Source organism: Schistocerca gregaria, chromosome 1, assembly GCF_023897955.1.
Source record: "Schistocerca gregaria isolate iqSchGreg1 chromosome 1, iqSchGreg1.2, whole genome shotgun sequence".
Lineage (NCBI taxonomy): Eukaryota > Metazoa > Arthropoda > Insecta > Orthoptera > Acrididae > Schistocerca > Schistocerca gregaria.
In genome coordinates, this window is record NC_064920.1 from 551331418 (window position 1) to 551475596 (window position 144179).

A 144179-nucleotide genomic window follows, 5' to 3' on the forward strand; every position below is an offset into this window, starting at 1 on the left:
AGACTTGTTGCAACTGTTCATTCACAGGGATTTTCGAGTAAGCGTCGCGCAAATCAGTTTTGGAAAAGTAAGGCCTCGGTGTAATCGGTGGACAGCCGGAGTCTGCCGAACGGCTTCTTTAGAGTAACAAGAGAGGATGCCCACTGACTGGCAGTAATGGTTGCCAGGATCCCACTGTCTTGCAAAGCAGGAAGTTCCTTCCCATCTGTTCTCGAAGAGCCTGAGCGACAGGGCGCGCTCTAACAAAACGTGTCTCTGCACAGTCGTTCATTGTGACATGTTTAACAAATAAGTCTGTGGCCCCTTCATTATGACGAATACAAATGCAGGCCATGCATACCACTCTACTGATACAGGTGCAGAGGATGGCTGCAATAGTGGCTGAGAATTCCAAGTTCAGCTCCAGTATCTGTGACCAGCTGTAAAGCGAATACATCTCCCTCTTCTTCTGTCGAAACTTTCGTGGTCGATCAATAATGGTCAGTTTTCTCCTAGAACAGTCCAGTAGACATAAATTCTCTTCCGCTATACAGGGTGGTCAAATACAGTCTGAAAAGTTTGTCCACAGTTCGTTGTCTAGTGGCTAGCGTTCCTGCCTCTGTATCACGGGGTCCCGGATTCGAATCCCGGCCGCGTTGGCGATTGTCTCTTCCCAGGGACTGGGTGCTTGTGTTGTCCTCATAATTTCATCATCATTCGTGATAGTGGCTAGATTGGACTGTGAAAAAAATTGGACTGTGTAAAACTTGGGACTTCGCACTGTTGCTGGTGACCGCGCTGTTATGCACCCCAGAAGACAAACATAATCATCATCGTCTGAATAGCTTGTAATGGTGTTTCAGAGGTGGTCGTGCTGAGAAATAATTTTTAAGAAGAAACTTAGACACGACAAAACCTAGATACATTTGCCGTTTCTGAGCTATTTGGCACTGAAGTTATCTAATCAAGTCCTTGCGCACGCCAAGCAGTTACATGGTCAAAAATACTGCAATGTACAGAAACCTGCGAGTCTGTGAATTACCACTTGTTGAAATGCTCATTACCAGCTATAATGTGACATTTTAGGAAGTGATAAATTTAAGCTAGGTGATCCAAAGTTATGTTTGTTCGTTTTGAGGTAGCCAAATGAAGAACAGGTCTGGCGACACTGCTTCTGCAGGCTGTTGGAATTTGCACACTTCCTCTTCTCCTTGAACTTCAATTCATATTATTTGAAATTTTTCATTGGTTGCCGTGACTACATGTTCAAGGTACATATTGAATATCATCGGAGATAGGCTACAATTCTGTCTCTCTTTTTCTCAACCACTGCCTCTATTTCACGCCCCTCGACTCGAATAACTGCCGTCTGGTTTCTATACGAGTTGCAAGTAACCTTTCGCTCCCTCTATTTTACCAATGCTACCATTCATAATTTCAAAAGAGAGTTTTCCAGTCAACATTGTCAAAAGCTTTCTCTGAGTCTACAAATACTAAAAACGTATATTTACCTTTCCTTAACCTTTCTTCGCCGGCCGGGGTGGCCGAGCGGTTCTAGGCGCTACAGTCGGGAACCGCGCGACCGCTACGATCGTAGGTTCGAATCCTGCCTCGGGCATGGATGTGTGTGATGTCCTTAGGTTAGTTAGGTTTAAGTAGTTCTATGTTCTAGGGGTCTGATGACCTTAGAAGTTAAGTCCCATAGTGTTCAGAGCCATTTCAACCATTTTGATAACCTTTCTTCGAATATAAGCCGTAGGGTCGGTATTGCTTGGCGTGTTCCTACACTTCTCCGGAAACCAAACTGATCCTAGCCAAGATCGGCTTCTACCAGTTTTTCCATCCTTCTGTAAAGAATTCGTGTTAGTATTTTGTAACCATGACTTATTAAACTGATAGTTCCCTAATTTTCACACATGTCAGCAACAGCTTTCTTTGGAATTGGAATTACTGCATTATTCTTCAGGTCGTATGGTATTTCGCCTGTCTTCTACATCTTGCACATCAGGTGGGAGAGTTCTTCAGGGCTGGCTGTTCCAAGACTATCAGTAGTTCTGATGGAATTTGGTCTACTCCCAGGGTCTTTTTCAGTTTTTTGTCAAATTCTTCTCTCAGTATCATATCTCCCATCTTATCTTGATCTACGACCACTTCTATTTTATAATACCGTCTTCAAGTTCATCTACCTTGTACAGACTTTCTACACTGAAGCGTCAAAGAAACTGGTATAGGCATGCGTATTTAATTACAGAGTTATGTAAATAGGCAGAATACGGCGCTGCGGTCGGCATCGCCCATATAAGACAACAAGTGTCTGGAGCAGTTCTTAGATCGGTTACTGCTGTTACAATAGCAGGTCATCAACATTTAAGTGAGTTGGAACGTGGCGTTGTAGTCAGCGCACGAGCGATGGGACACAGCATCTCCGAGGCAGCGATGAAGTGGGGACTTTCCCGTCGACTATTTCACGAACGTACCGTGAATATCATGAATCCGGTACCACATCAAATGTCCGAAAAAAGATTCCGCAAGAAAGGGACCAACGACGACTATAAAGAATCGTTCAAGCTGACGGAAGTTCAGCACCTGCGCAAATTGCTGGAGGTTTCAGTGCTGCGCCGTCAAGAAGTCTTAGCGTGCGAGCCATTCAACGGAACGTCCTCGATACGGGCTTTCGGAGGCGAAGGCCCGCTCGTGTACCCTCGATGACTGCACAACACAAAGCTTTACATCTGACATCAACATTGGGCTATTGATGACTGGAAACATGTTGTCGGCTCGGACGAGTCTCGTTTCAAATTGTATCGCTCGGATATTCTTGTACGGGAATGGAGAGAACCCCATCAATCAATGGACCCTGCATGTCAGCAGTGGACTGTTCAAGGCGGCCGGCCGTGGTGGCCGTGCGGTTTTAGCCGCTTCAGTCCGGAACCGCGGGACTGCTGCGGTCGCAGGTTCGAATCCCTCCTCGGGCGTGAATGTGTATGATGTCCTTAGGTTAGTTAGGTTTAAGTAGTTCTAAGTTCTAGGGGACTGATGACCTAAGATGTTAAGTCCCATAGTGCTCAGAGCCATTTGAACCATTTTTTTGTTCAAGCTGGTGGAGGCTCTGTAATGGTGTGGGGCGTGGCAGTTGGAGCGATATGGGACCCCTGATAATTCTAGATAGGAGTCTGATAAGTGACACGTACGTAAGCATCCTATCTGATCACCTGTATCCATTCGTGTCTATTATGGATTCCGACGGACCAGGGCAATTCCAGCAGGACATTGCGACACCCCATGTAATGTTGTTGCATTAATTTGATGTGAAAGGGGTGCTGATAGACAATAAGAGCGGGTTAAAAGCTGTGAGCTCTCTGAGGAAGTTAACCTTGCATTACTGAGCAACTGTTTCACCAGGTATCGAGTCTAGCTTACCAAATTTCCAACCAGACTAACATTAATTATAATCTTTTAATAATCATACGAAAACCGGTGATACATATATAAAAAAGAGAATTTAAATAAAAAGAAATAAATCAGTTGATATTTGGAAATTTATTTTAACATTGATCATTGAAATTTCAGCATGTTAAACTTGAGTCATAACTAAGCTGGTGCCTTATTTAGGATTGTGAAAATGTGAGTTTGTAATCTTACGGAACACATCAAATATGGAGCCGAGATTGGGAGACTGCATACAACACTGCATTCATAAGGTAACACACGAAGAATGTTGAAACATATGCAAGAGGAAATTAACCACAACCAAACGATTCAATTTTCGCCCAAAGAATTAACGTTCGTAGAGCAATCCTGTCCGTCATGTAATTACCACACACTGGTATACTAAATTCATACTAACTATCTGTGAAATCTTCCCGAAAAGAATAGCTGAGGGCTACTTTGATGCTTACACCACCTGCTTCACGTGGTCAACTTAGTTTACACAAAGAGTGTAACTCCACAATAATTTTGATAGTTAAAATAAATTAGATCGAAAAGCAATTTACAAAAGAAAAACCTCGAACAGGTTACTATCGTCTTACTATTAACCTGATGGGTGAAACAATTGTATAAGCACGTGGTACTGGTCTCATAAAGTACACCCCACGTGGGTTGAACATAAAGAAAAGTTGTTATATTGAAAAATATAGTCAAGACGAGACGTTATAATCTTACGCACATTCGCATTTAAGATTGATGATCTTAGTTAGAGTTACTGATCAACACGTGGTTCCACTTTACTCACAAAGTAGTAACAAAGCGACTACCGGAAGATATTCTGAAATGTACACTCGAATCACACTGCGTTGCAATTTAAGATAACATTATCTATTTTAGAGCTAAACCTGAAATAAAGATGATTAAATTTTCAGTTAGGCTGAACTTAAGAAATCCATTGTCCTACGGACTTAGCAGACACGCGCTTAGCCGGAGATCTTACCACTTCAGACGCTCGCCACGGACAGACTGACCTGCGCTCCTACCAAGGGTGCTTCTCTATACAAAACGGAAGTGACCAGAGGGGCCGCTTCCTATACCAACATGACAAGGGACGGACAGGACCATACTAAGAATAGAAACCTCTCTGCTTTTAGAAAGGGTAGCTACCTGTTCCGACGTTGGTCCTACTGTTCTCTAGCAGACAGGCTTGTCTGCTATCCTCAAGCATGCAACTAGAAATACATTTGCTCAGTCATCCTCTCACACAGAAGGGAAGGGGGATGACAGTATCTTATCATGTACCGTACATAAAAGAAAGCGGATGTAGGTTCCGTATGAGACTGTGTGACATGAAAACTGTGTTTTAAAGTGTAGTAGTGATCGTTCTTGTTTACGTGTAAAAGTAACACGTTCCACTGCTCAGTCTCCTCGCAGATAGAAACGCCACAGTAAATTTAGAAGAGGAATTTATGCAGTAAATGACAAGAGATTTAAGAAATTAACATGAAAGGAATCCAACAGAGACCTTTCACCCACACATCCAGAATTGCTACAGAGTGAGTCCAGGAACATTCTTCTGAGTTTACACTGCCGCTGGCCACCAGACTCCCCACAGATGAACATTATTGAGCATACCTGGAATGTCTTGCAACACGCTGTCCAGAAGAGATCTCCACTCCCTAGTACTATCATGGATTTATGAAGAGCCGTGCAAGACTCATGGTGTCAATAGCCTCCAGCACTATTTCGGACAAAAAAACTCAAATGGCTCTAAGCACAATGGGACTTAACATCTGAGGTCATCAGTCCCGTAGACTTAGAACTACTTAAAGCTGTCTAACCTGAGGACATCACACAGATCCATGACTGAGGCAGGATTCGAACCTGCGACCGTAGCAGCAGTGCGGTTCCGGACTGAAGCGCCTAGAACCGCTCGGCCACAGAGTCCAGCTATTTCGGACATTAGTCGAGTCCATGCTAAGTCATGTTGCGGCACGTCTGTGAGGTCGCGGGGGCCCTACACGATATCAGGCACGTGTGTCAGTTTCTTTGGCTCTTCAGTGTATTTAGAATAGTGATTGGTGAGGATATATACGGAAAAAAACAGTCAGCTGGTGATGATGATGAAGTCTCATACTCCTTTACAGAGCATAGGGGAACGATGCGGGAGACCCGCACCGCCGTACTAGGCAAGGTCCTAGTGGAGGTGGTTTGCCGTTGCCTTCCTCCGACCGTAATGGGGATGAATGATGATGATGAAGACGACACAACAACACTCAGTCATCTCGGGGCAGGAAAAATCCCTGACCCGCCGGGAATCGAACTTTGGACCCCGTGCTCGGGAAGCGAGAACGCTAGGAGCTGGTAGGATTAAGAAAATATTGCTATAACATGCGAGACCCCTGAAAATACGGGAGAGTTACTCGCCCTACGCAATACACACTTGCAGCCTATCCTAGCCTGGCAAAGCAGCGCGGCTGTTGCCTTCACCCGCCCAGCTGAGGCCGGTGCGGCCGCAAGCCGCAGGGCAGGCCTGCTGTCGGCGGCCGCTTTAACTGGCTGCGCTCCTTCCGCGAGGCGGCGCGAAGTTTGGGTGGCGGGGAGCAAGGTCAAGGAAGCTCCGCCGCGTGACGTCACGGGACGGCCGCTTATGTTGGGCGCGCCGAGCGGGCCGCGCCAGTCCGCGGTTTGCAGCCGGAAGGTGCCAGCGAGCAGAAAGCAGACATGGCCGCAGCCAAGGTGGCGCTCTGCGTGCTTGCGCTCCTAGGTGAGTGGGCGCGCCGCCGACAAGTACAAGCCATCGAGGCTCCGGGGCACAGCACACTGTCGCTCCTGTCATAGTCATCAGTCCGAAGAAGATCTTTTGAGGCCTTCCGTGCCAGTCTTATCTTGTTCAAATCTTGTACACGTGCGTAACTGCTGTGACCTACATCCAACTGAACAGGCTCCGTGTTCAGGCCTTGGTCTCCTAGATTTGTTAGCCGCTCCCGCATACACACATTTTCCTCCATTACCCAATTAAGTACCCCCTGATGCAACAAGATGAGCTTTACCGACCTCAGCCTTAAAACTCTATTCGCCTCTGTTCAATTCGTGACATCCTACGTACTTACTCAGGCTACCTACCTAATCTTCAGATTTATTTTGCGAAATTCCATTCCATAAGGTTGTATTCTGCTTTTCCTATTTGTATTGTTTTTCGTCCGGGTTTCACTGCAACATGTGGCTACACTCCAAAGAAATACCTACAGAAGACATACAAACGCTAAAACTTTTTTTACAAATAACGACATTCTGATAATAGTTGAGACGCCACTGGTGTTTCAAATGATTGTTTACGCTACATTCACACAGAATTCGAAAAGAAATACCCATGTTCTCCTGCTTGTTTTTCGGCATGTTTTTCCTCAGTTGCAATTATACAGCTGATATAGGTTACTTATCGTCTTTTGTTACTTTAATAGAAGCCTTAAGACCAAAAGCGTTCGCCGGCCGGGGTGGCCGAGCGGTTGTGGGCGCTACAGTTTGGAACCGCGTGACCGCTACGGTCGCAGGTTCGAATCCTGCCACGGGCATGGCTGTGTGTGATGTCCTTAGGTTAGTTAGGTTTAAGTAGTTTTAAGTCCTAGGGGACTGATGACCTCAGAAATTAAGTCCCATAGTGCTCAGAGCCATCTGAACCAAAAGCGATGCGCTTTATTTAAACCATCTCCCGTGGTTGCTGTAACAATATGCTTTTTCTTACAATTGTGTTTGCTAGGATCACGAATGGGTCTTAAGCTTTAACTCACCTATTATTACCATTACTTGTTTTGTTTTGTTTTTTTACTACATTTTTTACGTTCTTCTTCACGTATTGGTTAAATTTTTATTCATCAGTACTTCCACTGACACGAAATTAACAGTTTCGGCCATCGCTGGCCATCTTCAAATCACAAGACGGTTGCAGTAGTTCGATCCAACCGTTGAGGAAAATACATTGCTGAAAATAAACTATTTAAAAAACCAGCACTTAAATTAGTATTAAATGTTACCATTTTCGTCTTTTTTGGGATGATTTTATTCTTATTGCAAGTTTGCATTTTAAATCAGCTTTTAACTTCTGCCATCGTTAGTTACTGTGTTGCCCAAATAGCAAAACTAGTCTGCTACTTTCAACATCTCAGTTCCTAACCTAGTTCCCTCAGTATCACCTTACTGTACTCTAGCACTCTTACTTTATTTTTGTTGATGTTTTTATGTAACTTCTGCTAGAGACTCTTATCTATTCCTCCCAATTGATCTTACATGCCATTTTTGATATCTGACAGAATTACACTGTCATTGACAAATGTCGAAGTTTTTATTTTTCTGAATGAACGTTAATATGGTTCAAATGGCTCTGAGCACTATGGGATTTAACATCTTAGGTCATCAGTCGCCTAGAACTTAGAACTACTTAAATCTAACTAACCTAAGGACATCACACACATCCATGCCCGAGGCAGGATTCGAACCTGCGACCGTAGCAGTCCCGCGGTTCCGGACTGCAGCGCTAGAACCGCACGACAATGAACGTTAATACCTTTCCTTAGTTTCCTTTTCTGTTTGTTGAGTGAACAGATTGAATAGCATGTTTGAAAATCTCCAAACATGTTTCACTCCTCAATCACTATCTCCCTCTCTTGCCCTTCGACTCTCATAATTGTCGTCTGATTTCTAAACAAGTTCTGTATAATCGTTCGCTACTAGCACTTCACTCCTGATAACTTTCGAATTCCAAAAACTAAATTCACGCAAACGTTGAAATAGCTTCTTTTTTTAAATCTGGAAGTGCTATAAATTTGGATTATTCATTGTTCACCCTATGGGCGGATTTTCCTTGAGGTCCTTTACTGCTTTTCCTTTTCGTATATCCGTAATTCCTCTTGAAGCACCTTTCATAATTCAGTCTGTTCTCACTGAACTCTACAGCCACTTACTGTTTCTACTGTCAGTTATTCTCAGCAACAGTCTTTTGGCATTTATCCTTTTTAATATCTCCAGTTTGTTTTACCAACGTGCTGCACCTTTCACACGTATTCTTTGCTTAAGAGAAAGTAGATGATGTTTTTGATTATAGGAAACGAGTGATATCTCTGCTTCGTGTATGGTATTTGCATTGTAAACAAAAGCACATGTCTGGAGCTGCAACTGACACGAGGAATTTTATGAAGTGTTTATGTGCAACGGTAGTTTGCTTATAATAAATGTGCTGCTTGCACTGAGAGTTGTCCATTGCTCTGAAAACGCATAAGGACGTAAATAATGCTAAACGCCGTCTACCGGAACGCATGTTAGTTTACATAGGTGTTACACTTCATATCTGATGAAATGCAGGCATGTTATCATGTTTTAGTTATCCGCAGAACACCTAAAGTGGCACTAAATACTCAAATATTGTTGTCTAGTGCAGCAGCGGGCGACATGCTGTTGAAAGAAGCATTACTATAATTAAAACTGTTAGCAACGTACTTAACGTCAAGCTTGCATCTCCATTCGTGTCCATTCGTGACGCCAACTCGCCACATCCGCTGCGCTTGTGAAAGAGAAAGGAAGGCTGTGGTTTGATGTCCCGTCGACGGAAAGTTCATCTGAGATGGAAGGCAAGGTATGACTGGGGGACCTCTTCATGTGAACCATCAAAGCATTTAACTTCAGATATTAATGAAAATTGAGAAAAGCCTTAACCTAGATTGGTTGCTGGAATTTGAACCTCTCACCTCCTGTATGAGAGTCTGTTGTCTTAACCACTTCTCAATTTGTCTAGTTACGCTGATTGCATTCCAATATGCATTTACTCATCACCGCCCGCAGATGTTTTCAACTTCCTCGGCGTCCTTTATATCTATTCGATACTCACTGCATGGCAAAACAGTGAATACAGGACGAACAGCCGGCAGGGGTGACCGAGCGGTTCTAGCGCTACAGTCTGGAACCGCGCGACCGCTACGGTCGCAGGTTCGCATCCTGCCTCGGGCATGGATGTGTGTGATGTCCTTAGGTTAGTTAGGTTTACGTAGTTCTAAGTTCTAGGGGACTGATGACCCCAGAAGTAAAGTCCCATAGTGCTCAGAGCCATTTGAATCAGGGCGAACAAAATGAAACTATCCTGGAAAATACCTCGTGCACCTTAACACCGGTAACCCAACTTGGGGCAGATGGTGGTTGGTCGGTCACGTCATCCGTAAACAGCCCTTTTCAATCTGTCCCAGACATGTTCGATAGGGTTCATGTGTGGAGAACATGCTAGCCACTAGTCGAGCGATGTCGTTATCCTTAAGGAAGTCATTCACAAGATGTGCACGATGGCGGCGCGAATTGTCGTTCATGAAGACGAATGCCTCACCGATATGTTGCCGATATGGTTGCACTATCGATGGAAGGATGGCATTCACGTATCGTACAGCCTTTATGGTGCCTTCCATGACCATCAGCGGCGTACGTCGGCCCTCTTAATGCCACATCAAAACATCAGGGAACCTCCACCTTGCTGCACTCGCTGGACAGTGTGTCTAAGGCGTTCAGCCTGACCGGGTTCCTTCCAAACACGTCTTCGACGATTGTCTGGTTGAAGGCAAATGCGACAATCATCGGTGAAGAGGACGTGATGTCAATCCTGAGCGGTCTGTTCGGCATGGTGTTTGGCCCATTTATCCTGCGCTACATAGTGTCATGGTTGCAAAGATGGACCTCGCCATGGACGTCGGGAGTGAAGTTGCGCATCATGCAGCCCATTGTGCACAGTTTGAGTCGTAACATGACGTCCTGTGACTGCACGAAAAGCATTATTCAACATGATGGCGTTGCTGTCAGGGTTCTTCCGAGCATAATCCGTAGGTAGCGGTAATCCACTGCAGTAGTAGCCCTTGGGCAGCCTCAGCGAGGGATGTCATCGACAGTTCCTGTCTCTCTGTATCTCCTCCATGTCCGAACAACATCGCTTTCGTTCACTCCGAGACATCTGGACACTTACTTTGTTGAGAGCCCTTCCTGACAATGCGGACGCTTTGAAACCGCGGTAATGGCCGTTTTGGCATGGTTGAACTGCAGACAATGCAAGCCTTGTACCTCATTCCTGATGGAATGACTGGAACTGATCGGCTGTTGGACAACCTCCGTCTAATAGGTGTTGCTCATGCGTGGTTGTTTACATCTTTGGGCGGGTTTAGTAACATCACTGAACAGTCAAAGGGACTGTGACTGTGATACAATATCCACAGTCAACGTCTGTCTTCAGGAGTTCTGGGAACCGGGGTGACGCAAAACTTTTTTTGATATGTGTGGTTAACTATTTATCTCGAGTTGTTAGTACACAACTGTTTTCGACGTTGAACCACGTCCTTATGCTGGAAAGTCTAATAAAAATAGATTAACTTAGTGGCAGTGAAAGAACAGATTACTTTGGACATGTTGTTGAGCCGGCCGGTGTGGCCGTGCGGTTCTAGGCGCTGCAGTCTGGAACCGAACGACCACTACGGTTCAAATGGTTCAAATGGCTCTGAGCACTATGGGTCTTAACAGCTATGGTCATCAGTCCCCTAGAACTTAGAACTACTTAAACCTAACTAACCTAAGGTCATCACACAACACCCAGCCATCACGAGGCAGAGAAAATCCCTGACCCCACCGGGAACCGAACCCGGGAACCCGGGCGTGGGAAGCGAGAACGCTACCGCACGACCACGAGATGCGGGCCGACCACTACGGTCGCAGGTTCGAATCCTGCCTCGGGCAGGCGTTGCTTCACGCGCCGGCATGTCAGCCTAGAACGTAAGAGCAGAGAAGTCTTCGGGACACCGTCAGTCAACTATACGGAGAGAATATAAGCGCCGCTCCAGCCAGTCTCAGGGGCACTAGGAGAGCCGCACTGGTAGACAAGCCGTGACTTGTATCAATTACTTGCATGGAAACTGTATATATCGAGGGACATTGATTATTTGCGTGTCGCCATTTGCGAAAGTTAAGTATTGTCAATTCAATTTACTGTAATAGACTCAATTAATAAGATTTGCTTGAATGTTGACTGACTATCCTAAAAAACAGCTTCCTAATCACCCTACGTAAGACGAGTGGGCAGGATCCCACATCTTTTACTAGAAATTATTAAGGCAATGATTTATTCAAGAATATGTGGGCGCTCTTGAAATAACCTATATTGCAGCTCATGAAATTTGCTGTCAGCTGCTGGGAATTTCTGTTCTGAAGACTAGGACAGCAGAGGAAACACACATCAAAACTCGAGCCAGCAAAAGCAAAAACTACACTAAAGTTAAAGTAAAATTAATAAAAAACGCTGTTTGTCGAACATGTAGATCTTGGAAGAAACTAAAACATACAGGGTCAGTCGGAAAAGCCTTTTTCAATCGCATGCCGGCCGCAAGTATGGTAAGGAATTCTTCTGGTTGCGTTACATCCGTCCACCCAAGCCGCTGATATGCGCTGGATGGTGGTCGGTGCATGTGGACGTGCAGATGTATGAAATTTCCTGGCAGATTAAAACTGTGAGGACGGGTCGTGAGTCGTGCTTGGGTAGCTCAGTTGGGAGAGCACTTGCCCGCGAAAGGCAAAGGTCCCGAGTTCCCGTCTCGGTCGGGCACACAGTTTTAATCTGCCAGGAAGTTTCATATCAGCGCACACTCCGCAGCAGAGTAAAAATCTCATTGTGGTGCTGAAATATGCCTCCCAATGCACTCCGCAAGTGCTCGGTGGCATTTAAATCGAGGGAACGGGCTGGCACGTCTATTTGCCGAATATCCTCTCGTTCAGAGACCTGCTATCTCTGCGCTGTTCGGTGTGGTCGTGCATTGCAACCCATAAAAATGGAGTCAGGGCCGAACGCGTCCCTGAAAAGACGCACGTGGGAAGGAGTAGTGTCACTATGACGCTGACCAGTGAGTGTTCCGTGTTCAGAGATTTGGATGTCAGTACGCCCATCGAACGTTATGTTTCCCCACTTGGACCACCAAAATGATGGATATCTGTAAGCCCGTCAAACATTATGCCTCCTCACGTGGACCACCAATACTACCACTTTAGACAGCGTTTCTGGGTGCATTACATGTTCCCATCTCTTGCCAGATGAGGGTACGTCCAACATTGTCCAACATGATCGTGGTCCTGGTGTTATGGTTTGGAGAGGTATAATGTTGCACTGTCGTAATGAGCTCAAAATCTTTGAAGACGTTACACTCACCGGTGTGACGCTGTAGTCGTTCCGCGTGTGTTTCTTTTCATGGGTGCTTTAGGTCCTGGATTCATTTTTACAGATGACAATGCTCGGCGGCATCTAAAACTGCATGTATTACAGCTCTTGGAACGGGAGGATATTCGGCGTAGTGACCTGCCCGTTGTCTCAACCTTCTCACCGAGCACGTGTGGCATGCGTTGGGGAGACATATTGCGGACTCCACATGCACCAACGACCACGCGAGTGGAGGACTAGACCTCCCTGTCACAAGAAGTCCTTACCGAGCTTGTCGCCAGCAGGAGAGCCCGTTGATCTCTCACCCTATTAAGAACCATGCCCCGCCGTTTTAATGTCGAGGGAATCATCATGAACCGCCGTGGTTATATGGTTATCTTTTTCGAATAAAAGCGTCTTAATGTTCGTCTTATTGCGCATTTGTTTCACTTCACTTCTGCACTATACTGTAGCAGTCTTTCTAAGTATGGCCCAAATTTCATCGCGCTACGTTACTGACACATCGTGCTAAAGTCACTTTAGTTTTCGAGTTCTGTACACCACTGTGCGTAATTGTAAACTTCGACCACAGGATCTGGCAAAACCACCGAGTAACTACTGACAAACTCTCCTGATGAGAGCGAGTACAAATCAGTTTTGTGTACTAATACACAGGAGGTCGGCCATGAGCTGTGATTTCGTGCACAGCCACAGACTCTGATATGCGCCGTATACTGTCGTTGCTAACCAGCCTGTGAATGGTTGACATACTTGGGACTTCACGGAATTTCTAACTCTCTCTGCCTAATGCCCTGCACCTTGTTATCTTTGCCTGCTCTCTGTGCTCAGTGGTATATTTCTGCATCGTGCTGGACAAACACTGAATAGCTATGGATGCACGAAAATAACTTACCTAACCCGGGTAGAGCGATGTTATTTACCTACCGCGACAAGATTTGTATCAACCTGAATGTGAATAAAGATCTCCTGTGAAGTTCTACTTGTTAGTTGGACTAGCTCCTCTGGCTGTATCAGTATTAAAGGAAAAACACACACCCAACCACCCACCCACCCTCCCACGCACACACACATACTCACACACACAAAGTCACACACACATTGGCTTCCGTAATGTTACTTATCCACCGCGATAATTGCAAATTAGTGCCAGACCATGACTCGGAACTGGGTCTCTTGCCTATCAAGAGCAGTTGGTTTAACCAATTAGGCCTTAATTTTTTGTATATCATTTAATGTAAATATTGGTGGTCGGATGGGAATTTGAACCATCGTTCTCTAAAACACGTGTCTAATATCTGCCATTTAGACTTTTTATGTATTTCATGGCCACCCTCCTTCGGTTCGAGCTCTTCCTTTTGCTCGTCATTTGGTATTTATGGCGATAGTAGTTCTGTAGTAAATCAGTCGAAATAAGTTCGAGGAAACTGTCCTGTTGTTAGCCTTGGCGTCCATCCGCAGGTATGTGATATGAGCAGAGCTCCAGTATTGGTCCAGATGAATGAGGGCGGGTTTACATCAGTGAAAGTGAAACATGAATCAGACCTACCTGGACGCTCAGGTAGTCCACTTTCGTAATACGTATGTATTCACTTCTCGCCGTTGATGAGAAACACAAACTCAGCGATCACAGTGAACGTTAGCTATATACTGATGAACCAAAACGTTATGGTCATCTCATAATAGCGTTGTTGGTCCACATACAGAACGCATTACAGCAGGTATACAGCGCTGCACGGATGCGGTAAGTCCTTGGTAAATTTCCAGAGGTATGTGACATCAGACATCTACGCATATGTCCAGCAATTCCCGTAAATTACAGACAGATGTTTAATAGACGCGAAGCTCGCACCTGATACCGTTCCCCTTGTTTTCCTTCGGGTTCAGAATTTAGAGACCAAGACATCAACGTGAGAGAACTGCCGCGCTTTCCAAACACCAAAATTTAGCACAATTCTAGCTTTACAATACGGACAGTTATCCTGCTGGAAGGTGGCATTGCCGTCAAGGAAGACATCACGCATGAAGCGATGTAGGTGATTGGCAATAACGTTCACGTTGTCCATAGTTGTCATGGTGCTTTCGATTACCACGACCTGTACACAGAAGCCCAAGTGAACGCCCCCCCCCCCTTGCCACCCCCCCCCCTCCTTGCCACCAGTTCCATAAAAATCTCCCACCGGCCGCAGTGTATGTTTCGTGCAGACGTTCGGCTGGTTGGCGGCGCATCCGGATGAGACTATCGACCTGGCGTAACAAGACACGTGGTTCCTCCAACCAGGAGGCACGCTTCCATTGATCCACGGTCTAATCTCGATCATCCCGTGCTCAGTACAATCGCAACTGACATTGTGTTGCATCAACGTGGGGAAACATAGCGGCCCCAGGTTCAGCAATGTGTGCTCAGCTGTGTGCTCCGAAACACTTGTGCCTGCACCAGCATCGACCTCTGTCGTCAGATCTGCCACGTATCGCCGCCTATACTGTTTCACAGAGAGGAAAAGCCTCCGACCACCACATTCTGTGGTGAAGTCTGCACGACCGACACATGGTTGCCTACTCACGGTTCAACCGCCATTCAACAACTTTCCGAATATACTCTTGACAGTAGCACGCAAGTAGCCGACCAGATTCACAGTTTTCCAGATGCTCGCTCCCAGCTGCCGGGTCATAACAGTCTGCTCTTTGATGTACACATGCAGACTGAATCGGGATTTGAAAGCAGGTCTGTTGCTCACTACGGTGTTGCTTTAACCACTACACCACCCCAGCAATGTGGCTTTGCACAGACTACCCTAGCACGCCTCCCTCCTCGGTCCAAATTCCCTTACACGCCTCAGCCCACTTGGTTCTCCCCATAAACTCGAACAGCATTGCAGAGGCTCTCCAACTGCATAGAATAGTACCAGCGCATCGAACGAAAGGTGGGATCCTGCCTGAAACCCAGGCATAGGTGCTTTAATCAAATGACACTGTATGGTTCTAGAGACCTTTTCAAGTCTCAACCATCTGTGGTGTATATAAGCAGAGAGAAGCGACGAATGAAGATTTGTACCAAGGCTAGGATCGAGCCTCTGCAGTGCTGTTTCAGTTTACAGGGAATACCAATTGGGCTCAGGCGTGAATGGGAATTTGGACTGAGGAGAGAGGCGTGAATCGGAAGTCCGCACAGCTGTACACAGCCACTGTGCCAGGGTACTGTACTAGTTAGCGAGTCTGCCTAGTGTGCAGGAGATCCGGGTTCGAATCCCAGACCCGGTACAAATTTTCATTCGTCACTTCAGCCAGTATATGTACATCGTAGATGTTTGAGACTTAAAAACGTTTCTGGAACCATATAGTTTCATTTAATCTGCCCTTTGTCAAAGCCGCTTATGTCAGTGATTTTCTGTTTGCGGCCCATGTCATCCCTAGAATGTTTCACCATTCGTCTCTGCTTCACTTATATACCTTTTTTTACCGCAAAGCCACCAGGGAGTTTCAGTCTTCAGCAGGCTCACGGTCCATGTCACGAGGCCAGAAACGCGCTGTAGTGGTTTGGGGAGCGTGATAATGAACTCGCATTGGTATCTTGGCCACCTTTTCACCTGATCAGAACCCGATGGGACACATTTGGGACGCTATCGGACGCCAGCTCTGTGCTCACAAACCACCGGTCCGTAATTTACGGGAATCGCATGACGTCTATGTAGACATCTGGTGTCACCCACACATACCTCTACAGATCTGCTAAGGACTTGTAGAATCTACACCAAGCAGAATCGCTGCTGTATTGCACTCCATAGGTGGACCAACGCGGTATTAAGAAGGCCGTCATAATGTTTTGACTCATCAATCTGAATTATTTACTCCTCAGTGTACTGTAAGACAGTGGTGTAGGCCTTAAACGCACTAAAATCCTACGTTAAACACGCGGAGTGAGATACTAGCGTCGGCCGTGGGAGTCGACTTCCGTTATATAAGGTCTAGGATCATCATGTTGCAACACCATCGCTAGACGCTGCCGATGTGTGGGACGTTGATGAGAGTATTTCATGTATCTTCATATGCGTGTGAATTCATATGGGACCAAACTGCTGATGTCATCGGCTCCTAGACTTACACACTACTTCAACTAACTTATGCTAAGAACAACACACACACCCATGTCCGAGAGAGGTCTCGAACCTCCGGCGGCAGGGGCCGCGCAATCCGTGCATGGCGCCTCAAACCGCGCGGTCACTTCGTGCGGCTGAAAGTAGTTGTCACGGAACATGCTGTGGTGGACTGGAAATCTAGCTGCTTAGTTTAAAGATATACATTTGCGACTTGTGCAGAAATATTGATTCCGCGGCGAAAGATCTCATGAAGAGAAGAGTTTCTGACAAATTGCTGTGTGGGTTCGTCGATTAGATTGCGTCAGGCACACGGAAATATTATAAACTGTTAAAATGTCGCTGGAATCCGAGATTTGCAGTGGTTATATAAATTCCTTTAACAGAAATGATTAAGGCAATGATTTACTCAAGAATATGAGGTTGCTGTTGAAGTAACCTAGATTGCAGGTTATGAAATATACTGCCATCTGCAGAAAATTTTTGTTTGAAACACCGGGAACACGGTCTCGGCGACAAGAAAAGGATAGAAGAGAATATGCACATAAAACGTTAAGTCACCAAAAGCAAAACCTCTATTAAAGTTTAAGTAATATCAATAGAAAAGTACTCTTTTTCGGACATGCAATTCTCGGAAGAGACGAAAATATGCCGGGCAAGTCGCAAAAGACTATTCGAGCCGCATTGCTTTTCAATTTTAGAACGTTTTTCGCTTATTTGTGCGAAAAGTTTCATCGTCAACATTAATAAGATTCATGTCACTGCGCTCGTGTTTTTAATCGGCTTCTAATGCCGTTAAAATAATTGTACCGTTCCATTGAAACGAGGATGCTTGCTTCAAAATCTCAACTGATACCAGAGTCAAGAGGATTAAACACGCAACTAAACTGGGTGGCCCTCTGAAATTTCATTTCAGTGTCTTGAACCATACACGAAATAAAGAGCGTGTTCTATCTTACGTAATTTACACTATTCATGAATGAAGAAAGACATTGTCTGTGTAAGCCACGCAGTGTGTTTCTCCATCTATAATTTCAAGCAGTGAAAGCTCCCTGAGGCGTCATATCATGTTATATTATCGAATATGTTTCACATCTTCTTGTACTGTCACCGTCATTTTTAACTTTTTTTTGTCTTTGATTCCAGGAACTCAGTTCTTTTCATCCAAAAATCAAAGGAGTTGGGTGAGGGAGGCCGTTGAAATCTTAACTAAAGTACTTGTGTAGGGTTTTCCTGTTCTGACCTTTGTCTAATATCTGACGGAAACCCAACCAACCCTAAAGCATCACGCCAAGCGGAAGATTGGAAATATTTTAGGTGTATTAGTTTTAAATGGCTCCAGTTATTTGGAATATGTAGGAGAACTAATTTATTAGAAGCGAGACCGTAAATTTTCTGAGAATAATTTTTATTTAAGTCACTACTGGCCACTCTTAGCTCCAAGAGCCAGTTTCAAGTGGAGTTGTGTGTCCAAGCTCGTGAATATAAATCATACGTTACGCATCAGTGCGAGTGAGAAAATATACTGTGCTTAATTTCGCGGGTTACATCGTAAGGAGGCAGAGATACTTTTGGGTTGTCCTGTAGAACATCACTGTCAGGATTATGGCATCCTGAAGCGTTACGTAACTAGCGAGTCGTGCGTAACACGAATGTAAACAGACAAAGTAAAGAAGTAGCGCGTCTTCCAGAAGCGACAAATTCACTGTACGCTTGAGCGACCAAGGTGCGCTTTCCTCGCGGCTTACGTCCAACCGAAAGGTAAACTCATCACGTCCGTGCTGCGTAGATGAAGGCGCCTGATGAACGCTAACCGACTTTATTTGATCAACGCGCTACCGTGTATTGACTCGTCAGCGCCGCTGGTATTCTGCACGTCGCCTCGGTAGTGAAAATTCCATTCTGCGCTCATAACTTCGTGCCAGGAAAGAAAACGCTCTCAGCTTCCGTTTCGGATCAGCATTAATCGAATACAATGACTCGCCTACAGCTAGCAAAGAAAGGGGTTGTGTGTAAATTTTTTTCGTTGATAGTAATGCTTAACCCTATGGTTGAACACGACCACCGTAACATATTGCAGTAATCTGACAGTTATTTATTAATTATACTGTCAGTAAGCACTGGGGTGGTGCCTAAGTTCGTAACGTTTTTACGTAAGTGGAAACACAGTAGATTCACATAAATCGTTTTTAGCGGAAGACCTTGTTCGGGGCGCATTTTCATTCAGAAAGGAAGTTCCTTGAAGGTTGTTCGATAGAGAGCGGAAAAGGTGAGAACATGAGGCTGAGAATCTGAGGATGTGCGATCAGGTGAATAAGGCGCGTGCAGAATGACTTTCCAAGCCAGTTCATGTATAATATTTTTTTCGTCGTTATAGCAGACTGCGGGCGGGCATTACCGTGTAGTAGTATCATTTCACGCATTCTTCCTGGTCGTTGTTCTTGGATTGCGTCTGCAAGACGTCTCAATTGTTGACAAGTTACACCTGCGGGAAGCGATTCGTAATACACCACACCGTCTCTCTTCCACCAGATGCATAACACTATATTTTGTGGATGCACGCAGCTCTTTGGGAGTTGCTGCTTTGTTTGCGCTCAACCATTGCTTACCTTTCCTTTCCTTATTTTAGCAAGAAGACACCATTTCTAGACACCAGTAACGAAACAGAACTGGAATGGTCGGTGTTGTTCAGGAGCCAGTTGGTGACGAGCAAGCACAGATGCACGTATGGTTAACCGCTGATTTTTATGATTTTGGTTTAGAGCGTGCAGTACCCTTACGCCCGATTTTTTAACCTTTCCCTTTGCATGCAAATGTCACACGATGGTGGAATGACCACAGCACTTCACATTTCTCACGTACAGTGACGTGGGTCATTGTGGCTTAATGCGTTTAAACGATCTTCATCAAAGCTCGAAGGTCTTTTGAACTTGAAGACTCACTAATGTCAAAATGATTCTCCTCAAAACGAGAAAACCCTTTTCTTGCCGCGCTTTGTCCAGTGGCATTATCCCTATACGTGAAGCTGAAGCTGGCACTCCATTGTCTAGCGTCCACAGCTCCTCCCTCTCTCTCTCTCAAAGTGACGATATGTAAACTCATAAAGCAACAGTGCAACACAAATAAAAAATGACAACCGATAAATAAACTCATAAAAACCGGAAACAAACACGGTGCGAATTTATGCTCCAACGTATTATTACTCAGTTCAACGTTGCGTAATGATAATTTGAAGATGTGGCGCGAATCGAGCGTTTTACACGTATCACGTGTATATTATTCGGAAATAGATCATTTTAAACTACAGCAGAACACATTTAATGGCTCTAAGGAGCAAATAGTTTCTTTATGAGTGGAGTTGGGATACGAGGATGTTAGAAATTCCAAATTTGCGATATTGCTATTAGGCAATATTCTTCCTGGTTCCAAGCAAATTCTGAACTGTTAATATCACAAATTGGTAAATTCTAACAATCTCAAGTGTCAAATGAAAACACAGAACAGCAGAGAGATTTCTGTTCATAGAATGTCCACACAACACTTTTACTTATCTCAAGAGAGGCAGTAGCGACTGTGATGCTACTTCAGAGACAATGGTCACCAAAGGTAAAAAGGCTATCAAAAAAGCTAAGAGAGTATTTATGTTTGATCTTACTGATATAGAGTTACTATCAAACTACTTAAATATCGAACTGAGAAGATTTAGTTTTTAGGAGCCAAACGCAGGAGAATTGCGTTTAAACTGAAGGAAGCTATAAATCGTGGTCTAGAAAAGTACATTCCAATCAAATCAATGCAAAAGGGAAAAGACCAGCCCTAGTTTAACGGTACTATTTGGAGAATATAGCGAAAGCTGAGAATGTTACAGTCTCGATACAAAAGAGACTGCAACGAAACTGATAAGAGAAAATTGGATAGGAACTCATGCAGCTGTAAGAAGGGCCAAGTATGAAGCCTATAATAGTTTTCACTGTCAGCTCTTGGAGAAAAAAATATCAGAAAATCATAGAGAGATCTGATCATACGTTAAGTCAATGAACTGATCCAAATGTTCCATTCAATATTTCGTGGGACCATCTGGTGCTGAAAGTGAAGGCAGCAAATAGAAAGCAAAACTTGTAAATTGCACATTTAAAAATTTATTTACGCTTGAAGATACTGCCGTAGCAATGTTTGACCGATGCACAACTCGCAAATGACAGATACTAATATTAACAACCCCGCTATTGACTTCTTTAAGTCAACACTAAATTCGAGGTAGATTTTACATTGAACAAGTTGCGTAATTAGATCATTTTCTGGGTCTCACTTATCGAGAATAGCGAATAACCCTGCGTAACTAGAAAAAAATGCACAGGTCACTCATGTATGCTAAAAGGTAAATGAACAGATGCACAGAATTACAGAACAATGTTCTAAGCTCAAACATTAACGCTCCTGCAGGAAAACAAGCTTCTTAAAAAGAGAGACGCAGGACTCAGGAGAAGCCAGTCGTCTGAAACGCAGCTTACTTTAGTCATACGTGGCATCTTACAAACAACAGATGCACGTGAGCAGTGTTCGACACTGTGACATATTGTCAATTACAAAACAAGCGACAATCATACGGAACATCGTCGTTAACATGTGATTGCTTTGATAAAAAAATGATTAATAGGACCCAGTACGTTATGCTCGAATGTTCTAGAGAATCTAAAGTAGCTTCAGGTGTTCCCAAAGAAAGCTTCGCACGTTCCACAGTGTTCTCAGTATATATAAACGACTTTTCAGACAGAGTCAGCAACATTGTTAAGATCGATCGCTGACAATGCTGTTGTCAAGAGGAAAGAATAGTCGATGCACGACTGCCACGAAATGTGAAAAGATTTGAACAAAATTTCTACTTCGTGTAATGAATTGCAGCTCTCATTAAATGTGGATAAATACAGTATAATGCATATGAAGATGAGAAAGATGTGGACAGTATCCGATTAGAAGATTAGTGGTAAACATCTTGAGCACATCACGTCATAGGAACATGTAGGGATAATGTGGTTCCGTGAAAGTTCAGTCCATCTCTAAAGGAAATCCCATAGACGATGCTAGTGCGATCAATTTAGAGTTGCAGTGTGTGCAGTCCTTATCAGGCAGACATGACATGCATGCACGTCCAAAGGAACAGGCACAGGGGCAACTACAGCCGTTATGAAATACATTAAATTGTGAAAAGGACAATCTTCAGCTGTATAATGGAATGACGACAATGAAAATTTGCGCCGGAACGGGACTCAAACCAGTATTTCCGTTTTTTTTTTTCCTTGTGAGCGGTCGTCGTACCATTTGGCTATCCCTGCATTTGGCCTTGAGTCGTGCGATGATAGCCGAAATCCGGGTTCCGGCGATTGTCGTTATTCGCAATTGCGAATCTATTTCATGTAAAAAATGTTCGGGGAAATTTATGTGAATCCTTGGAAGAAAGACGATATAGGTCTCCCGAAAGCCAGATGCGTAATTTTAGGGAATGGTCGTAAGGAAAGACTGTGATAACAGCTGGGTGCCACCACCACATGTCTCACGTGGGGATTCCCAGAAAACGATAACGGTGATTTAGATGAGAACAGGGACATACAGAAAGTAGCCTCTCCGCCGCCCAGAATCCTGGTAGACCAGGATAACAAATAGATGCTGGTAAGCTGTACAATGTGTTCTCTGCCATCCACTGCACAGTGGCTTGCGAAGTACGCAGGTACATGTAGATGAGCAATAGTGCAGCAACAGTGATTTATTGTGATCTCGATTAGAAATGTAATGAGTGACTACGTAATTTAGCCATAATCATGTCTTACGCAGGAAACTCTTCAAACAACTTGGGTCTCGAAAAGTCACTACAAGCCGGTGGGTAAGCTTGTTAACGACATGAGTGACGCAACGCTGCGCGCACCTCTCGCCAAGATTATTTACGAGCCACTTTTCGTCGCCGTTAGGAAATGCGTGTAAAATACTTGCTTTTGTTGGTGAAGTTAAGTACTCACAACTATGCGCAGCCAGGGAATCCCTTTTCTTTCATACACATCTTAATGTTAGTCATGTGACCTTGGGAACATTTATATTCGTTCTCGGCGGTATAATGTATGCGAACATGTAACTAAAAATAGAACGGACTCGAAAGTATGAGGGACTTGTGTAGTTAAGCAGACAGAATCTACAAAAAAGGCATTACGATCTTTAATATTTCCTTTCGCATCGCCATTATCTCATCATGACCGCCATCAGAAATTTAACATCCACTGGTCTATAACTATCTGGTCTAGACCTCGCCATACGAGTACATCACTGTCTTCAGCGATATTCTGAGCTCCTCAAACACTTAGGTTTAGCTACTTTTGCTCTTCGTATGACTGATAGTTGTCGAATAAAACTCCTAATGTATTCTGGACGTTTCTACTCAAAGAGAGTAGCGTACATATAACCAGTGCTGTGACCTAACGGGCGTGTTCTTCTTTTTAATTTAGCTGCTTAAGACTTTATTGTAATGCCTTTTTCTTCATCAGAGGTGAGGTACAGAGTATTGTCACGTACCGTCACAAATCAAGAACTGGATACGACACTAGAATAAGGAAATTGCTTTATCCCGTATTTTTAAAGTTGTCAGTGCTTTAGAAAAGAGTGTGAACAGCAAAGTTTTTTGATGATTTGCATAATACCATAAAAATGTGAATGTTTTAAATGTAATCTAAAAATCATTTCTACTGCATAACTGTTTCTTAGTTAGTGTCTGAATTGCACATTCCATAGATCATTTTCACTATTTTTTTTATCGAAATGATGTGGAACGATTCAGTTACAGGATATGTGTACATGAGTAGTGTTAACATGAATGAACTCATTTTCTTAATCCTATTCATAACTACACACAAAAAGATTTTTTCTTTAGGGAATACAAGTTTTTAAGTAGAAATTCGTGCATGAAATAGAAAGAGTTGTCAAGGAGAAATAATTTTAAATTGGATTTAAAATTTGCTTTGCTACCTCTCAGAAATATTATGTTGTTAGGCCAACGATAATAAAGGTAATTTTTCCCTCTATTGTTGTAGGTATGGACCTCAATGTTCTTCTGAAACTGTGAAGGATTGCTTATGAGGAATGTAATTAGTGAATATGTGCATTGTGACGGTGCAGTTAAAATGAATAGCTCCACGGAGATGTACTTATATTATTCTTACTGGTCGCTTTTTTTCTGCAATCAATACTTTCTCCATAAGTCGTGAATTACCACAGAAAAGTAGTCCATAAGACATTACTAAGTGGAAATGTGCGTAATATGTCAGGAGGTTAACTTTTTATTTTCAACATTGGAAATAAAAAGAGCAAAAGTAGATGAACGTAATTGTTTGAGAAGCTCAGTAATATGTTTCTTCCATTTCAAATTTTCATCAACATGTACATCCAAATATTTGGAGCATTCTACCCCTCTGACTGATCATGTGCTATATCACTTTTTGGAGTGACTATTTGTTGGACTCAAGTGAATACAAAGTATTTTTTACAAAATTTAGGAAGAGTTCAAATTCAGAAAACAAATTATTAATTCTCTGGAAAACATTTACAATCCCTTCTGTGGCATTCTCTCCAATAGGATTTATGATAAGACTAGAATTATTTGCTAAAAGTACCAGGGGCGATTCTAGAAGTCGGTCAAGGGAGGGGGGGGCAATGGGGGGAGAGGGATTTTGGGGAATGGAATATCGCTTAACAAAAGGTGAGTTGGGGTCCTCCACCGAGTATTGGTAAAATTTAGTGTTGCTTAAAGTAGTTTTTGGTAACTGTATTGGAGTTCAGGGTAAAAAAAAAATGTAGTAATAAATAACAAGAAGCCCATTTTAAGTTAAATGATAGTTATTGGTTTAGATAGTAAGCTATTTGCCGCTATTATTCTTTTTTAAATCGTTTTTGAAGTACATTGTAACCTATATTGCTACATAATTATAAAAAAAATATGATTGAATCTGTTGGAGTAATATATTTGCTGATTTTTGAAGTCATTTTATTCATTGTAATACGATACTCCATGGGGAGGGCTGTAGTCCCCTCCCCCCACCGCTTGCTACTGCCCCTGAAAAGTGCGAATTCTGCTTACTGAATGTTAAGTGGAAGGTCATTCACATATATGAGCTATAGAAATGGGCCCAAAATTGAACCTTGTGGGACTCCCTTTGCGGTTCGTCCCCAGTCACCCTTTCAGCATTATTTGAATTATTCAGCACAACTTTCTTCATTCAGATGGTTAAGTATGATAGAAACCAGCTATGTGTAAAGCCATTCGTTCCATATAACTTGAGTTTTTTATGACACTAACATGTCAGCACAATGAAACACCTGTAAAAGATCACGAAAAAACCAACTGGTGATATTTTATTAGGCTTGTAATATTTAGCGAATGAATGTGAAAACAGTATTCTCAAAAGAGCAATCCTTCTGGAATCAAAATTGTGACATGCTAAGCAAATTGCTTCTACTTAACTGTGAGATTGCGCTTGAGTATATTACTTTTTCGAATATTTTAGATAAAGATGTCAGTAAGGAAGTCGCATGATAAGTATCTAAGTCTTTCTTGTCACCTATTCTATGAAGAGGTTTATCAGTTGCATATCACTGTGCCAGTGATGCCTTACATTTATCGCTAAAGACATTACTTATTAAGTGAATTTTTATATAATAACTGGTAGCATGTAAAAAATACAAAAACACTAATTTTAAGAGTAGTTGCCTGTCCATTAACGTTAAATTTAGGCCAGTGTTTAGAAACAGATCAATGGCCAGCATGTTGCCACCCAGTGAAACTAATCGCGTATACATATTCTATAGATTTACTTCTCCCATATTATGTCGATAAAAACCGTTAAAATAATGTATGGAGCATGTAGCTAACTTACTAGTGAATTAACTAACATTCATGTTGCTCCTGCAGGTTTTCTAGTGTCACCTGGCCCCCTTCCATAAGGCCATCGTCTCGGCATTCCCTTATATCTAACATTCAGCAAAGAAATTGCTTGGTTCCACCTACCATGCGTTCGGCTGTCTACCTATCTTGTCGACCACCGTTTTCATTTCCATTACTATCGAAACTGTCTTTTCCACTCTAATTCGTTCCCTGACGTATGGGTTTCTTTTGTTGTCTGCGAGCCGGCCGCGGTGGTCTAGCCGTTCTAGGCACTCAGTCCGGAACCGCGCGACTGCTACGGTCGCAGGTTCGAATCCTGCCTCGGGCGTGGATGTGTGTGATGTCCTTAGGTTAGTTAGGTTTAAGAAGTTCTGTGGGACTGATGACCACAGATGTTAAGTCCCGTAGTGCTCAGAGCCATTTTTTGTTGTCTGCGAGCTCCCAGCATGTATTTCTCCATCGCTCGCAGAATAATCCCCAGTTTTCGAACGGTTTTTGTATTAAAAGTGCATGTCTCACTATCAAAGGCCAAAACTGATATTACACACTGTTCGTAGAGCTTCACTTCCAGTCAATTTGGAATTTGGGAAAGCTGTTTCAATTTGGAATTTGGGAAAGCTGTTTACTGTACAAAAATCACTTGAGGTCATGTTACACGAAGGGATGCAGGTGATCCGCATTAATGTTCACATAGTCTGAGCCGTGGGCGGCTCGTGTTCATCCCGTTTACTGTTTGTCATCTTCTCTTACGGTACTGCCACCTCGTTTTTTTATTCTATTGACTGGCGTCACTAACTTCCTGCCTTACCTGCCCGTGAGTGGCAGCAGCAGCGCTTCTCGATAACTGCACTGTCGTAACATCTCTGGAGCGACCGATAGTATTTCCGGGTCGTCGTGTGTCTGGAGTTGGGTTGGGAGCTCAGTCGGGGCGCAGCAGCAGTGAGTCGGTGACGGAGCGCCAGTGAGGTGCGGAAAGCCAGTGCTCGCCGACCGCTGGCGACACGCGACGGAAGGAGATTGGAGCGGGACGGCCGTTGATTGCTCGTTTGGTCGGTCGGTCTCATCAGACGACGTGTATTTGGTCGCCGACCGCTTGTCGAAACTCTCTGTGTGTCGAATTTATTCGTCCTTATTTCACTGACAGGCCTAAATATTTTCCCCAATCGCCTCATACAATAGAATGGTTCACATGAGTTACTGAACGGAAGTAGTCGTCATCTGTTGATTTTTTTAGAGCTGTAGAGTCTTGCAGTAAAAGTAGGAAAAAAGCCATGTAAACTGTAAGAATTCGCAAGGGAAATAAAGATAATGCCAGAACTCAGTGGAAACGGGAATAAATATAACGTCTGAAGTCAATGTAAAAGCAACGCGATACTTTTTCTGTCCGTCGAAGCGCTGCCTTCAACTATCTTTAATATTCAGATTGGTCAAATGGGTATATGACTTCACAACTAATTTGAATAATTTTTCGATGTGTATTGTGGTCTATCCATTTTTTCGGTCTATCACAGTTGATATTCAATCTACTTTCAAATTTACTCTTTTAATTTATTCTATTAGTTGTTTATGTGTAGTAGAGCCAAACATCGCAGCATTATGAGCAAAGCGACGGTGGTTCGGTTGTGATCCGTTAACATGCTATTTGACCGCCTCCGTAGCGGAATGATCAGAATGTCTGACTGAGATGCGGGGGACCCAGGCTCTATTCACTGTAATTCCAGGCCTCTGGTGGGAGGACAGGAGGAGAGTACACTCGAGTAGTAGCGGCAACAGGCCTGCTAACCCGACAGCGACCAGGAGGGACGTTTGCTGATTCCCACTCCTCCATACCGCGCCCAGATAATGCTACTGTCAAAGGAAGACACAGCTGTCGATAGGTCGCGGTTGATCCGTATTTGGACAGAATGACGGTGCTTGTTTGCTTTTTAACAAGTTGTTTCTTCGTAGTTCCCCTAGTTCAAGGTTCTGAAAATTTCTGCTTCCACTATGCGGATAGGTTTGTCAAAAGAGAACACTGTTGTTGACGCCAACAGGTCAATTACAGGTGACTCACTGTGCTCTCTATAGGCTGCTACTCTTGATTATGCGTTTAGGGAGACGAAACATTTAACGATATCCATTTCACATTCAACCGGTCGGCTTGCTTAGCTGAGTGGTAACGTGCTCACCTCCCATGCAAGCGGGCCCAGGTTCGATTCCAGATGGGGTTGGAGATTTTCTTCGCTTGGGGACTGGGTGTTGTGTTATACTCATCATCATTTCATCCCCATCACCGGTGCGCAAGTCGCCCAATGTGGCGTCGACTGAAATAAGACTTGCTCCTGGCGGCCGAACTTCCCCGGTTGGGGCCTCCCGGCCAACGATGCCATACGCTCATTTGCATTTCCTACTCAACCTCCAAGACGCAGTCATTGCACTCCGTCTCTCTGCGTCTAGATAAAGTTCTATATTCAAATGATTGAAAATTTTCTAAACGTTTGCGTAGCGTGTATCTTTATGCGAGACATGGACACCAGTCCGTTATTGACCTAGGGGGATGTGGGAAATCACCTAAAAACCACATCCAGTTCCCCCGTACACCGATCCACGTCGTTCACCCAGCAAAGCAGATTTGATTTGGGGCCGACTCACCTCCCCATCTCGGAAGTGGGCGCTTAAACACCTACAGCAGTCTGGGTGGATGTAGTCAAAAGAAAACTGTTGTAGTGACGAATGTTTTGTTCGGCTGCTAACACATGGTGAATCATTTACATTTATTTCAAATGTTGTTACAGATTTTGTTGAAACTGAGTCAATATTCATTTCTCTATTTAGTCATTTTGTTTCTGACTTCTATATTATCCGTTATTTCGCATTCACTTCTAAAGCAAACTTGTTCATTGTTGTTGTTGTTGTTGTTGTTGTCGATTTTATTGTGGTCTCCAATCCGAAGTTGCAGCTCTCCACGTTAGCCCATGCTGTGCAACCCCCATCGTGTCTGCTTAATGCTACACCCATTTGAACCTGCTTACTGCAGTCAGATTTTGGTCTCCGTCTACAATTTCTATACCCCCACACTTCACTTCATTACCGATTTGACACTCTTTTGATACACTGAACTACAGAGTGACAGTTATTGAGCTATATTAAAAAAACGTGAATTAGTTACAAACTACTGCGTGCACACACTTTATTCAACATAAAGATATTCGGATTTAGTTTACGATGTGTTGGATACGCCTAGCGTCATTGGCGATGATGTGGTGCACACGAATAGCGAAATTCTGCATGACCAGCTGAAGTGTCCGAAAATCGACGGCATCGATGACCTCTTGAATGGCTGTTTTCAGCTCAGCAATGGCTTTGGGGCTATTGCTGTACTCGTTGTCTTTAGTATAGCCCCACAAACAAGGAGTCGCATTTGTTCAGATCCGGAGAATTTGGTAGCCAATCGAGGCCCATGCCTGTGGCCTCTGGCTACTCCAGAGCCACAATGTGGTCCCCAAAATGCTCCTCCAGGACATGAAACACTCTCCTGCTTCGATGGGCTACAGTCCCGTCTTACACATCTTGTTGAAATCGGGGTCACTTTGGATAATGGGGATAAAATCATCTTCCAAAACCTTCACGTATCGTTCGGTAGTCAACGTGCCATCGGGGAATATCGCACTGATTATTCCGAGACCGGGCATTGGGTACCACACAGTCAAGTACTGAGGGTGAAGAGACTTCTCAGTAGCAAAATGCGGATTCTCAGTCCCCCAAATGTGCCAATTTTGCTTATTGCGAACCCATCCAATTGAAAGTGGGCTTCATCGCAAAACCAAACCATGCATGCGCATACAAATCCCCATCATATCCAGCGGCCACCCATGCAGTTTGAACGCCTCATGGAAACTGTTCAGAAGTTGTGATGATTCTATTCCATATAGTTCAATGATTCTCACCCTCTATGTTTGAACTAAGAACGCTTAGATCCCCTAGTCGAGCCATAAATTTGTTTTTCCGATTCCAATTATGTACCTCCTCACTATCATCGGACCTATCCATTTAGAGCAGGGGTGCCCAAATGTTTAGCTTACCTGGGCCACACTGGAAGAACATGAGTATTTCTGGCACGCACGTAACATACGTAAAACTAATTCTTATTGTAGCAAAGAAAAGAAAAAGTTACGGTCGGAGGAGACATTATACGCCTCTAACTCTCGCGTCGCAGCTGCAACTGAAGTAGCCGTAAGATAACAGACCAGCGCGTCTGACGGATCGGTCGGTTATAAGAACGAGACTCTGGGGATTCAGATATAGCGCGGGTGAAAAGAATGGAACAATGAGAGCATGGCATCATGTGTCGGGAGTTTCAAATTGAAAATATTCGATTTATCATAACGTTACATAAATTTAATTTTATGGGTTTTTATTTTTTGATTTTCCCGATCGTGCGATGGACGCTCACCTGTTGGACCACATTAACACTTGCTTTTGGCCATATGTGGCCCGTGGACCGCGGGTCTGGACACCCCTGAACTACACTCCTGGAAATTGAAATAAGAACACCGTGAATTCATTGTCCCAGGAAGGGGAAACTTTATTGACACATTCCTGGGGTCAGATACATCACATGATCACACTGACAGAACCACAGGCACATAGACACAGGCAACAGAGCATGCACAATTTCGGCACTAGTACAGTGTATATCCACCTTTCGCAGCAATGCAGGCTGCTATTCTCCCATGGAGACGATCGTAGAGATGCTGGATGTAGTCCTGTGGAATGGCTTGCCATGCCATTTCCACCTGACGCCTCAGTTGGACCAGCGTTCGTGCTGGACGTGCAGACCGCGTGAGACGACGCTTCATCCAGTCCCAAACATGCTCAATGGGGGACAGATCCGGAGATCTTGCTGGCCAGGGTAGTTGACTTACACCTTCTATAGCACGTTGGGTGGCACGGGATACATGCGGACGTGCATTGTCCTGTTGGAACAGCAAGTTCCCTTGCCGGTCTAGAAATGGTAGAACGATGGGTTCGATGACGGTTTGGATGTACCGTGCACTATTCAGTGTCCCCTCGACGATCACCAGAGGTGTACGGCCAGTGTAGGAGATCGCTCCCCACACCATGATGCCGGGTGTTGGCCCTGTGTGCCTCGGTCGTATGCAGTCCTGATTGTGGCGCTCACCTGCACGGCACCAAACACGCATACGACCATCATTGGCACCAAGGCAGAAGCGACTCTCATCGCTGAAGACGACACGTCTCCATTCGTCCCTCCATTCACGCCTGTCGCGACACCACTGGAGGCGGGCTGCACGATGTTGGGGCGTGAGCGGAAGACGGCCTAACGGTGTGCGGGACCGTAGCCCAGCTTCATGGAGACGGTTGCGAATGGTCCTCGCCGATACCCCAGGAGCAACAGTGTCCCTAATTTGCTGGGAAGTGGCGGTGCGGTCCCCTACGGCACTGCGTAGGATCCTACGGTCTTGGCGTGCATCCGTGCGTCGCTGCAGTCCGGTCCCAGGTCGACGGGCACGTGCACCATCCGCCGACCACTGGCGACAACATCAAAAATCTTTATTTCATAAAAAAAATCTTTATTTCATAAAAATAGAGATACTACTTATTCTAATAATAGGTTTACATCTTAAATTCTTAGAAGAGGATTAAACCTGCGGCGCACGAAACCCGATTAACTCGATTATTGCCACCATACTTGCTCCATAATGGAACCATTCAAATTTGCATTGCTCAGGAGGGGACAACTTAGTCTTGAACTGTCAGAGATGTTCTTCCCTTCCCTTCACAGTGGATTTTTCAGAGAGACTTTTCGAACTCAGTCATCAGTTTCTATGGATCAGCTCAAATCGTAAATAAAGGAAAAGTAATTGAGTAATGTCGAACGATGGTATAAGTTCGGAATAGAAAGGGTCGCCTAGTTTGAGAATCTGGAAAATCCCGGCTCATACACACTTGCCTGTACCGATTATACATGAATATTTCTCGAGGTGAGTGTTAATTTCTTAATACCACGGATAAATAGGCTTGTGAACGTATGCAAAGAAGAATAAGACTTTTGAATAATGAAGTAACCCGGTAAGAATTTAAAGAAAGATCTCTACTATCTCGCTAGAAATTACTTGCAAAATTTCAACAGTATTTAACTGAGGAACCTTAATTTACTGTAATTTACTCGGTGCTGGTGATGTAGTTATTGCGAAGAGAAGCTTGACTGCAGTAGGTGGAAAGGAATGTACGGGAGTTTTCTTTACTGAATTATGGATACGCCATTCTTAATTTTCAGTACAATACGAAGTCTATCTTAAAAATTAGGTAATGATGCAGTAAGTCTCGAGGCATTAATACAGTCATACGATTGCCCAAAGTACGGACAAGAAACGGTAAAAACCCATTGATCCTAGGCTCAGACCGACATGTCATGAAGCCACAATGAAATGTCACCTGCCTGTAATTCAGCCGGAGAGTAAACAGACATGAGAACTCCGGGTATTCTGATAATCGAAATATTGAAATAGCGCTGCTGTCAGGGTAAACAGTTACTTCGAGATGGACGCTAACCAACGGACTCGGCCAAGTTGGCTCTCTGGGCCGATAGATATGTTGTTGCTTATGTCATTCCTCGTGACGTGACTGAAGACGATGGAAATCTTGATGGACGGCGTGACGCTGTCCTTCGTCATAGCGACCTCGGATTGCGAAAGTTTGTGGCCCAGGTGCATCGTCAGTGGGTTTTATAGCTCGGCAGGTGGTGGAAGGTAGTGTATGTTTTACACTACCAAGCAATTGTATAATTTTACTGCTTCGTTATTGTAAATTGAACACTTAACGTCTGCATACGGCGCCCAACGGTCCTAATGAAAAGGCTATATTACGTATGCTCTTTGCAAACCAACGTAAAACCAAGAAATGTCTACCGCGTTTCAAGTATAGCGTAACTTTGTATATTTGGAAGCGTGTTTCTTTTCCAGTGAAAGTGTATATACATTTTAAATACATCTTTGTCGTTCACTATATGCCTAATAGATTTCATCTAAATTATGGTTATATCAATAGTGAATTACTGTGACAATTTACCTTGAAAACTCTATGAAAACTGACCTAACCTCCAGGCTCCAATGATCTATTGTAGACGGGAATTTAATATCTGACAAAAGAATCATGTTAAATTTGTAATTATAAATGTAGTACCAAGAAGTAGATTTTTGACACTGAATAATTTCTGTTTTCAAAAGAATGTACCGTTCCTTTGACACTGAAGTCATTAGCGATGGTAAGCCGATAACCATAATACACACTACCCATCCACAACAGTACGACGGCTTCACAACAAAGTGTTGATTCACCTGCGGTATGCAAAACTACAGCCGGTTGTAGCAACATGGATTCTGAGAATCGCCTCTATACCCTCAACGTACACGATCCCTACCGAGTGAGGTGACGCAGATGTAACACGCTGGACACGTATTCAAGAGGTTGAAGATTCAAAACTGTCCAGCCATCCAAATTTAGGTTTGTTGCGAATTTCTCAAAAAAAATTACGGGATGGTTTCTTCTTAAACCAAAGCTTGTACTTCATCTCTAATGACAACGTTGTTGACTGAATACTACACCCTAATCTTCATTCCTTGTTTCACATGATTCCTGTGATGCGAAGGTAGTCCTACTTTTCTTCTGAGCTGGCGCCCTCTAACTTGCACGTTGTATATGTTATGATGGGACGTGGATATTTCTGCAATGGTGGAATCAAACATCTCTCTTCATTATGCCCCTCTCATATTCGAACGTTCTTGTTTTGCACAACGTTGAATTGTCTTACTAACAAATATCACAGTCACAAGGGAAAATTAAGTCTTGACGTGATGCCATTTATGAGCAATAATACTGACTTACTCCTTAATTTTCAGGGTGTCATCTGTAACATCATTTTCTCCTACGATATTACACTGCTACTACCAGACCCTGTATGTTTTGGACAGCGAGTGTGATACTGATGTTCTCTTGGTAAATGGTGTACTGTCAGATTATCAGTACTGTGACGTAACATTATCAGGCAACTGCTATGGTGTGTGGTGGCGCACACAGGACTTCCATTTGGGATGAGTAGGGTTCGAAACCACTTCCGTCCATCCAGGTTTAGGCTTCCCGCAGTTCCGTAAATCAGTTTAAATGCATGCCAGGATAGTTTTTCTGAAACGGTCACGACCGATTTACTTCCCCTTCTTTACCCAATCCAAGCTATTACTATGAATCTAATTAACTCATCATCTAAGAGACGTTAAACCCAATTTTCCTTTCTTCCTTCAGGTACTTGATTCGTTTGTTTGTAGGCTGTTATCTCGTTGAAAACTCACTGAAATCAGCTGCTTCTCCTGCCAGCCTCACATTTAACTGATCTAATGAAACATCTGGAATCTATCGAACAGATTTAGTACATCACATGCCTTCTACATTATTTAGGCCTTCTCATTTCACGGCGACCGTTAGCATCTTTTCCTCTGTGATTAGTATAGATGCAGTTTATATAAAATCGTACGAGGGCTATTCAGAAATTAACCTTCGATTGGGTATTAATAATGAAGAAATGGTTATAGCTTCATGGAGCTTGCTAACTGGAAAAGAAGACCGTGGAGGTAGCATTGTGTCAGTTAGCTTTCTGTTTCGTTCATTAGTGTGTGAGCAGTAAACGAGTGAAATGGACGATGTTATTGCATCTCCCACCAGTTACGAGATATGTTCTGTCATTAGCTTCCTGCAAGCAGAAGGACTCAGTGACGCAGAGATTCGTCGTCGGTTGCGTCTTGTGTATGAGGATGGGGTTATGAGTGATGCAGAAAATTGAAGACTGGGGCTGCATAGATGTGCATAATGACAGTGGTCGAGGAAGACATTCAGATGTGATTAATGAAATTGTTTAGAGCGTTGACGAAAATGTACGTCCGAGAAATTGACTCATAATTTCCGAAATTTCTGATGGTATATCTCAAATTTCAGAGAGACTGGGTTATCATAAGTTTTGTGGACGGTCGGCACCAAAATATCTGACCGACGTTGGCAGAACTGAAAAGGTGATGAGAGCATTGTCGAGTTATTTGTAGGATACAAATCGGTTGAATGCTACCAATTGTTACTGTTGAAAGAATGAGTTCAGCCTTGAGATTCCTTCTGCGCTACCGTGAACAGGATGAGGAATTGCTGAATAGGTTGGTGACTTGGGAAGAAACATAGGGGTAGTACGTTAAGTCTGAAGCTGTGGAACAATCCAAATAGTCCACACACTCGTTCTACCAATAAGATCAGACAATTCGTGCAGACATTTTCAAACCGCAAAATGATGGTTACAGGCTCTTGGAATCACAAAGAAATTCTGACCAAAGAGTTCACGATAGCAACGCGCGGGAGTACTTTACATCACAGATTTGTTGTAGGATGCTTATGAAAGTTCGAAGGGCAATAATAATAATAATAATAATAATAATAATAATAATAAAAACTAACTGCGCAAGACTATTACTGAAGGGATAATTCTCCTTCACGACATGGGGCTATCGCATACTGCGAGTAAAATGAAGGAAAATCTTAGTTTTTTGTGATAGTCATTTTTCAACATCTTTTTTGGCACCATCTGTTCCCCAAGATGAAGACTTCGCTGGCTACTCGGCACTTCGTGACCGACGATTAGCTCAAGTATTGTATCAACAACTGGCTGCAGCATAGGTAGCACCATTCTTTGAGGAACGGATAATGAAGGTCGTATCACGCTATGACATGTATTTGATATTCGGTGGCGACTGTGTGGAGAACTGTTTTAAAATTTAGATCTATTTTTTCTTTTTTTGAAAGCCAGTCGGAGATGAAGTTACGAAACTGTCCTCGTATTTACTGGATAGGAAAAATTTGATGTACTTCTGTTCTTTTTGACATGGGTCCATTTGTACACTCACAAGGACAAGGTCATTTTATTAACAAGTGATGCTTTGGAAATGCGGCGATGTAGAAGATTACTTCGAATATGATGGACAACACAGTGAACTAGTGAATAGACCCTGAGGCAGCTTGGCATTAGAGCAAGAGTGTCGACTCTTGTCAACTAAAACGAATTGAAATATTTTGGTCACATTTTTAGAAGGCAAAAGACGACGGAAAGAACAATCACTGAGGGAAAAGTCGACGGCCAAAGACCTAGAGGACGCCCACCATTGCGGTGGATGGGTCAGGTTAGGAGATTGACGGTGATGGACTTGCAGCTGGCAAGTCACCAGGTCCAAAACAAAGGTTTGTTTTGTCAGAGGGTCTACCGCGTGACGCCACTGCACTCTTGCATAGGGTTATACCAGAGAGAAAGAGTGTTAAGTCGTCGTTGTAGGAGTCTTTGGTAAATATTCAGACGAAATGAAACACACATATCACAGTAAAGGGTGCACAAACAGTCGCGTCGGTACAGAGTGTACCCCGTCTGACAGCAACGATGGTGCGTATTCTCGCATGCAAACATACAGAAGCATGCCGGATGACATCTGCAATAGATTGTCTCAAGCATCTTGCATCATTTGTTGCAATGGTTCGTGCAGACTCTGGAGCACGCGTAAGTTTCCGTTCCACCATGTCGCATCTGTGTTCAGTTGGTGAGAGAACTGGTGCTCTTGTCGGCCGTAGCAGTTGTTGTAACCAGGAAGCGCGCGTTGCGTAGCAGCAGTTTATGTGGACGTGCGTTGTCCTGCTGAAAGACCCATCAGCTTCCTGTCGAAGAAATGGCATCAGGACGGGGACAATAACCTGTGCAGTGTGAGTAGCACTGATTACTTTACCCTGCAGAAACACCATATGTGACCCCGACTTGTAACTGATGGCTCGTGACGCCTGGGGTGGGACCTGTGTGTCGTGAGTGCATGCTCGCTGTGTCTATGCCGTACACTTCTATGTCCTTCACCCGCACACCCACACATGCTGTTCTCATTAGTGAGGACGACAGAGCGCCATTCCAGTGTCCAGTCGGCTCTTTCATGACACCAGAGTAGCCATGCTTGGCGGTGTCGTTGCGTCATTGGCTGCCTGCTCGGAGGCACACGTGTTATTAGTCCTGCAGCAAGCGGACGGCTCCCAACAGTCCTCACTGAAGCAGCAGGTGCAATATGTGTCCCAATTTTTTTTCTGGATTATGTTCGGTCGGACACTAGTGCTCGAACAATACGTCCATTTGTCCAGCGTCTGTAGTATGTGGGCGTCCAGAATCTGGTCTACAGGTGTGGAAATGTTCCAGAGACCACTGGTGAAGGCGGCGACGCACGTGCAGCAATCCGTCGAGGCGTCCATCCACTTCGGGTAGGCTCATAGTGCGACCCCGTTCAAATGCCTAAACCTGTTGAACTGAGTACGAGCTCACCGAGATGGCGCACAGTCAGTTCCCAGAGTGCCATCTGATCACCGATTACCGTACCCTGGGGCCACTGAACACATCCATTGAGGGTGTTGCTTTTCTTTCCGGCAGTATAGTTTCAGCTCGTTGCTACCCGCGCTTTCTTGCCTCGAACCGGACTCAGATAATAACTTCAGTAATTGCCTACCGCAGTCACTGTTGCAACAGCTTCCATTTGCGCTGAGAACTTTGCTACGCAGTTTCCTTGTTCTGTCCGCCAGCCAAACCCACTGAAGAGATAAACTGCAATCGATAAATGTATGGACGAGTCATTAGTGGCGCGCTGCACCGGGGAATGAAAATTTCCACACACAATATAGAGTTTAACTTGTTTGATACAAAGACACCGATTAAATTTCCAGAACTCCGAGAAGTAAAATGCTATTTCGGAAACACCGAGGTATACAAAAACTTACATCACTCTTGATTGCAAAGGTGCCTAACTGAGCTACAACAGAGTATATTTTAAAAAACGTGTTCCTTCTAATTGTTACTAGTGCTAGACGGAGCTGTAGATGAGAAAAAAACCGAAGGGTTCGACAGATTAGAATCCACCGAACAAATAATTGAGGACGTAGGAGCAAGTGCCGCTATCAGATGAAGAGGCTGTCACAAGAGAGAATTTGTGGTGAGCCGCATCAAAGCAAAATAGAGGGATAAAGCGTCCAGAATCTTCTGTTGCTGCGTAGACACGGTCAAGCAGGTCTCTCTCGTGCGAGACTTGGCCGTTATACATAGACAGAATGTAGGCCGAGGCTAAAATAGTACAGGGTATATAAAAAAGAATCATCCGATTTGGCACGTCTATATTTCTGAAATCAAATAACATTCAGTAGTTCAAATGGCTCTGAGCACTATGTGACTTAACTTCTATGGTCATCAATCCCCTAGAACTTAAAACTTTAACCTAACTAACCTAAGGACATCACACAACACCCAATCATCACGAGGCAGAGAAAATCCCTGACCCCGCCGGGAATCTAACCCGGGAACCCGGGTGCGGGAAGCGAGAACGCTACCGCACGACCACGAGCTGCGGACTAATCTGAGGACATCACACACATCCATGCCTGAGGCAGGATTCGAACCTGCGACCGTAGCGGTTGCGTAGTTCCAGACTGAATCGCCTAGAACCGCTCGACAAACATATTCAGTGAATTCTGTTTTTTTACGAACTGGAAACTCAAAGTTTTTTTCAGACCTTTTCATAGGTGTTCAATATGGCACCATTGATGCACGGCATATGTCAGTGCGGTATTCAAATTGTTCCCACACTGCAGCGAGCATGTCTTGAGTTACAACTCCCACAGCTGCTGTTATGCGATGTCTCAGTTCATTCATTGTTGTTGGTAACGGAGGCACATAAACAGTGTCTAAGACTCCACAAGAAATAATCACGTACAGTCAGGTCCGGTACCTTGGAGGCCAGTCATCTAAGGCTCAATTATTTGGTCCACTGTTCAGTAATCCTCTGATTAAAAAGTTTCCCTACTGTTGCTACCTCGCGGGTACCATGACAAACTCGTGAATTTGCCCTTTCCAACAGTACGTTGTTCACACATATATCTCAAACAACGTAATACTTACGATTCTTTAAAATAGGATCAATGTTTTTGATACACCCTGTTTATTGCCTCTTAGCGCTACTTCATACGACAGACATATAGAGTCAAATGCGGTGTTTGTCAATGGACTGTGCGCGAGCTTCCAAAGTATTAGAAATGGGTCAAAAACAATTTTAAAATATGTGTATGACCTCATTATTGTTTTTGTGAAAAAAATTGCGTTTTCATCAAGATTTTGTTTTTTATTTAGTCATACGTCTTCTCTTTCGGCTGCTTACTTGTTACCACCAATAAAGAAACGTCGCTCGTCCTTCCTCTCAGTTTTAGCAAGTTTCTTAGTTACTTTACGAAAAGTTTCAACCGCTACATTTACACGTTTTGTATCACTGTACTCGTCTGTTGAATAGCCTTCGAATGCCGTTAAAAATTATACTATTTCATTCAAAACGACACGAGCCTTCAGTATCTCGAGTCATACAAGAATTAAGAGTATTACATGCCTCTCAGAGTATAGTCATTTACAAAAAACCTCATTGTGATATCTGGAACCGTTTCCAAAATAAAAGTGGCGTTATGTCATCCTTAGCTCACCCTGTGTACAATGCACCGTACGGCATTAACTTGGTCATTTAGATTTGACAACAGAGCTCAAGAGTGTTGCAACGCCGTTACATTAACACTTAGTTAGGAAAGTCGTTTGCATCAGTATTCTTTGGCCATTGATCACTGGGTGCGAACCTGTTTGCGACGTAACTGGTTGCCGGGTTGACGCAGGCGGACGTCAAGTAGAAGAAAAGGTTATTTTTTTTAGTTTCTTGTAAGCGTCCTTCCAGACGTACACGCATTATAGTATTTCATGCTGAGGGCACTTTTACCATGGCGGCTGCTTGCCACTTCCAGTATGTTACCAATAAGGCACTTACGTCAAAATTGAAATGTTTAATTAACAAAGCCGCCTTTGCAGTTCCTCACTAAAGTGTATCTATTAATAAAACGTCATAACATAATAAATTCATGAATTATATGACCAGTTGGGTCCTTATTTCACATCATATGAAGGAATAACGACACAAATTAATCACCTCGCACTGTTGCCTTTGATCTTTGCCCAAACGCGCAATACCGTCCGTAGACATAGTTGTATGCAGATACAGTGAAAGTAAATTCTTTCAAAATGCCCTCACTGTGCATAGACTAAATTAAGTAGCGAACTGACTATGTGATTCATAAAGTGAATGAGTTAAGATTGTCTGTTAACTGGTACTTCTGAAGATGGAAATAAAAAAATCACGAAACATGTTGCATTAATATAAGATATTTCAACTGTGGCAGAGGTAATCGTTGATAGGATATTCCAAGTTTAGCTAGCGTTCGAGATAGCTGAAATTTCTCGTTCAGCACTTATGACTTACATTTTACAAGAATTCTTCAGATCACTGCAGCAGTATAGTGTGATAATGTGTCCCAACTTCAACCAGGAGATATTGTGATTTTTCCAGAGTAGCCTTGATGTGACTGATACATTATACAAAAAAATAATATAATATAAAACAAAGAATTAACAGAAATAAACCAACCATAGTCAACGGATGGACGGGATGAGACGTTAGCAGTAAAGATCTACGTGATTCAGTAGCTGATGAAGAGACTAATCTGTTTTACCTGGCTGTTTTATAGCTTGGCAAAACGAACTTAGCAAGCATTTAATGACGTTTCATACAGGGATTCTACCGACACATTCAAGAGGTTGGCCAGGAACCATTCTGTACAGTTACGCAACAGGTAATGGATATATATATATATATATATATATATATATATATATATATATATATATATATATATATACTACCGACACATTCAAGAGGTTGGCCAGGAACCATTCTGTACAGTTACGCAACCTCTTGAATGTGTCGGTAGTGTGTGAGTTTTACCCGAGAAACGAAGTTTTTAGTATGTTTTTACAATCTTGGACGTCGCGGTCTTTAGACACGGTTTTGCTTTATTCAAGTAATTTGTTTCGTTGCTTTTCATTATCACTTCCGGTACACATGATAGTACTCACTTGAGAACGGAGGGATTCACTGAAGGATTTATTAGAATTCATTAATCACGGTTCTAGACATCTATATATTACGTTACTACTCTACTACATACTAATAATCAGCAACTTAAATGTAATTAAGTAGAAATAAATTCAAACACCAATTGCAAGTTAAATACAATTTGAAATAACAAGTACTGAAAACTAACTCCAATTTTCATTTTCAAGACATTAAAGAAATATTGCATGGCAGAAGATCGTCTTACGTTTCTGAATACCGATGAAGTATTGCTTAATCGTGCACATATAGTAGGACTAGTATTAAAAATACGTAGAATGTTAATTACTATACAATTAGATAATTGAAGAATTGACAATATCTTACAAATATCTTACATACTGTATATTACAGAGCCGTTAAACGAGTAGAACTAAAAATATTTACAAGGGTGCACAAAGCACTACATAATGTCTCAAGGCAACAAAAAAAAGTTGAAAATTCCAAAAAGTACTTATGTCAGTGTGAATTCCTTCACCTGATTCTAAAATCAGTCGCTGGATTGAAACACTGACCAGGAAGCACTGTGTGTTCCTAGCTACACTATCCTATGGGCACAACACCCTCACTTGTTGAGTGGATATACGAGGTCTGTCCAAAAAATGCCGGAACTTTGTCCACAAAATGGTTCTACGCTTACCTTTTACTTATTGTGCATGGTCTCTTTCGAAATACTCTCCTACACAACTGATACACCGCTCCTAACGCCGGTTCCAGTTGTGGCAGCAGTCTTGGTACGCCTCTTGCTGGATCGCATGAACAACCGTCTGCGAATTTTCTTTTGTCTCGTCTGTCGTTGCAAAAATCTTCGTCCTTCCACCTTTTTTTTTTAAGTAGTTATGCCGCAATAGGGATGAATGTGTGATTGCGTTATTGTGATGCACGAGACATTAATTGTCTCGCCACATTTCAGGCAGTTACCTTCTCACATTTCTCGCAGGAGTCGCAACGCATCCAGATAGTACCATCCATTAACGGTTCGTCCCTGTGACACTATTTCATGATGCCAAAGATAACTATCAGTAAGGCTTTGAAATTTGATCTGACCTGACGAGATTTTTTTGGTCTTGGGAAACCCATCCCGACCCATTGTGAAGATTCAACCTTGGTCTCGACATCATAACCGTACACCCGCATCTTATCATCAATTATGAGTCTCTTAAGGGACACCTCGTTCTCATTTGCACCATGCGAAAGCTCTTCACAGATTGCGAGCCGAAGGTCTTTCTGGTCTTGACTCACGAGCCGTCGGACAAATTTTGCGGCAACACGATGCATTCCAAGATGCTGTGTCACTATTTCATGACATGATCCAACTGAAATGATACGTTCTTCTGCAGTCTCTTGAACAATGAATCTTCGATTGGCACCCACGATATCGTTGACGTTCCTGACATGAGTGTCATCGGTAAACGTCGAATGGTGTCCTGGACGAGGGTCATATTTAACTTCTTCCATCCGTCCATTTTTAAACCGTGGGAACCATTCGTAACACTGACTACGGCTTAAGCACGTATCATCGTAGACTTCCTGCATATTTTGGTGTGTCTCTGTAAAGATTTTCTGGGTTTTTAAGCAAAATTTAATACAGACGCGTTGCTCTTCTAACTCTGCCGTCTCGAAATTCGTAAACTTAGCGATACATCGTTCTACTCAATACAGCACTGGGCAATAATTAACTGACATACAAAAACGAAACTACCAGGAGCTATTCATCAAACATAGGCGTTTGCAGGGATGCCACCCTCATGTCCGGAATTTTTTGAACTGACCTCGTAGTTTTCGTCCACGTGATTGTACTGTTGCGCAGTCGTCTTTCTTCTACTTGAGTTTCCTATCGAAAATACGCACCACGGGAGGAAACTTCATTAGCCAAATTTTTATACTGTCCATATGCAAGGGGTCGTGGTGTGACGCCTGAGAGCGCAAACTTTGGTTCATCCTGTATACGGTAGAGCTATATGATGATCACTGTCGGCAGTACGCGACACTTCGTGTTGCACTGCTCACGATAGCAGACTACGTGAAAAAATGACATAACAGAGTATTGAGCGTCCTCCAACAATGGAGCCAAAGCCGAAAAGTCGCTACAAGTATGTTGGACGGTATCAGGTAATGGAGCGAAAAGCGTTAATACACTCATGCTCATAAATTAAGGATAATTGCTGAATGTGATGCCACACAACGTGGCACTACACAAAACTGGCGCTAATAGCATAGGCACATAGGGAACATACACGGCACAGATCTTCAAGTCCACGGTATTGCTGATAAGTTGAGAAAACCGTCCCGAAACACATGTGCTACAAAACGCCACTGTTTCCTGCGCATGTACCCCGACATCAATATGGGATATGATCACCATGCACACGTACACAGGCCGCACAACGGGTTGGCATACTCTGGATCAGGTGGTCGAGCAGCTGCTGGGGTATAGCCTCCCATTCTTCCACCAGTGTCTGTCGGACTTACTGAAGTTTCATAGGGGTTTGAAGACGTTCAGCGATACGTCGACCGAGAGCATCCCAGACGTGCTCGATGGGGTTCAGGTCTGGAGAACAGGCAGGTCACTCCATTCGCTAGATATCTTCTGTTTCAAGGTGCTCCTCCGCGATGGCAGCTCGGTGGGGTCGTGCGTTATCATCCATCAGGAGGAAGGTGGGACCCACTGCACCCCTGAAAAGGCGGACATACTGGTCCAAAATGACGTTCCGATACACCTGACCTGTTAAAGTTCATCTGTCAAAGACATGCAGGGGTGTACGTACACCAATCATAATCCCACCCCACACTATCAAAACCACGACCTCCATACAGGTCTCTTTCAAGGACATTAATGGGTCGGTATCTTGTTCCTGCTTCACGCCAGATGAAAAGTCGTCGAGAATCACAGTTCAGACTATACTTGGACTCGTCCATGAACATAACCTGAGACCACTGAACCGATGACCATGTACTGTGTTCTCGAGACCAGGCTTCACAAGCTCTCCTGTGACCGGGGGGCAGTGGAATGCACCTTGCAGGTCTCCCGGCGAATAAACCGTATCTGTTCAGTTGTCTGTAGACTGTGTGTCTGGAGACAACTGTGCCGGTGGCTGCGGTAAGGTCCAGAGCAAGGCTACCTGCAGTACTCAGTGTCCGTCTGCAGACACTGATAGTGAGATATCGGTCTTCTTGTGGTGTTGTACACTGTGGACGCCCCGTACTGTAGCGCCTGGAAGCGTCTCTTATCAGCTGGAATCGTTGCCATAATCTTGAGATCACACTTCGTGCCACACGGAGGGCCCGTGCCGTGTTTGACCAGTCTAGTCGCCCTAGTACTCTACCCCTCATAACGCCATCAATTGTGTTCTTTGAGCCATTTTCAACACACAACCACCATTAGCACGTCTGAAAACGTCTGCACACTTACTCGCTGGCCGTACTCTGACATGCACCAACACACGTCTGCGTATGTGGACTGCTGCCAGCGCCACCGTGCGACGACCGCAGCTCATATTCACCGCATGGTCATAACCCAAGGTGATTTAAACCCGCAAACTGGCCACCCGAGCGTTGTTTCACCATATACCATCATTATCCTTAATTTATGAGCATGAGTGTAGTTACTAGGATGCCACTCTTCGTGTAGGGTACAGACTGTACCAGTTTGTCACTGTAGTGTTTACCGATGTCACGTGTTGCAGCGGTGGGTGAGGCGGCCCGCTCGACGTCGACGGCGAAGTGCAACTGCAGGTGTGAGCTGTCGTTCAGCCCCGTCTGCGCCAGGGACTCGACGGGCGACGTCGACACCTTCCAGAACATCTGCATGCTCTCTTGCTACAACTGCACCATGGACAAGGGTGAGTCACGCTGCGCCCCTGGGACAACGGGGATGCCTCATACTCTACAGCGCTAGTGGCGATCTGAAGCTTCCTGGCGGGCTTACATTACGTGCTGGAACGGGACACGAACCAAGCTTTCGCAGACAGTACCCGCCAAGAATCAGAATTCGCGTTCGAGTCCCGGTTCGGCACACAGTTTCGTTTGCCAGGGAGTCCACGGATGCCTCAGGACATAAAGGCATTACCCAAAAAAGTAAAAGGATCTTTAACTCTTCTTCACTTTCTGCTGTTAGTATGTCATCAATTGCACATCTAAGATGATTTATGTTTATCGCAGGTATTCTTCATCTAACTCGACGTTCCCCATAATGTGCTCTGCATAAAAACTGAATAAATTAGATAACAATAGGCGGCCTTGTGTAGTCCTATTTGGATTTTGACCCATTTAGTCGCTCCATATATGGTTCTCCGTGGCTTCTTGATCAGAGTATAAATTCTGCGTGAGGTAAATGAGGTGATCTGGTACTTCTATGTGTTTGTGTACGTTCCATAATATAAGGTTGACGCAATCAAAGGATCAAATGGCTCTGAGCACTATGGGACTTAACATCTATGGTCATCAGTCCCCTAGAACTTAGAACTACTTAAACCTAACTCACCTAAGGATATCACACAACACCCAGTCATCACGAGGCAGAGAAAATCCCTGACCCCGCCGGGAATCGAACCCCGGAACCCCGGCGCGGGAAGCAAGAACGCTAACGCAACGAAAGGCTTTGGCGTAATCAATAAAGCAGAGATACATACCTTTCTGGAAATCTTTTGCCTTTTCCATAACCCATCGGCTGTTGTCTTCCTTTACGAAATCCAGTCTTGTTCTCTGGGTGCTTCTCGGTCCACATACTGCCGTAGTCTATTTCGTAAGATTTTACGCACGTCTTTGCTAGTCTAAGTGCGAGTGTTCAATGATTTCAATAATGTTCAGAAATTCCCTTCTGTGGAATCACGTTGAATACTGAGCTTTTCCACTCTTTTAGCCACTGTTGGCATCTCCATATTTTCTGAAATATTTAATGCAACACTTTAAGTGCCTTTAAGTGCCTGCTTTCCACTGATTTTGAACAATTCTGCTGTAATTCCATCGTAACCAACAGCCTTGATTTTAGCAATATTTTCTACGGCCTGTTTGGCTTCGCTCTCCAAACTGTCTGTCTCTGGTTTAAAAATCACATTAACGTCATCGTCATCAGTATGTAATTCTTTCTTATGTACATCTTCTACATAGTCCGTCCTTCTCTCTTTAATGTCGTCTGCTTCTATTAGATCTTTACCTTCTCTGTGTTTTATCCTACCAATTTTCTCCTGGAATTTTCCTTTAATATCTTCAATTTTCTTGTAACGATCCATCGTCTTCCCCATTCGGCAACTCTCTTCAACCTTTTCTTTTTGCACTGTTCATTTAAGAAGATACTCTTATCTCTTCTAGCTAATTTCCGATACTCTGAATTTAATTTAAACATTGCTGATCCAACCCCCTTTAATTTTGGCTTTCCTTCGTTCTTCTGCATTTACAGTACCTCACTCGATATACATTTGGAGTTATTGCTGCTCTTTTTGAGAATGTGCTTTTTTGTTGTCTCCTTAACAGGATAGGCTGCTTCTATTCACAGGGGATATGACGCCATAAGGATTAAGATGCGCAGAAGACCAGATTTTGCTTAAAACGGAGCGAAAATTATCCAGACTATTTTCATCCAGGGTTTGGTAGTGAGAGCACTTCGCGATTTTCAACGAACTTCATATATAATTTCAAACCTTTTCTAATTTGTTTCTCGCTTACATGTAATACGTTCACTCGTTTCTAAAGTAATACGGCGTGAAGCTCTCTTGTACACGGCATTTCGTGTCTTTAAAGAATCGGGTATGTACTGATGGGTTACTATGTTTTAACCATGAGGAATGCTATTAATCGAATTCCTGGTTGTGGCTAACCGCAGAGGAACGTCGCGTTTCATTAATAATTGCGGCAGCTCTCGAGGACAAGGAATTACAGGCACGTGCTCCAAGGTCTTACGGCAGACGAGTACTGAGCAAAGAGTTGAGAGATCGCAGAGCCCAGTTTGATATCGAGATGCCTGACTTCCGGAAGGCATTCAGTAAAGTTCTGCACTGTCACTTCGTAAACAAAATACGAGCTTCCCATGACGTTTCGAGGCTGCAACTGGATGACGACAACTTCTTGCCACGATATTTCTGCTTGCAGCCCTTTACTAAGATCTTTCACCAAACGTTTTTCCCTCGATTCCCCAATAACTGAACACCAGAAAGATCTTACCACACTGGAAAGGTATTCTGTAGATTCCAGCTTTTGGCAATCCCAGATCGTTCTTTGCCGCACAGAGAAGAGCCCAGACCTTTGTAGAGGCTTTGTAGAGTCTTAATTTCGACGAAATATTGCCGACATATGGGAGGAACACCTTGAACTTTAACCACTCTTTCTCCTCTTGCACTTGTGGGTGATCACGTTTGTTCCTCCTCAAAGATGAGCTGCTCTGGTGTGGAGACTATCCGTTATCTTTGAACACAGAATCAGTTTTCTTTAAAATCTTCAGAAACAAATCATTTTATAACTAATGACGCATCTAGCGACAGTTAGTTTTATTAACTTGATATCCGAATTTTAACTCCGCGAGCCCCTTTTCCGATTAAGAGCGCACGCGGAGCAGTATTCAAAGAGGGCGCGAAAGTCGACGGACTTCACTCATGTAGCGATTGCCTCTGCGCATGTGTCTCCGTGCCAATTTTTGGGATAAAGTTGTGACGTGAGCTAGCAATGTCTAGAGCAAAACACTCTCCTGAAGATGGCTGAATAGTTATCAGCGGAAATATCGTGGCAAGAAGTTGACATCATCCGGTTGCAATTTCAAAACTTTATAGAACACTCTTTACGTCGGAAAAATTTCAAGAATCACAGAATAAAAGCTTACCGAATATCAGACTGACTGGATTCATGACTTCGTAGCTCGCACAACTCAGCACGTCATTCTCAATAGGAAGAAGTAGTCAGATTTGAAGATAAAATTAGGAGTACCCTAAAGGAATGTTACCGAGCCGTTACTCATCACTGTATGTGTGAATGTGGTGACTAATATCGGGAATTCCACGAGGCTCTTCTCAGATTATGCTGTCGTGCACAGGAAAGTTGCAATGCAAGAAAACGGTAGTACAGTGCTTGGAGCAGGGCTGGCAGGTGACCAGTAAGGGAGTTGAATAAATTCAAGATACTGCGCTTAAATAGGAAGAAAAACGGTTACTGTTCTATTAAACTATTGGCGGTAAATCACTGGAAACAGCAACAAGCAGGAAAAATTTGCCAACATCTGTCCAGAGAAACTTAGAGGTTTCTTATATTTACTTGTCCAGCGGTCATCGACCCCGTGGAGTGTAGACGAAGCGATGAGTCTAAGAATCAGTTTCTACTGACTTCTCTCTGCTGCTGTTCCCCCCTAGTTGACTATATTCAAAGCTACCGCATCTTTCATTACGTCGTCTTCTCATCTCCTTCTTAGTCTACCCGGGGATCTTCTTGCTCTCATATTGGCAATGAAAGTGATCTGCCCACTGGACTCATCTGATCTTTCGATACTGTAAAACATTAGACTCGTTCATTAACTCATAAATTTCATTATTATTTGTTATTCTCCAAGTACCTCCGCTCCTCCCCTGGCTAAAGATTCTTTTCATCACTTTTATTTCAAACGTTAGAAGTTTTTGCAGCTCCTTTATAGTTACTGCCAAGCTTTCAGAACCATAGATGACGACAGGGCGTACAATGGTATTTTAGATCTTCATTTTCGCAGAGTTTGCTGTGGCTTTGGACTTGGACGTATCTCTGAGCACATATAGACATCGGGAGCCAGCGCTAGTTCTTTCATTTACATCTATGGGTATTTAATTATAACAACTGGTACAGTTACAGATACTTTAAATGAATACAGACTTGAACCTGTCTTCGTCAACTGTGAAGTGCTCGTGTGGATATTTAGTTCTGCTCACTTGAATACGGACTGTGTGTTTGTTTGTTGATGAGCAGTCCTGTTTTACTTGCTGCTGTGGCTACACTTTTGTACATTTCCCAAGATCTTTCTCACCAATGCTAATAGCTAGATGTAGGATAAGTCATTCCAGGCTGACATTCATAGGATTGTTCCCATGGAAATGTAAGTCACCTTCGAAAGAAGCGCCTCCCGAACACCTGTTCCACCGCTTCTTGAGTATTGATCTCCAACTTGGGACCAGTTCTAGGTAGGATTAATGGTAAAGATACAAAAGAGCCAAATAAGAGTGGTGTATTTCGTGATGCATTCGCTAGAAAGTGCGAGAGCGCTACGGAGATGCTAATCAAACTTTCGTGGCAGATTCTGTGAGAAAGGCGTTATACTGTGCGACATGGTTTACTGTTTAAATTAAGTTGAACAAAAACATTGGTTCCTAGATTTCCGCACCTAAATCGGTAAAAAACGAATCCTTACACGAGAACTTTGTTGTCCGTGTGTCTCTTTATCTGTCTCTCCGACTGTTAAAAACCCTTTTTCTGAGGATCATGTAGACATAACACGTTAAATTTACGTCACATACGAAGGTCTACGGTCCTTTGTTAGGGTTCCGTACCTAAATCGGTAATAAAGGACACCTTATAGGATCACTTTGTTGCCTGCTCGCCTGTCTGTGTCTCTGTCCGACTGGTAATAACCTTTTTTCTCAGGATAGGGTAGACGCATCAAGTTTGAATTTACGTCAAATATTGAGATGTACGGTCCCTTAGCGGTGCAAAAAATTGAAGCTTCAGAATCAACGCAGTCAAAAGATACGGCCATTTGTGTCACATATTTTGATGCTAACAAACTGCCTCATCAAACCCTATTGGGTACTTCTCGTTGTCTTAGAATCATGAAATTTGGCAAGAAGCAACGGTGCGCAGTACAACTAACAAATAATTCGAAAACTTTTAATTTGTAATTATATCATATGAAAAATTTGTCACTTGTTATCTGATTGTCTCTGTGTCCTTCTGTTAACGGGTAGACGTATCAAGTCGAAGTTTACGTCACCTACTAAAGTTTATGGTCCCTTGGCGGTGCAATAAATGTAAGCTTCCAAGTCAGTGCAGTCAAAAGATACGGCCATTTATGTCACATACTTTGATACTCGCAAACTCACTCATCAAAACCCATAAGATAACATGCGAATAAAAGATGTTTAGTCATTTTTATCCGACTTAAAATTAAATCATTCTTGAAAGTCTGGGAACTGCCTGGACCGATAACCTGCTAGTATCAACGTCGACAACAGGCAAAAATCATCGAGATTCTCGGTTCTAGAATGGATGAACTATCTACACATATACTTAAATTTCTACGGAACCATCAGAACACGAGTTCCTGCTCGCACCTTGAAAATTTTTTCACAATATATTCTTCCATTTTCTAAGAGTTTTCCTGCTAATACATTTCTCTGTATACTGCAATATCTTTCGCTACCAGGTTGGTAGAACTGCCGTTAATATTTACTTAGTCATCTGTGTCTAATACAACTACAGACACTGCATATATACTGCCCGTATCATAAGGCACGGCATTTTTCTTCTGGGAAAGGCTCGCTTCATGCAATGTGTGAGGAACTACTGTATACAATCGTGTCTTTTTTCCGATATTATGTAAGGATATTTATTGTAACAAACGACAACGTGTATTTCCACAGAAGATTTTACTTAAGCCAAGAAGTGGGGGATAACATGATCCCCAGTGCCAAATGGATCTGCTACCGAAAGTGATGAACAAAACAAGCGAGTTTATTTTCTGGCATGCGCAGAACCCAGGAACTGCCTGAGAGTGCAGAGCTGCCGAAATGTCAGTGGGCAAACTTTCTCCCCGATCCGGGACAAGGCTGCCAGGCGTCGCTGTTCTCCGCCTGCTGCAGCTGTTGCTCCTCATAGCTGTTTTGCACCAAGAGCATCACCATCGCCCTTGCAGAATATCACGAAACAAATACTGTTGACTCAACGAAGGAGTATTAAGTTGCAGCAGTATAATACGCGATGAAAGATGTAAAATAATTCCATAAAATTATAATTCTGCATGCCACAAATAATTTTCAGTCTCCACCGAAAACAAAAGAATTAATGGAGCATAGCAACAGCAAGAAATAGTAATAAATATTTTGTTGCGTGCAGATGACGTGGTAATACACCAAAACAGAGACAGTAAGCAACATTATTGAATGATGGATAATAGTTAAGTTAAGATATCAGCAAGCTAAACCACCGATGTGTCACATTGCGAAAGAGAAATAGTTTGCTCAAGCAATCAAATACAAGAAAAAGAAAATATTAATTTTCGGGGACTACAGATAGATCTCAACTTTAACTGGAAAAGATACAGCATAGAATTAATAAAGTGCATTTTTCAACTACATTCGCGCTAGTTATAGCTGACTTAAAAGTGAAGAAATTAGTTTGTAGCGCATATTTCCATTCACTAATAAGTAACGGAATAATTTTATTGGTAAACTGAATTTGCCTAGTGCTAGTTCGAGGATGTCCTACGGTGACCTCTTCAAAAATATTGTATTTAGACAGCTGTTTCACAACGTGTGTTTTCTTTAATATCCTTTGTCGTTATCAGTATTTTTATATTCTCAAACAGTAAAAACACTAATACAATACCGGAGCCAAAAAACTATACAAAGACTTCAAGCACATGTGTTATAATTAATAATAGCGCTGTAACACAATAATATTTCAAAGTACTAATTCATTTCATTGCATTGTATTAGAATAAAACGTACATCCTTGACTTCTTTTTATATCCTGGAGACCACTCACTGCGGCATCCAAGAAGTACAGTTAATGTAACATAAAAGCAAATGAAGTGCAGAGCAATATGTAGAATATAAGTTCATGAAGCGCAAGAAGGGGCGTTTATTGAAGGATCATAATCAAATTATTTTCCTCATGAAGAAAAAGAATCTCTTAAAGAATTAATGCAGGTTCCGGGATAAAATCACTCGTATTAAGTAAGCATCCATCGTTTTTCTTTCACAAACGATATCTCCATATGGTAAATACAGCGGAAAAATAGATTCCATCTTCGTAGCCCGACGTTGTACTACATTGCCAGACTAAACGTTCACGACATCGTCACGAGTAAGTGATTGACTCGGAGAATGTTTGGTTGACATAAATCAGTTTACTACAGTAGACAGCGAACCTTTTAATAGACCAGAAAGTACCACCACAGGTTCCACAGGGTGGCGTTACAAGATCAGTGAAAACCTTAGTATACATAGTGTCCCAGGAGGAATGGTCAATATTCAGGCATATGACAGAACGATCATCCGAAGCAAACAAGTCCAGTGGTCTTGGACTGTAAAATACATACCTCGAGAGCTATGAGTCCATCTTCGATACTGTGGAAAAGATCTCTACTAATGCAAGGTCTTTGCTTTCAACGTTAGAAAACAAACAAACAAGAAAAACATGTCACATAAATATGGTTTCTAAAATGTATTGGGTGATCAAAAAGTCAGTATAAATTTGAAAACTTAATAAACCACGGAATAATGTAGATAGAGAGGTAAAAATTGACACACATGCTTGGAATGACATGGGTTTTTATCAGAACCGAAAAAAAGTATTGCTTGACGCGTGAAAGATCTCTTGCGCGTGTCGTTTGGTGATGATCGTGTGCTCAGCCGCCACTTCGTCATGCTTGGCTTCCCAGGTCCCCAGACCTCAGTCCGTCCGATTATTGGCTTTGGGATTACCTGAAGTCGCAAGTGTATCGTGATGGACCGACATCTCTAGGGATGCTGAAAGACAACATCCAACGCCAATGCCTCACCATAACTCCGGACATGCTTTACAATGTTGTTCACAACATTATTCCTCGACTACAGCTATTGTTGAGGAATGATGGTGGACATATTGAGCTATTGTTGAGGAATGATGGTGGACATATTGAGCATTTTCTGTAAAGAACATCACCTTCGCTTTGTCTTACTTTGTTTGCTAATTATAGCTATTCTGATCAAATGAAGCGCTATCTGTCGTACATTTTTTGAACTTTGGTATTTTTTGGTTCTAATAAAACCACATGTCATTCCAAGCATGTGTGTCAATTTGCACCTCTCTATCTACATTATTCCGTGATTTATTCAGTTTTCAAATTTATACCGACTTTTTGATCACCCGATGTATCTTAAGAGCTATGAGCTTTTATTCAGTAGAAGAGATATGTTTCATAATAGTCAAGATGAACAAGTGCTCACGAGCATTTTAGAACCCAGATTTGCTGGACATTTTGTTCTTGTTTTGGTACATCTATCTACTCCAAAAACATGGACACCAACGAGTGTGGAGTAGAAGAGACTTGTTTCACCGTCTCGAAGATGAAGAAATATACATAGCTCTTAAAGGATGCATTTTAGTGCACATGTTTACAAGACTTTTGTTTTGAACGACGATTTTCGTCATGTCGATGAAAACTGATTATTTGTCCTAGACACCCTTTGTTTACAGATCCATTAGAAACGACCTGCAACTGTTATCTACATTTAAGAAATGATGCTGGGTGATCAGAAGGATATACTGAATGATTTGGTGTATCAATTCATTTACTGAATAGAGTCACCTTTTAGCCGGCCGCTGTGGCCGAGCGGCTCTAGGCGCTTCCTTCCGGTACCGTGCTGCTGCTGCGGTCGCAGGTCTGAATCCTGCCTCGGCCATGGATGTTTGTGATGTCCTTAGGTTAGTTAGGTTCAAGTAGTTCTAAGCTCTAGGGGACCGATGACCTCAGCTGTTAAATCCTATGGTGCTTAGAGCCATTTGAACCATTTCAGAACCACTTTTTAACTGTAAACAAATGTTAGGTAATTCCTACAATAAAGAGAAAGGACCTGACAATACCGGATTAGAAGTGAAGTGGTAAAGGTCTCGAGTATCTCACTCATCTGTTATGTGGTGTTAATGAGAAAGTGTTTGTGTTTGTGTTTGTCGTGATATGAAAGCAAAGTCTCCAGCCGATTGCAAGAAATGGTCTTTAGGATGCTTATCATCTCTATAACTATTCTGTTGGCTTTGACAATCTATGTTTCTTCTACTCGTAAAAGGACTTTGTCTTCCTCTTGCTGAATCGTGTTCACGTAACAGCGGCGCAAAGCAGCAACTAGTGCTTGGGCAGTAAACGCACACTAGAGAGAGAAAGGTCTGGATGACTCAAAAACACCGGAGTATTACCCAACGTTCTGATTCAGCTGCTGTCCTCTATTTCGGATATCTAGAAAGAGCTTCTATTCTTACATTGCTTTGCTGTTTTGGAGATATTTGTAAATTATGAGCTGATTATGGACTAGCGCCAAAGGGCAAATGCTGAGATAACGTTTTAGCAAAAAAAAAGTCTTGTATAAGCATAGCGTTTTAGCAATAACTCCTATCGTTCATAATGAGCTGGTATTCGGATAAATGGTGCCATAGAGTCAGCGATTAGAGACGTCGACTTGACTTTCCTGTTTCAGAAATGCCAAGGACAACAGACTGCAAATGCCTGTTGTGACGTCAGCTGAGAGCGAAGGCATGACACCCTTTCTACAATATCACTGAGTTCGAGGATTAAGCTAAACAGTTTTCCACTGCAATGTGTTTACATTGTTCTCTGCAGGTCAGTTTTTTCAAGTAGGGTGGCAAAGCAATTAATTAATTGTAGAAACAGCGGAGATGAAAACGATGATTTTAGATACGTCTTCGCTCCCTATTTTATCTCTCCTGGAGGGTACTTAAAGAGCTGAAGCAGCTTCATTTTAGAGGACTGCTCTCGCGGAACTTTTTCCAATTTCTCGTATTCATAGTGACGTTGTAAAGACAATTTATCTTCCTTCTTATGGTTCTGAGAGACTTTTGTATTCATCCACATATTGCGCCAACATCATTGGCGTTTGTTATAGGGTTGGTACCTCTATTTATAGTTTTATCCTAATGCAGATATCTGAAGTGCGATACTTGATCAGGGTACGACCATAGATGTCTATATTGGAGTGTACCGACTTTTTACCCTGGAAGACCATTATTTTGTCTTTGACTTTTAAATATCACTGGCCCACTGTGGTCAGACACTCGACTTACATTTTGGAGGGCGACAGTTGAAATTTCCTTCCGCTCATCCAGATAGCAGGCATTATGCTATTTCGCTGAATGGTATACGTTAAATCTGGCAGTGGTCTGTTTGAGAGGGCACAGCAGACTTGCTACTACATGGTATTTTCTGCACAGTCGTAACTGCTCTACTAAATGGACTACGCCTGTCAGTATAGACTAACCATACTGTGTCCACCTGCCCACACTTCTACACCTGACCTGCTGTCCAGCGGAAGACAAGCGTAATGGCTTGCTCTTGCCTCAAGTACTTGGAGGTACTAACTACCCAAAAACTTGTTACCTCTAATGGCTATAATTATTAGTATGCAAATGAAGTAAATACTGATGTAATGTTGTTCCATATACTGTCCTTAGTAGCCACTCAGAACGACCTCTAAAATGGCCGTGGCCTAGCCTCCATCTTTCATGAAGACGTCTCTGGTTACATTTGTTGTAAGGAAGTCTGAAGGAAAGATGTGGAACTGATATTACCTGGGGTACTGTCAGCGATTGTTCCCAGCGGGTTCTAACTACCAACGGGCCCAGGCGAGGCATAAAGCTTTGTGTCGTGCAGTCATCAAGAGTACACGAGTCGGCCACCGGTTCCGAAAGCCCATATCGATGATGTTTCGTTGAATGGTCACATCCTGACACTTGTTGATAGCCCAGCATGTGAAATCTTAAAATCTTATCGGACTTAACTGCTAAGGTCATCAGTCCCTGAGCTTACACACTACGTAACCTAAATTATCCTAAGGGCAAACACACACACCCATGCCCGAGGGAGGACTCGAACCTCCGCCGGGACCAGCCGCGCAGAGGCTGCACATCTGTCAAATTGAACGATTCTGTTCAGTCGTCGTTGGTCCCGTTCTTGCAGGGTCTTTTTCCGGCCGCATCGATGTCGGAGATTTGATGTTTTACCGGATTCCTGATATTCACGGTTCACTCGTGAAATGGTCGTACGGGAAAATCCCGACAGCATTGCTACCTCTGAGATTCTGGGTCACATCACTCGTGCGCCGACTATAACAACACGTTCAAACTCACTTAAATCTTTATAACCTGACATTGTAGCAGCAGTAACCGATCTAACAACTGCTCCAGACATTTGGTGTCTTATATAGGCATTGCCGACCGCAACGCCGTATTCTGCCTGTTCACATATCACTGTATTTGAATGCGCATGCCTATACCAGTTTCTTTGGCGCTTCAGTATATTTGGAAAGGGTATTAAGCTTCATGGATAAGAAATTAAGAAGAAATTAAATTTTGAGGTCTGATGATGACGTAATTCTGTCTGAGGCAGCAAAGGACTTGGAAGATCACTTGAATGGAGTGGAGAGTGTCTTGAAAAGAGGTTATAAAGTGAACGTCAATAAAAGTAAAACAAAGTTAATGGAATGTAATCGAATTAAAGTACGCAGTGTTGAGGGAACTAGATAAGGAAATGAGATTCTAAAAGTACCGGACGAGTTTTAATATTTGGGCAGCGAAGTAACTGACCACAGTCGAAGTAGAGAGGATATACGACTAGCAATAGAAAGAAGAGGATATCTAGTAAAGAGAAATTTGTTAATATCGAATATAAATTTAAATATTTGCAAATCTTTTCTGATGGTATTTGTGTTGAGTGCACAGAATGTGTTGTACAGAAATGAAACAGTTTTGAGAAAATTGCAATAGAAGCTTTCGAAATGTGGTGCAACAGAAGAATGCTGGTTACAAGGTGGGTAGATCGAGTAACCAATGAAGAGATGATGAATCGAATTGCAGAAAAAATAAATTTGTGGTGCAGTCTGACCAAAAGGAGTCAGTTGCAAGGACACATTCCGACACATCAAGGAATCGCCGATTTGGCATTGGAGGAAGGCAGAACAGGGCTCACAATAAGCAAGTTCTAATAGATGTAGGTTGCGATAGTTACACAGAGTTGATGAGACTTGCAAAGGGTAGTAGCCTACAGAGCTTCAGCAAACCAGTCTTCGGAGCGAAGAGCACCACAACAACCAACATGATAACTCTTACGAGCCATGTTGCAGGTCTACAAGGAGCAGTGTTGACTGAAAAGAATGTTCGGTAAGGCGACGAACTACTAATGAACTGCACTAAACAAATGAGCTAAGTGAGGCATGGGGTACGAGCAGCATTCAGACGACAGATGGTTCAAACCTTTGTTTGGTTATCCAGACTTACGTTGCCCGTACATCTTTTGAAATGGTGGGGACGATTTTCATCCATACGTCAACCCGAGTTTGTGGTCTGTTTCTAATGCCCTTCTCGTAGACTGGACATTAAGCGCTAATCTCCAGTTTTTTTATACTGTAGTAAATAATCAAGCAGCTCGTGTGTTGACCTGCCTAATGGCGCCACATTATTCAGGATGAGCGGGGAGGGTGGACTGCCGGCCGCGGTGGTCTAGCGGTTAAGGTGCTCAGTCCGGAACCGCGCAACCGCTACGGTCGCAGGTTCGAATCCTACCTCGGGCATGGATGTGTGTGATGTCCTTAGGTTAGTTAGGTTTAAGTAGTTCTAAGTTCTAGGGGACTGATGACCACAGATGTTAAGTCCCATAGTGCTCAGAGCCATCTGAACCATTTTTTAGGGTGGACTGGTATTACGTCATCAGTTTCACTAGGTCGAGCACAATGAAGAAAAAAAAACTGAACTACCGCACTAAGAATTTCTGTCGAAAGACGGTTCTATTTTAAAACCTTCCCAACTGGAGTACGCTATCGTCCTAATGTGAGCATAACCTGATTTACAAGACTGATAATCAGGAGCTGTCGCGATCGAAGCACTTCCATTCTCTTAGGTTTCTGTGGCGTTCTAAACCATTTAAGGCGAATGTCATTGTGGTTCTGTGAATAAGCCCTCTTCTTTCCTCCAGCCTTGTCAGAATGAAATAAATGCTTTGTCCTACAGACCTCGTTCTCAATTGTCATTCAGTCGCTGAAGAACAACACGTGTTCTTGTTTTGTTCACGAGACCTCTCCTAATTTTCCTGGTAGAGAGACCTTCGCTTACTGCAGTTCCGGGATGTAAGCAGGAAACAGTTGTGATGGAGGCCAGGCAAGGTTGGCGCTTAAGAAGAACGGGTGCTGTTACCCTCGCAAGGACGGCAAGTGCTCGCCAGAACTGCTTCTAAATCGCTGCACGGCTTCACTCGCTGAATATTTTGTAGTTATTTAATCGGCAACAAAGGTTCATAGTTTAGCTTCTTAGAACAACTGGAACTACTTTTGCAGGAAAGCCGAGCCGCATATTATGGTTTTTCGCTTCGGGTGTATTTTCCAGGTGACAAGGAGCTACTGAATGTAATACAGACGTTTGAAACATGTTGTGGTAGAAAAATGAAAAGAAATTACACTACCTGACAAGAAAAGTGAGGCACCCAAAGAACGTGAACGGGTCTCTCTCTCTCTCTCTCTCTCTCTCTCTCTCTCTCTCTCTCTCTCTCTCTCACACACACACACACACACACACACACACACACTCAACAGGTATGTGAATATTCATTGCAGTTCTCTATGACGGGTAGAACGGCCACCAGAGTGCACTGATGTTGTTTGTGTTTAGTGTTGTTACCAGGCTGTGTCAGAGGTTGAGTGAGCACTGTGAAGGACCAGAGATATTTACTCGTGTGAGACAGCGTTGGCAGGAACTGGTAGAGTTTGAAAGGGACCTGATTGTGAGCCTCCACTTGGCCAGCTGTTCGAATAATGCAGTTTACAGATTTGTGGGGCATTCGGATGTGACAGTGGCCCAATGTTGGACTGTAGTGGAACGTCATGTTCAGACATACTAGTCGTCAAGTTCCGTTCGACCGCGTCAAACCACCAGAAGGCAGGACTGTGCACCAAGCACATCGCAACCGCTTCACATCCCGCCTGCCATCGTAGAACAAGTACTGGACTACCTGGAACGTTCTGTGTCATCCCGCACCTTTAGTCGGAGACTAGAAGCAGCTAGAAAGGGAATTACTGTCTCATGCGTAGGCTGCCGTTAACATCACAAAACAAACGACTGCATTTCGAGTGGTGCAATCATAGACTGTTGATGAATGGCGCCAGACTGTTTTCACCAATGAAACGTTCTTTCACCCCGGATGACCATCGACGGGAAGTATGGCGGCGACCTGGAGAGAGGCCCCATTCTTCCAATGTTTTGCGGAGGCGCAGCTATTTTACTACTGGCGTCATGGTGTGGGCAGCCATCGGTTATGACATCAGGTCAGTGATCTGGAACAGTCTGACTACATGGACATCCTGTGTACTCATGAGCTATATTTCACACTAGAGTATCGTAGTATCATTTCTCATCAGGGCTGCGCTCTTGCAGAAGTGGCACCTCTCAATAGCCGGCCAATGTGACCGAGCGGCTCTAGGCGCTTCAGTCCGGAACCGCGCTGCTGCTACGGTCGCAGGTTCGAATCCTGCCTCGGGCATGCATGTGTGTGATGTCCTTAAGTTAGTTAGGTTTAAGTAGTTCTAAGGGACTGATGACTTCGGATGTTAAGTCCCATACTGCTTTGAGCCATTTGAACCTCTCCGTATGAAATGTCAGAGTGACGTTGAGGTACACCCGTGGCCATCAAGGTCCCCAGCTCCGTCCCCGATAGAACATGGTTCAGATTAGACAGAATGCGAAATCTGTCCCAGTGCAAGTAACTGGGATGGTAAGGATCAGTAACGACTCTTGTACGCCAACTTGCCTCAGGACTGGAAACAACGGATTTATGACACTGTTCTCACCAGAATCAGTGCATACATCCGAATAACAAAAGTGGGAGCAACGTCATACTAGCAAGTGGGCTCATACTACCATGTTCTTTCTAAATTTAACTCGATTTTGTATACAGTGAGCCTGCCGGAGTGGCCGAGCGGTTCGAGCCGCTTCAGTCTGGAACCGCGTGACCGCTACGGTCGCAGGTTCGAATCCTGCCTCGGGCATGCATGTGTGTGATGTCCTTAAGTTAGTTAGGTTTAAGTAGTTCTAAGTTCTAGGGGACTGATGACCTCAGATGTTAAGTCCCGTAGTGCTCAGAGCCATTTGAACCAAATTGTTATCACTGAAATACCATCACATATACTCCCAGCCTATGAAATTTCACTTCACTTTCTCCTCCCCTTCTGAGGGCTTCACTTTTCTCTCAGGTGGTGTATTTGTCTTTCATAAGTCGGCAGTTTTTCAGTAATATTTTCAGTGCTTCATGTTGGTCGTGAACGTAGATGATACTAAAAGTAATTCCATTACTTACTGTCTTCCACCGATAACTTTATCCTTTCACGGTTAAAATTTATTTAGCATGTATATCTGAAACATAAAAGCTCAAAATCGTGATAAAAAATACACTGTCGGCACGAAACGATTTTAAGCTTGCCGATTTTGAGGAACGGGGAAGTGGGACACCTGTCTCTCATGAATCTGGCTAGAACAATGTCTTAATGTGAACCGTTGCTATTCAGAGTTAAATATTTAATTTTAGAATGATTTTATTAGAAAACAGTCATGGAAAAAAGTAGAACAAATCAGCACCAAAACACGTTTATTCTCCTGACAGTGAAAAACGCTTAAGACCACACACAAGTTTTCAACATAACATTTGAAGATGGCTTTGACGTACCACACACTAATGTTTTCTACATTCTGTGAAGTTTTCTGGGGCATATATGTCCCACTAAAAAGAAATTACATACAAACCAGCAGAATTACTAAGGTGCGCGGTAACGGTTCAAAACAATGTCTATGATTTATGACAAAACACAGTTACTTAAGACATTTTAGGACTGGAGATGATGGTGATTTGATCCGGTTTTCGTGAAACAAACACACCGTAAACATACGCCGCTCCATCTGATCGCTCACAACCTCCTTTACATACACCCCATGGTCCGTAGTATTTTTCTCCAAGTTCCGAAAGCATCTCGCTACTTGCTAGTACTAGACATATGAGATATAGAAGTCCCAATGCTCAAAACTGCATATTACGTTAGTTGGACACATGCATTCCACAACTACGAAAGAGTTACCGATGGGCGAGGTGGCGCAGTGGTGAATAAAGTGGACTCGCCTTCAAGAGGATGTAACTACGGTAAAATTTGTGATGATATTTTAGGAAACGTGGCACGAACTCAATAAGAAGTAAGTGCTATGTGGACTGATGGTATCGGCTGTAGCTCACAAATAAGAAAGTAGAAACGATCTACTTTAAATCATGACTATGTTCCTAGTAGTGACGATATGCCCCCGTCTACCTCCAACTATTAGCACCAACCTAACCAGCCAATTATAAGGGAACAATAGTTAATAATGAGATAACAACTGCAGTTCGACTTGGCTTTTTCTTAGCAGTGCTTGTAACTTTCGCTGGCAGAAGGCACGCTAGGATCTGACATTAAACCAATTGTAGTATGGATACAGTATGTAAGAATGATGAGCAATCCTGTTGGAAGAACATCCGCAACTGAGCATTATACCAAGGGTTGAAAATATCGCTTCAGTTGTAAATTTCTTTTATTATCACGACCGGTTTCGGCCTCTCATAAACCCATCTTCAGGTGTCGCATCTGTACTGTGGCCCCCGAGGCGCGGTGGGCGGTTACTAGGCGGGGTGTGCTACCTATGAGCGCAGATCTGGGAGACTGCCTGTTCGGCGCTCCTAGGTAGCACACAGCACCTGCTACACGTCCACCGCGGCGCGATACCGTTATCTGCTACCGTTTAGTAAAAAAGAAATCTTAGGGAGATTAAAATCATCAAAATCATCAATAGTGATTGGAAATTTGGCGGCGACGAAAATCCCTCGTGATCTGTGTGAAGAAACCATTCGACCAAGAAGGGTTAGGAAAACCCGAAAAACCTAAGTAAGGATGACCACATGACGATTTGAAGCTACATTCTCCTTAGAACAAGTACAGCTTCTGCACCACTGTGCCACCTAGTTCAGTACGTGGAATTATAAAAATGCAAGAACTGGAGACTGACAATGAAAGGGCGTGGAGTCCTGTTGAGCTATGGAATAAACGAACTACGAAGGAGAACTGTTAAGTAGGCGTGTCTGATAGAATCCTTCCGAAGTTAAACAAAGAATAAATATAGACGGACAAGTATCGGCTTTTACACTACATCTACACTTAAAGGGAGACACCACCAGCATTATTGTTATTAAATAAACAAATTACTTTATATAACAACCACTGTCTCCAACCATGTCTACATATGACAAAACTGCATCATTGTTATTGTCCGAAGACTGATTATATCCCGCTGTGCACACTAATCTATCTTGTACAGTTTTTTTTCATGTCTGCGTAACTACTTTACCTCACCACATCTGAACCTGCTGACTAAATCAAATGGTTCAAATGGCTCTGAGCACTATGGGACTTAACATCTGAGGTCATCAGTCCCCTAGAACTTAGAACTACTTAAACCTAACTAACCTAAGGACATCACACACATCCATGCCCGAGGCAGGATTCGAACCTGCGACCGTAGCTGTCGCGCGGTTCCAGACTTAAGCGCCTAGAACCGCTCGGCCACTCCGGCCGGACTGACTACATACCTACGTTACCATATTAACTATTCCTTGATGCCTCAGGAACTGTCCTACCAAACTATCTTGTTACTCAAGTTGTGCCGTAGTGCTCTTTTCCCCGTTGCACAACACTGGAGACGGGCCACAACCGTGTCTTGATTTTCTTCTCTACTGCCGCTTCCCTTTCATGTATTTCACCTCTTATAACTGAGGTCAGATTTCTGTACAAGTTGTAGATAACCTTGCAAAACGCTAAGCGAGATGGACATGCCTTCTAGCAGCCGCAGTGATCTGCACCAGTTGGATCCTCCTTGAGGGATATCGCTACCTGTGGACTCAGATGTGACAATGAAAACTGTCGTGCAACATAATAATGTGATGAAAAATGTGGCCGTGGCAGATGAGTCCTGATTCTTTGAAAATGCTTAAATAATCTCAATAAACCGAGGGACCATCTATCTTCTGAAATAAAAGATCGGTCCAATCTCACCCCGATATTACAATACATCTGTGTCAAATACATAACACGAATTTTCTGACAAAATGATATCGCGAGAAATAACGTGCAGAGCAAACAAAACAACTAATTTTCATGGATAGTGATCGGTCTAAACTAATGACTGATTCACTTGACGAAGATCTCAAGGGATAAGGAAGAAAAGTTAACGATGATCTTGCGAACCATGGATGAAGGGTATCAGACGGATGCTATATTCCTTGACTTCCGGAAAGCGTTTGACTCGGTGCCCCAATGCAGACTCCTAAGGTACGAGCATATGGAATTGGTTCCCAAGTATGTGAGTGACTCGAAGATTTCTTAAGTAATAGAACCCAGTCCGTTGTCCTCGATGATGAGTGTTCATCGGAGGTGAGGGTATCATCTGGAGTGCCCCAGGGAAGTGTGGTAGGTCCGCTGTTGTTTTCTGTCTAGATAAATGATCTTTTGGATAGGGTGGATAGCAATGTGCGGCTGTTTGCTGATGATGCTGTGGTGTACGGGAAGGTGTCATCGTTGAGTGGCTGTAGGAGTATACAAGGTGACTTGGACAGGATTTGTGATTGGTGTCAAGAATGGCAGCTAACTCTAAATATAGATAAATGTAAATTAATGCAGATGAATAGGAAAAAGAATCCTGTAATGTTTGAATACTCCTTTAGTAGTGTACCGCTTGACACAGTCAAGTCGATTAAATATTTGGGCGTAACATTGCAGAGCGATATGAAGTGGGACAAGCATGTAATGGCAGTTGTGGGGAAGTCGGATAGTCGTCTTCGGTTCATTGGTAGAATTTTGGGAAGATGTGGTTCATCTGTAAAGGAGACCGCTTATAGAACGCTGGTGCGACCTATTCTTGAGTACTGCTCGAGCGTTTCGTATCCCTATCAGGTCGGATTGAGGGAGCACATAGAAGCAGTTCAGAAGCAGGCTGCTAAATTTGTTACAGGTAGGTTTGAACATCACGCGAGTGTTGCGGAAATGCTTCAGGAACTCGGGTGGGAGTCTCTAGAAAAAAGGAGGCGTTCTTTTCGTGAATCGCTACTGAGGAAATTTAGAGAACCAGCATTTGACGCTGACTGCAGTACAATTTTACTTCCGCCAACTTATATTTCTCGGGAAGACCACAAAGATAAGAGAGATTAGGGCTCGTACAGAGGCATATAGGCAGTCTTTTCCGTCGTTCTATTTGGGAGTGGAACAGGAAGAGAAGATGCTAGTTGTGGTAAGGTACCCTCCGCCACGCACCGTATGTTGGATTGCGGAGTATGTATGTAGATGCAGATGTAGAAATTATAAATCATCGACAAAAAGAAACGAGATCAGTGTCTGCACGGTGATCGCTCCGGCCTTGCCATAGGACACAGGATGTCACATGCAGCTTCCATAACTAACTGGGTCCTTAATAAGCCTTGGAACATCTAATCAAAAGTACTACGACCCCAGAATCTAACTTAGTCAAAACCACGCGCATTCCCAACGCCTATGCCGCTTTGCGAACTTCGTCGTTTCGACAATTGATTGCCATACTTAGTTGTTTGATTTGCAGGATGCACCCTGTCTCCAGCCAATCACAGAAGGAGCTGGAGAAAAGCTGGCTCTCACAGAGGTGTGGAATACGTGTGTATTCGTAGGGCCGTCCAACGAGAGTGCCCTCTGCAGAGCTGTAGCCTCTCTCTCTCCCAAAGTTCACATAAACTATCTTTCACCAACGACGAGCCTCCGTTGAATTCTGGCCAGCGAAAACGTTCGTAGCAAAACTGCTAAACCCCCCTTCATAGAAAATGTTTTATCAATCAGCCAATGGCTTGAGCTACCCCAAGCAGATCTCCCAAACGATAAGCGCAAAATTCCACTCTCTTCAGAGATGTTTTTGGTTCAAATGGCTCAGAGCACTATGAGACTTAACTTCTGAGGTCATCAGTTCCCTAGAACTTAGAACTATTTAAACCTTACTAACCTAAGGACAACACTCACATCCATGCCCGAGGCAGGATTCGAAGCTGCGACCGTAGCGGTCATGCGGTTCCAGACTGTAGCACCTAGAACCGCTCGGCCACTCCGGCCGGCAGAGATGTTTTTATTTCAGCCAGTATGCAGTTCCCGACGTCTGTAATTCTCAGAAAGTGGGGAGCTCTGTACTGCGTTCTCTACGACAGGAGAGGTAATTCACCCTGGGTGGAGGTTTCTGGCTGACGGCCGCTCGCCTCCACACAGGGACAAAACAAATTCTAAAACTAACTCTGCTGTTTGTCTCCCCATGAAAAAGACAGATCTTTTTATCTGTTACTGGCGTCCGGTTATCCTTCTTGCTAGGAAGGTCGCCGGTCATTGCAAAGCAAATTATATAGAGCCATGCTTTTACCGAATAGTTTTGGCATGTTAGAATGGGCAGTATTCAGCACCGGGCCAATTTTTCGTCACGGCTCATTATAGCAGTGTTTTAATGTGGAATCGACGGACTCTGGTGCTGTGCTGATCAGCGTATCGATGGAGAACGTGTGAGGCCACTGTCGGTCGGCGATCGGGCTAAACAAAACGGGCAGCAGCCTATCTGTCCTGTACGATGCCCCACGACCTTCGGCGGCAGTTCAGAAATGGTTCAAATGGCTCTGAGCACTATGGGACTTAACTTCTGAGGTCATCAGTCCCCTAGAACTTATAACTACTTAAACCTAACTAACCTAAGGACGTCACACACTTCCATGCCCGAGGCAGGATTCAAACTTGCGACTGTAGCGGTCGCGCGGTTCCAGACTGTAGCGCATGGAACCGCACGGCCACTCCGGCCGGCTCGGCGGCAGTCCTAGAATCAGAAGCGAGCTCTCCAGGACTACCTTGTAGTCACTGAACCTTTCCTGTCTTATCCTCAACTCATTCCGCGACCCAGACATACTGCAACAGAAACATTTCACATCCAATAGCTACCCAATGTGGAGAGGATATAAAAACGGGAACTGATGCTGTAAGCGTTGCGGTCACCCAGGCTGTTGATGATCAGAATTCGTACAGGGTGGTCAGAAGCAGTCTGAACCGCTTGTTAGGGTGATGAAGGAGAGGCTGTGCAGAAATAACTGTTCAGAAAAAAATATACACGTTGCTCCATTTCCGAGTTATTTAGCAATGAAGTTAGCCAAAGACATCATTGCGAACGCAAATCCAAGCAGCCTGCCAGAGAAACTGTAGCTTATCGCGTTCTTCGTTTGGTTTCCTCAGACCGTAAGGTTTTGCCCACCTACATAAAATTTCTCCTTTGCGGAAAAGGCACGTTTTAACTGGCACTGACCATCTGAACAAGTGACAGCTCAAGAACCCACAGATGTTTGTGCATTACCGTATTTTAGTGCGCAGGACGACCTGACTGGTTAACTTCGATGTTAAATAACTTGCAAACGGCGCAGTGTGTCGAATTTTCGCCCAACATTTGTTTCTCAGCACAGGCACCCCTGAAACAGTTTTACAAGCTTTTCCGGAGCTTTCTGACGGCCCTTTATATTTAAACGGTTCAAGAAATCCTCAGACCTGAAAATGAATTAAAGAAATGAAATAAAAATGAGACCTGTTACTCCAAATAAGACTGACACATTGCAGCCTTTCCCTCCCTGTATTTTACTCCATCGAAATTAATAATATCCTTTATTATCATGACATTAAAATAAGACTAGTGTATAGTCTTTTAGCAACATTAGCCTTCACGTATTTCGTAGTACTTTAAATTTATCCACTTTAAAATGTATGAGGGCCGAGCTGAAAAATGTCAAATGTTATTAACATTCTACATCTTTATTCTTCATCTCTACACATTTACAGTTCTCACCTGCTAGAGGGCTCTGAATTGTAACGTGTAACGTGACTCTGCTAACGTAATTGTGTAGGTGCGTGAGAAACAGCGTACTAGAATCGAGTTTCGAATGCGAAGAGTTCGTTCACATATGTAGTATCCTCTCCTTCCCCATGACAATGCCAGAACACACACGAGTGCTACGAAATCTTCAACAACCCGACGCCTTGGGTTCACTGTCATCGATAACCCTCGATGCAGTCCCGTCTTGGGCCCTTCTGATTTTCATCTGTTTCCGGAACTAAAAGACTACCTTCGAGGAATTCACCTGCCACAACGCCAGAAGTGATTTATAAACCTGGAAATAGTAGTACATGAGTGTAGAGCACGGTTGGATAACTGGTGGCCCACGGGTCGCGTTCGGCACACAAAACATCGTACAATGATGGTATCAACAAACATGTCTCTCGTTAGGAGAAATGCACTCGTCACCAGGGTGACTGTATTGAGAAATAAATATGTATAATGTTAGTAAACCCTCTTTTATTGAAAGAGCTTTAAGAGTTTTCACATACAAAATCGGAAGCATTACTTTTCAGCACGCCCTCTTAAGTTAACATTTCACTATTAGCTCAGTAAAGGTCGCAATAAATTGAAAGTACGTTACACACTGTTACCGGAGTTTCGGGCGACCCTTGGTACGTTGAAGGCCGTAATGGCCACTCACAAACGATTTTTTTTTGTGTGAGCGGCAACGTGGTTGAAGGTATGGAAGCGTTGGCTGGTGCACAAACAGCGAAGAAACCTTCAGTTTCTTTGAGACAAAACTGTGAAAATTTTAACTAGAGAAAACTTCGATAAAGAAAAGTAAATGTAGATGTAGGAACTACTGCTTGTAACATACCATTTACCGAAGATTCCTACATGGAAACGAAGACGAACAATGCAGCTGGGAAGTACAGGAAAGAGCACGAAAACACGTAACGAAGATCGCCAGCCAACTGCATCTATAGTTGCCACTTCTGCGAATAATTATGACGCAATTATTATGCAGTAATATAGCTATTTTATTAATTTTTTGAACTGACTGATTACTGTACAAAAAGACCAGGTCGTTGCATATTGAACAGTTGTCACATGTCGTAGTCTATATGCTAGTCTTAAAAAGGCACTTCTTAGAACTATATATGACAAGTGCCGGTTATACATTAGCCTCGGAGTCATAACTTATGTCATGTTCTATCTTGGCAACGCTACAGATTCTTTTTTGGTTTTGTGTGGTTTTGTCCCATTAGGCAAGTACTGCTGGTTATGTTTCCTAGTGCTGAAGATGATTTAGGCGATACCACGAGTATCAGACCTCCCACTCACGATCAACACAAGGTCCGAGGAAGCAGCTCTAAAGCAGAATTACTACAGCTGAAGATGGACGAGCGCTGTTCTTCCGTGACATGAGACGCTAATGGAGCGTAAGTGCCGGGCCTGACAAGCTAAACAGCTACTTTCCTCGTCGCTTGTACCACTCGCTGGCTTAAATACATCTCTGGAGATCTACAGCGATAACATCTGCTTAGGGACGCAGCAGCTATAATGTACTGTCTGCGCCATTTGAAAGGTTCCCACCACACATGGAAAAAAGGACACGGACATCAGTATAGTCTACATCTTTATTAGTTACTGAATGAGCACAATGGTTACTCAATGGTTTTACAGTCTGTCAAGTATAGCAGAAAAATGACCCTACTGGATATTAACAAACGCATGACGCAGAATGCCAGCCTATTATTAAATGATGACAATTTCCAATTTCTACTTCGTTAAATTATATTTTTGTTCTACATACTAGATTCAAACTGTAAACGCACCTTATTCCTTACCAGTTGTAAAATAATCGCCACACAAAAACTTCTTTTACCCCTTTTTTAGTTAATGTACTTATTTCTTTGTGACAAAAACTGAATGTTTTCCTGTTTGAAAGCTGTTATCATTGTATCTTCTGTACAAATAATATCTGTGTAGGTCGCACATTGTGTTTATCTGCGTTTGCGACATTCAGTTGTCACCTGAAGTGGACTGAGGAACCGAAAACGAGTTCCTGACCAAATAAAAGTAATTTTGCAGTACATTAAGTAGCGTTTTCCCTCCTTTGCAGTATTATGATGTTCTGCCAATCACAGACGGAAAATTCTATTAATATCAGCTAAGATTTAAAGTGGACAAAGATGAGAGGTTGGAGACTATCGTCTGATCTATCAGAGTTTCAATTATCACGTTGAAAAGCATCCAACTGCGATCATTAAACTTACAATGGGAGCATCAGACCCGTTAATCACGAATTTGGATGAGTATGCTGTAGACGATCCTTTCCTGAGTACCTGGTTAGGGCTTTTCATGTACCGGAAAAATCGATGCAAAATCAAAGTTAAAGTCATGCGTACCTCCTATACTGTAAAGTTAGAGATATTTTGACCAAATGAGAGTAGCGTAGAGACCAAGGATTAGCGCTACCACGATGGTGAACCGGATTCAAATCCATATTGTGCACTTGATTTTTCCAGTTTCATCCTACATAATATCATCAAATGGTATATGTGTTGCAAAGTTATTAAAAATAGTAATTTTCGCCGTAAAAATTTCATTATCACATCAAAAACTGCAGCAGACATTCTTCTAATGTGTATTTCTTTTGTTACAAAAAAGTTTATAGCATCATCTTACTCGCTATTGCTTGCCTCACTTGTTGTGTTAGAACAGAACTTCAGATGATATTTCTCGTAGAAGCAACCGAAACACAAATTTGTAGAACACAACACACATTAATGAAAGCCCCTGCATTGCAGACACACGAATTTCTCAGAAGCGATGCCGAGAAAACAGTGTTCGGTTAGATTCAAAAAGATTGTTATTTTTCGATCAGCTCCGATGCTAACCACGCATATTTGATCATTCCCTGTGAAAAGCGATGCACTAAACTGATGCAAAATTAAAGAATTTACTTTATAGAATCTTCTCTCAAAGCGATTTCCCAATTATTCTGGTAAGTAGGGAGCATTTTGAATTTTTAACGAAAATTTCAACCTGCACGTAAAAATACAAATAGAGTACATTTGGGTGGGATGATTTCTGAATAATTTAGAGTGATTTATATTATTTAATGATATTCTGTATGACGAAAAAAGAAAGAAATACAAGGACAGGGTTTGAACCCATCTGCCAGCGTGGTAGTCCTGATACTTAACTTCTGCGCTACGCACGTTTGGTCGAAAGCTGACTACATTTTCAGGAACAGGAGGGACGTATAAAGCTGTAACATCAATTTCCTCAGAAAGTAGGGACCCTCGCGTGAAAACCGCTAGCTAGGTACTCAGGACAGGTCCCTGTAGAACGTACTGAAGAGCCATCAAAAACCGTTGTTAAGAGGTGTGATGGCGCCCTTAATAGTGTAGGTTTTACTCCTATTCATATTCGCCCTTTAATGACACTCATTTTTTCCCAGCGTGAATTCTTTGGCAGAGATCTGCGTTTTAGAAGTTTGCATTTTCGCTGTTGCACCTCGAAAATCAACTCTTAATCATTCTGGAAATGGCCGTGATCTTATGGTTTCTTCACATGAGGAGAGGGGAGAGATTTACTAGGTTCCATACTACGAAAATACGGTGGTGGTGGGTTGTGGGGGGGGGGGGGGGGGGAGACAAATTTTCTTGGTCCAAAGAAGCAGCACGTATGACTGCGCCACTGTGCAGAATTATATGGGCGTTACGTGGGGCAAAAGCACCCCGACAGATTTACTCGAAGCTTCGCCCTGACCGCTTCACGTAACCTCCAGGGCCGGCCGAAGTGGCCTAGCGGTTCTAGGCGCGACCGCTACGATCGCAGGTTCGAATCCTGCCTCGGGCATGGAAGTGTGTGATGTCCTTAGGTTAGTTAGGTTTAAGTAGTTCTAAGTTCTAGGGGAGAAAGAAAACTGGCGTTCCACGGATCGGAGCGTGGAATGTCAGATCACTCAATCGGGCAGGTAGGTTAGAAAATTTAAAAAGGGAAATGGATAGGTTAAAGTTAGATATAGTGGGAATTAGTGAAGTTCGGTGGAAGGAGGAACAACACTTCTGGTCAGGTGACTACAGGGTTATAAACACAATATCAAATAGGGGTAATGCAGGAGTAGGTTTAATAATGAATAGGAAAATAGGAATGCGGGTAAGCTACTACAAACAGCATAGTGAACGCATTATTGTGGCCAAGATAGATACGAAGCCCACACCTACTACAGTAATACAAGTTTATATGCCAACTAGCTCTGCACATGACGAAGAAATTGAAGAAATGTATGATGAAATAAAAGAAATTATTCAGATAGTGAAGGGTGATGATAATTTAATAGTCATGGGTGACTGGAATTCGGTAGTAGGAAAAGGGAGAGAAGGAAACGTAGTAGGTGAATATGGATTGGGGAAGAGAAATGAAAGAGGAAGCCGCCTGGTAGAATTTTGCACAGAGCATAACTTAATCATAGCTAACACTTGGTTCAAGAATCATAAAAGAAGGCTGTATACATGGAAGAACCCTGGAGATACTAAAAGGTATCAGATAGATTATATAACGGTAAGACAGAGATTTAGGAACCAGGTTTTAAATTGTTAGACATTTCCAGGGGCAGATGTGGACTCTGACCACAATCTATTGGTTATGACCTGTAGATTAAAACTGAAGAAACTGCAAAAAGGTGGGAATTTAAGGAGATGGGACATTGATAAACTGAAAGAACCAGAGGTTGTACAGAGTTTCAGGGAGAGCATAAGGGAACAATTGACAGGAACGGGGGAAAGAAATACAGTAGAAGAATGGGTAGCTTTGGGGGATGAAGTAGTGAAGGCAGCGGAGGATCAAGTAGGTAAAAAGGCGAGGGCTAGTAGAAATCCTTGGGTAACAGAAGAAATATTAAATTTCATTGATGAAAGGAGAAAATATAAAAATACAGTAAATGAAGCAGACAAAAAGGAATACAAACGTCTCAAAAATGAGATCGAAAGGAAATGCAAAATGGCTCAGCAGGGATGTCTAGAGGACAAATGTGAGGATGTAGAGGCTTATCTCACTAGGGGTAAGATAGATACTGCCTACAGGAAAATTCAAGTGACCTTTGGAGATAAGAGAACCACTTGTATGAACATTAAGAGCTCAGACGGAAACCTAGTTCTAAGCAAAGAAGGGAAAGCAGAAAGGTGGAGGGAGTATAGAGGGTCTATACAAGGGCGATGTACTTGAGGACAATATTACGGAAATGGAGGAGGATGTGGATGAGGATGCGATGGGAGATGCGATACTGCATGAAGAGTTTGACAGAGCACTGAAAGACCTGAGTCGAAACAATGCCTCGGGAGTAGACAACATTCCATTACAACTACTGACGGCCTTGGGAGAGCCAGTCCTGACAAAACTCTACCGTCTGGTGAGCAAGGTGTATGAAACAGGCGAAATACTCTCAGACTTCAAGAAGAACATAATAATTCCAATCCCAAAGAAAGCAGGTGTTGACAAATGTGAAAATTACCGAACAATCAGTCTAATAAGCCACAGCTGCAAAATACTAACACGAATTATTTACAGACGAATGGAAAAACTGATAGAAGCCGACCTCTGGGAAGATCAGTTTGGATTCCGTAGAAATACTGGAACAAGTGAGGCAATACTGACCTTACGACTTATCTTAGAAGAAAGATTAAGGAAAGGCAAACCTACGTTCCTAGCATTTGTAGACTTAGAGAAAGCTTTTGACAATGTTGACTGGAATACTCTCTTTCAAATTCTGAAGGTGGCAGGGGTAAAATACAGGGAGCGAAATGCTATTTACAATTTGTACAGAAACCAGATGGCAGTTGTAAGAGTTAAGGAGCATGAAAGGGAAGCAGTGGTTGGGAAGGGATTAAGACAGGGTAGTAGCCTCTCCCCGATGTTATTCAATCTGTATATTGAGCAAGCAGTAAAGGAAACAAAAGAAAAATTCGGAGTAGGTATTAAAATCCATGGAGAAGAAATAAAAACTTTGAGGTTCGCCAATGACATTGTAATTCTGTCAGAGACAGCAAATGACTTGGAAGAGCAGTTGAACGGGATGGACAGTGTCTTGAAAGGAGGGTATAAGATGAACATCAACAAAAGCAAAACGAGGATAATGGAATGTAGTCAAATTAAATCGGGTGATGCTGAGGGAATTAGATTATGAAATGAGACACTTAAAGTAGTAAAGGAGTTTTGCTATTTGGGGAGCAAAATAACTGATGATGGTCGAAGTAGAGAGAATATAAAATGTAGACTGGCAATGGCAAGGAAAGCGTTTCTGAAGAAGAGAAATTTGTTAACGTCGAGTATAGATTTAAGTGTCGGGAAAGTCATTTCTGAAAGTATTTGTATGGAGTGTAGCCATGTATGGAAGTGAAACTTGGACAATAAATAGTTTGGACAAGAAGAGAATAGAAGCTTTCGAAATGTGGTGCTACAGAAGAATGCTGAAGATTAGATAGGTACATCACATAACTAACGAGGAGGTATTGAATAGGATTGGGGAGAAGAGAAGTTTGTGGCACAACTTGACCAGAAGAAGGGATCGGTTGGTAGGACATGTTCTGAGGCATCAAGGGATCACCAATTTAGTACTGGAGGGCAGCGCGGAGGGTAAAAATCGTAGAGTGAGACCAAGAGATGAATACACTAAGCAGATTCAGAAGGATGTAGGTTGCAGTAGGTACTGGGAGATGAAGATGCTTGCAAGGATAGAGTGGCATGGAGAGCTGCATCAAACCAGTCTCAGGACTGAAGACAACAACAACAAGTTCTAGGGGAGTGATGACCTCAGAAGTCAAGTCCCATAGTGCTCAGAGCCATTTGAACCATATTTGAACCTCATCAGGAGATGTCGGTGATATGCTCTTGTGACGGTTTGCCCCTTATCCGCATACACAGTTAGAACCATACGGTGGCAGTCCCAAAGAAACACTCAGCGTCACCTTGAGCGATAATGGTTGGATCTTCGCCTTTTTCGGTGTTGCTGAATCCACATGATGGCACTGAGTGCTTTGCTCCTTTCTCTCGGGGTCATAGTGATAAACGAGCACGCGTCCATGGCGATTAATCGGCTAAGGAAGACAGCTCGTTTGGCCTGACACAGCTGATACTTTCCACTGCTGTCTGCGATCGGTGGACTTCTTAAATGCATGTGAGCAGTCATGGAATTAAGTGGTTTCATGTCCAAAATGTAGTGTAAGATGGGGCCCATGACTGATTTTAACTTTTTCCGCTGTCGTGCCACCTAACCACAGTATCGTATGTTGGTGGACTTCCGTTGCACACTTCCACCAACTCAGCATGGGTTGTTGCATAGTTGTTCACCTTCAAATGCAGGAAGCGATACCCTACTTCATCAATGCATTGTGCACTTTGGGTGCTATAACACCGCGACATGGTACTGCAGCGTAGGGATTACAATATTGCGCAATCCTCCATTCTATGCACAGAAACGGAAAGTGCGTGCCAATGTTAGCAACAGCCATATTCCATTCCAATATGGTGTGATGGAACAAGGACTGCCCATAAGCATTAGTATGATGGTATTCGTACCTCTCTTACCGTATTCTCATTAGCCCTACAAGGAAAATACAGTTGAGGTACATGAATTCTTTGCTGTCTTCCTTTAGACGTACCCAACAGTGTCATTCATTGAAAGGATCCCATTTAAGCTGAGAGTGAGAGAGAACACTTGAAAGCTGTGTAGACAGATGAGACACGGAACGTTAGCTGAGACTGGTTACGGAGGCATGAAAGACTCATGACTTTGTTAAGTACCAGTCTCGGTATTCTGTTCAACTGGTGTAAGGAACCTAAGCTAATATGAGTCTCAGTGTCCAGCAGAGTACTTGAACTACAATGACAAACACTTTTATCGAGCGAGGTAGCGCAGTGGTTGGCACACTGGACTCACATTAGGGAGGACGACGGTTTAAACGCTGGTCCAGCCACTCTGAAGTAGGTTTTTCCTAAACCGCTTAAGGTAAATGCCGGGGTGATTCCTCTGAAAGGACATGGACAGTTTGCTTCTCCATCCTTTTCTAACTCGAGCTTGAGCTCCGTCTCTAATGACCTCGTTGTCGACGGGACATTAAACACTAATCTCCTTCTCTTCCAATAAATACATTATAAAAGCACAGTGCAGTACGCTTATTGCTGTTTTCGTCTAGAATATAGAGCCTTATCTCATTTCCATTTGGAAACATGAAGAATCGCTCAAAAAACACTACAAATATATCTTTCCCATACATATGAGAGAAAAGCAAGTTAATGGTGTGCTTCGAGGTGTTCACACCATTAATCAATCACGCCGATAAAACCTGAGAGAAGTTCATTACTAGAATATCTCAAAATTAAAGAGCACTGTAGGGACTTCGCCGAAATTCGACATCATAATTAGATACATTCAGGTACTGTCTACTCACGGGTGGAGCTACAGTGGCACGAAAATGATTAAGCTATCTTCAGTGTTACTCTATTTTAGCGTAAACGTTATTCCTCGCTGGGCAGTGACTTATAGTATCAGGTAAACTGTATATAGCTACTTTGAAGCCCCAAAGAAACTGTTATAGGCATTCGTATTCAAATACAGAGATATGTCAACAGGCAGAATACGGCGCTGCGGTCGGCAACGCCCAAATAAGACAAGGAGTGTCTCGCGCAGTTGTTACATCGGTTACCGCTGCTACAATGGCAGGTTATCAAGATTTAAGTGAGTTTGAACGTGGTGCTATAGTCGTCGCAAGAGCGATGGGACACAGTATTTCCGAGGTAGCGTGAAGTGGGGATTTTCCCGTACGACCATTTCACGAGTGTACCGTGAATGTCAGGAATCCGATTAAACATCAAATCTCCGACATCGCTGTGGCCGGAACAAGATATTGCACGGGACTAACGACGACTGAAGAGAATCGGTCAACGTGACGGAAGTGCAACCCTACCGCAAATTGCTGTGCCGTCGAGAAGTGTCAAGGTGCGGACCGTTCTATGAAACATCATCGATATCTGCTTGGTGACTGCACGACGCAAAGCTTTACGCCTAGCCTGATCCCGTCAGAACCGACATTGAATTGTTGACGACTGGAAACATGTTGCCTGGTCGGACGAGTCTCGTTTCAAATTGTATCGAGCGGATGGACATGTACGGGTATGGAGACAATCTCATTAATCCATGGGACCCCTGATACGACTAGATATGACTGACAGGTGACTCGTACGCAAGCATCCTGTCTGATCACCTGCATCCATTCATGTCCATTGTGCATTCCGACGGGCTTGGGCAATTCCAGTGGGACAATGGAACACCCCACACGTCCAGAATTGCAACAGAGTGGCTCCAGGAACACTCTTCTGAGTTTAAACATTTTTGCTGGCCACAAACTCCCCAGCCATGAACATTATTGAACATATCTGGGGTGCCTTGCAACGTGCTGTTGACAAGAGATCTCCACCCCTCGTACTCTTCCGGATTTATGGACAGCCCTGCAAAATTCATGGCGTCAGTTCCCTCCAGCACTACCTCAGATATTAGTCGAGTTGATGCCACGCCCTATTGCGGCACTTCTGCGTGCTCACGGGGTCCCTACACGATATTAGGCAGGTGTACCAGATCCTTTGGCTCTTCATTGTATAATGAATTTCCCTCTAAGGACGTGTTGACCTAAATTTCACAAGGAACGCATTATTGCATCGCCATGGTATCGACTCTGCAAATAACGTGGCACGAGACAGAAAGTAGACGGCATGGCAAGCTGACACCGGCGTAGGTCATTCATAATTGCCTTTGAGCTTCTCTGTATAATATCCCGGCTGGGTTAGGTATATGACAATTTTGGGAGAATGACGTCATTTAGTGTTCATCATATGCTTTCAAAGTAGTGAACCACTATTTGTCTTGGTGGAAAGCGAGAGCACTCGTATCACCAGAGTGGAAAGAACACTTCGATGTGTCACGTGACTAATATGTGAACAGCCCTTCAGCTGATCGTTAGTTAGTCGACGTAGGAAGGGCAGGAGGCATGAAATAAGCGTGATTTTTGACGCCCGTGCCATAGGTGCTCAGAATTATTGAGACCTTTCAGAAAACATACAATGACAACAGAACTGTGTAGGCTTCTGCGGCGGGAGACAGTTACCATGGAAGTTTTCTGCGCATGGTATTACGTCATACTGTAAAAGACTATCACTCATGAAATCAGCGTTTCGGCTGCAGTTACAGTGACATTCTTCTGGGTCTACTACTATGGGAAAGGCAAACAAGCCATGGTTGCAAAATACTGACATGAATTACTTGCAAAAGAATGCAAAAACTAGTGGAAGTGGACATCAGGGAAAATCTGTTTGGGTTCTAGAGAAATGAAGGAAATCGCGAGGCATCACTAATCCTACGATTTACCATAGAAGATGAGTCGATGAAAGGTAAATATACGTTAGGAGACGAGGAACACAACTCTTCAGTGTGTATAGAGACAGTTTCTAACATAATGTTTATAGTGCATCATTTTCATACCAATGAGCAGTGGCAAATCTAGTATCTCTTGTCACATGTACACGATGTCACCTATCACTACTAAAAGTATTACGTATTGAATAAGATTATCTCTCTTTGTGACATAAAAACAGTGGTATATGACAACCCGAAAGACAGGTCATGTGAAAGTTAAAGTTTTTGTAATATAAAACTTCCCGGCCGATTAAAACTGTGTGCCGGGTGGAGACTCGAACTCTGGACCCTTACCTGGAGCAGGCGAGCACTATATTGGCTCCGTTACGCAAGCACGACTTAAAATCCCTTCTCACAGTTTTACCTCCGTCGGTACCTCATCTTCTACCTTCCAAACACCACGGAAGCTCGTCTATGAAACTTGCGGTACTATCACTTCTGGTACGAAGGATATTACGGACACGTGGCTCAGTCACAGCCTGGGGGATGTTTACAGAATCAATTTTTCACTCCGCAGCGGAGAGTACATCTATATGGTACTTCCTGGCAGATTAAGACTGTGTAATATGTTTCATTGTCATCAACTTTATATCATGTTTCACTGACTTTTGAAAACAAATAGCTTGTGGTTTTATTGAGAGTTTATTTAAGTTAAATTACATAGGACAACTTCGGAAAACGTAAACCAGTCCGACCAGATAGCGATTCGATAAACGACCAGTGACCATATAATTGCAATACGTTTACGTAACGAAGATGATAGTCTCGAATTTTAGTGCATCTACCTGATCTAGGTACAATGAAACTTGTTATAGAGTGTGGAAATGACGAGCAAGATACTTTCATGGGTGTTACTAAATATCGAAATAGAATTTATATAACATTTCGCAACATAAGCTGTGAGCCCCCAGCTAACCAGACCTTTGACCGTAGGTCAATGAAAAAACGGTAGTAATCTCAAAGTCTCGAACGTTCGAAGTCTAAGTGTCTATGTTTATCCCAGTAGAAAAGGAATTTGTTCCTTAACATCACACGGGCACATTGAAACTGGACTCTAAACCTAGTGAAAACGTAAAGAAAAACACGATCACTTCTGCGATTCTATGCGACCAAAGCTTAGCAAGGATCAAATGTTTATTGATTACCACAATTTTTTGTACCTTGGCTGCAACTTTTCCATTTACCTATAACATACAGGACTTACTTTACGCTTTCCATCCGTTTCGAACTGTCTCTTATATCGAAAGCGAAAGACAGACGATAGAGCATCACAGTGCGCTTGTGGAAGTAATCATAAAGTTTCATCTGGATAAAAGTTTCGTAATAAATATACTGGTGAGCAACTGGTAACGATGAAAGGAATTTTCGCATGATGTGCCACTGTCAAATAACATATGTCGATGAAATTTGGGCAAACACAGAGAGAACCGCTGCAATATAGTACACAAGATAACCGACGTCCGCAACTCATGATATAGTGGTTAGCGTTGCTGCCTCTGGGCTAGTTGATCAAACAAGTCTGAACCACAAAGAAAGAAGAGGCAGACCATCTAACTCTGAAACAGCAGTAATCGCCAGAGGTGGAGGCGTTGGTGCTCAAAGACCAGAGCATCATAGCCGAGGCAAGGCAGTAGTGAGAAAAGTGATCAGTCATGGACCAGTTTTCAACACCTTGCACTGCGCTTTGAACATGAACCGGTTTGGTTCCGCGATTGCTCAATATCCATTCAAAAGGCCTGGGGAACGGAGGCACTAGCAGAAACGTATCAGTTGCGTCAGGCCAATCCACCTGACTTTTTTACCCGATTAAGCGCCATGGACGAGTAATTTTTTATTCTAGTATCCCCAGAGAAAGGAACAAGGCAAGCAGTGCTAACAGGCGGATTCAGCAAAGTCGAAAAAGGCGAAGATCCAACCACTATCGTTCGAGGTGACGCTGAGTATTTCTCTGGGACTGCAATGGGTGGCGGTAAGGGAAGAATCGCCACAAGAGGATACTACCGATGTCTCCCGACGAGGTTACGGTAGAGCTGTCAGGACGAAGCGTCGTAAAAAAGCTGTCGAAAGGGATGTTTGTTCCCACGAAACGCCCAACTCATTCCGTACAGTGACATAATCACACGTGATTATACTTTAGGCTAAGAAATTTTGTTTTCCCTCTCCCGTCCCGTTTTTTCTCGACATGGCATGCAGTTACTTTTCTTCATCTTCTCCCAGATAAAAAAAGCTTTGTGTTGCAAGAATTTCCAGAAAGAGGACTGCAACAGTTCCTGATTAGGCAAGATGCAGACATTTACGAGGGGGTGCTGTGCTGATAAGTCATCGGCTTTTTGTATTTAATGTGGATGTGGATTAATTTTGATGTTTTGGCATTAAACATTGTTCTTTCTATTTTATGTAATAGTATATACGCAGACTGAAGCGGCGAATGAAAATTTGTACCAAAGCCAGGATTCGAGCTCGATCCTCCTGCTCACTGGGCATATGTGCTGTGCTAACCGCTACGCCACCCTGGCAGAGTGGCTTTGCACAACTGCAAGGACTAGTCTAGCACGCCTCCTCAGTTCAAATTCCCATTAACGCCTCAGCTCACTCAGTATTTCCCCTAAACTCGAACAAAATTGCAGGGGCTCTCCAACTCTATTGGAATAGCACCTCACCATCAAACGAAACGGGGGATCCTGCCTGAAAACCAGGCATAGGTGCTTGCGGCATGCTGTTGGAATTTAGGGAGAATACCAAATGAGCTGTGGCATGAATGGGAATTTCGATGGGGTGGGGGGTGGGGGTTAGCGGTGCTAGGGTAGTCCATGAAGATGTGTAAAGCCCTCGAACCACGGTGCCGTAATGATTAGGACGTCTGAGTAGGAGATTCAGATTCTAATCCCGGCTGGGTACGAATTTTCATTTGTCGCTTCACTCTGTGTATATACACCATAGATGTGGGAGATTTGAAAAGGTCTGCGGAACCATATAGTTTCATTTCATATGTGATAGTGACTGCGTGCCAGTCACATTGGTTTTTATTTTTATCTGTTGCCTTGAAGTGAACATGGCTCGAGGAAAAAGAAAATTCGCAGTGAAAGAGTCGTGTTGTGAGTAACTGTATATTTTTTTTAAACGGTACATAGCCAAACAAATTTATGATAATATGTCGGTACATTGGGTGGTAACTGCCCTTCCTATTTCACTTCCAAGAATTCGGTTGCTGCATTTTAAAGAGGGCATTTCAGCATAAGATACAGAGCATTCTGAAAAGGTAACTCAAGTCACAGTTCCGGAAAGTGTGGATGCTGTTCATTCCATGATCCTGGATTGTCGAAGGATATAGCAGAGTCTCTGGGCATATTGATTACTCATAATACACTACTGGCCATTAAAATTGCTACACCACGAAGATGCCGTGCTACAGACGCGAAATTTAACCGACAGCAAGAAGATGCTGTGATATGCAAATGATTAGGTTTTCAGAGCATTCACATAAGGTTGGCACCGGTGACGACACCTACAACGTGCTGACATGAGGAAAGTTTCCAACTGATTTCTCATATACAAACAGCAGTTGACCGGCGTTGCCTGGTGAAACGTTGTTGTGATGCCTCGTGGAAGGAGGAGAAATGCGTACCATCACGTTTCCAACTTTGATAAAGGTCGGATTGTAGCCTATCGCGATTGCGCTTTATCGTATCGCGACATTGCTGCTCGCGTTGGTCGAGATCCAATGACTGTTAGCAGAATATGGACTCCGTCGGTTCAGGAGGGTAATACGGAACGCCGTGTTGGATCCCAACGGTGTTGTATCACTAGCAGTCGACATGACAGGCATCTTATCCGCATGGCTGTAACGGATCACGCAGCCACGTCTCGATCCCTGAGTCACTGATGGCGACGTTTGCAAGACAACAACCAACTGCACGAAAAGTTCGACGACGCTTGCAGCAGCATGGACTATCAGCTCGGAGACCATGGCTGCGGTTACCCTTGACGCTGCATCACAGACAGGAGCGCCTGCGATGGTGTACTCAACGACGAACCTAGGTGCACGAATGGCAAAACGTCATTTTTTCGGATGAATCACGTTCTGTTAAACAGCATCATGATGATCGCATCCGTGTCTGGTGACATCGCGGTGAACGCACATTCGAAGCGTGTATTCGTTATCGCCATACTGGCGTATCACCCGGCGTGATGGTATGGGGTGCCATTGGTTACACGTCTCGGTCATCTCTTGTTCGCACTGACGGCATTTTGAACAGTGGACGTTACATTTCAGATGTCTTACGACCCGTGGCTATACCCTTCATTCGATCCCTGCGAAACACTACATGCACGACCGCTTGTTGCAGGTCCTGTACGGGCCGTTCTGGATACAGAAAATGTTCGACTGCTGCTCTGGCCAGCACAGTCTCCAGATCTCTCACCAATTAAAAACGTCTTGTCAATGGTGACCGAGCAACTGGCTCGTCACAATACGCCAGTCACTACACTTTATGAACTGTGATATCGTGTTGAAGCTGCATGGGCAGCTGTACCTGTACACGCCATTGAAGCTCTGTTTGACTCAATGTCCAGGCGTATCAAGGCCCTTATTACGGCCAGAGGTGCTTGTTCTGGGCACTGATTTCTCAGGATCTATTCACTCAAATTGCGTGAAAATGTAATCGCATATCAGTTCTAGTGTAATATATTTGTCGAATGATTACCCGTTTATCATCTGAATTTCATCATAGTGTAGCAATTATAATGGCCAGTAGTGTATTTTGGATATAAGAAAGCTCTCAGAACCGAGCGAGGTGGCGCAGTGGTTAGACACTGGACTCACATTCGGGAGGACGACGGTTCAATCCCGCGTCCGGCCATCCCGATTTAGGTTTTGCGTGATTTCCCTAAATAGTTCCAGGCAAATGCCGGGATGGTTCCTTTCAAAGGGCACGGCCGACTTCCTTCCCCGTCCTTCCCTAATCCGATGAGACCGATGACCTCGCTGTCCGGTCTCCTTCCCTAAACAAACCAACCAAAGCTCTCAGCAAAACTGATTCGCAAATGTGTCAATACAGACGAAAAGCGTGAACCAATGGTTACTTCAAAGACTATTTTAGTCCAGTTTTGTCGTAATCCACTCGGTTTTTGCATAATCTCGTCACCACGGGTGAAAGATGGAACTACACTTATGATCCAGAGACTAAAGAACACCATGTACAAAAACTCAGAACAGAAAAGGTCAACAGAGTACTTAATAACTACTTACAACGCGGTAAAACCATCACAGCAAAGTACTATGTGGAACTTACCGACAAACATAAACGACAGTTCGTCTCAAACGTTGATGACAGTTGAGAAAAGGAATTTTGTTTCTTCAGTACAATGCCCCTCTTCGTAAGGCAGTCACCGCGTCGCAAAAATTGGCAGATCCTCACGCATCTATACTCTTCACCAGAATTGGCCCAGTTCAGCTATGCTCTGTTTCCAAACCTCAACAAACATATCAGGGGAACACGTCTTTTGAACAATGACGAAGGCTGTGGATGAGGGATTTGTACCATAATCGAAATCTTTTTTAGTTACAGACACTGGAACAAAGATGACAAAGGTGTTGAGGTCAAGCGGGATGATGTTGCTTAAATAAATATTTTCAAACCATAACAACAGTCTTTCTTTCTATAGCGAAGAGCTCATCATCACTATCTCGTGCTATTAAGATCTCCGTTAAGTCCTACGTCGGTGGAAAAAAAATGTGTCGCATTGTGGTGCTAATATGTGGAGAAACTCAACACCATCAAGTTTCATGATCACATACTCATTTTTTCAAGGTGAAAACTACAACCATATGACTACCCCTGGTGTGGCATCGATGCTGTGTAAAGTCATGGGACATGGGTTCGAAATTGGCTCTAAGCACTACGGGACTTAACATCTGAGTTCATCAGTCCCCTGGACTTAGAACTACTTAAACCTAACTAACCTAAGGACAGCACACATATCCATGCCCCAGACAGGATTCGAACCTGCGACCGTAGCAGCAGCGCGGTTCCGGACTGAAGCGCCTAGAACCGCTCGGCGACAGAAGCCGGCGACATGGGTTCATATCCTCGATTTATTCCAGACGTACACTATCTGTGGAGAAGTGTAATGCAGAATTCACAGCTAGATGTCACGAAAGGCGGAACGACCAGTACAAAAGCAGAGTTCAGTGACATCGGACGTTAGCGAGTCATTGGATGTCACCTGAGTAACGAGTCCAACAGGTACATCGCAAAGCTTCTACCGCTGCCCACGTGAACTGTTGATGACGTTATTTCGAAGTGGAAATCCGAAGGAACAACGAATGCTACAGCAAGACCAGGCAGACCTCACATACTGACGAACAGGAAGCGCCGAGCATTGCAGACAGTGTTTGTCAAACAGCGCGTTAAGTCGACGGAAGGAAACATTCGTTAGTTCGTAAGTGCTACCGGGAGTCCAGCTAGCACAGTCACTGCATGTAGGGAGCTAAAAAGAATGGGGTACAGTGGTTGAGCTGCTCCTCATAATCCACACTTTTCTGTAGTCAATGCTAATTGCTGCTTGATGTAGTGTAAAAAGCTACACATATCTGCAGTCGAGTTAAGCGACATCTGAGGCGATACACAGAGTGACGCCACTGGACAGTGGTTGAGTGGGGATGAGTGATTTCGAGTGACGAACAACTCTATTCCCTGTGGCAATCCTGTGGAAGGGAGTGGACTTGCTGAATGCCTAGAGAACGTTACCTGGAATAATGTGTAGTGCCAACAGTGAAGTATGGAGGAGGCGGTGTTACGATACAGAGACGCTTTTCGTCGTTAAGGTGTGGCTGTAGCCTATCCTCGATGTTATTCAATCTGTATATTGAGCAAGCAATAAAGGAAACTAAAAAATTCGGAGTAAGAATTAAAATCCATCGAAGAGAAATAAAAACTTTGAGGTTCGCCGATGACATTGTAATTCTCTCAGAGACAGAAAAGGACCTGGAAGAGCAGTTGAACGGAATAGACAGTGTCTTGAAAGGAGGATATAAGATGAACATCAAAAAAAGTAAAACGAGGATAATGAAATGTAGTCGAATTAAATCGGGTGATGCTGAGGGAATTAGATTAGGAAATGAGACACTTGAAGTAGTAAATGAGTTTTGCTGTTTGGGGAGCAAAATAACTAATGATGGTCGAAGTAGAGAGGATAAAAAATGTAGACTAGCAATGGTGAGGAAAGCGTTTCTGAAGAAGAGAAATTTGTTAACATCGAGAATGTCAGGAAGTCTTTTCTGAAAGTGTTTGTGTGGAGTGTAGCTATGTATGGAAGTGAAACATGGACGATAAATAGTTTAGACAAGAAGAGAATAGAAGCTTTCGAAATGTGGAGTTACAGAAGAATGCTGAAGATTAGATGGGTGGGCCACATAACTAATGAGGAGGTATTGAATAGAATTGGGGAAAAGAGAAATTTGTGGCACAACTTGACTAGAAGAAGGGATTGGTTGGCAGAACATGTTCTGAGGCATCAAGGGATCAGCAATTTAGTATTGGAGGGCAGCATGGAGGGTAAAAATGTTAGACGGAGACCAAGAGATGAATACACTAAGCAGATTCAGGATGTAGGTTCCAGTAGGTACTGGGAGATGAAGAAGCTTGTACAGGATACAGTATAGAGTAGCATGGAGAGCTGCATCAAACAACAACAACAACGTGTGGTCCTCTTACTACACTTAAGGAAACGCTAAATGCAGGAAGATATGAATACATTTTACAACACTGTGTACTGCGTAAAGTAGTGAAACATTTCGGAGACAGTCATAGTTTGCATCACACTGTCAGTGCCCCCTGTCATAAAATAGCATGTATGACGCGATGGTTTGTGGACAACAACGTTCCCGAAGTGAAATGCTCTGTAGAGATTCCCGATCTGAACATAGTGGAACAACTCTGGGATGAGTTTGAATGTCTGCTTCGCTCCAGACACCAGAGTACCAGGAACCTTCTCTGGTTTCCACTTTTGAGCAAGAATAGGCAGCCATCCCTCCGCAGACATTCAGATACCTTATTGAAAGTGTTCCCAGCAGTGTTCAAGTTGTCATAAATGCCTATGCTGTACGTACCCCATATTAAAGTCTCCCGATACCTTTGATGAGATGGAGGATATTTCTATGTATGTGACAAAGTGTGTGTGTGTGTGTGTGTGTGTGTGTGTGTGTGTGTGTGTGTGTGAGAGAGAGAGAGAGAGAGAGAGAGAGAGAGAGAGAGAGAGAGAGAGAGAGAGTCCTGTCTTGCGGAAATGGTAGCCCTGGATGGCTTGCCGTCAACGGCAACAAAATTGGTCATAGAATATCGTCGACGTTCCGTTGTGCTGTAAGGGTGCCGCAGATGAGAACCAAACGGGTCCTGGTATGAAATGCAATGGCACCATAGACCATCAGTCTAAGTTGCCGGGCCAAATGGTGGGCGACAGTCAGGCTGGTACCCCACTCCTGTCTGGGGCGTCTCCAGACACGTCTTCGGCCAGGAATCTCACTGACTAGAGTAGAACTGTCTTCGATTAGGAATCCCGCTTCGAACTGAGCCCTGATGAACAGCAAAGCCATGGTCTGGAGACGTCTGGACAGCAGTGGGATACCAACATAACTGACAACCAGCAGTGGTGGTTTAATAGCATGACCCCTTTGATTGTCATCCAGGCACGTTTGCAGCACAACGGTACGTCGACTATATCCTACGCCCCGTTGTGTTGCCTTTCATAGCAAGCTATGCTGGGCTTACATTTCAGCAAGACAATGCTCGACCGCAAGCGGTGAGAGATCCTACTGCTTATCTACGTGCTTGCTAAACCCTATTTCGGCCAGCAAGGCCTCTGGACCTCTCTCCAATTGAAAGTGTTTGGAGCATTATTGGCAGGAACCTCCAAACAGCTTTGCTTCTGACGATATAACGCGCCAATTGGACAGAACCTGGGACTATATCCCTCAGGAGGATGGCCAGCAACACTGTCAATGAACGCCAAGCCGAATAACTGCTTGCATCAGGGTCGTAGGTGGGCCAGTGCGTTATTGACTTGCTCAGTTTGTGAACCTCTTTGATTTGAATAAAAATCATCCAATTTTTCTGAAGTTGTTACCAATTGAATGTTCTAACAATACCACCACTTGCAAAGTAGGTTAGAAATCAGATTAATAATGTTGCTCACGCACCATATGTTCGCTTTATCGGGCAACAACAAAGTTATTGACTGTGGATGGTATCGTCAGAATGGAAATAATAAAGTCACTATAAAAAAGTCATTGAGTTTGGCACTTACCTTGAATGGATTCCCACGTAGATTTCGTCGAATTTGTTATGGCTCATCTTGTTGATTCTAGGGTGATTGCACTTTCACTGCTAGAAGATTCAGATCTGTATTTTAGCAATATTTGAAGACCTAACAAATGCGTTTTTCAGGAAATTCTTAATGATCAAACAATCCCAGATCAGAACAATGGTACGCTAGAAATAATTTTTGACTTGGTGCTCACGATCCACATTTTTATTAAACTTCTTGTAAATTCACATATACTACTTCTTAATTGTCACATCATCAAGAGAACAGTTTTGTATCAGTCTTCATATATTTAATTTCCACTTTAACCAAACACAAGACTTGACTGTTCTTTTACAAAGCGAAATAACAACTGAACTTCTGCAAAGTGAAATGAAGACTGCTCTGTGCGCATTCGCGCCAAAACGGTTACAAGTAAGTCAAAGATTATGACAGTCTCACAGAAATGAATACACAAGAACGATATCACTGTAATATATCGATACATCGGAGTACCTATACATTAATAAAACCAAATGTGAATATTGTCAAAAAATATGTCTGTTACTTCGCAGAAAAGTAGTACGATATTACTGGTATCGAGAACTAGGGTTCGAGTGCCGTAATGGACACGTAAATAAAGAACCATGTCTATACATGAACATCACATTCTAACATTCTGCGTGGTGTATGTTTGTTCTAAGTCGTGTCTCCCTACCACTTTCGCGCAACGACGCTCTGAGCGTGTTTTTTAGGGAATTGACTAGTTTGAACCTGGGACTTGTTGCTGGTAAGGAGACGCCAGACCACACATGACATGTAGAGTTCAGAAGAGTACAGAGGGACTAGCGATGATATAACCAAATACTTATAAGATTTCAGCGTCAGCTCCACTGCACTCCCTGTAAAAGAATCTTAATACTAACTACATTTATTGGAAGGGGTTCTAGGCTTTCCTATTTTTAGTTAGCTGGTAAAATAACGTCAAAAAAGCAGTTAAGTTTACCATTGGAAATTTTATTTTACTCACAAAACATTGTTTGTAAATTGCACTATTTATAAAAGGGAAATGTTTTAATACAGGATGTTAAAACCAACTGCGGTCAACAAAAATGTGAAAGAATACTCCCTGAATGGGTTTTCAAGTTCTACAATGGATCGAAGGATGACCTATGCCATATCACATCTATAATCTAGATTTTAATTAAGTTTCACAAAAGAGAAAACTATCAAAATGTTCTACAGTGACCCTCAATTATCTGTAATTACTTATCTAACTTGTAAATTACAGTGGCTGATGTGGCTTCTCAATAATTATATAACAAAAAATCATCGCGTTTCAGACTTTTACTTCAAGTGGCAAATGTGAACACCATGAGCTTTAATTTACGATCGACACTAGTATTACTTAAAAAGAGGGTGTAACAGATGAGACTTCTGCAGTTCTGAGTGAAGCTTTATGCGCTGTTATGCGGCATCGCGTGCGTTCATTACCTTGTCGGTGTTCGTCAGGGGGGCGGCGGCCGGCGCAGGTCCGTCCAGCTCGCCCTCTCGGAAACAACTAACTCCTAACTTCTCCTTAATACAATTTACCGAAGTTGGTTAAAAAACTATCTGGCTGTGTTTTCATCTGACCAATCAGGGTCTCAATGTTAACCTTAAGCTGTGCCTACAAAAATTCTGTCTATCCAATGAGAAACGTTATACTTTTCGTGGTGGGGAAATGTTTTTAACGTTTGCAACATAACAGACGCGAAAAAGTCTCACGCTAAAACTTGCAGCTGGTGTGGTTCTTTTAGTGTTACCGTAAAATCTATACTGTTTTTTCTGGAGGGCTCTATGTTTTAACATGGGATGGGGGGTGGTCCAGGCGGTTGGCTGGCAACGTGGGCGTCCGTCCCTTATCGTAGGGCCTTCTAGCTTAACACGGTTCTGCTCTCAGCTTCTGTTCTAGTTTCTCCCCTCGGAACTGCGTCTGTTTCACGGTGGGAAGGTATGACATGCATTTAGGCATTCTTGTGTTAGTCTGTGGTATTCCATTTGCTCACTCGTTAATCGTTTTACTTTGGTTAATTTAATGTCACGATTTAGTCCGAGCTATGTGACATACTGCTGGATTTGCTTACCCTGTCAAGATTTTCATGGAAGGTGTTGGTTTGGCTGACACCTTACAACATCTACCGATTTCCATCCTATTCGGATATTTCCTTGGCGGGGCGTCTTTTTTTTTGGTCTTAGAGTGTAGATAGTAAGCATTGTCTGACCGTGTGCTTTGTTTTTATGTTGCAGACTACGTGGTGATCAGGAGGGGGGAGTGCAGCAAAGCAGACCAGGTGGACGCTCACAGCAGCAGGAAGCCGCAGCGCAACAACAAGCTGAGAGGTCGGCGCAGCCTGCGGTGGCTCTTGGGCCGACGGGCCTAGTGCGGGCTCGTTCAGCTGAGCGCCGTGGCCTCGGACTGACGGCCGCAGCCAGGCTGTTCCCGGCCGCACACACCACACCACACCGCTATCATTCGCGTCTTGTCTACTCAGCGAGTAGCCTATCTCACATCCCATATTACACTCGACGCTCGACGGTAAATGTCTGACATGAATTCTTCGCCATGCAGTCTCAGACTCAGAACTCTCCTCTCGCGTTGCCAGATTTGGCGCACTTCGGCACTTGAACACCTATCGAATCTAATCTGAAATTGCGCCTAAGCTTTCGATGTTCGCAGATGCTCGGCGGCATGATTGTTCTGGGGTTTACAAAAGCGATTATTCCAGAAGTCTTTTCAACGAAAGAAAAGCGTACGGCAGGAAAAAACACCCTACCATTAAGTCACTTCCTGTACTTGAAATCCATCGTTTTATTCTCAAATGACTAAACAGCACAAATTTTCGCACTTTTTTCTTGGGGGCAACACAATAATGTTTATCAATTGAAACTACAAGTAGCTGTAACCAGTCACAGTTTATTTTTAGTTCCACTAAGGATTCCGAATGGTTACACCTCCACAATCTGATGTATGTATGTTAGTCGGTGATGGATGTAGGTATTGTATGTATGACTTTTGGGAAACTTGACACTGTCTTTCAGTGCTCGCAGTTTCCTTTCCCTGTCGCGTTCGCTGCGTGTACAATGTCCCGTACACTGAACTGAGCGAAGACACGCGGAAGTTTGTATTAACTGTTGCACGTTTGTCGATACAAATTTCGCTGTAGTTTACTTGCTTCGTTAACTACAATTTGAAGATTCAGTTTCTAGAACCCATACTTCAACATACAAAATATCCAGAGAATTAGTCATAAGGGAAAGCGCTGTGTTGTGCTACACGTACACCATCATTTGTGTTTCATTGTAAGCTTCCCCGACGAAAACAATGAAATAGAAATTATTTCGTAAACGAGACTGTGAACGCAAAACAAAACTAGGTAGAAAAATTATTTGCGCTTTGAAAATTAAATAGTTTAAGCGATTTCAGTCACCGCTGTGTCCACGTGAAGATGCAGGAAAGCTTAGGCGCAATGTTACAAAACGGACGTGTGTCAATAGTATTGTGGAATAGCACAATTTTAGCAGTTATTATCAATGAATTCATTGTAATAAATTGACTGTTAGCACTCAAAGTACAACCTTACCAAGAACTAAATATTATTTATCTGTAAAAGCAAGATTTGACAGAAACGTAGTTGGTTCTTATCATCGTGTGTTAAGACATTATTGGTGATAGTCTTCCTTGCTTCTTAGAATAGTTTCATCATTGTTCTGAACGCTTTTGAATGGTACATGTTCACAATACCATTGCAACATTCGTATAGAAACAATTTTTGTAAGTCATACCATTTCTTTAGATCTAAGTACAAATGTTTATACTTCATATTGAAATTTTAGTAACGTAACCAGTTTTCTGTAACGACAACGGCGATTATGATAGTTTACTCGCAATACATATGGCATATATATTTTGTGCAATTTGTTGATATCTCCTCCTACAGTCTAAACACACATATTTTTGCAGTTCTACTATTATACTCGTATCTCTGGTATCTTTCTGTGAAATGCTGATAACATTTTACAGCTTGTAAGGAATACAATAAAATATTTCACTGACAACAAATTTTATTACTAATAAAGTGAAGATGTTGCATAGGGGCTTAATTAAAAAGGAAATATATGTAAGAATGCAATAACTTTAGTAGCTGTGTGTCTTGTAGCTGTGTGGTAGTGTGACTCAAAGTACATGTATCTGGCTCGGTTCTTCCTCAATACGAAAAGATATTTTAAACACCATTTACAATGGACTAATTGAAAAACCAGAAATACTATAATTGCACATAGAAGCCAGAATTACAAGTCTAATACATGAACTCGAGCCAGATGCTTTGTTGACAACCTGTGACCAAGAGGCATTGTCATTAAAGAAATGTGAATTTTTTTTAACCTCAGTATATTGACGAAAAATACACTGATCATTGCAACATCTTCCATCAATACATTACACCAACCGAACAGCATCTACTCTCTCGCCCAACAGACCAACAACTGCACTCGACATCCTCTGAACTAGTACTGCTTTAGAAATCCTCTCAACAAGTACTGCCCACGGCAACCTCTGTTCTACTACTGCACCAGTGGAGGCGGCGGAATGATAACCTTTGGCGCAATCTCTCGCGCTGTGACTCAGTATAGCCACCTTTCATTGTTCGCACCGATACCTACAGGACTCTTAGGTTCGTCTTACTGTACACTAATGTCTTTTGATACGCGAAGAATGAGTATTGTAGAAGGTTACAGGTGTTTTACGCTTCTGATGGTCTCCTTTATCACCCAAAAAGCAAGTCACTTACATCTTGGTGCTACATATATCATTGACAACGATTTTATAAAAATATGTTAAAATTCTAAGGACGTTATTAGGGAACAAAATCATCCTTCCAGAATTAAATTTTCACTCTGCAGCGGAGTGTGCTCTGGTATGTAACTTCCTGGCAAATTAAAACTGTGGAGTACCGAGGCCCGAACTCGGGTCCCGAGTTAGGAGTCTCGGTCCGACACACAGTTTTAATCCACAGTTTCAAAGTCATCCTTTTTTCCAAAAACATTTCTGAATAGGACAAAACAGTCAATTTCTGTTTTAGGAAAGAGACTATTTAATAAAGTAAATAAATCGATTTCTGTCAATCTACGAATTTATCGAACTGAATACTCACGACATGTATAATGGAAAAGGGAACTTCAACTGGACGAAGATGCTGGCAAAACTTAATGCTGTATGAAAACAAAAGAATTTGCGTCACGTATGTTTTGAGTGTTGTGAAAACGTAAAAAGAAATTAAAGTTCGTGATTAACACAGCGGAATATGTGCACAAAAAAATACACTTTTTGGTCAGTATATACCTCCAAATTCTACACAAGTTTTAGGTGAAGCCTCAAGATCTATTCATTGTTTACGAAAGAATTTTCGTACGAGATTGAAACGTCCCCTTAGAACAATTTATACAAGACCGTGCTTAAACTGACACACAGTATTTTTTAGCACAACGCAATCTGACTTTCAAAAATCCCTACGAAAGAATGGCCCTCACTAACATTAACCTATATGTTTCACAAATCACTTACCTCACAAAAATCTTCGTTACTCGAACTACTGCAATACAGGGAGCGCCACTGTAGCCAGGTAACTAAAAGATTCAAACTACGGAAGTCACTAACTACTGATAGGCACAGTTAGCAAATGAAAGATTTTAATACAGAACAAACAATGTATTTACCTCACTAGTCATTATATATATATATATATATATATATATATATATATATATATATATATATATATATATATATATATATATATCAGCTCTTGACACCAATTCTTACGAATGTCAAAACTCCGCCATCTCTCTCGCCACGTCCACCACTGCTTTCCATTTTTTAACATTGCTGTTTGTGTAAATTGTTTTGTGCTGCTGCATTGCCTCATCCCTTAGTTAAGCATCTGAGCTCAGTAGATTTAAGTTAGCTTAAGAGGGGGGTAACCTATATAAGAGAATGAGTTGCGATGGATTTGAAGAAATGCACTGAGAGGTTATATGAGAAAAGTACAGAAAGTAGGTATAGATAGGACTTTTTGGAAATAATGAAGAACGAAGGGAGATCTCCGAGAAGTAAAGAAAGTTTTGTTTGCAAAATACTGCAGTAAAACAAACCCTGCCCTTTCCTTTCGTATTATGCACCCTTGTGTATTTGTCTTTTTCCTGTCTTTGTGTGTTTAGCTAATAAGATTTATGTTGTAGAATTTTTCAAATACTATGTTATTTTCTTTGTAAATATGTTCAGACATTATTTATTGTGTTTTGTTTTAATGCTCATGTGTGAAGTTGATGTTTCAAAAGTTATTCTGATCTTTTATGTATGTACTTATAATTTTTGTAACACTGATGTATTTGCTATTTCGATTCTTTTGTAAAGCCTGTACTACTGCAAATGTTATCTGTATTGTTATGTTCTTTAAAGATGTATTTTGTACCTTTGTTATTGTATTCTTATGTTATAAAATTGTAATTGACACCAGTTCATCAAATTAAGTAACTTGTAAATTACATTTCACTGCACACGTTTCTGTTGGTCATAGTATATGGACAATATGTGAGAAGTAGGGACTGATAGTGTTTGCATGTGTGTTAATAATTCAGTAAGGGACTGGATAACAGCATTGCTGGTTGTAAGAACATTTCAAAAACATTTTTTGTGAGTGCACAATTGGTGGTTATGGACTTGCTATATTATCCGCAAGACTCTTCAATGGTGATTGTGCACCTGCACAGTCAAACAGATGGCTGCTGGCCATCTCTACAGTGGGTCTACACCTTTGATGACCCACCAATACCATCATTTCTACAAGGACTGCAATGGGTCTGCACCTCTGGTGGCCCACCAATAGTAATCTCTACGAGGACTACAGTGGGTCTGCTCTGTGATGACCTACCTACCGATAGTCTTCAACGTCGACTGACTCTGCTGTGGCCCATTACCTGTCTGCATGTCAAGAGTCAGCACAGTCTTTCCGTTGGAAGGACAACACTACTTCTTCAAGACTGCTTAGAAATCCACTACTTCCAAGCGCAATTTCTTTTATTGCTCAGACTCTGAGAAAAACACTGCAATTTTACTGTGATGAACGATCAGGACTGTCTTTATGGACTGTGAGAAAATTTTAGCTTTTGACCAACATTGTATCAATAAGTGTGTGCATTTGATATCTTTGTTATTGTAATTATGAAAAAATTTTCAAATCTGTATTGGCCATTGCCCAAAACAATTTGTAAATTTTTTTGTGGGGAGCATGGGGGCTATGTAAGTAGGCTGTTTAGGTTTTCTTATTGGTAACGCCGCTTAGCGCTCGGTATGAAAAATCACTGGCTGTGCTGTGCGCAGTCTGTGTTTAGTTTGCATTGTTGTCTGCCATTGTAGTGTTGGGCAGCGGCAGCTGGATGCTAACAGCGCGTAGCGTTGCGCAGTTGGAGGTGAGCCGCCAGCAGTGGTGGACGTGGGGAGAGAGATGGCGGAGTTTTGAAATTTGTAAGAATTTCTGTCATTAACTGATATATATATATATATATCTCATGACTAGTGGGGTAAATACATTGTTCTCTATTAAAATCTTTCATTTGCTAACTATGCCTATCAGTAGTTAGTGCCTTCAGTAGTTTGAATCTTTTATTTAGCTGGCAGTAGTGGCGCTCGTTGTATTGCAGTAGCTTGAGTAACGAAGATTTTTGTGAGGTAAGTGATTTGTGAAACGTATAGGTTAATGTTAGTCAGGGCCATTCTTTCGTAGGGATCCTTGAAAGATTGCGTTGCGCCAAAAATATTGTGTTTCAGTTTAAGCACAGTCTTAATTTTTCTAAGGGGACGTTTCAAGATTGCTCCATACGTTATCTCTGACATAGCTTCAAATTAAACAAATTTCTTTTCAGCTGCTGGCAGCCGTCCGCAATTGAACGATTGGTGTGTGTGTGTGTGGGGGGGGGGGGGGGATGGGGGAGTACGAGAGTAAGAAAACCACTAGCAGTAACAACTGGGCTTTGCTGAACACGCAACATGATTACGCTTCCTCTTCCTGTCCTCCACTGTTAATACAAGTACTACAGCGTGAAACGTGCTTTTATGTATTCTTGTCATACAAACCTGACAATTATTTGTTGTGGCAATTATTTGGTGAGAGTCTTTCACTTAATCGTCATCACCAAAAGCTCTGTCAGGTGAAGGGTGCTCAAGCTTACAAGGAGGTTGTTGAAACTGCTCCCACTTAAATTCAAGAGTAACGTTGCTTAGAGACCGGGAATTATCTGAAATCCAAGAGCACTTGGTAATAACTCCACATCGTTTATTGTAGATTGTCGGGCAGAACATTTGTGTTGCATATTACATTACACATTCGTATTGCTGATGGTTCTCCATTGAAAAAAGTTCACTACCAGCACTGCATCTTGTTTCAGAATGCGTGCGAATGAATTCACCCACATAAAAGACTGGCTCCATTACTTCCTTCTTTATCACGGCGAGTGTACCCATCAACTGACTAGTGTTTGCTTACGTGGACTCAATGTCACAGTCCTTCGTAGTTTCCGGAAACTATAAGGCTCCACAAACCTTAACTTTTTTCTCGGACAGCAAAACCTATTCAGCCTCCTTAGGTTCCTCTATTCTGTATCTGTCGAGTCGAGTACAGACTAAACTGCACCCTAGTTGCGGCGGTATGTGATCGTTCATTTTCTGGAATTTACTCACATCAGTGAGCTTGGGACCACGGCCTACCTTAAGGCGATGTATAATGTGGCTCAACTTTAAACAGCTGTTTAAAAGCGTCTGTGTGTGCCAGAGAGGGTGTATAGATTTCATAACAGATAAGAGAGTTCATTTTATGCGGTTCGAGTGAAGCTACTAAATGAAACAAGTTCTTGATTAAAATTTCTGTGCTCTATTCTCTCTTTAGCAGTGGCTGCTACCAAGTCCGCGCCAACTACACAGACCCTAATTTATAAATATATACTTGCACGTAAATTGCACTATTCTGTTCACGCACATAGGATTTTCTCTCGCTAGTAGCCAGTATAAGTACAGAACTTGCGATCAGCCGTCCAAAGAACTGGAAATTTAACTTATCATAAATAGCTGAATATTTCACACGAAGTTTCTAAATTTCGAACCCTCGCATGACACTACACACTCCATCAACATTCAGCAATTTGATTTTTCTGGAACGTGACTGCACACTGTACCACGAGCAATTATTTAGTCCACCAGAAGAGTCACAAGTTTCACTAAACATCCCAAAACGTCTGGAAACGTCTTTTATACAGGACCCCATGTTTTTGAACTACTCAGCTTTTCAGCAAAACAATTTCACAGAACTACTACAACGCTAGTACAACGAAACCAACGAAGCAACTCCTCCAGGCTCGCACGCTAGTATCTCTCCTGATTCCAGAATGCCCTATTATTTTCTTCTCTGAATCACTGGAACATTCTGTCGGTAATCAGCGTCATAGCTTTTCACCCATCAGTGTAAGGTAACGAAGCAATCCAAAGGTTCGTAAAAAGAGAGAGAAAAGAAACAAAATATCATGTGAGGTGGCGCAGTGATTAGCACACTAGACTCGCATTCGGAAGAACGACAGTTCCAACCCACGCCCGTCCATCCCAATTTAGGTTTTTCGTGATTTCCTTAAATCGCTCCAGGTGATTGTGGGGATGGTTTTTTCGATAGCAAAGAGCCGATTTCTCCACATCCTTGAAAAAGTCAGAACTTGTGCTCACTCTCAAATGACCTCAATACCGACGGGATGTTCACCCCAATCTTTGATCCTGCCCTAAAAATAAAATTTAGCCATTCAACAGATGTGTACATAAAAGCAAAAACATAGCTAATGCGAAACCCTACTCCTAACTGGTGAATACAGCTACCGCTTGATCCTCGCTGCACTCGCGAGCTTGGCAGGGTCACCTGCATATTTTGTGTCTCAGATTGTGGTATAAACTGTACCTTGTGCTTACCATACAATGCACACCTAAAAATAATGACCTGAAAACTGATCCGGGAATGTTTGGGAAGGTGCGGCAAACTACCTGCTCGTGAATAACTACTCTTGTTGCCTTTCTTTACCCTAAAAGATTCCTCTAATATTCTCAGTCGGTCATGGAACTTGTATTTTCATTACCCGAATAACATATAAAGTCAGTCAATAATAATACCGAGATAATCACACTGCTAGAAGTACATCGTGAAAGAGCACGGAATAGACGGTAGTTGCAGTAAGTGTGGGAATCGAAACTAGATGACATAAGGATGTAAAACCTTAGGCATCCATAGAATATTTGAAAAGCTATGATAAGATCGTAAAAATAATCTACCAGAAGTTGGGACTGCAGTGCGAATGATAGACTTTAAATGTTGGCTGCTATGTAGCAACTTCTGCTATTTGACATGCAACTGTCACTATTCATTTATTTTCATATTACTTAGCACAGACCTTCTGCAAAGATACAGTTCGGTTCTTTGAGTTCTGGCTGAAATGGCTAAAAAAGTCGCTATCCACCTGGGGCATTCTGGGTTGCGAATTTGAGGAAGCACTTTCTGTCCTCGCTTGCATGGGGTAAGTCTTGTTTTCCAGTCTAAGGGATCAGTTGCCTGTTTCCTATTTTGCAATGTAGTATGGTGTATGTTGACGGTGTGCAGTGTTAGCACATTCGTACAATGTGTCTGCTGTTTGTTCACAGAAATAGTGTGGTTTTTTGCCTAAATATTTTCGTGGTTCGTATCACGAAATTGAAGGCAGAGAATTTACCATAACTTTCATGGCTTGGGAACGTGTCTCCCACGTGGGGACTGTTCTTTGTGATTTGGTAAGGAGAGTACGTTTCAATACTTGGTACAGAATCTGTTTGTTTCTCATTGCTCCTACTGGTAGAACATGTAATTTCGTCACGCTCCCTGTAAATGAACCTTTCTCAATGTTCTGCATCTTTTGTAGCTTTTGCTTGGTTTGATTTTCTCACCTATTGGAGCTTTATGTGCAACGTGTTTTATGAGAATTCATATCACACGTGGTACCGTGATTTAATTGTCTTTAGAGAGTATTATGTGGATTTATATCCAAACGTTCTTTCAGATCAGTTTTCCTTTGTCTGTCACTTCCCTCTTTAACCTCGACTCCCACTCAGCAGTCAGCATACGACCACTCAATGCGAAACGTGCTATTTGCCTTCAGTTATTGGTCGAATTTTCTGGATTTAATGTTATACTCCGTGTTTGTATGCGTAATCTTTCAGCAGAAGAGTAGGGGCTTTGGAATGACGCAGATGGCCAGTCCTTGTATATTTATTTGATGTCTTGCAATTGTGATCTATTATAGTAGACTTAGTCCACATGCCTGTAGCACTGGGCGAGGATACAAGCCGTATTGCTTCCCACATTTTTCACGCACAGCGATATGTTTGGATCCTTTGTTACTACTATTATAGTTCACGTAAAATCAGTATTCGTTTTCGCAATCCATTGGTGATCGTTGCGCAAAAAGTAAGTGTTCACTGTCTAATTTTCTGCACATTCTTTGCAGTCGGGTCACGTTACTGGTTTGATTCGTGGGTCTAAACATTGTGTACATGAGAGCATGCCTTTTCTTTGAGTGCATATCCCGACTTACTTTTACACGGAATCTGTTTTCAAAACCTACCAGCGAAATTTTAACTTTCCTCCATATTACAGCTACGATCCTCTCACTGTTCTAGAAAACCCAAGTTTTAGAATTTTCTGGAAAAGCAGCATAATAATCGATAATAAACCTGACATGACAATGCTCAACAAAATGATCAAGTCACCTTCCTCAAATGTAGCTGTACCAAGCACCCGTGCTTCGCAAACCAACTTCAATGAGGAGATGACGAAAGAGAAGGAACTAGCAGATGAAGTACAAGCCTTGCGGGAAGATAAATCCGTATAAACCGTTCATGTTGGTAATATCGGATACCGGCGTTGTCCCAAAACAGACTGTGGACAGCCTAAAGCCTAAGTACCTAAAGCTGCGTTCTTCGCTCTGATGTCAACTGCAGAAAGCAATTGTACGGAACACCTGCACAATAGTCCGGAAAGCTCTTTGAGAACATAATTTCATGATAACTTACTATTGAAACCATTAACATTACGTTAACACCATATAAAATGAATAAGGCGATAAATTATAATATTCCTGATTACTTTATGATGTCCCTACATCTTCAGTTCTTTTTCCCATTCCCAGGCAACTTTGTCTCCTTCGAGATTAGAAAAAGTGAGAGAGGGTGATGGTATTTCACCGTTATTGTTCAACATAATGAGAAAAATTATTGAATATACAGGGACTTTTGTAACATCAACAGTAAAATTAACTTCTTTAAGCCTTTTTCTATGTCCAGATATATATTTTTAAAGACAGGACAAGAGAGTAATTTATGTGCAACCATTGCAGGAATTCCGTTTACTTTATTCGATGTTTGCTTCTCTGTGTCTTGCTGACCGTCTTCTTGGGCTGGAACCTGAGCGAACTGGACGGGCTCGGACTTGTTAGACCAGGAGCAGGGGCGCTAACAAAAGAATCCACTGTGTAGCATGAAATATATTCTGAGAAGCAAGATTAAAATACTGAGGTAAAAATGCATCTTGTGGCTGTTCACTATTTTCACGGAGTTGGAATGCAGACTTCGAGAAATGTGTGCTATCGCAAAATATGCACCTCCACAAAGTCATTGTTCAGTACTTCGTTTCAGAGAACCTTATACGCAGTCTTCGGTTTCAGTAAAATTTGCTTAGAGATTCAAAGCATTTTAAACATAAACTCTTTGCAACTTGACATTAACATGATATTATTTCAGTATTCTGTGCCACTGCTAACATTATGATTATCCATTAGCACATTCTCAATAAAACTTTGATACACAGATACTGCACTTCATAAACCAATCAAGTTAGGAAGGAAACATGAAGGACTAGATGCTGTTTGTCTAGCATTCGCTGATGATCTTGCAATATTCACAGATAACACTGAAACTGCAAAAAACCAAATCGAGGTCCTGAAAGTGAAGACTGAAAAGGTCAGAATGCAGATCTCTTTCGAGCAAACAGGAAATGTGTCAAACCATGAAGATGCATAAAAAAATCACTACAAAAAATGATGAGGTCAAGACCGTTTAAAAAAACAAAGATCTTGGGAACATGACACAGGCAAACGGGGTAGAGAAAGAAGCTCATGCACAGAGAAATCAAAAGATGACTACAGCGTTTCGAAGACTGGAAATTTCTACAATAAATTGTACCTATCACGTAATGTAAAAGTTAGACTAAGAACATTTGCATCAAACCGGAAGCCTTATACCCTCTAGAATAATTGGTCATGGAGCGGAATGGTGCACTAGAAAATATCAAGACACTAGACTCATGAATCAACATATAGACCCTAGGATCCAATAAGGCAGAAGAAAGCTAAGATTGTGGATTAGCCAAGAGGCATAATAGCTGTCCAACATAGTACATCACATGAAGGCAGGTCGACTGAAATTTTACGGCCATACGAAAGAATGTCGGATACCTGACAAACTAAACAGACCCTGGAGTAGACACAAAGCATTAAGAACGTAAAGTTGATCACCGAAGTCATAGAAGTCAGAAAGGACCTCAACGATGCTTGCATAACAGACTCAGATATACTAGACAGACAAACGTTCAACTGCATAGTCCTGAAGTGGAAAGTGAGCCAAGAGGTCGAGAAATTCAAAACAGGAACATCTTGGTCGTAAGAAACGAAAAGGTTGCATAGGGAGAAGATGGAAGAATTGTGGCGCCTGAGAAAATCTCACATGAAGTAGACACTTCGCTTGGTCGTCTAGTAGACTAGACGTATATAATAATAATAATAATAATAATAATAATAATAATAATAATAATAATAATAGGCTACACCACTGCAATTTCATAACCATTTCTACAACCCTTTAGATCACATAACATCAACAGATACGAAGAAAGTAAAATGGCAAAAGAAAACACTACATGGCAAGGACCCATATCATCTAACACAGCCACACATCGATCAAGACGCATCCAACACATGGCTAAGAAAAGGCAATATATACAGTGAGACGGAAGGATTCATGATTGCAATACAGGATCAAACAATAAACACCAGATATTACAGCAACCATATTATTAAAGATCCCAATACCACAAATGATAAATGCAGACTTTGCAAACAACAAATAGAAACAGTACATCACATCACAAGCGGATGTACAATACTAGCAAATACAGAATACCCCAGAAGACATGACAATGTAGCAAAAATAATACATCAACATAAACTCACAAAACAACACGTTCCCACATACAAGTATGCACCACAAAATGTGCTGGAGAATGATGAATACAAACTATACTGGAACAGAACCATTAGTATGCACCACAAAATGTACTGGAGAACGATGAATACAAATTATACTGGAACAGAACCATTATAACAGATAAAACAACACCACATAACAAACCTGACATCATACTCACCAATAAAAAGAAGAAATTAACACAACTAATCGAAATATCCATACCCAATACAATAAATATACAAAAGAAAACAGGAGAAGAAATTGAAAAATACATCCAACTGGCTGAGGAAGTCAAGGATATGTGGCATCAGGATAAAGTTGACATACCAATTATACTATCAACTACAGGAGTCATACCACACAATATCCACCACTACATCAATGCAATACAGCTACATTCAAACTTATATATACAACTACAGAAATCCGTAATTATTGATACATGTTCAATTACCCGAAAGTTCCTAAATGCAATATAACATATACCGTACAGTTATAAGGAAGACACGCTTGATCAAGGTCCGCGTCACTTTCTGCTTTTGACCAGACATAAAGTCTGAGATAATAAAGAAATAATAATCCGTCTAGGACTGCTTTTACCCCCTTCACGCGCCTTCCCGCATGTGAGATGGAATTCCTAGATGACACTGAGGATAGGAAATACCTAGGTCAGATGAAAACTGTCTAACGTTAGGAAACTTCCAACAGCAGACTTTACCCACTTGGTGACCAGCAGTATCGGTAGCATAGGAAGATCGCAGAGCTGAACGTCGGAGAAGATGGATATATTACAGTCAACGCCACAGAGCGTCTGTTTCCCTTGTTAGGGGCGACTTGAGACTATATCTGTTCTCTGTTGTTGAGTCGTTCATTATCACAGCTATTAGCGGATGTAAAACACACATCCATTTAAATTGCGAATTTAGCGAAAGAAGCTACGGAAAGCAGACATTGCCTGGAGAGGGCTGTGGCGGATCGGGAGCTGCCACTGCTGGTAACAGCTTACTAGCAGGTAGGTACCCTGCAAACTGCGCACAGTGAAATTTGTAGCCAGAATAGACCAAGAAAACGTCCACTAATCCCCCAGTCCGAATGCCACAACTCGTCTGGAAGGTAGGCTACACAGTATACAGATGAAGAGGGCTGGTGATGCTCGAACAACAACACTTACGTCAATTTTTTCAAGTGGACGTGACCATTATTTTATTTTCCATCGGACGCGGTCACGTCACCTCACTCCGGGCTTACGGAGCATTTCTGATAGACTAAGACTCCACAGAAGGCAGGCATACTGTGACTTAGTGAGCAACTAATTTCCAGGTATACAATTTCACAGATTTTTATAGGCGCAGATTCCACTGGGCGCAGTTATAACATTCGCATGCCGGCAGTGATGGGGGAGGCTCCCAAACGGCGTCACACTGTCACCCTTACCAGCACCCGCCATACAGCAGTAGCATACAACGTCTTCAGATCACACTGCAAATTATTTGGTTGGCCCAAAGTCAACGAAAGCTCCGGCGCCACCTACCAAGGCTTCCAACCCGTGAGTGGACATGGCGAGATCCTGTGACATGAATGCACTCATTATGCGCTGCAACCGCACTTACTAAACTCGAGCTCAATCTAATCAACCGCAGAACAGAGCTACGTGTGTTATTTAGCAACAGTATTTCTACTTACACCCAAACCTCCAGATGTCAGACCCTCAGATTGGTACTTTTGTGACGGCTCTCAAAGGGCCTCGGCGGTACTTTTGGGGCAGCCACCACAAATTGTATAAGCGTGGGCAGTGACCAGGATGTAGCTATGTTGGCCGAAAAATAATTAATGACAAGAATTGCGCCAGCTAGAATGAAGAGATAACTTATCTTTATTTCTGACGAAATGTGCACCAGCAATACAAGTCCAAGTAATATCCAAGAGTAATCCGCGTACTGAGCCTAGTCGAATACAATAGCAAATATGACAGTGCAATGGCTCCGCTATAAACTCCACGAAAGGCTAGCAACAGACAATCGACAACAGACTGTCCGTGTCTGGGGGCCAGCCCTCCTCCTTATATGCAGAAGGCAGAGGGCGCTGCAGACTCGAGCTCAGCCATGGCGCGACCTCTTCCGTCGGCGGTGACGCCCTGAGACACCGACGGCCGCGCCAGGAACTGTGGCTACCGATGTCACGGTCATGGCGAGCGTGCGCGAGTTGGTTGGTTGGTTGGTTGGGTCCGTGAATACAACAGGTACCAAAGGTTGTATGTCAATAGAGTATCAACCAAAACGCCGATTCTGTTCGTGCCATGTGCTGTCGTCGAGCAGAACGGGCGTAAACGGCAATCAAGAGTGAACTACGGAGTACAGGAAAAGCGCATCTGTCAGTAATTGTCTTACAGCTCCAGAGGGAGTTGGTTGAGCGTGTGAAAGTGTATGGGAGAAGATTTTCTTGACATCTAAAAGGACTTTTCGGAGTTTGTAGCAATGTTCTTTTGGCAGCCTTCTTTCGCTTCGTTAGTTCACAGAGGCTTTTTGCAGATGATGCTGTGGTGTATCGAGAGGTTGCAACAATGGAAAATTGTACTGAAATGCAGGAGGATCTGCAGCGAATTGACGCATGGTGCACGGAATGGCAATTGAATCTCAATGTAGACAAGTGTAATGTGATGCGAATACATAGAAAGATAGGTCCCTTATCATTTAGCTACAAAATAGCAGGTCAGCAACTGGAAGCAGTTAATTCCATAAATTATCTGGGAGTACTCATTAGGAGTGATTTAAAATGGAATGATCATATAAAGTTGATCGTCGGTAAAGCAGATGCCAGACTGAGATTCATTGGAAGAATCCTAAGGAAATGCAATCCGACAACAAAGGAAGTAGGTTACAGTACGCTTGTTCGCCCAATGCTTGAATACTGCTCAGCAGTGTGGGATCCGCACCAGGTAGGGTTGATAGAAGAGATAGAGAAGATCCAACGGAGAGCAGCGCGCTTCGTTACAGGATCATTTAGTAATCGCGAAAGCGTTACGGAGATGATAGATAAACTCCAGTGGAAGACTCTGCAGGAGAGACGCTCAGTAGCTCGGTACGGGCTGTTGTTAAAGCTCCGAGAACATACCTCCACCGAAGAGTCAAACAGTATATTGCTCCCTCCTACGTATATCTCGCGAAGAGACCATGAGGATAAAATCAGAGAGATTAGAGCCCACACAGAAGCATGCCGACAATCCTTCTTTCCACGTACAATACGAGAATGGAATAGAAGGGAGAACCGATAGAGGTACTCAGGGTACCCTCCGCCACACACCGTCAGGTGGCTTGCGGAGTATGGATGTAGATGTAGATGTAGATGTAGATGTAGCTGAAAGTAGCAAATCTGTAGAGAGCATTTCTATAGACAGGTGCGGTGTTCTGTCGGTCATGTGCGACATATCACCGCACCTATCTGTACAAATGTACTCTGTAGGTTTGCTACTTTCAAATAACGAGGCGAAAGCAGGCTGCCAAAAGAACAATGCTACAAACTCCGAAAAGTCCTTTCACAAGTGAGGAAAATCTTCTCCCATCTGAAAACATAACAGTTAAAAATAATTCTCGTCAGTGGGACAAAACACAGGAATTTAGTATAACGATCACACCCTTAACCAGCTTACTCACACGTGATCTACAATACAATAACTCACAGATACGCTTTTCTTGTGCTCCGAAGTTCTGGTGTTACTTTTGATTACCGTTTACGCCCGTACTGCTGGACGACGGCACATGGTACGAACTAAATCGGAGTTTTGGTTGATACCCCATCGACACACAACGTCTGGTACCATTCTGAGTGTCTGACATCTGGAGGTTTGGGTGTTAGAAGTCACACAGCTGATAGTTGAAAAACAGCATTATGCAGTTGTTGTAAGGAGCCTGGTATCAAAATGAACAATGATTAAGTCAGAGAAGTCGTTGCTCAAATTACACACAATTATTAAATCCTTTTTCTGGCCTCGTTTTACCGTACTTTATGGACACATTTTTTGGGAAGTTGCTTTCAAATACTGATCATAAAATGCATAAAATTTCATATTAGCATCTCTCTCCATTTTTACCCCACCTCGTTCCACCTCTTTAACGTAATTCTTAAAATATTGCACTTTATGAACTATTACTAATCCTCACCGACACCTATGAACATGTCTCAGCGGTGTATGGTGCTACATTGTGAATCGTGGTTAGATAGTGCACTAACAACAGGATAAACCTTTTGTTTCCACCTTCAGAACTTTCAAATTTTCCAAATCTTCAAAGTTTCTAAGTTCCCTGATGAAGCAATACAACTTCACTTTTGTGATAACTGCTAAATATATTCTGACCTTCTTCTGTTCTATTTCAAGACTACCGAGCACTAAGAACAAATTGTGACTTTCTGCCTCCAGTAATCACAACGTTTTTTCCTAGTGTGCTTGAGCCCCTCCACCATCCATCCCCTTTCTCTTTCAGCAACACGCTGAGTTAATCTATCTTTCTCTGTCTATTCAAGTGCCGGCCGTTATTGGTTTGTGTCTCCCCATATTCCAATTACAACAACATGTACAGTATAAAAAGGAGACTCTAGCTGCAAGAAAAAAAAAAAAACAGCAATGTACACAGCTATATGTTTACGTGGCTGACAGCTGAAGTAACAGAGAGCTGCTCAAGGCACTGTTAAATATGAAACCTATGAAAGGGTGCTCAAGCTCGCGCCCGCACGAGCGCGCTTGTGTGTGTGTGTGTGTGTGTGTGTATGTGCGTGTGTGTAGGTGTGTGTGTGTAGGTGTGTGTGTGAGACACACACACACACACACACACACACACACACACAGAGAGAGAGAGAGAGAGAGAGAGAGAGAGAGAGAGAGAGAGAGAGTTGGTGCTGCAGCTACTGTTACTAAGAGAGAGAGAGAGAGAGTTGGTGCTGCAGCTACTGTTACTACACCAAAGTCATATTTAATGGGTTAGTATAATTCGTTAACGGCGGTGTTTCCTGCTAAAACAAAAACCGACAAACTATCGTCGCCTCCATCGAAATAGGGGTCCTCGGATGGGGATGCTCTTGTTACTTATGCGTTGAAACGTGTTGAAAACTGGAAAATATCGCACCGCAATGGAAAAACAGAGGTCTCAATTAGGTACGTGATTGTGAGTACCGAATAAGCAGTGCATGGAAAGGAACGATTGTCATGACAACCGTTGACTTCGCCAACTCACAACCCAACTGTCACCTAAGTCTCGTGCTACAATGCTTATCAAACAGTACTGTCTATCCATTTTCATCAATCTGAATTCAACCAGATACGGACTTACCATCAAAAGCAGAAACGACTAAAGCTCTATGTTAAATAATCTGGTATGTGGATAACACTTAACTATAAGCCTCAACAGAAACACAGATGGACACCCACCTACAGTCAGTAGAAATGTTGGCTAAAACATATCCATGTCATTCAGCCCGGAAAAATGCGTTAGGAACACAAGGAAAGCCTAGAACCTCTGTTGGGTTACAGATGGAAACGTAACTGAACCTCTGAATGACTATTGCACCTGCGAATGTTTATGTCCTCTTTAAGGAAGACGGCTGGGGCAGAAACCATGAAACGAAGCGTTAAAAGTACATGTTTCAGCCAAATTCCCCCGGTTTGGAAATTGTTAGCCGCATGTGAACTCTTGATTGTCGAAGAGGTTGCCTGTCACATAGGCTCTTAGGTATCGGTGAATGGCATGTCTTCATACGGGGACATTTTTAAGCTACGCACAAAAGATGCGCAAGTGGGACGGAGGATATGGCCAAGTAAGAAGATCTTAGAAAGATCCAATGCCGTTTTATTCACGCACATTTAAATGTCCCCCCACACGCCTCCCACAACATGCTACAGGAGTTCGTGAAACAGGAGAGCTGAAAATGCATAAACACGATTTGCTGGTTCGGATCATGTTTAAACTTCTTCGAACGGTATTGAACGGTCCGTAACAGTTCTACAACGCGTACCAGTGCAAAAATTGTGGCCGTGCTGTACATCAAAGGGCGACGTCACATTCAATGGGCTTCCATCCCCACGATATCTATGAGAAGGGCTGAATCGTCCGTGGGATGCCAGCAGTATCAAAGGTTGTCAAGAACATCGTCCTCTTGCTCATCACAATGAGGACCCTCATTTTCGACTGCGAAATGTGCGTAAATGAACGCTCCAGAGGAAAAGATATGTTCATTGACGCCCTTTATACCACTTTCTGACACCTTTCCGCGTCTATTCTGAGCATCGGAGAGTCTTTAAATGCGTTTCTCAGCCACTCACAAGAAACCTGCGTGTTTCAACTCTGGGCGTCGCTGTTCTGATCTCCATCACGAGGCGTCAAGAGAAGTGGGGAGATTTAAGTAAGGGGAGTTGGGACGACCTTCACTTCGTGTGACAGTCCATGACTGCGTTGGGCAGAATTCTGGTGAAATTTGATGCCACTGTGACATCATTAACCCATCTTACACTTCATGTGAACTAATGAGCTCTCGAATTTTTTTTGGCATGTCTATATCGATACTTTGGTGTTCGAAGCTTTGCCGAGCCCAAGGGTGTCATCGCATAGAGAGAAAGGTTGTGGGCACCTTCGAGCGAAATTTTAAATTTTTGCACGGCAATGGAAACAATTACGGGGTTCCAAAAGGTCCTTTAACTTTTTTCTACAGTGTACGTAAACAGGATTCAGTGTTACAGAAAAGTTCTGTTTAAAGTATTGACGAGGAATTGAATGTTGCTCCTTGACCGATGTATAATCGTCAACAGTTTATAACAGTTCTGTAATGACGAGTAAACGACTTTCTTGGCTTACCAACTTGCGCATGTCTGTCTCAGTTGGTTGCTGTGCCTGACTATGACTGCTAACCTATGTTAAATTACAAATAAAGATACTCGATGCGATTGGCTGACTTCCCCTACACGTTTGGATCCTCGCAAGATCAGGTCTCTGCGACGAAGAATCTGAAAGAGCTACGAATATAAATGATTGTTGCAGAAGGAAACAATGTTTCATATTGGTTCTCTCTGAGCAGGCCCCACTACACACAATAACAGAAGCACACGCTTAGCAAACAAACAAATATCAAACTACATACAGCACTACAACACAAATAAAATACAACGAACGTAAAACAGACAACGATTGATGACAGCATCACGTACAGTAAATACACGCAACCGACACACAGTGAAAGTGGAGTGTTTAATTGAAACGTGTTCGAAAACGACGTAAATCGGACATCCTTCTGTACTCAGGCCAACGAAACTTCTACTACAAGAACCAGCTTCCCACCTAACAATACAAGAAAGTCAAGAAACTGTAATATACACTCCTGAAAATTGAAATAAGACCACCGTGAATTCATTGTCCCAGGAAGGGGAAACTTTATTGACACATTCCTGGGGTCAGATACATCACATGATCACACTGACAGAACCACAGGCACATAGACACAGCCAACAGAGCATGCACAATGTCGGCACTAGTACAGTGTATATCCACCTATCGCAGCAATGCAGGCTGCTATTCTCCCATGGAGACGATCGTAGACATGCTGGATGTAGTCCTGTGGAACGGCTTGCCATGCCATTTCCACCTGGCGCCTCAGTTGGACCAGCGTTCGTGCTGGACGTGCAGACCGCGTGAGACGACGCTTCATCCATTCCCAAACATGCTCAATGGGGGACAGATCCGGAGATCTTGCTCGCCAAGGTAGTTGACTTACACCTTCCAGAGCACGTTGGGTGGCACGGGATACATGCCGACGTGCATTGTCCTGTTGGAACAGCAAGTTCCCTTGCCGGTCTAGGAATGGTAGAACAATGGGTTCGATGACGGTTTGGATGTACCGTGCACTATTCAGTGTCCCCTCGACGATCACCAGAGGTGTACGGCCAGTGTAGGAGATCGCTCCCCACACCATGATGCCGGGTGTTGGCCCTGCGTGCCTCGGTCGTATGCAGTCCTGATTGTGGCGCTCACCTGCACGGCGCCAAACACGCATACGACCATCATTGGCACCAAGGCAGAAGCGACTCTCATCGCTGAAGACGACACGTCTCCATTCGTCCCTCCATTCACGCCTGTCGCGACACCACTGGAGGCGGGCTGCACGATGTTGGGGCGTGAGCGGAAGACAGCCTAACGGTGTGCGGGACCGTAGCCCAGCTTCAGGGAGACGGTTGCGAATGGTCCTCGCCGATACCCCAGGAGCAACAGCGTCCCTAATTTGCTGGAAAGTGGCGGTGCGGTCCCCTACGGCACTGCGTAGGATCCTACGGTCTTGGCGTGCATCCGTGCGTCGCTGCGGTCCGGTCCCAGGTCGACGGGCACGTGCACCTTCCGCCGACCACTGGCGACAACATCGATGTACTGTGGAGACCTCACGCCCCACGTGTTGAGCAATTCGGCGGTATGTCCACCCGGCCTCCCGCATGCCCACTATACGCCCTCGCTCAAAGTCCGTCAACTGCACATACGGTTCACGTCCACGCTGTCGCGGCATGCTTTCAGTGTTAAAGACTGCGATGGAGCTCCGTATGCCACGGCAAACTGGCTGACACTGACGGCGGCGGTGCACAAATGCTGCGCAGCTAGCGCCATTCGACGGCCAACACCGCGGTTCCTGGTGTGTCCGCTGTGCCGTGCGTGTGATCATTGCTTGTACAGCCCTCTCGCAGTGTCCGGAGCAAGTATGGTGGGTCTGACACACCGGTGTCAATGTGTTCTTTTTTCCATTTCCAGGAGTGTATAACATGCCTAATATATCTGGAATCATTGTATGATGCAATTAATACATACATAAAACAAATATGAATTACAGGCCACTGAAGATATTTCATAATTAAAAAGAAACGAAACGTACATGCCACAAAATAAACAGCCTTTCATTTAGCTCTGGGAAATAAACTGTGCCGTAATCTATTCTTTTCAAAAACTGATCACATACTTTAACACTACAATATATTTTGTGTTTATGAACACAGATTTTCTATAACTTTCCAGCAACAAAACAATTTTAGTTAGCAATAAACTTTATTTTCGAATAACCAAAGGAATTGTTGGTGGATGGCTACTTCTCCTCTAGTGGCGGATTTCTTAGAAAAATCAGTCGATGCATATTTTAATAACGGTATCAAATAACCTGAGTGTTACTTAAAATCTTTAAAATATGACTTCTAGACATCTTCAATGCAGTAATGTGATAAGTAAAGTAAGTATTGTACGCTGCTTTCTGAGTGATGGTGTGTGGCTATAACTGCCTAAGAACTGTACTATTTTGTGTACGTAGTTATACGGTTGTGACAAGCTTTGATACTATCTCGCAAATGAAAATATGTTTCAGATTTTTTTGAGTTTCCCCAACCATGACGACCATTTCCCTTACAATCCGTGAAAGGAACGTCAGCATATGGCTCTTTGAAATTATATGTTATGTATTCCTATTTTCTTGACACATTCAACATGCTTGAAGATTTTCTCGCTATGTATTTATGGACTGTGAAAAAAAATGTAATCTGATCTTAGCAACACAAGTTTGTACACATCGTAATATCGGACTCAACCAGGCTGCAAAGCGAAATTTGAAGAATCTGAGCGAACACAGGACGCGCAATATGGCTGAGCAGTAACTGTATGGAAGTAAGGTGACCTTCCTCTGGACTCTATCGCAGTAAGACCGTCAATCGCGAACCTCCTTGATAAAGGACGCAACGCACGAAGGGTTCTTGTCACCAATGTCAACGCATCAATGAACACAAAGCGAGAGTGTATAACACATAGGCAGATTAGGAAATAATCTCAATTCTTCGGTATAACCAAAATCAATCCTGAACGTAAAATGTTTTAGATAAAATGGACAGCTAGATAGAGCTTAAGAATACCTGCAGTAAAAGTTTCCCAAGATAAAATATTTAAATTATGAGAAACGCCAACCATTTTCCCCCATCTGCTCTTGCGGAAATGTTATAAAAATGTGAGTTTCATTATTCTTTCTCTCTTCAAGACTTCCATTGTAAGAATTAAACACTGTGTTTTTAACAACAAAGAATGACGTCCTCCAAACGTACTGATCTTTCCTGCATCTTGTACTCACTGATGGCTACAAATGGTCATTTCGAGCAAGCGATACTATCAGCAACAAGCTTCACTTAAACAAGGATCCAGGTGGCAACCATAAAACACACAAGGTCCACGAAGCAGAAACTAATCAACAGAACTCTCCCTTATTTGCGGTGGTATACGTGTTGTACATCCTAAAGTACTAAATTTCTTAAATTGTGTGGGAAAATGAAGTTCATATACGAGAACAGAAAGCCATGAAGCTCAATTATGGCCAAAAACAAGTAAAAATTACTGCTGAGTAACGTGTAAGAGTTACAAACAACGCGTCGCTTAAAAAAAGAGAGGAGCGAACTACAACTTAAATATAAAATACAAGTTAAATATAAAATAAATTGCTCGCGGACCACCATCAGCTGGGTGGGAGATAGGGTTGCCACATTGTTCTTCAGCAACTACAGTGTACTTGGCGCAAAGAACAACTGGGATCATATGCGCCCAAGTCAAAACTATGGAACACGAACACAGAGAGGAGTTTAACGACTATACGTCAGTCCCAATGGGCAGAATAGGAGACAGCTAAAAACCAGTAACGTGGAAAAAGAGCTAAAAAACGTCATGCACAAATGGAGGTGCAAAACTAAAAATTAAATGGCCTTCGTCATATGGCTTCGGCGTATAAATAGTAAGATTCGGGCGGCAGCCCGCGCGTCATTCGCTAAAACGGCTCATAAATAAGACGGCAAACCCAAGCTGGAACGTAAATTGTTAAAAAAAGAGCATTCCAGCAGCAAGTGGCGGACAGTTAAAATTTGGGCATCAGTGCGTACAAATTGGTGTGGTAGCACTATTTAGCAAATGAAGATGTCTAAAAAGGCAGTGCCCAATACGTAGCCGAGTTAAAATAATCTTCTTCCGGTGGGAGGACCGAGGGGAGGTCGTCCAAGGTGCTGGAAGAGGCTTAATGAGCCGAAGCTTATTCCCTTGTAGGGAGGACCATTGGCGATGCCAACGTGACACCATCTCCTGACAGACGGCAACACAGAGATCATCCGATGGCATATAGCTACTCGTGGGATGAGATACAAGGACTGCAGCCTTGGCAGCAGCGTCAGCAGCCTCGTTTCCTGGCAGACCGACATGACCAGGAACCCCCAGAAACATCACACTGGCTCCACCAAGAGTGAGCAGTTGACAGTTTGCCCGCTGCAATAAGGGATGGGCGGTGTACAGCGCACATAGACTTTGGAAGGCACTAAGTGAGTCTGAGCAAAGGACATGATTGGAAAGGGTGTGTCACCGGATGTACTCCGTGGCCTGATAAAAGGCGAAGAGCTCGGCTGTAAATACTGAGTGTGCCGGAGACGATATCGAAAGACACGGGTGCCAACGAGGAAGGCAGTATACTGGCTGTTACGGGCAGAAAAAAATACATTGTATCGAAATAAAGTGTTGTTTTTATTTTGCTTAATTATTTTGTTTAAAAATGTTTTTATTGCTTTTAGCAACCACTTTTGATTTTGAACAGCTTCACAGCACTTTGCATTCTATATTTAAATTAAGATGTTTAAATATTTATTTAAATAATGGCACCAATTCAGAGACTCTTGGTTTTTTTCACACAGCACTTAGTAGTCATCACAGAATACCTACATATGAATGATGAAGTGGTGAGAATTGACGACAGAAGTGAAATTAATTTGTTCAATTTGTAAAATCATTATTTATCTTTTTATCATTTTTGCCATTTTTGTGCAGTGGATAATTCTGCAAAAAACTTCAGAAGTATATATTTATCAAATAATATGTGTAATAATGCAATTTCCCCATAGAGATCACCTCTATTTAAATTTAGTTTTTGAAGCTTTAAATTTTCGAATATATCAACAAAATGGTCTAATTCAACATTACTTTTTAAATTTATATTGTTTTGTATAAATAACCAATTTGTGTCACAAAACTCAGACCATTTATTTTGGTTCTCTATAGCTCCTCTAAAGCTTCATCAACAAATAATACAAAATTTCTACAACTTTTGCTAGTCAATTCTCGTGAAAACAACCTTTTATTTCTTGCCTGTTTTACATCCAAAGAATAGATCTCGTTTAATGTTTGTTAGTTCTTTTTTAACGTTATCGATAGTATACACATGAAAAATTGCTATGCAGTTATCTTCGAGGGGTTTTACAGTCCATTAAACAAAATTAAAATATAGCTAAGAAAATAAAGAATACATTTCAGTCAAAATCATTGGGTAATTTTCTCCTTACCTTACGAAATAACTTCTGAAAGTTTTCGTGTTTAGGCCAAGGAAAAAGAGGGAAGAATCTCGTTTCCACATGGCATTCCAGTTCATGAAAGGCTCCACCTATTCATTCTGCAAATTTTTTAAACTCTTCTGTTTGACAGTAGAGAGAGAAAAATGAGCATAAATTTTCAAGATTGTAGCCTTTATGCCACGTGACAAAAGACGCCTGACAATACTTATGCAGATATGCACAATGTGTGAGTGATAATTTCCCTTGATCAAATCTGGTACTAGATCTCTCATAATTATTAATAGAGAATGGTTAACTTCAAAATTAGCATTTGTGTTTTAGCACTTAGCCCAGATACATAATGACAAGATAACATGCATTTTTTTATTGTGTTTTGAATTTCCTTAAACATGTCATCAGGAGACTCATCACTACTTTTATAAACATCAGTTAACTTATTTTAAATGCTACTTTTGGTTGTAAAATGTTGTGCCAGTAACGGAAACAGTTTTACGTATTATTTTTCGAAGCACCAGGTTGTAACCAGTAAAACAAAAATATTCTGTATTTAGAACATCTATTGCATTTTGAACAGCATATGGCCGCAACACTTTTGTAACTAGAGCTTTCATTTTGATCCTGATCAGACCAATACTAGAAGCTGAGCTTGAATTAATATAAGAATTTTATTCAGTTTTACTGTACAGTACGTACTGCTGTAGGACAAACTATGTTTTAGAGTGTGATATGTTAAGGCTACTGCAGATGCAGCAACAACAAGATGAACTTTTAGATATGGATGCAGAAGTAGAGTCCAGAAATTTGTCAAACAGTCAAAAAGCTTTTTTTTATATTTCTGATTAAGACTTTTGATGCTTTGTTTCCAGATGTTGCTTAACCTGAAAATAACACTAATAAACTGATCACCTCACCCACCACCAACGGCCAATGCAACCATGACCATAACAAAACAAACACGCATATATACACAATACATTCAGAAAAGATTTTGCCACTTACCTATCCTATTCCACCTGAAGCAATTGTTAATGCAGCTCCACATTATTTGCATTTTCCATGATATTAATTCCCTGGATCATTAGTTAACCAAGTAGCATGTTCGATTTCCCGCTGACTTTCATACTTCTGCAATCGTTCTATCTTCTGCAATGTCGTGTCAATCTTTTCGTGGCATTTTTTGCTGTAATATATTCTCTATCTCCTTCGTCCGTTTCAGGATTGAGATAATGTTTTGTAAATGTACAGGGAGTACTCAGGTCACTAAAGTTGCCTTTATCCATGATTCACTATTACACAAATCTAGATCCGCTTCACACAAAACAAACTGACACACATAAAACACACAAAGCTTAGCCATGTTGCAACAGGCCCACAATTGCTAGATCGGTGAGGCTGGCGACAGTATAGAATCGAAATGTTGAGACTAGTGTCGATACCTAACGAGCAGCAGTGTGGAGGCCACGAGTTCTCCCTGAAAAATTTGACAAGAAACTTTGACATGAACTACACTGACATTTAAGTTTAAAATGAGTTGAGGAACTAATACATAGCTGATGGTTTGATTATTCAGCCTATCCATCATACGCAAAATTACGACCAACTTTTGTGGTCTTTAAACGATTTACGTAAAATAAATCCTAGAGGAAATCAAACTATGTGAAATAAAGTATTTTCAAGTACTTTATTGTTATCTTAAAGTACAGATAACAACTGCCCGAACTAAAATGCAACACATTATTATAAGGAATGGGTGGCATGGTATCAGACTTCGTTTATTAATTGCAGCCATAAGTGCTTTTCAGTTAAGTAGCGTTAGATGGGTAAGGACACTGAGGGAGGTGGCGCATTGATAAAGACACTGGATTCCTATCCGAAAAGATGGCAGTTCAAATATCGATCCGCCCATCGGGATTTAGGTTTTACCTAAAGGAGAATACCGCGATGGTTCCTGTGAGAGGGCATGACCGATTTCTTGCCCCGTTCTTCCCCAGTCCAAGGTTCCCAAGACAGAACACATTTAACGTACACTGTTACGTATTTTATGAACTATTCAATACATTGCCAAGATTACACACGTACAATTGGCAAACATTAAAACATGAATTACACGAAGTACCAAGTGAAAAATACGTATTTTTAACACATTGACCTCTAAGCTGCACCATTTCACTGATGATTTACTGTTCTTGCACAGGTTGTTCAACAACAATTTCAGAAGAAAAATGGAACTTGGAAGAATACCTGTTTCACGTAATGAGCTGAATACTCTGGTAAAGACACTGTGATGAGGAATTCAGCATGTCGCAAAATGCTGACGGTATTCTTCGACAGCAGCAGGAGCACTACCACCGCAGAAGTCGTAAACACACACCATATTTTCATCTTATTCATTAGTGTAGATGTGTGGCATTTTAGCCACAGCCTGGACACAGTTAACCAATGTTTCTCTGTAATGCACTCCACTCACAACACAATATGGGCAACTGCGCGTTCAACGGCGTTGTTTAATGGCAGAAAGACATTTCTATCAAAGAGGTTGAAAGCAAAGAGGTAGACTGGGCTAGAATAAAACGTCAAAGATCTTGGATGGGTAAGACACGAACGACTGCGCCACCACCTCAAAAACAAATGTACCTTAAATGTGTTCCACCTAGCAAACCCTTCGAAACGGGGCATATGTCCATATGAAAATTTTCCTTTAAAAGAGCTTTCCCGTCATATCGCTAAACATTGACTATTCTTTCTGGGATAGGCTTTATAAAGTTTGATTACGGTTTTATTATTTTACACTTGATGCATTACTGGTGCTGATTGGTATTCATCGTAACAATAGTGGAAGCAGTAATTTTCTCGACATCTTTCACATGTTACAGACGCCGCATTTTTATAATCACCTGGTTAAAGGGAACTATGGGGTTTCAAAGACCTTTTCAAGTATCCAACATTTATTGCGCATATATGCAGTTTCAAGAGACGAATGAAAATTTGTACCATTGCGTGGAATCGAACCCCGCATTTGTTGCTTCGAATTTTCATTGATCGCTTCAGTCCGCACAATTACAAGGCTGTTTTCAAGTTTGTATACAAAAACAAACTTGGTTTACATTCATAAAGGTTTTTCTCTCAACGCACAGCTTGACAGCGATAGCTGGTGACGTAAAATGGAATGTATTTTGATGCAGTCTGTTCGGGATGCGTTTTCTTTTTCTCCCTCTGTGAGATAAGATCAGTTTTGAAGCTTCTAGATCATATTTTTTTCCTGGCGGTAAAACCAGACATCACAGTGTTGCACCACCAGAGTTCATTTTGGGGAAATCACTTTAATACTAGACGATGGCAATCCTTCTTCATCCTGAAAAATGTCCTCCTATAATTGTGGATCTGTTTGACCTCGCCACGGGTCAGTTAACACAATAAATATGGTCTCCTGCACGCAGGGCTTCATCACGTCAGTCAGAATTTTTTTGCAAAAGACTTTTGTAAGTTTCCCACACTTTGATAAGGAAATGATGATATTTCCATATTTTTCTGCGTACTCGTCTACTGTTTCTTGAATTATAGGCACAAAATTTTCCTTTACCTTTCCTTTTCAAGCCTTTTAAGAAAATATTAATAAATGCAGTATGTTGAGAATTACCTCATTTTCAGTATAAGTAACGCGAACATTGAAAATAAAGAAGGGTTTCCGCATACGGACACAACCACACGACCATCGGATTACCGCTATGTACACTTCCCTTGCACCAACCGCCGCCTGGATACTGATATGACATTTATGGCCCAACCTCGCTCCATCCGTGCCAAAACTGCTATTTTTTTCCTAACCACTTTGCCACCTGGAGCTCCTACTGTAACATTCATTTCCGACCTTGTCGTGCAGAAACCGTATAAATCCAAAGGAAATCGGTGATGACGAGTAAGCACGGGCCCCATGTAAGAGAGATTACGGTGCGTAGCGAAGCATGCTGCCAACCATATCTTACTAGAATAGTACGTGAATAGAATAGGCCAGAAAATCTGTAATAAAGGTAGAAGGTAGCCACCACCATTTAACCTAATGCAGATCAGGGAATATACGCGTAGATCATTTGGTACCGTAAAGTAGCTGAAATCGTTCCCTCTGTCTCCAGAGCGTACACCAAACATACATCAAGCCATTACAGCAGAGCCTTGTAGTCGGCCACCACCAGAAATAACTAACTGATTGTATCGCGCCCTGCAGTATTTAGTAGCAACGGTACTCGTTAGTTCCCGCTGCGTTCTATGAGCGCGCTATTCGAACGGTGCTACCTGTTACAAGGACAGAAGTGGGATGTGTTGTAGAAATGGAAGCCGTGTGAGTGACGTCACCTCCGACCGCTGGAAGCCGGCACGTGCTAGTTACGTCCATTGTGGCGTTGTGTCATCACACAACTTGGTGTCTTACGGTCTGCAGCCACGAAAGAGGTCACTGGTCGTATTACAAGCGGCCACAGTTCTTTTTCCTGTAAAGTATTACTATAGCTTGGGGAAGCCCAGTCGATCTTTTTTAATTGGATTTGACCACAATCGTCCCTTACACTATATAATATCATTAGTAATTGTCATTTAGAAAAGAAAAACGTGCAAGTGGAAACGAATGATCCCCACCTCACGCACCAAAAAAGAAAGCAACATAAAGAATCGTTTGTGTAACTCAAGAGATAAATTTTGAAGAATGATATGTCGCAAACGCCTCAACAGTCTTTGTTAAGAAACACAAAGGCAATCATAAGGATCTGAGAACGGATGATAACAGCTGCACCAAATCATATTTCGCTAAAAGTATGCTCCATTAAATTTATGATATATGACCAAACAGTAAATCCGGAGATTCATTACACACTTTAAATCTTCATAATCCAGAAATCGTCCAACTTCATGCCGTGAAACGCGCTAGTGGCTTGTACAGTCATTTGAGCTCTCGTGGAAAATGGAGTAATATACACCACACTCCTGGGATAAATAATTAATGAAATAAGTGGCAAAGGTAATGATTCACCAAGTACCCGCAGTGAATTCAACGTAACTTAGGTATTCGTGGTTAAATTTGTTTGCCACGCTCGCCTTTAAAAGTACTGCAGCGTGTATCCCTCCCGAACTACACTGACAGAAAAAAATCGCAACACCATTTTGGGAATATATTTGTGTATGTAACATATTTAAGAGATTAGGTTAATATAAGCGCGAGATAAACTGTTGCAAACGTAAAATGCTGATACATTAATAACCGGTGTAAACGCCAAAATGTTGAATTTAAGCGTGCAAACGTCCAGGCATTGTGATGCGCAGGCGCGAGATATCATTTTGTGATAAGGAGTTGAATATCTGTTGCATGTGGTCGGTCAGTGCAGTGATGGTTAATGCTGTTTGTGGATGACGCTAGAGTTGTCGTCCGATAAAACATCCCGTATTGGCTCAATTGGAGACAGATCTGGTGATCGAGCTGGCCGAGGAAATACGGCGACACTTTGTAGAGCCTGTTCGGGGAGCAACAACGGAACGTGGACGAGCGTTATCCTGTTTGGAAACACCCCCTGGAATGCTGTCCACAAATAACACCACAGCCTATTGAATAACCAGACTGACGTACAATTTTGCATAACCACGAAAGTGCTCCTGCAGTCATACGAAATAAAAGACCGTTACTCCGGATGTAGGTCCAGTGCGTCTAGCGTGCAGACAGGTTGGTTGCAGGTCCTCAACTGGCCTCCTCCTTACGCGGCCATCACTGGCACCGAGGTAGAACCAGGTTTCTTCAGAGAACACAACATACCTCTACCCTGCCCTCCAATGAGTTCTCGCTTGACACCACTGAAGTTGTAAATGACAGTGATTTGGGGTCAGTGGAATACACGCTGCAGGGTGTCTGGAACGGAGCTGCCCTTGACATCACCAATTTGTAACAGTTGGTTGTGTGACTGTGCTGCCAACTGCTGCTCAAATTGCTACAGCAGATGCAGTACAATGCGCCAGATCCACGAACACAACGGCGTTCCCTCATGGCAGTGCCACGTGATCGTCTGATGCCCGATCTTCTTGCAACAGTTCATTCTCGTGATCACCGCCGCCAGCAATCATGTACAATGGCTACAGTCCTGTCCAGTATTTCTGCTTTAGCGCAGAACGAACATCCAACTTCTCGTACTTCTTTTATCCCTATTACCAGACCCTATTCAAACTCAGTGAGATGTTCGTATTGGCGTCTTTGTTGCCTCAAGGGTAACTAACGCTAACGGCCGTTGCAGGGAGAGTTTAAGGCAAATCTAATTTGCATCCTTAATTCCGGAGGTACGCATAAAATATCATCCGAAATTGTGCTAAACGAATTCGAGCAGTTAGTTCATGAGCCCACGCGAATAGTAAACGTTTGCGAAAACACACTTGACCTCTTAGCAATAAATAATCCTGAGTTAATAACCAGCGTCAAAACCGATATACGGATTACTCGTAGCGAGATTGAATATTGTAATCCCCACATCCTCGAAAAATAAGCGAAAAATCTACCTATTCAAAAACGCAGATAAAAATTCACTTGACGCCTTCCTGAGAGACAATCTCCAGTCATTCCAAATTATAAGTGTATACCAGATGCGGCTTAAATTAAAAGAAACAGTATCGGCAGCAATTGAGAGTTTTATACCAAATAAACTAACAAACGACGGAGCTGATCCTCCTTGGTACTCAAAACGGGTTAGAACACACTTGCAGAGGCAACGAAACAAACATGCCAAATTTAAACAGACGCAAAATCGAGATAGCCAAGATTGGCTATCGTTTACAGAAGCTCGAAATTTAGCGCAGAGTTCACTGCGAGACGCCTATAGCAGTTTCCACAACGAAACTTTGTCTCGAAACCTGACAGAAAATCCAAAGAGATTCTGGTCGTATGTGAAGTATGTTAGCGGCAAGAAATAATCAATGTCTTCTCTGCGCGATACAATGGAGGTACTATCGAAGACAGTGCTGTCAAAGCAGATTTACTAAACACAGCCTTCCGAAATGCCTTCACAAAAGCAGACGAAGTAAATATTCCAGAATTCTAATCGAGAACAGCTGCCAACATGAGTAACGTAGAAGTAAATATCCTCGGAGTACTGAAGCAACTAAAATCACTTAATAAAAGCAAGTCTTCTGGTCCAGACTATATACCAATTAGGTTCCTTTCGAAGTATGCTGATGCACTAGCTCCCTACTTAACAATCATATACAACCGTTCGCTCGACGAAAGATCCGTAGCCAAAGACTGGAAAGTTGCACAGGTCACACCAATATTCAAGAAAGGTAGTAGGAGTAATCCACTTAATTACAAGCCCATAACATTAACGTCGAAATGCAGCAGGATTTTGGAACATATATTGTATTCGAACATTATGAATTATCTCGAAGAAAACGGTCTACTGACACGCAGTCAACATAGGTTTAGAAAACATCGTTCCTGTGAAACAAAACTAGCTCTTTATTCGCATGAAGGGTTGAGTGCTATTGACAACGGATTTCAGATCGATTCTGTATTTATGGATTTCCGGAAGGCTTTTGACACTGTACCACACAATGGCCTTAGTGAAAATGCATGCTTATTGAATATTGTCTCAGTTATGTGAATGGATTTGTGATTTCCTGTCAGAGAGGCTAGAGTTCGTAGTAATTGAGGGAATGTTATCGAGTAAAACAGAAGTGATTTCTGGCGTTCCGCAAGGTAGTGTTATAGGCCCTTTGCTGTTCCTTATCTATATAAACGACTTGCGATACAATCTGAGCAGCCGTCTTCGGTTGTTTGCAGATGACGCTGTCGTTTATCGACTAATAAATTCATCAGAAGATCAAAACAAACTGCAAAACGACTTAGAAAAAATATCGGAATGGTGCGAAAAGTGGCAATTGACCCTAAATTACGATAAGAGTGAGCTCATCCACACGAGTGCTAAAAGATACTCGTTAAACTTCGGTTACACGATAAATCAGTCTAATCTAAAAGCCGTAAATGCAACTAAATACCTAGGTACTACAATTACGAACAACTTAAATTGGAAAGAACACACAGAAAATGTGGGGAAGGCTAACCAAAGGCTGCGTTTTATTGTCAGGACACTTAGAAAATGTAACAGACCTACTAAGGAGACTGCCTACACTACGCTTGTCCATCCTCTTTTAGAATACTGCTGTGCGATGTGGGATCGTTACCAGACAGGACTGACGGAGTACATCGAAAAAGTTCAAAGAAAGGCAGCACGTTTTGTGTTATCACGAAATATGCGAGAGAGTGTCACAGAAATGATACATGATTTGGGCTGGAAATCATTAAGAGAAAGGCGTTTTTCGTTGCGACATAATCTTGTCACGAAATTCCAATCACCAACTTTCTCCTCCGAATGCGAAAATATTTTGTTGACACCGACCTACATAGGGCGGAACGAACATCACGATAAAATAAGGGAAATCAGAGCTCGTACGGAAAGATATAGGTGTTCATTCTTTCCCCGTGCTATACGAGATTGGAATAATAGAGAATTTTGAAGGTGGTTCAATGAACCCTCAGCCAGGCACTTAAATGTGATTAGAAGTTTGTCTATGTAGATGTAGATGTAGATGTAGATGTAGAGGTGCTACTAGCGCCGCTCTAATGCGCCTGGCGCGAAATTTGAATAGATATCACCTTTTAGGTTTAAAAACATACCTACCAAATTTCGTTTATGGCGCACAACTCTTTCTTGGGACTGTGATTTTTTTCCGTCACTGTGTTTAATTACAAACACAAAAGATGACGTAGCACAATCGTAGCCGATTAGTTATATTAAGTCGTAGAAACTTACCAGCATCTAATTTCAGATAAATAGCTTTCGGCAGCTGCTTACCCCGTCGTGCACCCACATGAGCGAGAAATTGCAGAGATGTTGCGGTAGGATCCAGCGATTAGGCTGCTCGTTGAAGGCTGCAGATAGCAGGAAGGCGGATGGTAACGTTTTGCGGCGACCCCACCGAAGCGTCAGTCTTTTGTTTCTCTTCAATCGAAGGATGTTTATAGCCTCTGGCTGCCTTTGTTTCTCGTTCCCTCATCTTCGGCTCATCGTTTCTCTGAAACGTCGGAAGCTGGATCTTCAAGCATGTGACGTAAGCTTGTAGATATACTCAAATTTTTCTTTTTTCACTTACAGTGAGTCCAAAATATGCGTCTAGCTGCATATTTTTTAAAAGATTGGACAGGTGTAAATAGGACTCTCTGACTGAGGGCTCCGTACAAACTTAATTACGTTTACAGACAGGTAATCCATTCTGGGAATCCAGGATATTGATCCTTCTCTATTATCAACATTGATGCTGGAAGATGTCGGCCCTAGGGATTCCAAGATTTTCGGAAAAGTATTAATGCCATGTTTCAAGTCGGATAACAAATGAAAAATATTTTTTCGTGTGATATAATTACAACTAACATTTTCGGATTTTGTCCTTTACTAGTATTGTGAAACTTTCATTCTTACCAAATTTCATGATTCTAGACCACTAGGAAGGACCCTACAGGTTTTGATGAGTGAGTTTGCGAGTGTCAAACTATGTGACATAAATGGGCATATCTTTTGATTTTTTCGACTTGGAAGCTTACGTTTACTACACCACCAAGTGGCCGTAGCTCTTAGTAAGTGACATAAAGTCCAACTTGATACCGTCACCCGTTCCGGAGGAAAAGTGGTCTTAACAGACGAACGGACAAACAGTCAGATAACATATGACAAAAAAATTGTTTTTCGTCTTATAGAATAGCAAATTAACAATTTTAATATTTTTTCCTTCGGTTGTAGGGTGACACCTTCCTTCTTGGAAGTTTCATGAATCTAGGTCAACGGGAGGTACCCTGTAGATTTCGATGAGTGAATTTGCGAATATCAAAATATGTGGCGTAAATGGTCGTATCTTTGAATTGCATTTACTTAGAAGCTTCAATTTTTTTTACATCGCCAAGGGCCCATAGACTTTGATATGTGACGTGGATTTCTACTCAATACGTCTAACCGCTCCTGGGAAAAAGGGTCTTGAATATTCGGACACACAGAAAGACAGGCGGATGGCCAACAAAATGATCCTGTAAGGGTTCCGTTCTTATCGACTGTGGTACGGAACTCCAAAATGTCTGTGGCATGCGAAAAGAATCCAACACAAAATCTGAAGGCCCAGTCCTATGGGAAGTACCTCAGTAAATAATTTTTACTGAAAAACAAGAAACTTCAAAATCAACAAGATAAAAATTTATATAAGAACTGCTTCATAAACTATTCGTTCATTCATGACTTTTTTTTACATCTAGAGCCTGAAAACATTTAAATCACAAAAATTAATATTTAATAGAGTTTCCCTTTGCGCATATTGCTGCTTGCAGTCGTCTGGCCTTAGAGCTAAGTTTGCCCTCACAGACGATGGAATTTTGTTCCATTCATTTTGAAGAGCTTCTTTTATGTCTTTCATGTTAGAAATTTGTCTTTTGCTGATGTTCTCTTTCAGCACTTTCCAAAAGTATTACCTGAGCGAAGGGTTGAATTGTTTCGGCGTAGCCCGCTTCTCGTGGTCGTGCGGTACCGTTCCCGGGTTCGATTCCCGGCAAGTCAGGGATTTTCTCTGCCTCGTGAAGGCTGGGTGTTGTGTGATGTCCTTAGGTTAGTTAGTTTTAAGTAGTTCTAAGTTCTAGAGGACTGATGACCTAAGATGTTAAGTCCCATAGTGCTCAGAGCCATTTGAACCATTTATTGTTTCGGCGTGTTGTACAGGAGTCACATCCTCGTATTTACAGCCGGATACTTACGGCTATTGTCCTGTTGAAAGATTAATTTTCTTCGCGCTAGGATTTTCCACATTTTGTGATCCAGTGCACCCTCCATAAAATGTTGTTTTCCAAAACCTGCAGCACTCACTTACCAACAACTACGAGGTTCTGCGGCAGCATCTCCGTGTTTTTTCTTGTGCCATGCCACTCGCCTGTCATCCGATTCGAATATTACTTTAATCTGAAAATTTAACTAAGGCGCCTTGTCACTGCTCTAGCGCCTCCCCCTGTCGGAGGTTCGACTCCTCCCTCGGGCATGGGTGTGTGTGTTGTCCTTAGCGTAAGTTAGATTAAGTAGTGTTAATCGTAGGGACCGATGACTTTAGCAGTTTGGTCGTCCCATAGGAACTTGCCACAAATCTCCAAATATAACTCTATTCCAGACGTCTTTTCTTGAATCTATGACTTGGGGCCAAATCAAAACGTTTCTCTCGATTCTGTTAACTAGTCCAAAATTTCTTGCTACTTGCGTGGCCAATATGCACACACTTTCTGCAGGTATTTGTGACTGTTGGCACTTACCTTTCTGCCCCTCATCTCTAACTGCCTAACCAACTTAGGAGAGCTGATTTTAGGATTTTTCTTGATTTCTATCACAATAAATATCACGTCTGCATTGGTCATTGCGGGTGGGCTTCCGGTCTGTGGCTGGTTTCTCAGTGTTTTGGTTACGTAGAAGAGGTCTATTAGCGACTGAACCGTCGATCTGGGTCTGTCGGCTACTTTAGGAATCTCGTAAGAAGAGTTTCACTAATTATGCAAGTGAGGAGTAAGTTTTCTTTCAGTTAGGATTATCTCACTAGCCTTACGGCCCGTATTGCGAACTGTACTCTGCCTGCGCCGCTCATAACAACAACACGCCGGCCGTGGTGGCCGAGCGGTTCTAGGCGCTTCAGTTTGGAGCCACGCGACCGTTACAGTCGCAGGTTCGAATCCTGCCTCGGGGATGGCTGTGTGTGATTTCCTTAGGTTAGTTAGGTTTAAGTAGTTCTAAGTTCTAGGGGAATGATGACCTCAGATGTTAAGTCCCATCGTGCTCAGAGCCATTTGAACCATTTGAATAAATCTGCAAAATGCTCGTGATTGTCTGTTTCAACACGCTTCTCCAAAATTACTAAATTAATTTTCATGGGTTTTCGCAGGTAACTTGAGTATTGGTTGGGGCACTGTATAGGATATATATTCTATCTAAATCGGATAGTAAAAAAAAAAAAGACACCGTAATTGAAAGTTTTATCTAAGCTAATATTACAAATGCGAAAGTAACTCTGTCTCGTTTTTACGACTAACCCTCTGAACAGATTTCAATGATATTTGGCATGGAGGTATGATGAACTAATAATAAAATGTGTGAAATCTTATGGGACTTAACTGCTAAGGTCATCAGCCCCTAAGCTTATACACTACTTAACCGAAATTATCTTAAGGACAAACACTAACCCATGCCCGAGGGAGGACTCGAACCTCCACCGGGTTCAGCCGCACCGTTCATGACTCCAGCGCCTTACACCGCTCGGCTAATCTCGCGCGGCTATGTTGAACTCAGAGTAAGAGGATAGACTACTTTAGAAAGTGCATAGTACAAGGCTCTTATTGATTAGAAGAATATTACGCGAATCGACTAAAATATTTAGTTTTTGAAAAAGCTACTTGCTCTTTGACTTTTGATCTTTATAATATTTGCGAAAATCATGGATTTAAGAAAAGAAGAGAGTTGTCATTACGTCACAAACCTGAAGCCGACGTCCGTCATCTTAAGTAGCCCAAAACATTAGATTCATCGCATTCGTACGTCGATGGTTCACCGAAATGAGACTTCCCCGTGACGTCACTCTGACGTGCCTGTGACCCTCCCGTTTTACCGCGTTGGCTGCTTTATGAGGAGACGAAGTTGTTTCATTAAAATGCCAGCTTGCGTTTTTCACGAGTTTACTAACTTATCCTATCGTAATCTAAAGTTTAAATGTATCACATTTCTTTCGTAAGTGGAGCCGTTGAAGTAAAATTTACTTTTGTATACTTTAATTCCGGTTCCACTGTTTACTTTTATTTTAGTGCTTTTATTGCTGTCATTTGACTTACAATTTGCCTTAATTTCCTCATTGTCCGTTCTTTCTCTTCTTTCCTGTGTCTTTCACTGGCTTGTAAATCTCAAGCGCTCCGATATCCGAGGTACACTGTATCTACGATGTCTTTCTCATACAACACAGGCTACGTAATCCAACTGATTTTTAGGGCAGCATCTCATGCCCTAAATTCTTCTCGCCGATGATTATTCGTTGCTCGCATTTCTTTCCCGTTTAAAGAAGTTTCTGGCTAGAACAGCTGGAGACAGCGGTCATGTGTGTGTTTAACAGGAACAATCATGAAATGGTTCAAATGGCTCTGAGCACTATGGGACTTAACATCTGAGGTCATCAGTCCCCTAGACTTAGAACTACTTAAACCTAACTAATCTGAGGACATCACACACATCCATACCCGAGGCAGGATTCGAACCTGCGACCGTAGCAGCAGTGCGGTTCAGGACTGAAGCGCCTAGAACCGCTCGGCCACAGCGGCTGGCAACCATGATGAACATAATTACAATATTAGAAGAAAAAATGACATTCATTGCGACACCCTGTCTCTAGCAGAAACTGAATCAAAGCTCATAGGTAAAATTTCAAAGTGAGAAGATGTATGAAGTACAGCTAAAGTAATGCACTGAAAATCTAATAAAACAAGAGCTCTGTTCTGCATGGAGGTATTCCTCTACACAAATCTGTTTCTTTGACATTTTAATAAACGTTCATTTCGTTGACATGCACAATACGCAAAAGCATGCCATGCTTTTTTCCTCACTGCACAAGTTTATGGGCTAGCAAACAGCAGTAGGTAAGTTTCTTGCACACTGGAACATTAAAAATATTGTGCTTACGAGTTGAAAGCTGAAAATATGACGAACAAGAGGCAGTAACAGTAGGAAAACAAACATTGATTTCGGAATTACAGCTTCATTTGCTGTTGATAGAATATATAATAAAAGTGCAATAAAATGCATCACGAAAGCCGTCTCTTCCTCTTTATTCGAAATATGTGAACATAAACATGGCACATTAACGTCGCCAAATGATATTACTCGAGCAAATCGCATTTCAAGAACAGAACAAACTTTCGAAATTGCCTTCCTTACACAATGTTATTCATATGAGCACTGTAATTTTTAATATGTAAAACTACCGTTGCGAGCACACGGCAGAAATAATGAACAAGAAGCAATCGTGAACAGTAGTCTGCTAATGTTTTGGGCTAGTTAATATGGCGGCAGGCCGCCCACACTCTGACTTCAAAACAATGTACAGCCTACGTCTATGGTGGCTTCTTTCTTCTTTTTCTATCTCTACGGTAAACAATGTACAGCCTACGTCTATGGTGGCTTCTTTCTTCTTTTTCTATCTCTACGGTGAAAATACTTTTGACGCGTGCTAGGTGTAACGTTACAAAGAGTTGAATACAATGTTCAGTGTTTTTAATCCATGCTTGCACACTATTTGTTGCAAGACGTGCACGTTGTGTCAATGTACAGTTACTTAAATAGCACGAGGCACAGATGCGCGCTACTGCCCGTGCCTCACAGTACGCAGTGCTTAGCAGGGACGCTGCGCGTGCCGACGCATCATGCGTTGTGACGGTTTGGGAGGGGCAGAGCGGGGTGTACACCGCGAGCTGTGTAGAGGGCAGATGATGTTATTGCACGCACAGTAGCTTTACTTACTCGCCGTCTCTCATCATAACAAAAGTACCGGCATGCGAGCACGGCTGCTGTTAACAGCTAGATAAGAGATAAATTTTAATGCTGATACTTCACTTATTTGACTTATTATCGCACCTGTGCCGCGACGAGTATCATGTAGCTAACTGATTCCTGAAATTTTTTCTTCAAACGTGTTACCTGGAGTTATTCCTCAGCTGCCGTAAGTCCCGTATAAGCTTCTTCGACTTCATTTAGCCCGCATCTCGTGGTCGTGTGGTAGCGTTCTCGCCTCTCACGCCCGGGTTCCCGGGTTCGATTCCCGTCGGGGTCAGGCATTTTCTCTGCCTCGTGATGGCTGGTTGTTGTGTGATGTCCTTAGGTTTAAGTAGTTCTAGGCAACTGATGACCTAAGATGTTAAGTCCCATAGTGCTCAGAGCCATTTGACTTCATTTACTGTATTTCCGTAGTGTTATTTTCCCCTTTTCGATAGTAATTTTTACGGGGAATACTTCTCAGCTTAAAATCGGGAGTTTATTACTCGTTACATACAGTACATTCTGTGCTTGCTTGTAATTTGTCATTAATCGAAGTAGCATCCACTTCATCCGAACATTCGTGTTGTGTCCGAAAAAGCGAGCTACACAATGACTTCCCCTTCATAACGTAATGGCCATCGAAGTAGCGTTGTTACAAAATACATACACGATGTAAATGGTTAAAATGGCTCTGAGCACTATGGGACTTGACTTGGTCATCAGTCCCCTAGAACTTAGAACTACTTAAACCTAACTAACCTAAGGACATCACACACATCCATTCCCGAGGCAGGATTCGAACCTGCGTCGTAGCGGTCGCGCGGTACCAGACTGAAGCGCCTAGAACCGGTCGACAACTCCTGCCGGCTACACGATATAGGAACGTGCCGTATAACCGAGTTCCTCCTCTAGTTTTGTATTTTATGTTTGCGTACTGTTTCTGAGTTTACACATTGAACCTGCATTAGGCGCTTTCTCCGAAGAATAAATTGTAGAACTGTTATTTAGTTTTAAGTATCAATCATGTTGTAAGCTGACATTAAGTCACGCTCTCACTCCGCCACTTCCCCAACTTCTTTTTTAAGTTAATTAGCTTTCAGCCAACTCAACAGTGAAATCTCAAAAACGACGATACGATCGTAAAGATAACACAATACCTACTGTCCAAGCGGAGAAATTCTTTGACGCGGCCAGGAATCGAACCCGAGTCTCTTCAGTTAGCAAGCAGCAGCGCTGATCGCGCAGCTATCGAGACGGACGACTTTCCTTGAAATTAGCGGTCCTTACCCGTACACCCTGCTCGCTGCTATTGTCTCGCACCGATCGCCAAGCCGTCCCGTCAGTCGTGCTTCTGGGCCTGCTCCTACGCGAGGCGTACGTTGCCGAGCAACCGTTTCGTTGCGTCGCCATTGTAGCAGTTCGTGTTGCACCTGAGAAGCGTTGGGACTGAAGCTGCATAGAGCTTTGGTGCCACTGAACCTTTAATAGTTCTGTAAGTCTGTGAGTTTTCCCTGCTTAATGAGTAATGAGAAATTAGTGTAATGGAGTTATGGGAATGTGGCCGAATGGCGTCGACATATTGCGATGATATTTCGGCTGACAACCATTCAGCCGTTTTCAGATTTCCGGTGCACGTCATTAAGGTTATACCAAAAATTGGCACGGAGTCACATGCGTATACGTTACAGCTGCAAGGGCGCCCTCTGTCCCGTTTGGTGTCCTCTTCAACTAATGTTCCATCTATGTCGCTCATGCGCATGCGTAATGGTGATATGCACGTCCTCTGACGCATTACGTCCCCGAGGAATACAATTCTCATGTCAACAGAATAAAATTAACTGTTGCTAGACTTTTCATAACGCGTAAAAAGTTCTATTTTTGAAGATGTTAAAGAAATTACGAGATCCCTCACTTTCTTCTACTGAAACTCACCAGGACGATTAATAAGACCTTCAAGTTACATACCTCTTTGTTAAGTAATAAGTTAAGTAATAACGAGCAAAATTGTGAAGTTCTCACGTCATACCAATGCAATCATGAGACTTAATGAAACATAATAGTTCTCTGCGTCAGACGGAATGCTTTCGGTAAATCCACCAATCGGTCATTACACGCTTTTTGTTCAGTCACATAGAATATCGTTCCATCGATACGTTATTCCAGGGCCTGTGTTGCTCTGAAGCACGATGCAAATTTCCTTCGTAACATGCATGCATGCTAGAAGAAACAGGCACTGCGGCGACCACAGCCGTTACGAAATACATGATATCTATTCACAGTTGTGAATATGTACAAACGTCACATGTGTAATGCAATGACGCCAATGAAAATTTCTGTAGGAGCAGGAATCGAAAACGGATTTCCCGTTCATCGTGACTGGTTGCCTTACCATTTCGCTATGCGCGCACGAGTCACGAACAGACCCTAAACTACACATGTCGTTAGCCATGTGTCTACAGTCTGCACTTTTATATTCATTATGTATAGTCCTCCACAGGGGAGACATTTTAATAGTTGCTTGTCCGATATCAGCTGGTACACACGATACTGCAGTGCCTGTAAAGCGACTTTCAATTAAAGTGTCTTCTGTGTACACAATGAAATGTATGACTGCGGGTTGTAAACACATGGCTGACGGCATACAGTTGTCTGGGTCAGGACGTGAATCGTGCCCGGTTAGCCTTATGGTAAGGCAACCGCTCACGATAACCGAGAAATCCGGGTTCGAATCCTGTCCGGCACAAATTCCATTAAACCATTATTACATGGTGGCCCATATTCGCAACTGCGAATACATTTCTTGCATAGGTTTCTATAAACTACAACCCCTTGCCAGTGTGTTATCAACTGAAGGAGCTTCGCATCCACGGCTTTCTCTTTTTGCGAGCCACACAGTGCCACAGTGCCGCCGCCCAGTGCGGTTACAATGGCAGATTCAACCCGTTGCAACACGGAGCTTTCTTCATGTCCAGCCACGTACCCCGATGCATGCCCCTACACGATGGGTTAGTAACATTTCAACGACATTGATCGACCACCACTGCTGTCTACAACAACTGTCAATGTACACTTCAGCAAAATACTTACACGATATAAATGGTTCAAATGGCTCTGAGCACTATGGGACTTGACTTGGTCATCAGTCGCCTAGAACTTAGAACTACTTAAACCTAACTAACCTAAGGACATCACACACATCCATGCCCGAGGCAGGATTCGAACCGGCGTTTCAGCATGAACCGACGGCACAATGAGGTGCAAATATATATAGCGTTCACATAAAATGTGGGACACACACTGATACAGATACCAACTTAATCTTGATATTGTTTAGAAGCGTGGATGACGACTGAGGGTGATAATTTTTATTTATTTGTTGTTGGCGTTTGCTGTATGTACCATGTATTTACTACATAACAACATAAATTACACTTCTTCTGTTTAAAAACGTAGTGTAAGGACGGCATAATGATACGGCATTGTAAGTGACAACAAATACCATTCTTTAATGTTTTTGAGGGAAAAAATTGTTTAAAAGTAGTAGAAGTACAGCAATTTCTTTTTACGTTTTATTGCGGCACAGTCTCCTGGCTATAAACTGGCAGAGACTAAGAGATATATATATATATATATATATATATATATATATATATATATATATATATAATACTATTACCTATCAGGCAGTGTATGGGATGGCACAGAAGCGATACCGACCGAGGCGGTGCAGAGGTTAGCATTCGGGAGGTCGACGGCTCAAGTCCGCACCGGGTCATTCAGATTCAGGTTTTCCGTAATTTCCCTAAATCGCTCGGGACTAATTTTTTGCCGGCTGCTGTGGCCGAGCGGTTCTAAGCACTTCAGTCCGGAATCGCGCTGCTGCTACGGCCGCACGTTCGAATAATGCCGCGGGCATGGATGTGTTTGATTCCTTAGTTTAGTTAGGTTTAAGTAGTCCTAGGTGTAGGGGACTGAAGACCTCTGATGTTAAGTCCCATAGCGCTTAGACCCATTGAACCATTTAAAGAAATTCTTCCACAGTTTCCTTGAAGGGACGCTGCTGATTTCCTTCTCCACCCTTGAAAACAGTTCGAACTTCTGCTCCGTCTCTAATAATCTCTGTGTCGACGCGATGTTAACCCAAAATCTTCTTTGCTTTCTTTCTACGCAAGCGCTACGAGTAAACATACATTTGATTATACGAGTAAGCAGCAATCTTTTAAAGATTCCACAACGATTCTGCAAGTTTCTGTATTTAATGCTGCTAGGATATTAAGTTTACTGGTGTGAAATTGGTGTTTCGAGCTGTCTAGTGTCTTGCGCAGAATGGCTGGTAGCTGTTCCTATGCTCATATTAATGTTGCAGTCCTGTATCTTAAGCAAGTCAACTTTTGACAAAATAAATGTTCAACTTTCTACAGCAAGAGGGTAAAAATTGCTCCTTCAACGTATCAGAACTTAATGGAAAGCTTTGACCAAAAAGTACACCCTCTAACTTTAGCAAAAGTTACGTGGCTGACACTTATGGAAAGAACGGTACTGAGTTTCAAGAGACATTTGTTCACATAGAGTAATGTGTTTGGTTAACTCCAGTTATAACAACCACCAGTGACGTTGACAGCTCTTAGCGGGCGAAATACGTCACTTGTCGTGATCTGGCTTGGTCGATCGATAAGGCATTAAGCAGGTTCCCGCGACACTTATGGGTCGCTGCTTTTGCGAACAAAATTTGTAGCTGCAGCAAAGAATGATAACCGCTTAGGGGCCAAGTAAGTCAACTGATTCCCTGAGTCGACAAGTAAGGCAACTGAATCCCTGAGTCGACAAAATTCATCATCGCCAATAAGCGAATTTCCAACCTCATAACTCCAGTTGTCTACAATAAAAATTGTTTACTTTGTTCACTAAAAGTAATGAGGACTGATTGATACGATGTTATGAAGCAACTAGATGATTGTGAAAAATTAAAGTTCGATGAACGCGACTACAGAGAGTGGCTATTGTGTTCTATGTTGACGAAGACATTTTTGAAGGAAGAGGCTTTACTCTGCATGGCGCTATCTTGGGCTACCAGTATGTTCTGTTGCAACCAGAACCGCTTTCACCAACGCATATAGCTCAAGTCATGTACAACTTGCACCCTTTTTATTTCTTGAACCGTTCAAGATACCGAAACGAGAATTGCGTGCAAATGATAGAAGGCACAGGGCCACGTAATTTTGTCCTTAACTCTGTCAACTGACATGATCAAGATTTGAAACGCCGCCAAGCCCACAGCTTCGTCGCCGCAGCAAATCCTACGCTACTAACAAAGGCAAAACGTACTTCACCGAGCGAGGTGGCGCAGTGGCTAGCACACTAGACTCGCATTCGGGAGGACAACGGTTCAATCCCGCTTCCGGCCATCCTGATTTAGGTTTTCCATGATTTCCCTAAATCGCTCGAATTAAATGCTGGGATGGATCCTTAGAAAGGGCACGGCCGACTTCCTTTCCCGTCCTTCCCTAATCCGATGAGACCGATGACCTCACTGTTTGGTCTCTTCCTCCAAACAACCCAACCCCAACCCAACCCAAAACGGACTTCCTTTTCGCTCTACTTACGACATAGGTACCGGATCAACTTCGATTGTTGTGGATGAAAATATGTTTTAGTTTCCACTGTATCAGAAGGGGCAAGGGAAAACTATTTGAGACGTAGTACACGTGTTAAACGAAAAACTTTTGTGGAAATAAATAAAAGTTGAAACGACGGCGGTGTTTAGCCTAAAACCTCACCCGGCACTGTTCCCACCACAACAAACGATTACGGACATCTTGTAATTTAATTTTCGACAACTTTATGGTAACAAGTACTGATTCGCAGCATTGTAAGGCGTACGCAGGAATAGATACATACTCGGATAGCAATTTAATAATGAAGATTAGACTGAAGTTGAAGTAAATATTAGAGAACAAATAGTGTTGGAAGTGATGAGGGCGATCACAGAATTTCTTCAGACACACATAAGTACGAGAAAAGTAAATACGAAGAAACATTGGCTAACAGAAGAAGTACTTCAACAGATCGACGAAAGAAAGAAGTGAAAGACGCTCATCGAAAGACAATAATACAAAGATACAAGCTACGAAAGAACGAAATAAGTAGAAAATGCAGGGAAGCCAAGCCGAAAAGGCTGCAGGAAAAATGTGAACAAATTGAAAAGAAAATGGTCGTTGGAAGGATTAATTCAGCATACAAAAAAGTCAAAATAATTTTAAATGAAATTAAAAGTAACGGTGTGAACATTAAGAGCGCAATGGGAATTCCACTGTTAGCCAGAGGAGAGATCGGACAGGTAGAAAGAGTGGATTTAAGACATCTACGTACGGGACGACTTGTCTGATGACGTCATAAAAGTGGGAGTCGACATGGAAGACATAAAGGATGCAGTATTAGAATCAGAATTTAAAAGAGTATTGAAAAACTTTCAATTAAACAAGGCAGAAAAGATAGGTAACATTCCTTTGAAATTTAAAAATCCGTAGTGGAAGTGACAGGTAAATGATAATTTTAATTGATCTGTAGAACGTTTACCATGGGACTTTCGGAAAAATATCTTCCGCATAATCTCGAAGGCAGCAAGTGTAGATAAGAGAGAGAAATGTCGCACAATCAGCTCAACAGCTCATGGATTCATGTTGATGACAAGAATAGTATCCGGAAGAACAGAAAAGAAAATTGAGAATCTGCTAGACGACCAACAGATTTCGGGCAAGTAGAGGCACAGGAGAGGCTGGCGAGTAAGGTACGGTGTGTTCACGAATCAAGAGAGAACCGTGAGTATGGAAGACCAAATAAGAACTCCTCAGTTTAAAAGGGGAAAGGCGAGGATGTAGTCTATGTATTCTTTCATCTCTGCTGTTCAATTTAAAAACCGAAGAAACTTGAAGGAAGTAAACGAAGGTTCATAGTGAAATTAAATTTAAGATGAAAGGACACCAATCATAAAAATCGCTAGCGATATTGATGTCGTCGTGAATGTGAATAAGAATAAGCAGCCTAATGAGAACAGAATATAGGTTGAATGTAAGCCGAAGAAAGACGAAAGAAATGAGGAGTGGCAGGTACGTAATTAACGATAAACTTAACACGAAAATTAAATGAGCACGAAGAAGCTGAAATTATGGAATTCTGCTGCCTTTCGCCGGCCACTGTGACCGAGTGGTTCTAGGCGCTCCAGTCCGGAACCGCGCGTCTGCTACGGTCGCAGGTTCGTATCCTGCCTAGGGCATGGATTTGTGTGATGTCCTTAGGTTAGTTAAGTTTAAGTAGTTCTAAGTTCTAGGGGACTGATGACCGAAGATGTTAAGTCCCATATTGCTCAGAGCCATTTGAACCTTTTGAACCATCTGCTGCCTTTGAAGCAAAATAACATATGACGACAGAAGCAGGGATGACGTAAAAGCAGATTAGCATAGGCAAAGAGGGCATTCCTGGCCAAAAGAAGTATCATATTCATGATCTACGGAACAAGTATTAAACTAATCTAATTTAATTGGTATCAAGCAAAGGTCTTAATCTGAGGAAATTTCTGAGATTGTTCATTTGGAGAACGTCTTGGGTGGTAGTGAATCTTGGACTTTGGGAAAACCGGAAAAGAAGAGAACTGAAGCGTCTGAGACGTGGTGCTGTAGAAAGATGTAGAAAATTAGATGGACTGTTAAGAATTGTAGTATTCCGCAAAAACGGTGAAGACTGGAAAGTATGAAGATCACTGACAAGAAGGGACAGGATGATAGGACATATCTTGGGATACTGGGGAATATCTTCCATGGTACTAGAGGCGGCTGTAGAAGGCTCGAAACTGAAGGGGAAGACAGAGGTTGGAATACATCCAACAAATAATTGAACACGTAGGGTGCGAGTGTTACTTGGGGATAAAGAGGATGGCACAAGACGCAAATTTGTGGTGGGCCGCATCAGTATAAGTGAAACATTTCTGTATGCTGTACGGTACACGTATCAGTCGAACAGTCATCCCACAAAATACGTCACATAATTTACTACCTGGTGTTTTTGGAGACTAAAATTTAGCGTGCACCTGTTCGCACTTCAACACCTGGCCTGCTGCTTGCTCCTGACACGTGTACCTGGTTGCACCAACCAACCCAAAAACTTCCGACTTGTAGTGCCTATCATTGTTAGTCTGCAAATAACGTAAATACTTTCACAGTCACCAACAGAAATATCTGCGCTTTTATCTTTAACGCTCTGTGTATACAGAGTTTGGAATGCTGTTAAACATACACTTAAAAAAACATACTTGTTGACAATAGTTAAGGATATTATCCACATATCAGAATTATGTGCTCCTCTGCCTGCTGTTATGTGGCCAAAACATCGTTCCGACGCCTTGAACCGTTCATAAAATAAAGGGGGTCAAAATTTCAGGTGATTTTCCCTGTATATTAAATAACTACTTTCCGATTTAGAGAAAAGTAACAAATACAAGGACTTAAAAGGATGTCCCTTATGTAGAATGTCCTACGTATTTAGAGACATTCCTCTGATCGAGTGAAATGCGGAAAATTGTAATGAGTGATTTTTATTGGTCTTCCCGCTAAGCTTTTCTGATGGCTATACCTCCATAACCGTGTCGGGTCGTTAATTAACAAGAAATACACGGTTTGTAAATACAAGTTTTTGGGCGGTCTGTGGAATTACGGAGATGTTGGAGATCTAACCCTTCAGAATCACGTAGCGGAAAGATTAACAAAAGTCGTTTGTGCCAACTATATATGTGTTTCAGTTGATATTAATAACAGTCACGTTTATATTCTAGCTCATTTCGCTGTCTTTTTTCACTTGTCCACAACTTAGAGTGGGAGTATGTATGGAGCGAGGATTCAAATACTCAGAGTAAAATTTTTGTCGTGAGCATACATCAATTTCAACAATTACATGACTATGTTATGGCATAAGGTTTGTCCGTAAGCGCACGCGTGTTTTGAATATCATTACACCGCTAGTATCTGACGATCCCGCTATAAAATGATGTGTATTTTGTACAATTGTTTCACAAACATCTTAATAATTTACATTCGATATCTATAATGAACTTAGCTGAAGTATTTAAAGAGATAAATTGAAAGACGTTTCGCTTGGTTTACGAGTGCGTCACAGCTCATATATCACTATTTTTTTACTACATGAAAAGAAGCGATAGCCTCCGCTATTTTTAGGTTTCGTATTGTGCTTCATCGTATCGCAGCGTCTCGGAATTGATGAAGTATCCTGCAGCGGTACTGAGAAATGGCTTCCTAGTACATAAACAAAATATCTTATTTGGAATTATGACAACAAGATATGAACTTTGAATATCGACAATATTTCCTCTGTTTTCTGATATTTATTTATTGTGAAAAAAGTGGCGCTGAGGCTTTCCTGTTACGGATGAAACTCGAAATTCGTCAAAAGAGGGAAAGCTACTTTTTGTAGGAAGTACCACAAACATCAAAGGGGCTCTGAGCACTATGGGACTAACTTCTGAGGTCATCAGTCTCCTAGACTTAGAACTACTTAAACCTAACTAACCTAAGGACATCACACACATCCATGCCCGAGGCAGGATTCGAACCTGCGACCTAGCAGTAGCGCGGTACCGGACTGAAGCGCCTAGAACCGCTCGGCCACAGAGACCGGCCCACAAACATCTAATTACAGTTACCATACTACTAGGAGACGGAATATGTCTTGATTGATTCCGAGACACAGCTCGTAGGGCTAATTTACGTGAGTGCATGGCCGTATGTCTACGAGACAAATGGTAGATAGATTCTTAAATGTGGGAGTGCGCTGCCGGTCAATCTGAAGCATGTATACACATTTCGAGCAGTTTTCATCTCCACATAAAATTCATATAGGGTGTAACCGTTAACTGTTTACAGCGTACCCCAGTGTTGCTGGTGCATCGATACGAACAATATGATGTTGGACACCTTTGGTCTATCAGGTTCAGGAGTCGACCTCTAATTTGCGTAGCATGCGCACCACATGTGGAGTTGAATATCCTCTCGCCCTCTTTTGTCACCGACGTTTGCTAAAACTACCAAGTTAACCTTCCCTGCGAGAGTAATGAGAAAAAAAGACTTTTGATCACGTTATACAAAGATTAATTATGTTTTAAGTTCGATCTAATCTTAATCCTTACAAGCGCGGTAGTCTCTTAGTAAGAACAGAGAAACAAAATGATTTAAGTATTAATTTTATGTTGTTAAAATTCACGAAGTTGTGAGATAAAATTTACATAAACGTCTATTTCACAATTTGTATATGCACAAGTAAGAGGGCGAGAGAATGTAAATAACAGTGTCACGTCAGGATCACGTGACTTCGTCCATTTAAAGCTGGCCATATGAGCAGTACGCTACGTTCACCCCACAGATTCTAACTGTGTATTTGCCTGTCACAGTATTATTTGTTCCCGTATCATGCATTCCATTGTCTCACTTATTCCACTTGGCCAATTACTACCCTTCTGCAGCCAGTGAAAGACACCAGCATTCTTCTCTATCGTCTCATTCAGTGAAGTAGCGGAGCTTTCGTCACTATCAACCATCAGTAGTACACAAACACAGTCAATCCACATGACTCACACGACCACCAGAGATACGGCTTTCACTTGCACCACTGCAGTCAACGGCATCACAGCGCCTGTAGTGTAGGCAACAGTAACACTTGTGCTTTCCAGACACTTTAGTCTTGTAAATCTGAAAGTTTTCAAACACTTCTGATTACAGGTTTACTTTTTCTGTGCACAGCATTACTTGTGACTGTGGCCTATGCCCTTTTGCTGGACTCATGTATAGAAGCAGGGAGAGTTGAGAAGAGGGGCTTCTGGATAACATTACCGACTAATCACTCTGATTGGAGATTCCATATACGCGATGGTGCTGCATGCGAAGGTGTCGCCGTTGAGTGAAACTTAAAGTTAATGTAGATGAGTAACAAAAACAATCCCATAGTACTCGGATAATTCCCATAGTATTTAATCGAAGTGACGCAATCACTTCTACTAAATATTTACGCCTAACTTTGCTAAGCGATATGAAATGACTCGAGGATGTAAGGGCGGCAGTACGGAAGACGAGTGGTCCGCTTCAGTTCATTGGAGAATTGTAGGAGAGCGTAGCTAATTTACGAGGGAGACCGTATATAGGACACTAGTAAAACCCATTCCTGGGTACGGCTCCAGCTTTTGGGATCACCAGCAGGTCGGATTAAAGGAAGACATCGAAGCCGCTAAATTTGTCACCGGCAGATTCGATCAACACGCGAGTGTCACAGAGATACTTCGTAAATTGAAAAGCGAATCGCTGGAGGGAAGACGAAGTTCTTTTCGCAAAACACTATCGAGGAAATCAAGAGAACCGGCATTTGAAGGTGATTTCAAAACAACTTCTGATGTCAACGTACATTTCGCGCGAGTGCCACGAAGATAAGAGAAATTAAGGTTCGTATAGAGGCATAAAGATAGTCGTTTTTTCCCTCGCTCCATCTGCTTATGGAACAAGAAAGGAAATGATTTGTAGTGACACAAGTATCGCTCCGCCCTGCACCATATGGTGGCTTGCGGGGTATGTATGTAGATGTAGATATCGACTGTTTGGGCAGTTCTGTCGGTAAGAGCAAAAATTGTCCCCCCCCCCTCCCCCCTCTCCGCCCTTCACGCCACTGTCAAACTGAACTAGCGCTCCGGCTGTTGTGGCCGTTTGTGGGCGAGACATCATACTTTGGTTGTCTTTCGCTCTACCTGTGCGTCTCTGGGAGACATTTTCCTTGGATATAAATTCATAGCAATTAAAAAAGTGTTGGGCCATTACAAAGGCGGATCAACTAGCCATACCTTAAGTTTTTCAGTCTGGAGCAAGTCATGGAAATACTGAGCTATTCATCTGTCGATCGTGGCTGTGTCAGCAAAGCATGCGGCATAAATAGGACACTTACTGTGTACTGTTTGTTCCAAATTGCTCGAGGAGCACTAGATGTTGCAGAAAGAACGTAGCTTAAAGTAATAAAACGACTTCCACATTTAGAATTATTTAAAACGAGATACTAAAAGTTAATTGTTGATATTCTCCACAAACACATTGTGAATATGGTTGAACAATTCTTACTGGCGGTTGAAAATATGTCTGACATGTTACATCAACGACCTCTAACCGAAATGATTTTGATTATAACGTGTGCACCATGAACGTGAAACAGAAGTGGAGTTGAGTGTATTTATTTCGTATATGGCGTATGGGACAGGGTACAAGAGTAGCGAGAGCATTTCCCCTCTCCACCCCTCCCCATTTTCTTTGAAAGTGGCGTCTCGTGTCTCCCAGATCTGACTCCAGGAGCGTAAGTGTGATGCTCGTTATAAAACAAATCTCTGATGAAACAAGACGAGCGAGTGCTATGCTCGCTTGTTTGTCTAGATTCTTGACATAACTCATTGTTGAGTTTGGCCACTACACACAACGACAACACCGTTACAGTGGGCTCAGGAAATTCCGTGTTTAACACGTTATACACTGAAGAGCAAAAGATACTGGTATAGCTGCCTAATATCGTGTAAGTCCCTCCAGAACACACAGTACTGCCCCAACACGACCTGGCATGGACTCGACTAATATCTGAAGTAGTGCTAGAGGGAAATGACACCTTGAATCCTGCAGGACTACCCATAAACCCGTAAAAGTGCGAGGGAGTGGAGATCTCTTCTGAACAGCGCGTTGCAAGGCATCCCAGATAAGCTCAATAATGTTCATGTCTGGGGAGTTTGGCGTCCAGCGGAAGCGTTTAAACTGAGAAGAGTGTTCCTGGAGCCACTCTGTAGCAATTGTGGACATGTGGGGTGTTTCACTGTCCTATTGAAATTGCCCAAGTCCGTCGGAATGCACAATGGGCTTGAATGGATGTATGTGATCATACAGGATGCTTATGTAAATGTCACCCGTAGCCGGGGTCCGATATCACTCCAATCACACAAGCCCCACACCGTTTCAGAGCATCCACCAGCGTGAACGGTCACCTGCTGGCATGCAGGGTCCATTGATTCATGAGTATGTGTCCATACCCGCACATGTCCACCCGCTCGATACAATGTGAAACGAGACACATCCGACCACGCAACCTGTTTCCAGTCATCAACAGTCTAATGTTGGTGTTGACGGGCCCAGGCGAGGCTTAAAACTTTGTGTCGTGCAGTCATCAACGGTACATGGGTGGGTTTTCGGCTCCGAAAGTCCATATGGATGATGTTTCGTTGAATGGTTCGTACGCTGACACTTGTTGATAGCACAGCTTGAAATCTGCAGCAATTTGCGGAAGGATTGCACTTCCGTCACGTTGAACGATTCTCTTCAGTCGTCTTTGGTCTCGTTCATGCGGGATCTTTTTTCGGCTGCAGCGACGTCGGAGATTTGATGTTTTATCGGATTCCTCAAGTTCACTGTACACTCGTAAAATGGTCTCCCCACCTTTTTGCAACCTCGGAGCTGCTGTGTCCCATCGCTCTTATGCCGACTATAACACCACGTTCAAACTCATTTAAATCTTGATAACCTGCCACTGTAGCAGCTATAACCGATCTAACAACTGAACCAGACACTTAGGCGTTGTCTAGTGCAGCGCAGTATTCTTCCGGTCTACATAACCCTGTATTTGAAAATGCATGTCTATATCAGTTTCTTTGGCGCTTCAGTGTGGTTGTTATTTGTGGGTAACGCTGAGGTAATTAGATTACGAAACGAGACACTTAGTAGATGAGTTTTATTACTTGGGCAGCAAAAAATGATGACGGCCGAAGTAGAGAGGATATAAACCGTAGACTGACAATGTCAAGAAAAGCGTTTCCGAAAAAGATAAAATTGTTATGATCGAATATAGAATTAAGTGTGAAGAAGTCATTTCTGAAAATATTTGTGTGCGGTGTGGTCGTCTATGGTAGTGAAACATGGGCGATAAACAGTTTAGACAAGAACAGAGCAGAAGCTTAGGAAATGTGGTGCTACAGAAGAATGCTGAATATTACATGGGTAGATAACGTAGCTAATGAGGAGGTACTAAACAGAATTGGGGAGAAAAGAAATTCGTAGCACGACCTGAGTAGAAGAAGGTTGATAGGACACATTCTAGGGCATCTAGGGGTACGTCTCTGACAGAATTACAGTATCATCGAGAAACCTTTTATTTCTTCTCCCTGAACTTTAATTCCTACTTCGAATTTCTCTGTGGTTTCCTTTGGTGTCTGTTCAATGTGCGCATAACTGGAGGTAAATGTGGAGAGTAAAAACTGTAGGGGAAAACCAAGAGGTCGATGAAGTAGGCAATTTCAGAAAGATGTAAGCCGCAGCAGTTATGCAGAGAAGATGAGGATTACATAGGGTGAAGCAGCACGGAAAGCTGCATCAAATCAATCATCAGCTGCAGACCACATGAAAAGTTTATTCTGAGCTGTTCCTGAGCTTTGCTCAAATAACGCTAAATCCATCGGAAATAGATTTTTTGCAGAGTTAAATACTCAAGCAAAGTCGAATGTACTGTAGACTTCGATGTGTATAACGATGAACCTGTCTCAGTGTAAGTCACGGGGCGATGTTCTAGGGCGCAGCTGGAGGAGGGGCGGGGACCTCTTCACTGGCTGCCAGATCGCTATGACAAAATTTGCTGGGTTTTGTGGCACGAGTTGTAAAAATATTATTTTTTTCTCTCGTCGTTTCGTTCCTGACTTTTATGGGAACGAGTAGGCAGCTAGAGAGAGATTACGGACTGGGCCTCAGCCTTTCGCATGCACAGACGCATTTTACCGCTAAAATAAAATGTAAACAAAAATTATTCTCACACAATACTAGAGACAGTGATGTCAGTAATCTTGCTCTGATATACATGGCTGCTATTAAGTGAGTCATTCTTTTTCAAAGTTCCACGTTTTCCAAAGCGCTGTAATTATGCGCAGACATAATTGCTGCATCAACAGAATCGTCAAATCGCCGAGCTTACATTGTGCTCACCAGCTGGCATTACGGGTGCAGTGCCCTAACAAAACGATGACAAAGCAAGGAAGGAGTTTTGTGTGGTCAATACGAGTGATGTTTGTTGCAACACTGTAGCGTCCGTTTAGACGAAATTGCGGGACCGAACCGCCATGTAAACAGAGAGTTGTGCGTTAGTATAGACAATTTAGGGACACTGGTAGTATCTGTAAACATAAAAGAACCGGCTGATCAAGTGTGTTAGATACAGCTAGGGAGAGGGTGAGAAAAATAATTCGTACGCAGTCCGAAAAAATCAACGGTTCGCGGGAGGTCATGAACTTGAAATACCGCAGCAAAGTGTGTGGAAGATTTTGCGAAGGCGGTTATATTTCAGATCGTACGGTCTATAGGTCGTCTAACAATTAAATGTGGAAGGGAATTGCCGATGTCTGCAATTTTGCATCACAATACAGCAAGCACTCTAGAATGAACATTTAGCCCCAAAGCTGGTATTCAGTGAGGAAGAAACAATCCATTTGTCTGGAAAGGTTAAACGACACATTAAAAGAGTGTGGGGTAATGAAATTGTGTAGTATGAACGAGATTCGACAAAGGTCAATGTTTTCTTGCAGTGTCACAGACAAAGCTGTATGTGCCGTTTTTTCTCCATGAGAAGACTGTGATGGCTATGCTGTAGTTGTTGTTTTCATAACTGGCTGCTGGTTCCGAGTATTTCATCTTCCAAGATCGATGTTCCTCGCTACTTAAACGAGGTTTAAGCATAATTTGAGCATAGTTGTGAAGATGATACGTCTCTGTTCTCTTGGCACTCCAGATCGCCTGACCTGATGCGTTGTGACTTCTTCCTTTGGGGTACGTTTAGGACCATTTTTACGTGTCCCCACTGCCGAGAACACTGGAACAGCTCAGAGAACCCTTACAGTGTTGTTGTTATATCCACTTATTAAGATGTTGCTTCATAGGGTACGGAACGAGCTTGGATACCTCTTGCATGTATGTCGTGTGACCACATGGGCACTCATAGAACATTTATAGAACGCAAAATGTAAGCTTCGTGAGTTTACTGCTCTATTCATACATCAGTTATATTTGTACATGTAACACTTTGGAAAATACAGAGCTTCAAAAACGAATGTATCATTTATAGTAGCTGTGTGTATTTTTTGATCACGGAGCGGTGGGAGGAGGATTTATTTCTAGCATTTTGATAATATGCAGGCCATTTAAATAGGATACTGGGAATCAACGTGCTTTGTCACACACTTATATAAAACAATTGCTGCCCCGCAAAAAATAACTCTACGTTTTCGTGGGTTTGGTGGTGATGGGGGCCGGTGGCAAGTTAAAACTCTGAAACGGGTGCCAAACTATCTAGCAGTGCCACTGGATAGTCTTCAGTTACGCTGCACACAGTATCAGTGGTTTTGGAACA

The 144179-nt window shown here is 42.7% G+C and overlaps 1 protein-coding gene across 2 annotated transcripts; it reads left to right on the forward strand.

The window, feature by feature from the left end:
• Nucleotides 1–5890: 5890 nt before the first annotated feature.
• On the forward strand, nt 5891–90426 carry LOC126356135 (Kazal peptide Pr13a-like). 2 transcript variants are annotated; one of them, XM_050006849.1, is made up of 3 exons: nt 5891–6175; nt 44406–44561; nt 88643–90426. In XM_050006849.1, exons 1-3 carry the CDS (start codon nt 6133–6135, stop codon nt 88774–88776), a joined length of 333 nt encoding a protein of 110 aa, XP_049862806.1. In that variant the 5' UTR covers nt 5891–6132; the 3' UTR covers nt 88777–90426. The 2 variants fall into 2 exon arrangements, with proteins under 2 accessions (XP_049862806.1, XP_049862815.1); XM_050006858.1 differs by having other exon boundaries at nt 6089–6283; nt 44381–44561.
• The last annotated feature ends 53753 nt before the right edge of the window (nt 90427–144179 follow it).

What these genes read in the sequence shown, in the direction of transcription:
- LOC126356135 (XM_050006849.1), top strand. Translation starts at nt 6,133, where the DNA reads ATGGCCGCAGCCAAGGTGGCGCTCTGCGTGCTTGCGCTCCTAG. An exon ending in CTGCGTGCTTGCGCTCCTAG is followed by an intron (nt 6,176 to 44,405) that starts GTGAGTGGGCGC and finishes CACGTGTTGCAG; the next exon opens with CGGTGGGTGAGGCGGCCCGC. An exon ending in CAACTGCACCATGGACAAGG is followed by an intron (nt 44,562 to 88,642) that starts GTGAGTCACGCT and finishes TTTATGTTGCAG; the next exon opens with ACTACGTGGTGATCAGGAGG.